We start from the raw sequence: 144,179 nt of genomic DNA, 5'->3' as shown, positions 1-144,179 counted from the left end.
GCAGTATCTGACACTGTGGATCACCTTCTCCTGGATATTCTCTTCTCTGGAGTTTTTGTGCTATTATTCCCTCCTGGTTCTCCTGCCTATCTGACCACTCCTCAGTCTCCTTTGCTGAAACATCATCCACATCGGTCATACTAAATAGGGGTGTACTCCAAGGATCTGTGCTGTGTTTTCTTCTCTAGCTATCCTCTCTCAATTGGTGACCTCATCAACTCCCATACGTTTAATAACCTTGTCTATGTATATAACTCTCAGATACATACATCCAGCCCTAGCCTCTCTCCTGAGCTCCAGTAGTGGAGCACAGACTTCTTGTATATTCTGAACTCAATGTCTCTCAGGTTTCTCAAACATATCATATCTAATACATAACTTACCTTCTCTTCCAAATTTCCCATTTATTTTTGAAGGCACCACAATCTTTCTGATTACTTGTCTTTGCAGCTTAAATATTAATCTTTATTCTTCACTTTCAGCCTATTTATCCAATTAGTTGTTCTGTCTCTGGAAGGGGGGGCAGAGAAAAAAGGAAAATAAACTCATATAACTGTTGTATATTTAAGAGGAATAGCAAGTTGTACATAATCAATTTGCAGTTTCATGTGCAACCTATTTATTATTACATTTTGTTATGGAAATGCTTGTTTTATTCCATAAATTAAAAATAAAATACCAAGCCAGCATTCTAGTTCAAGCCCTTCTCTCCTGGACTATTCCAATAGCTTCCTACCTGGTCTCTCAACTTTAAACTTCCCACTCCAATCCACGCTCCACAAAGACATTAAAGTGATTTTTCTAAAGCTTTTTTAAAAAAATCTAATCATGTCACACATCAATAAACACCAGTGGTTCCTTATTGCTTCTAAAATAAAATATAAAATTATCCATTTGCGGGACAGCTAGGTGGCACAGTGGATAAAGCACTGGCCCTGGATTCAGGAGGACCTGAGTTCAAATTTGGTCTCAGATACTTGATACTTCCTAGCTGTGTGACCCTGGGCAAGTCACTTAACCCTCATTGCCTCACTATTAAATTCTCATTAAATTATCCATTTGGCATTCACAACCTCTTCACAACCTAACCCCAATCTACCTTTTGAGGATTTTTTTTTTCCAGATCAATGAGGGTTAAGTGACTTGCCCAGGGTCACACAGCTAGTAAGTGTTAAGTGTCTGAGGCCAGATTTGAACTCTGGTCCTCCTGAATCCAGGGCCGGTGCTTTATCCACTGTGCCACCTAGCTGCTCCCTTTTCAGTATCTTTTAACATTTTCCTCTATATACTCTGTGATTGAGTTATATTGGCTTACTTGCTATTCTGAACACACAATGCCCTATCTCCTCTATCCAGGCCTTTGTAGCGATTGGCTTCCATGTCTAGAATGAACTATCTTCACTTTTGAAATCCCAGGCTTCCTTCAAGACTCCTTTCAATCATTCCCTTCAAAATGAAGCTTTTCCTGATACCTCCAACTTGTAATGTACTTTACTGCCTGGCTGTTTTGTACATTTCAAGTGTATACTGATATATCTACATGTCATCTTCCTCTTGAGAAGGCAAGCTCCTTGAAGACAGATTCTGCTTCTTTTTTATGTTTTGTGTTATCAGCACTCATTATAGTTCTTGGAACATAATAGACGTGTAAAGAAAATGCTTGATGAGTGTGCTGTTGTGTGTTGATTGGTTCGCAGACAAAATAAAGAAATGACTCATACAACTTCTCTCAGAACATATTTATGCATAAAAAGTACATTTCTAAGAACAACTCAGTGTATGGTATGGTGGCAAATGTGGTAGACTGGAAAAAAATATTGGATTAGTACTCAGGAGATTTGGACTCAGGTCTCAGGGGTGTGGTTAAGTAAATTTCCCTGTCTCAGCCTTAATTTTTCCCATCTGCAAAATGATTTCAAAGTGCATTTCCTCAAGTATAAAATGGGGATAATAATGGCATCTATCTGCCAGGGATACTGTGAGGATCAAATAAGATACTTACAAAGTGCTTGGTACAGCGCCTAACACATAGGAGATGTTTAATTCCCTTTCCCTTTCCCCATGCTGTTGTTTTTGTCCTTCCTTCTGGAAGAGGACTCTGAGATCTGGGTGATGTTATGACTTGCAGTGAATTGGATTTAAGTGAAGGAGGGCTGGGCAAGGTCATCAACCTCATTCTCTCCTCTAGAGCCATCTGGCTCCAGTGGCAAGATATAGATCAGGAAGAATGGAGATGGCCTTGAGTGTTTAATGTAATTGGGGTTAAGTGACTTGCCCAGGGTCACATAGCTAGTAAGTGTCTGAGGTGAGATTTGAACTCAGTTCCTCTCACTCTTCAGGGCCAGTGCTCTAATCCAGTGCCATCTAGCTGTCCCAATCTATTGCCTCCGGTCTCTTCCTTGTCCAATCCATTCCCCAGAGTTGCCAAAGTGATATTACTAAAGCACAGCAATTGACCTATAGTAAACATCTGATACTTCTTTTTCATGTTTTCTCCTTCCTTCCTTCCTTCCTTCCTTCCTTCCTTCCTTCCTTCCTTCCTTCCTCCCTCCCTCCCTCCCTCCCTCCCTCCCTCCCTAGGTTTCGTGATCTTGCCCAGGCTGATTGTCATGCAAGCTTTGACTAGCTCTGTTTTCAGCCTGGGTTGTTTTGCCTCATGGTTCCCAGGGGCTTACTATATTGGTGCCAGATTTAGTACAGGCACCCAATAGGCCTTACCCCTACTACAATTTAGAACTCCTGAGATCAAGGGATCCATTGGTCTCAGCCTCTCTTGTGAGAAAATAATGGGGTTTGGGAACTCAGACCACCCTGCCCCATGCACAGCAACTCCTAACTAACTAAAGGAAGTTAACTAACTTAAGACCACCTTCAAGTCAGGGCAATCAATGGACTTGAATGCTACCAGTCAATTAGCTTGGAGCGGTGTGTGGGGACCACCTCTTTTTTGGACTGCAGGGAGCTTCCCCTCTCAGAGGCACAGGAACTTTCTCTTTTTGGCTTGAGATTGGTAGGTGAAGGTGGCTTTTTTGCCTCTCTCCCCCATAGATCCTAGCTAGGCTTTCCTATCTTTCAGAGCCATATGTTCTCTGTTTAATAATATCTAATGTACTTTAATAAATGCTTAATGCCCCCAAACTGGTGCTAAAACTTCTAATTTATAAATAACAACTATATTAGAAACCCCAGCTAATCTTCCCCAAACTTGGGACAGAAATAGGTGACCATACATTACATTTTAACCGTCACACTCTAGTGGTAGGGATTATAGGCATACACTACTAAAATTGGCTGATTCATTCATTTTTGTGTGTGTGAGACAATTGGGGTTAAGTGACTTGCCCAGGGTCACACAGCTAGTATTAAGTGTCTGAGGCTGAATTTGAACTCAGATCCTCCTGACTGACTCCAGGGCCAGTGCTCTATCCACTGCACCACCTACCTGCCCTTGATTCATTCATTCTTAACATGAGGCATCAAAAAAGAATATTCCGAAGCATTACTACAATTGGTCCCACTCCTCCTTACCCCCTCCCCATCCTATCTGGTTTGGCACATTGTTGTTGTTTTTGTTTAGTCAGTCATATCTGACTGTGCCTTTTTTGGGGGCAGAAATGCTGGAGTGCTTTGCCACTTCCTTTTCCAGTTCATTTTACAGATGAGGAAACTGAGGCTGAACAGGGTTAAGTGACTTGCCCAGGGTCACATAGCTAGTAAGTGTCTGAGACCAAATTTGAACTTAGGACCTCTACCGAAGCCACCTAGCTGCTGGCACCTTGTTTAGATAATGCTATAACCTCAATATAAGGTAGTAGAAAGAGAAAGTGGCTCTGTCACTTACTTTGTGACCTTGAACAATTCACTTAACTTTGGAGAACCTAATTTCTTCACCTATAAAATGATGGGGTTGACCTTGAAGACCTCTATGCCTGCAACCAATCTTAATGGACTTTGGTGTTAGTTCTTTCCTGGCAACCAGTTTCTATTAAAACAAACAAACCATATTTACCTATATCCATCTATACCCATAGACACATATACATACATACACAGATACATACATACATACATACATACACACACATATACACATATATATCCATCAAACTAATCAAATACCACCTGGTTGGCAACAGTTTACCTGGCTTCTTGTATTAGGGGTGAATTTGACATTCTTGAGAATGCTAAGAGCTTAGAATAATGTTGAAATCCACCCAAACCCATAATTTGACTTACATTACAGAGCTCTCTCAAGGAGGCTACTTGGTCTTCCCTGGTTTTATGTAAATTCCCAACGAGGGGAGCATTATTTACTTGACAATGTGGCTTTAATAGCTTGCACTCAAGATTGGACCAGAGCAGAGCAGCCTATTGAATATTCTTTAGACAGTTATGCTTATGCTGAATCCTGCTGGCCCAGAGCCCAAACGTCCACATGTTTAAAGTGCAAAGCTAAATAGGGAACAAAAAAAAGAAAGAAAGAAGGAAAAAACAGAGGGGGAAAGTCCCAGGCTTTCAAAGCATTTACATGACAGGAGACTGGGAAGATTATACCTGAAGGGAAGAAATGCAAGGAATCCAGTTAGTGTATATTAATTCTTAAGCACATTTCTTCCCTACGATTCAAATTCATTATTCATAAAAACATGCATTGAAAAGAATCTCCAGTGTACATTTATATTATTCCAGCTGGTTGGAACAGACAGAAATAGGATTGAAATTAGAATGAGGTAATTGCTCTCTTTTTGATAAGCTTCCCCAAGAAAGGAGACAGGAAAGAATATTTTAAAAGCTGCAAGTCTTCATATGATAATGGGAGTGACAGACTTCCCTAGGTTGCTTGAGGCTAAAAGAAGAATGACTTTGTTCTCACAGTCTCTCCCTCCTCTTAGGTTCCCCAGTCCTCCCACTTCAGGTAGTGCTTCAGTGACTAGGAGGTCAAATAGAGAATATTATTGTCATCTTTTCCTACTTGTAGCCATGACTGAATCCTCTTTTAAAATCAGTAAAATGGCAAAGACAATCTTGATGAAAATTAAAATCAAACTTAAATGATGTGAGAAAATGGACTATGACCAGATCAGTCCATTTATTTAGGGAGTTGTGATGATAATATTGGTAGCATTCTGAATTTGGAATTTGGATGACTTGAGCTCCACTGTCACCTTTGACACCTTTAAGTCTCTGAGCCTCAGTTCCTTTACCTGCAAAATAGTAATAATAATATCTGTAGAACCAACTTCATAGGGTTATTGTGAGGATCAAATAAGTTATTTAAAATATTTTGTTAACATTCAACTACGATATCAATATTCATTATTATTATTGGCTAACATGCATAAAAATAATGATAACTGACATTTACATAGTGATTACTATGTTCCAGTTGCTGGAGATACAAATAAGAAAGACAGTCCAATCCCTCAGGGTGTTTATAATCTAACAGAGGAAGACAACACACAAAAAGAGGCAGGAAAAGTGGGTGGAGTGTGTGTGGAGGGAACAATAGCTTGGTCTATGGAGTTGAAACCAAGCAGAACAACAGATGAAAAGTAAATTCACATATATACTATATATAAGTAAATTTGGGTCTTCCTACCCACCAGACCATGAAATACACACACACATACACACACACACACGTATATATGCATAGTTTTTATATAGTATACATGTATATAATATATATGGCATAGTATAAATGATATATTTACATATTATATATACTACACAATATAAATGATATATGTATGTATCATATATACTATATATCATAAACTCTGTTATATATGGAATAGCATTTATTACTAAGTTCTGGAAGTACAAAGAGAAAGGTAAGATAGAGCCTATTTCCAAAGAGTTTGAATTCTAATCAAGGGGAAATACATGCATACACATATGTATAAACTATATGTAGACTTATATATAGTATATATGTGATATATACTATATATGGGTTTATATGTAAATAGGCGATTATATATGATATTATACACATATGGTATGTACTATATATGGGTAAGTGTATTATATATACTTATATATGACAAATTATATTTATATATAAATTATATATATACTGTAACGATTGGAATGATGCCACCTGCTGGAGACTTACTGTACAAAACTTCCGCCATGAGGTGAAGGTCTCTGAGGGCAAGACCATGCGTCTTTTCTTTGGCGTCAGGAAGTGCCGTTTGCTTGTAGGAGGAAGAAGGGGGAGCCTGGTGCTCTGACTTGCTCTCTTTCCTGAGGACTCTGGTGGAGAAGGGAGCTAGAAATGCGCTTTCCATTTAATAGATAGATGAATGTAATCCTTTCTCTCTCTTCACCAAATTCTTATTCTCCTTAATAAATGCTTAAAAGTCTAACTCTTGCTAAAGCTTATAATTTATTGGTGACCACTCATTAGATATTTTAGACAGTATAGCTAGAATTTTAGCCTTAATATATATGTGTATATATATAATACACACATATCCATACCCATACATGTATATATATAAACTCTCTATATATGTACATTTATAAACTATAGTTTATATCATATGTATGTATGTGTCTCTGTGTATAGATGTTGATATGTCATTTCCTTTCATTAGAATGTAAGCTCTTTGGAGATAGGCTCTGTCTTACTTTTTTCTTTGTATTTCCAGAACTTAGCACAGTGTCTGGCACATATTAACCATTAATAAATGTGTTTCCTTTCCTTTCTATTTCATTCCATTCCAAGAGTTCAAGTTGCTATGGAAAAAAAATCATCCCCTGGTGAGCCATCTTCTTGTGATGGGTCTGTCTGATTTTCCTTAGGCTCATCTGCAGAGGACAGTCTGTCACCAAGCCTAGGCCAGAAGATCTTTTAGCCCTTTGGTAGGCTCTGCCAGATTTTCTGCTCTACGGTCTAAGCCTTTTTGAACCCTGGGTCAATTCCCCACTGGGATCAGGCATCAGGCATCAGGCATCAGACAGATTTTAGTGCAGAGCTAACTAATGACTAGCACATCTGAAGAGCTTGAATTTGTCATGTCATGACTAATTGAACCCCATCATATGTCATGACCTCCTCCTAAGAAGCATGCCCAGCTAATGAAAATATCAGAACTCTGGAATCTTGTTTTTATTGGGTACAAAAGCTTGTGTACCACTACATTTTAGGGTCTCCTACTCAGAGATGTCAGAGATGAGATCTGGGAATAGCTCTGTTCTCTTTGGGGGGAGAGGATGGGAACACTGCGTTTAACTTGGGTCTAGTGAACCCCAAGGATGATGCTCTCAAGAAAACCTGAGCGTGGGCTTGTATCTGGTAGCATCCATTTAGTTGTGCCCCTAGATATGGCACTAACCTTCCCTCAATTTGTGTTTCTAAGAAGGGTTTCTTTTAGATTTTAATCCAAGTTGTCCCCACAATTCATTGTTGTTTTGTTTTTTGGTCATTTGTCATTTAAAGCCATCCACAACTTGGATCCCATCTACCTTTCTAGGAAGTTCATTTCATTTTCCTCCCCTTCACACATTCTTTATTTCAGTAAAATTGACTTACTGGCTGTCCCCCTCACATGACGTTTGCTATTGCACGCACCATGCCTGGAATGCACTCTGTCTTCACCTTGGCCTCCTAGAATCCCTATCTTTTTTTCAAAGCAAGACTCCAATACTGCTTCCTAAAGAAGGCTTTTGCTGATATCCCCATCACTAAGTCTCTCCCTCCTGAAATGATTTTGTATAACTTTGAATGTATTTTGCACTTACTGATCTGTTTATAGATATTCCTCTCTCTCTCTTCTCTCCCTTAGTAGAATATAAATTTGAGGGCAGGGGCTGTTTTGTTTACATCTATTCTCAGAACTTAGAGGCAGCTATGGGGTATTAGATGGAGAACTGACTTGGTAGGCAGTAAGACCTATGTGACTAACCCCTCAGGGCTCAGGTGAGTCTCTTAAGACTATAAATTGCAGTGAAGGTACCTCTTAGCATTGGTATTTTGCGCATCTGGTAGTTGCCTGTGTCAACAAGCACAGTGCCTAGGTACATAATGGGCATCTAATAAATGTTTGCCACATTGAATGTTATGCCTGATTTTAAAAGGTTTGCCATTAGTGTTAGCAGGCAATCATTAAAACAATGTCAGATCTGAGTTCAAATTTGACCTCAGACACCTACTAGCTGTGTGACCCTGGGCAAGTCCTTTTACCCTGTTTGCCTCAGTTTCCTCATCTGTAAAATGAGCTAGAGAAGGAAATGGCAAACAACTCCAGTATTTTTGCCAAGAAAACCACAAATGGGGTCACAAAGAGTTGGATATGACCGAAACAACTCAACAACAATGAACAACAAAAATTTTTTAATTTCATAATACAAGAAAAGTGGGGGAGTTTTATATATACTAGTAGTGTGTGAATTTGGAGGGCATATCACTGAACTTCATTGTATCCTGTACATATTTATTACCTCCTAAAAGGGTGATTTTGGGGGGCGGCTAGGTGGCGCAGTGGATAAAGCACTGGCCCTAGATTCAGGAGGACCTGAGTTCAAATCCGACCTCAGACACTTGACACTTACTAGCTGTGTGACCCTGGGCAAGTCACTTAATCCCCATTGCCCCGCCAAAAAAAAAAAAAAGGTGATTTTGCTCATGCTATTCTCCTAGCTGAGAATGTCCTCAATGTGTCCAAGTCTTTCCCATCCTTGAAGTCCCAGCTCAAGTTTCAACCCCTCCATAAGTCTCTCAGTGATTGCTCATAGCTCCATTCTTTTAAGCTTTATTGTCTTTGCCTCTCAGCCCCCCCCATAGTAGGCACTTAATTAATGTTGAATTGAATTGGGTAATAATAATAATAATAATTTATAACACATTAATATAATATAATATAATATAATATAATATAATATAATATAATATAATATAATATAATATAATACAATACATAATGTATTGTACCTCTGCAGGCATTTTTACTTAACTTTTTATATGTGTGTTAAATCTGTGCCCACAGGAGTGGTCTAAATATATAGCTGAGACTCATGAGTGGCATGGATATAAAAGACCTGAAAACTGTCTTACCTTTACAGAGGGGAGGAAAACCGAGGACCATCTATACCAATGCTAATTCTAGGGAGTAAGGGCCAATCAATTCTCAGGAATGCAGACAAAGCAATGGGGATTGGGATAGAATTATAACCATCTGTCCCCCTTAAATATTGGTAGTTTAAGGGTTGACGGGTTTAGAACTAAAGCAAAGAGGTTGATTGTTTGGCTAGAGCAACTGTCAAAAATATCTACTAAATTGTGGAAGGGTTGTAGTTTGTGTAAAGAGTCCCTAGACTGGTATAACATAGAGAAAGCTGGATTTAAGAGTCAGAAGTACTGAGTTCAAATCTAACCTTGATAATTCACAGCCTCTCTAGAGCTCCCCTTCCTTCCTTGTAAAATGAGGGTGGAACTAGATGACCCCCCAAAATGCCTTCGAGCTCTAAATCTGTAATCCCACAACTATCTAAACCAGTCCTCTTTGAAGTCAGAGTTGAAAGAGAGAAAGTCTTAAATGGTAAAAGTTCTCTTCTACTTTGCCTGCCTGATCTGCTCCTCCATGCTGCTGCTATAGCTGCTACTACACCTCGATTCTCCCTCCTCAGGCAACCATGTAATAGGTCATTAATATACATTTGGTAAATTGAGTTAAATTTTAATTGAATGATACCAGAGTAAGAAGGAAAGAGCTCTGCTACCTGCCGTTGAGAATGGACACCCACATGTGAACAGAGACAGCTCTGACTAGGCAACAATAGCTCCCTTTACCCTTTGTGGCACCCTTGACAGATGTTACTTTACAGGTGGGCATTCTTCAGAGTGCTCAGTGAGGTCTCTGAATGCTAGAAGTTTTACAGATATCTGAGCTATGGGGACTGTGTATAAACATATCAATCTCCCTAGTTCTTCCACTGGTAGGAAATGGAGTGTGGATTGGTTCAACCTTCTAGGCCCAACATTTTTTTTTTTATGGGCTCTGAGGCCCCTTCTGTTGGATGTCAGCCAAAAAATTCCCTCAAGTATCTTGTTTTTTTTTTAGCAAAGCAAACACACATCTAGTAAACTGAAGTAAATAATTACTAGGGGAATTAAAAGGGTGAAAACAAGGATAGACATAATCAGAAGGCAGATAATTACTCCATTAATGTGGAAAGCCATTTCTGAATACATTATTGCACTGTAGAAATAAATACAAGTTGAAGGATTTTGAATGGCTGAGAGCCCATCAGTCATGCTATGAGTCATGGGGAGAAGGCCGAAGTGTGATCATAGGAATCACAAGTACAAGCTAAAACATCACCAAAAGATTCTCCATTTGTCTTTAAGAGCAGTTATTCAGGGAAAACTTGAGACTTATTCTTGACTCACAGAAAATCAATAAGAAATTTTAGTTCATTGCATCAAAAAACCATAAAGAGTTGCAGATATGGAGCCAGGAAACCTAGAAAACCCAGGAAACCTGGTCTTCCCACTAATTACTGATGTAAGCTTGGGCAAGTCACTTTTTTTTCTGAACTTCCTTTTCCTTTTCTATGCAATGAGACGGTTGGACGAGACAAGCTCTAAAAAACCTTAAAGCTCTTAGATTCTATGACCTCATTTGACATTTACCATTTACAGACAAGGAAGTGGTCATCACCACAAGCTGGTATTGATTCATCAAGAACAAGTCATGCTAGAGAAATATATATCTGTGTATACACACACACACACATACCTCTTTCTTTCTCTTTCTTTCTTTCTTTCTTTCTTTCTTTCTTTCTTTCTTTCTTTCTTCCTTCCTTCCTTCTTTTCTTTCTTTCTTTCTTTCTTTCTTTCTTTCTTTCTTTCTTTCTTTCTTTCTTTCTTTCTTTCTTTCTTTCTTTCTTTCTTTCTTTCTTCCTTCCTTCCTTCCTTCCTTCCTTCCTTCCTTCCTTCCTTCCTTCTTTCTTTCTTTCTTTCTTTCTTTCTTTCTTTCTTTCTTTCTTTCTTTCTTTCTTTCTTCCTTCCTTCCTTCCTTCCTTCCTTCCTTTCTTTCTTTCTTTCTTTCTTTCTTTCTTTCTTTCTTTCTTTCTCTCTCTCTCCCTCTCTCTCCTTCCTTCCTTTCTTCCTTCTTTCTTTCCATTGGAGATGATCTCAGAGGGAAGGCACTAAGATTAAAGATGACTTCTTGTAGAGAGTGGGAATTTAGATTTGAAGGAGGCCAAGGAAGCTAGGAGGAAGAGAAGTGGGGGTGGGGGGAGGGAGGGGTAGTTCCAGGTATGGCAGGACAGAGTAGGAAAATGCTTGGAGTTGGGAGATGGAATTTCAATTTGGTGGAACATCAAGAAAGCCAGTGTGATTGAATCACAGAGTACATGGGAGGAAAGATTTATGTTGTGAAAAGACTTGAAAGGTAGTGATGGAGGAGGCCAGAAGGGTTAACAGATAAACTAAGACCTGAGTTAGTTAAAAGGGTTAACTGAGAAACTAAAGACCTGAGTTCTTATCAATCAGAGGGTACCTATCAACAGAAGCTTAAGGAAATGGTAACCAGGGGCCATTAACCATTAATAGCCATTAATATAATATAATATAATATAATATAATATAATATAATATAATATAATATAATATAGCATAACATAGCATAGCATAACATAACATAACATAATATAATATAATATAATATAATATAATATAATATAATATAATATAATATAATATAATATAATATAATATAATATAATATAATATAATGGATGACAGGAAACAGAAACTCTACCTAGAAATCAGATCTTGATTGGGGGGGGAGGGCAATAAAGGTTAAGTGACTTGCCCAGGGTCACACCACTAGTAAATGTTAATTGTCTGAGGTCATATTTGAACTCAGGTCCTCCTGAATCCAGGGCTGGTGCTTTATCCACTGTGCCATCTAGCTGTCCTAGAAATCAGATCTTAAAGTAAAGTGATATCCTAAACAGAGGGACCCTTGGGCTCTGACAAGTTTAAACATGTATGAGGAACATGCACAGAAGGACTAAATGTGTCCTTAGGTTCACCTTATGACATTTAAACCCCCAAAATACACCCCTAGTGAAGATGTCCTAGGACCCCAGGAATTCCAAAATAAGATGTAAACTCCCTACAAGAAGGACATTAAGATAATGAGGAAATAACCTACTTTTCTCACTATAAATATAAACATTTCCATCTCCCAAACCAAGACATCTTTCTCCTTTGGGATTTTCTCTCTGTGGTCATTATAGTCTTTTAATAAAACTGGAAACTGAGTCACTGAGTCTTGTAATTCTTTGGAATGCCTTATGATCAATTTGATCAATTAAATCCTTCCCTACATCAGTAGGAAGGGCCAAGGTTATGGGTGATTTAAAAAATCAACCAGATAATTTTTATATTTGATCCTGGAAGCAATAGGGAGTTACTGAAATTGATTGAGTAGTGGAGTGCCATGATCACACCCAGGTTTTAGGAAGATCAATTTGATAGTTGGGGAGAATGGACTGGAGTAGGGAGAGACTTGAGGCAGGGAGACCAACCAGCAGACTTTTGTAATGGTCTAGGTATGAGGGGATGAAGGTCTCTGCCAGGATGAGGGAAGTGTCAGAGGAAAGGGACATATGTGAGAGATATTACAAAGGTAGAATCTATAGGACTTGGCAACTGATTGGATATTGTGGGGGAGGAGAATGAGAGAGTGAATGATGAATTAAATCAATTAAGATGAAATTTAATAGGAATAAATGTAAAGTACCATACTTGGGGTAAAAAAAAATCAACTGCACCAGCAGAGAATAAAGGAGATAAACCCAGAGCACTCAGAAGAATCTGAGTTGTTCATGAGAAAAGGTCCTGCTCATCATTCACTTGAAACTGCTCTCTTTAAAGAAAAAGTCTTTTAGGGGGTTTTAATGGACTGAAATCTTAGTGCAAATCACTGATGAAGCATGATAGCCCCAAATCCTAAATGCATCAGATTTAATAGAAGTAATATCTAGAACAGTGGAAGTGATGGTTCATTTATATTCAACAATCATTTATTAAATGCCTACTGTGTGCAAGGTAGGTTACTAGGCACTAAGAATACAAAGGCAAAACTGAAATATATTGCCCTTGTCTTCTTGGAGCTTAGTAAATAGTATGTAATTTGGAGAGGGAGAAAATAATTTTAAATGGCCTGCTCCTGGGCTAGACAGGGATCACCAGGGAAAGTGTAGAATTGCTAATAGGCTGTATTCAACCTCTTGCAGAAGTAACAGCTAAGGGGGCAGCTAGGTGGTGCAGTGGAGAAAGCACCGGCCCTGGATTCAGGAGGACCTGAGTTCTAATCCAGTTTCAGAAACTTGACACTTACTAACTAGTTGTGTGACCCTGGGCAAGTCACTTAACCCTCATTGCAGAAGAGGAGGAAGTTAAGGCTCCAGATCCAAATTAAAAAGATTTGGTTGGACATTGTGGGTGACAGTAGTTTTTTTTTCACTTTACTTTATGGAGGGCCCATGGTGCAGTTACCCCTGAACCCCCTGGAGGTTGGGAATGAGTATTGGAATTGTAGACTTTGAAATGGTGGCAGAGTGTTCAAAGTTGTCTGTAGGTGTGAATGAAGCCTTGAGCAGACAAGAGAATGTCAGAACCTTCTTCTAATGATGGATATTCGTGGACGTGGTGTGTTAGGGAGCCAACCCCTGCCTATTTGTGATGAAGAATATGGAGGGAGGGGAGTTAGTGTTTGGTTAGAGTGGATGGAAGCTGAGTTATTGGTTAATGTGACTGGAAAGGGGGGGGGCATGTTAGTTTTTGGTCAATGCATGTATTTATATTTGGGTTTGACTTCTGAAGAAATCAACGTGTTTGTTTTCCACCCTAGTGTACACATCTGAAGAGGGATCAGTTGTTCTTCTGGTAAACCTACATTTAAAGCATGTGGAAGACCACGGGAGACTGAGAATTAAAGCATCATGTGGAGGCATATACTTCAAGACTACATCCAGCCTTTGAAATTATGTGGTTGGGTGGGTCCTCGTGGCGATCCCTCGTGGCGGGATTCAAATCTATGGGGCCAATGCTGAACAAGCCCTGGAAGATGTTTTATTTGATTGGCATGGTTCGAATTCCCCGTAACCTCCACTTAGGAAGAGAGAGACTAGTTTAGTTTGGGGGGGGGGCGGACAAATGGAACTAGAATTTAGTTTGTGTGTGTGAATACATTTATGCCACACATTAGGAGGGTTATACATATCTTCTTGGTTGCAGAAGATCATTTAAAGAGCAAGGGCTACTCTTGTTTTGTGGGGAGAGTTCTCTTCTTTGTCCCTCTTCTTCATTCCTTACTCAACCCACCCCCCACTCCATGAATACATACAGAGTATAATTAGGAATCATATGCTTCTTAGGTTGGCTGACTTCAGTAAGCCTCAACTGGATTCTAGTCCTTTGAATTTTAGTCTCTCTGCTTTTGTTGTATTTTCTCTGTGTATTGATTGTTATTTTTCAATGATGACTCTGGGACTGTTCACCTTGAATATTCTGCATCTTAAATCCTGTTTTTACAGTTAAAACTGTTTTTACTCTTGTTAACTCACTAAAAATAAAAATAGAATTAATGGATTTAAAAAAAATTGGCTAGTGCCTTATTGAGAGGCATGCATGACCCATCTCATGATTTGAGGTGCTGCTGATGCACAAATTTCTGCCTGTTCAAGTGGGGCTAAGTAATGGACCAAGCACCCTGGGTCAGATTTGCATCCATTCATTGCTTATATCCTAAAACTGTCAGAGCAACTCCAATTTGGAGACATTACCTTCCAGTGAAGAGACATATTAAATATAGAATATAGTGACCATTTCTGCTTGCAGATTGAGAGTCGATAGTATTCTTTCCCTTTTTCCCTCAGTAACTTTTTATTTTATTAGACTTTGCTTCCTTAATCTAAGATAATGGTAGCTTCTTACAGGGTTTTTATCAGTGTAATTGTTAACACCTGCATTCAGGAGGCCATCTACCTGGACATAACTGCCATCTCCCATGGTTACTACATATGGGTTAATTATGAGAAACTCTCTAGCATACAAGTCTCTCACTCAGATAACTGCCACCTGTGTCTAAAAGTCACTGAGTATGTTGAATTTGTGCAAATTCAGCTGCCTCCAAGACAAATCACAAGTTCAGAAAGATTGTCCACAAGCTCAGTTTCATATACCTTAGCTTCCCCAACCTTCACAGCTAGATTGAAGGTGAGAATTTGTTAATATGACATAAAACGCCAGGCTTGTCTCTATATCCAGAAGAGCAACTCAATCTTAAATTGTATTCTCCTGAAGAAGCACCAGGGCTGATGATACAGGACATTTAAGGAACACTATTGGGGGCAGCTACGTGGTACAGTGGATAAGCACTGGCCCTGGATTCAGGAGGACCTGAGTTCAAATCCAGCATCAGACACTTGATACTTACTAGCTGTGTGACCCTGGGCAAGTCACTTAACACTCATTGCCCAGGAAAACAAAACAAAAAAACACCAAAGAAAGAAAAAAAAAAAAAAGAAAAGGACTGTTGCCTGCCTCCCACAGATGTAGGGATGGCGGATCATCACAGGTCGAGAAGAAATGTTGGAGACAGTCATATTTCAGACCCCCTTCTTTATTTTTTATTTTCCCCTCCTTTATTATCCCTTGACTTGACTACTGTGCCAAGTCCTTCAATAAACCCTAATGGAACGAATATGTAAGTTGTGTGTTGGACTCTGTTTCATAATGGGGTGGTAATACTTACTACACAGCCATCCTTTCAGAGAGCAATTGCTTTTAATGCTAGGGAAAGAGCAAGAGAGATTGAGCCCCCATCTCTAGCATCTAAAATCATTCCCCTGAACCCAGGGCTGTGTGCCCTTTCCTAAACTGGCTGGATTTTTTTCATCCCAGTCAGGAACTGAAAGGACAGATGATCTTTGCCTTTGAAGGCTTCCCAAGGAATATTGTATGATATACAAAGCAGGTCATGGTTTTGAATCTACCAAAGGAGACAAAGAAAAGTTATATACTCCATGTGAAGCTGGAGACAGAGCATGCCAGTGGGGATAGGAAGAAAAGAACAGAGGCACTTAAAAAGAGGTCCAGAACTACTGAGCTTCCCCTAAGACTGACTGTCATCATTCACTGAAACTGGATGAGATGGCAGCTCCAGGTGGGAAGAAAAGCCTTCTTGGATATGGGTTTCTCCTCTTGGTTGGGAAGCCAAGAACCTCAGTTGGTACCTTCTTTCTCCTCCTTTCTTCCTCCCATTTATTTAGGTCAATCTTTTCACCATTGAAATGGTGTGCTGCTTGGGGGCAGCTAGGTGGTGCAGTGGATAAAGCACCGGCCATGGATTCAGGAGTACCCGAGTTCAAATCTGGCCTTAGATGCTTACTAGCTCTGTGACCCTGGGCAAGTCACTTAACCCCCCATTGCTCTTCAAAAAAAAAAGAAAGAAAGAAATGGTATGCTGCTGTTGTTGTTTTGTTAAGCTTGATTCATGTAGATAAAAATAATTCATTCTCCATTTTCTTGATGATTATAATCTTAAATGCAATCAGAGTATGGGCTACCAAAGAGGTTTCCTTGTATTTCACTATCTTTGCTAGCTATAAACCTTCAGCTCTGGCTTGAGAGGTTAAAAGATTTTTCTGAGGGCTATTGAATCCTTAATTTAGTTTTATGAATGATCCTGTGAAGAAAGTAAAACTTGACCTTGGGGTTCACTTAAGATTTCCTTTAGAAGGGGGCAGCAAGATGGCACAGTAGATAAAGCACTGGTCCTGGATTCAGGAGAACCTGACTTCAAATCCAACCTCAGACACTACACACTTACTAGCTGTGTGACCTTGGGCAAGTCACTCATGCCCCCCCCCCCAAACAAAAAGATTTCCTCTAGAAGAATGAGCTGGTTGGAGTCACAATACTATTGAGGATACGTGATATTTCTGGAGGCTAAACTCTTCTCTTTTTACCCAAAAGGAAGAAAGCTAGGAGAGACTAGAAGAGAAAGTCCTACTCCCTATACCCCAAAGAGATCAAAGAAGAAAAGGACCTATATATACAAAAGTATATAACAGTTCTTTTGGTAGTTGCCAGAAAATGGAAACAAAGGGAGCAGGTGTCGTTTTGGGGAATGGTTAAACAAATTATATCAAATTAGTCTAATGGAATATTACTGTTCTCTAAGAAATGAAATCAATGGTTTTTGGAAGAAACTGGGAATATCTCTGAACTGATGCAGAGCAAAGTGATCAGAACTAGGGTACAATTTTACAATGATAACAACATTAGAAAGAAAAACAACTTGGAAAGACTTTACAACTCTCATCAATGCAATGGTAAACCAGAAGATGAAAGATGAAATACAGCCACTTACCTACTGCCAGAAGGGTGATGGATTTAAAATGTGGAGAGAAACATTACATTTTTAGGCATGGTTTAGGATTTGATTTGCTCATCTCTGAATGTTTATGACAAGGGTTTTATTTTTTATTTTGTTTTTGTTATTGTCCAGTTTGGAAAGTCAGAGGGAGAGACAGCTTATACAGTGGATAGAGCACTGGCCCTGGATTCAGGAGGACCTGAGTTCAAATCCCGCATCAGACACTTAATAATTACTAGCTGTGTGACCCTGGGCAAGTCACTTAACCCCAATTGCCTCACCAAAAAAAATATTAACTTATTTGATTTTTTTTTTTAATTAAAAAAAAAAGTTCCACCTCTAAACCAGGTCTACGAATCTAAGAGGTAAAGAACTCTTGACCTCACCCCTTTCTTTTTAGGAAAAATTAGTAAGAAGAATACAGACCGGGGCAGCTAGATGGCGCAGTGGATAGAGCACCGGCCCTGGAGTCAGGAGTACCTGAGTTCAAATCCGGCCTCAGACACTTAATACTTAACTAGCTGTGTGACCCTGGGCAAATCACTTAACCCCAATTGCCTCACTAAAAAAAAAAATAATAATAATGTAATAAGAAGAATACAGACCTCTTTATATTATATTGCTACTTATTATTATTATTATTATTATTTTGCCAGTTTCCTATGATTCTTCTCTTTCCATTTCAATCAGCCATTGCTTGAGTGGGCAGAAGAGTAATTTTCACTAAGGGCTTCTTCAGGCCAAAAAAAGTAAAGCCACTTACTCTAGTTCTTCAAGAAAAGATGGAGAATTATTCTAGCAGCTGTAGGGCCATTTATATTTTAGTGAAATGTTTGGCCTTCAGCTAGAACAGATGCTCCCACTTGGGCCAGATGGACATTGTTGAAGGGAGGAGAGCTGCCAGCAGCTTCAGAATGGATGTCTGCCCGATGAGATACAGAGAATCAGTTCCATAAAGGTCCCTAAACCTCTGTTACTTGCTTGATGAGAACAAAGAATGTGGTTTTTTGCTGTTGTTTGTTGATTGCACTTTTTATTGATAGTCTATTGTAGGCAAGACACTGTGCTAGGTGCTGTGAGGATAGAAGGGAGAGTCCCCCTCCCTCAAGGGGCTTACCACCTAGTAGGGTAAACAAGAGTAATACACAAGTAATATGATGAGACTATATTGTGAGAGAAATGACTATTAAATGACAAATTATTGATGAGATCCGTTTTTTTTTTCCCCCTTCCTATGTCCTTATTTTTTACTAGGTCAAGCCAGCATCTGAATGACATTGCTGATAATGAGATTGGATTAATTTTCTCCTCAATCTTGTTCAGACCCACCCAAGTGGGGAAACCCATTATGTTCTACCCTGGCTTGGGGTAGGGGTGGGGGGAGGTAGATCCTTTGTCTACATTGCCCAAGGGTGGGGGTAATCTGGGAGTAAGAGTGATCAAAGTCATGTCCCACCCCCCTCATTAGAATAGGTCCATCTCTTGTTATAATATTCATTCTCATTAATTGGGGTTTTGTTGCTGTTGTTGTTGTTTTTGGCAGGGCAATGAGGGTTAAGTGACTTGCCCAGGGTCACATAGCTAGTGAGTGTCAAGTGTCTGAGGTCAGATTTGAACTCAGGTCCTCCTGAATTCAGGGCAGGTGCTTTATCCTAACTGTCCCCATTTTAAATTTTTTTGTTTGTTTTTTTAAATTTTGTTTGTTTTTTGTTTTATTTTTTCATTCTCATTAGTTGTTAACCAAACAGAGTTGATTTCTGGGTAATCATTTTATTCATTATTGCTAGTAGATAATTAATAAAAGGGGTCAATGGCACTTTCCAGTGCCAAAGACCCCTCATGAAACCTACTCAAAGCTTATATGTCCTTGGAAGAGTGGGTATTCCTGAGGAAGCTTTGAGTAGGTTTCATGTTGAGAGTTAAAAATCCACAAAGAGCCAACTTGAACTCTCAAGTGTTATTTTAACTGCTAATCTGTACACGGTGTTAGGCTCATCACAAAACAAAATTAACACAGTCCTTATACCATGGGAGATTATGTGTTATGGAATGTACTATTGACAGTCATGAGTATTAAATTAAAAAATAGATACAAGAAAATATTATTATGTGCAAATATATTGCTTTGTTCTCCAGGGCTCCAAAGACTAAAGAGTAAGCATAAAAAAACCAAAACATTATACTATAGCTTATCTGTTTGGTCAATGGATGTGCATAAACCTATTCCTTCACAATTATATTAGGACAGGGGCAGCTAGGTGGCGCAGTGGATAGAGCACCAGCCCTGGAGTCAGGAGTACCTGAGTTCAAATCCAGTCTCAGACACTTAACACTTACTAGCTGTGTGACCCTGAGCAAGTCACTTAACCCCAATTGCCTCACTAAAAAAAAAATGAAAAAAATTATATTAGGACAGCTTGCCTTTTAGTAGGGAAGTAGGAAGGCTAGTGGCATGGTATGTTGTATATACTATTTGTTACTGCAGCTTGGTTTTGCTTAATTCTCTTAAAAGGAAGGGGTTAATTGTGTATAAATAGGGTGGTGATGGTGGAGGAACTATATCTGGAAATGACTGTGAGACAAAACCAGAAGGCGTCAATAAAGCTTATTTAAAAATACATATTGGGAAAATGTTATTAGGACAATATTTAAATATGGCCCTATAAATAGTATGTATTTTTAAATAGCCAACAAAATGATAAAGACCATCAAAAACCTTCAGAGCTGTTGAATCACTCTGTCACCTCCAGCTGTTCAGTTAATCACTCAATGACTTAAGCTTCTTAAAGGTACAAAGTTCTACATCTGAAGATGTTGGAGTTAAATCAGGATTTGACCTGGGTCCACCATCAGAATCTCTGAATCTTAGAGGCCATCTTTAATCCAACCCCTGCCAGTCTATAGATTACCCTCTATGACTTTCTTTCTTTTTTTTTTTTTGGTGGTGCTATGGGGGTTAAGTGACTTGCCCAGGGTCACACAGCTAGTACGTGTCAAGTGTCTGAGGCCGGATTTGAACTCAGGTCCTCCTGAATCTAGGGCCAGTGCTTCATCCCCTGCATCACCTAGCTGCCCCTACCCTCTATGACTTTCGAAGACGGATCATCAATGCTCACCTGAAGCTATCTCATGAGAGGACTCCCACTTCTTTCTGAGAGATATCATTCTGCTTTGGGACAATTCCAATTGTCAGGAACCTTCTCCTTCCATCCAGGAAAACCTGCCTCTTTGACAGAACTAGGGGTAATGAGAATTAATCTAAATGCTTCTCTACGGCCCTTCAAAGATTTTAACCCAGCAAATGTGTTCTCTAAATTCCTCTCTGGTTTAAAGGTTCTCAGTTCATTCAACTTGTCTCAAATCCCTTCACAATCTTTATTGCCCTTTTCTGGGGGACACAACTTAGTTTGCCAATGTCCTTCCTCAAAACATGGCATCCAAAAATGAGCAGATAAAGGAGATTGACATTTTTCTTTAGCAACTCATTATCTAGGAAGGTTCTTTCAATTTAGGGCAGCCAGAGGGTGACTGAAGAAAAGAAGTGTGAGGGGCGTGACAAAAATCAATTCTTTACTTCTAGGAAAAAAACCACCAAACCCAACAAGGGGGTAGGGGGTGTGAGGAGATTGTGGAGAGGCATATTGGTAGTGAGGGGGTTTCAAAACAAAGGATGTTATTTGTTGTTGTATAGATGTTTTTCAGTCATGTCTGATTCTTCTTTCTTTTATTTTTTTTTTTTTGTGAGGCAATTGGGGTTAAGTGACTTGCCCAGGGTCACACAGCTAGTAAGTGTTAAGTGTCTGAGGCCGGATTTGAACTCAGGTCCTCCTGAATCCAGGGCCAGTGCTTTATCCACTGCGCCACCTAGCTGCCCCTTTGTCTGATTCTTTTTGACCCAATTTGTCTTGGCAAAGACACTGGAATGAATGGTTTGTCATTTCCTTCTCTAGCTCGTTTTACAGATGAGGAAACTGAGGCAAACAGGATTAGGTGACCTGCCCAGGGTCACACAGCTAGTACTCATCTAAGGTCAGATTTGAACTCACGAAGATGAGGCTTCAGGCCCAGCACTCTATCCTTGGTGTCACCTAGATGCTACAGTGCATTGATCGAGATGATAAATACAGATAAGAAGCAGCATGCCATAGTAGATAGACAATTGTCCTAGGAGTTAGGAAGACCCAGATTCAAGTCCCTTTTACTAGCACATATTGGCTGTGGGAATCTATTCAGGTCATGTAATCTCTCAATTTCCCCAGGAACTCTCTATGACTGTAGGCTGCAGAGAAAGGATTGATTAGAATTGGAAGTTGGAGTTTCTTTATCAGGAGTTAGTTCCCTACCTCAATGACATGAACAATCCAGACCCATCAATGAATGAATATACTCCTAAACTTCCTTGTACCTATGATCTTGGTGCTGAGGGTACTCCCTCCGCCTGAGTAGCTCTCAGCTTTTCTTTCTCTTTTTGTTATTCTTGCCTAGGTTTTTCTGTAGCCCTTATACAGAAGATCTAATGAATGTGTTCAACCTTTTCTCTAATTCTTTTAATATCCTGGGAGACATCCATGTAACACTCAAGTTATACTTCATTCATTCATTCAGGATTTGGGGGGGGGGATGGGGAGGTGGGAGGCAATCAGAGTTAAGTGACTTGCCTAGGGTCACAGAGCTAGTAAGTGTCTGAGACTGCATTTAAACTCAGGACCTCCTGACTCCAGGGCCAGCTGTATCCACTGTATCACCCAGCTGCCCCATGAGGTATACTTTCTCATCTCGTTCTAACTACATTATCAACCCATCACCATCCCTAGTTATACGTGTTCATGATGATCCATGAATCAAGTTATGTCCTTAAAAATTACATATGTAGATGAGACATTACAGAAATGATAGAATTAGAAGGGCAATAGAATTTTATATATATATATATATATATATATATATATATATATAAACAGGGATGTGCTGGTAAATGTTTAACAACCAGCCCTCTGGGGGGACAAATATACACAGAACACACTTTTAAGTTTAATTTGCATTATTAACATTTTCTCCATTGCTTTCTTAAGTTTCAAAAGTACACAAAACAATAAATGCTAATTAAATACTAAACTCCAAATTCTTGCACGTAGCACAGTGCCTGGCACATTTTTTTTTTTGTTTTGTCATTTCGGTCATGTCCCAACTCTTTGTGACAACATTTGGGGTTTTCTTAGCAGAGATACTGGAATAGTTTGCCATTTCCTTCTCCAGCTCATTTTTTATAGATGAAGAAACTGAGGCAGACAGGATTAAGTGACTTGCCACTATCCCACAGCTAGTCATTTTCTAAGGTCGGATTTGAACTCAGTAAGATGAGCTTTCTAACTCTAGGGCCAGTGCTCAGTCCACTGCACCAGTTAGTTGCCCCTCTTGACACGTAGTAGGTGCTTAGTAAATGTTTATTGGATTGGATTAAAAAAAAAATCAAGCCCTGATTTGTAGCTTTTGTTGATTTATGAGGTATAAACACTTCCATTGAAATTTAACCCCTGGCTCCTTCAAGTCAGTATGAGCTGGCTCCAGTCCACCACTGCATATAAGGAATTGGAAATTAGGAAGGTAAGGTGATTGCTCCAAGTGAGGAAACTAGTAAGTGGCAGGACTCAGGTGTTTTATTTTTTATGTTTATGTTTCTTATTGATAGCTTAATAGCTTCCTTCCTTCCTTCCTTCCTTCTTTCTTTCTTTCTTTCTTTCTTTCTTTCTTTCTTTCTTTCTTTCTTTCTTTCTTTCTTTCTTTCTTTCTTTCTTTCTTTCTTTCTGGATAATGAGGGTTAAGTGACTTGCCAGGGTCACACAGCTACTAAGTGTCAAGTGTTTGAGGTCAGATTTGAACGCAGGTCCTCCTGAATCCAGGGCTGGTGCTTTATCCACTTCCCCACCTAGCTGCCCCATACCTTTCTTTTTATATCATCCTCATGACCTTGCTTCACGATTCCCCCCTCCCCCTGCCTCCTCCCCCACATACATAGTAAGTCATTCCCTGTGACAAAGATTTTAAAAGAGAGAGGGAGAAAAAAAAAAGCAGTTCAGTAAATGAACCAATAAGTTAACCATATCTGACAGTATATACAATATTTCATACCCGTGGTCCTCCACCTCTGGAAAGAGGAGAAGGAGATTCTTAACTTGTCTCCAAGGCCAAGGTTCATTATTCTAAGAACATGGTGTTTCATTTTTAAAAATCCTTTCCATTTACATTGTTGTAGGCATTGTGTATGTTTGTTTTCCTGGCTTTGTCTACTCGACTAGGCATCAGGCTGTATTAGTCTTCCCTGGGCTTCTGTGAACTCATCAAATTTGTAATTTCTTACAATGCAGTATAGCCCCTACATTCATGTACTACAGATTCGTTAGTTCTTCCTTACTTGATGCATGTCTACTTTGTTTCTAGGTCTTTGCTCCTGCAAAATGTGCTGCTGTGATTATTTTGGTGTATATGGGACATTTCTTTCGTCTTTGACCTCCTTGGAGTATATTCTTAGCAGTGTGATCTCTGAGGAGCCAGGGATTCTGATTCTGAATTCAATATACTTTCCATTACACCCTGTTACCTTTCCTCTCTAAGCCTCCAATATGTAGTTATAGGAATGTTATTTTGGTGGGAGAATCATTACCTGACTTTTGATTACTAGAGGGAAACAGGAAATAGGATTTCCATGTAAGGGAGTTGAAAGCATGAAAAGGCATTGAATAATTGCTGATCACAATTACTTAATGAAATTTGGAATGTGACTGGGGTGTTAAAGTGAGCATAAAAACCTGGTTCCCTGGGCTTGATTTTGTCTTCGTGTACCCTTTCTCACTCACCATCTACTTACCTGTATTAGAGAATAGCAGGGGTTTTTAGAGGGGCAGGTAAGTGGCACAGTAGATAAACTGCCAGGCATAAAGTTAGGAAGACTCATCTTCCTGAGTTCAAATCTGGCCTCAGATACTAGCAGTGTGACCCTGGGCAAGTCACTTCATCCAGTTTGCCTCAGTTTCATCATCTGCAAAATGATTTGGAGAAGGAAATGGCAAACCATCTTTGCCAAGAAAACCCCAAATGGGGTCACAAAGAATTGGACACAACTGAAATGATTAAACAAAGAAAAAGGGGGGTGGGTGGTTAGAATTGAGAAACTGAATCCCAAAGCCCTTGGCAGCATGTTAGAACAGATTCTAGAGTGAATGCTAACTAGGTGTATTGTAGCCTTCAGAAATAAAAAAAATGGAAGCATAGGGAATGCCTAATTTTGTTGTTGTTGTTTGTTGTTGTTGTTTTGATGGGGCAATGAGGGTTTAGTGATTTGCCCAGGGTCACATAGCTAGTAAGTGTCAAGTGTCTGAGGCCAAATTTGAACTTAGGTCTTCCTGAATCCAAGACTGGTGCTTTATCCACTGGGCCACCTAGCTGCCCGGGAATGCCTAATTTAAACTGTGGTGAGGCAGAGAAATGCAAGCTCACTGACCACTAAGTTTAGGTGAAAAGTAGATTAAGCCAGAGGACACTTCCAGCTATGAGGGTACATCTCTTAAGAGCTCAGCACGTGAGGCCAAGGATTGCTTTCTGCATATCAAAGGTTTTTCTAGACAGAACTATGAAGGGAACAACTCCTTGTGGAAAAAAAGTGGAGAAGGCTTGCTTGTTCCTCTTCAGAGACAAGTTTTGCTGGATAAAGGACTGAATGCAAGGGCTGCTGATTTTTTCCAAAAAGTTCTGAAAAATGGAAAAGATTTCAACTAAAAGGACCCTGGCCCACTTTTCTCATGAGTAAGAGAGAGCTTCACAAACACAAGCCCATTGGAGTCATACTTGGCAGCAGATTTAACAAAGCAGAATCCAACAAAAAGAGAATATGCTGAGTAGATCTATTCAAGGAGTTGGCCAAGTAGAGGTAGTGCAGTGACAAGACCAGGATACATCAGAGACCTTGCAGTAGTAGAGGTATGAGTTTCCAACCTCTATGTGTTTGCCCCGGATATATTGTTCCCTATATTTGTGCTTCTCCATGAATGTTGCTATGTGTTTGCATTTTCCACCAACAGTGTATTTGTGGGGGCAGCTAGGTGGCACAGTGGATAAAGCACCGGCCCTGTATTCAGGAGGACCTGAGTTCAAATTTAGCCTCAAACACTTGACACTTACTAGCTGTGTGACCCTGGACAAGTCACTTAACTCTCATTGCTTCCCCCGCCCCCCAAAAAAGACAAGATAATGTATTTGTGAGAGAGTGTGCCCCAGATTTATGGAAGAAATGCTTTACTGGTATTTTTCTTACTATGACATTTTATTTTTGTTTTGAATTAGTTGTGCCTCTGGCTACCTGGTAAAAGTTAGCTAATTGGAAGGTCTTCCTGAGTTGAAGTTTTGGGATGATAAAGACTAGTACAGTATCTTGAACCTGTAGTAGCCTTGTCTGGGGTAACTGCTTTATGATTTGTGTGTGTGTGTGTGTGTGTGTGTGTGTGTGTGTGTAGTATCTCTATAGGCCACGTCAATATATATTTGATATTTCAAGTTGACTTGATGATGGGAAGTAAGGAAGTCATTCTAATAATAGATTCTGCTTGGGGAAAAGGTCAGAGTTGAAAGTGTGTGTGTGTGTGTGTGTGTGTGTGTGTGTGTGTGTGTGTGTGTGTGTGTGTGTGTGTGTGAATAGGGGAATGGTCTACTCACCTAAATCCTTTTTATGCTACAAAACTCCAATGGATCTGTAACTCATCAACATAGGGATTCTTTTCAATGACCCTAATCCCAGCCCATCGCTGTACTGGGCTACTCTTCATCACCTCCCAGAAGTTTGTCCCGGAGGCTCACCTAACTTTGACATTATGAGGAATGAACAGGACATGTGGGCTGGCTGTTGCTACCGGACTGGTCCTTTTCTTTCGGCAATAAACTTCTTTGATGACATCCTTTCTAGATTCCCCTTTGTAATTCCTTCTTGGTAATGAGTTGCAGCCTGCTCACACCCACACGTATCTCTCCACTGACCTTTGGATGATATTTAACTTCATTGTTTTGGAGATTTTTGTGTTCCCTTAACTTGCAGCCATCCAAAGCCACTAGAAGAATATCGGGAGTTAAAAAGACGGGCCTTTGTTTCAGGGAGTTGCTTAGAGTCACGACAAGAACTTTGCAATTTCCTAAAGGCCAACTAGCCCCGTCTCCTCCTTTGGTTTAATTCTGTGCCCAGGCTCATTGTCTGTTTATAGTGTCTGTCTAACGTATACATTCTCGTAGATGGTCTGGATAGGCTGTTCATCTAAGTGCACATCACACAGAAATTCCATTTTATTTTTGTTATAACGATTCAAACTCGAGGTCAATCTACCATGATTCATACTGAGAGCTATCAGATTGTGTAGCATTTTAGGCCCGAAAGCCCCTTAAAATATTGGCATTAAATTCAATCGAAGAGACTAAAAGCTCTCCAATCTGGGGCTTCGTTTAAACTGAGAACTCTGTTTAGTACATACAGCAATTTTAAACAACACTTCATGGCATTGTGAACCACTCATGATCTATTTTCGGTATTTAAAAATACTCCTCTAGATTGTGCAGATGGCGTGCTATTATTAAGGAACACTACACATACTTGGAAGGTCCTGGCACTATTGTTCAACTCCTCAAATGCACGTTTGAATTCAATGAAAGAACTTTAGGGTTGTTGGGAAGCAAGTCCTGGTCTAGCATTTATAAATCATGGTGTAAGGAGGCAACTCAAAACTGGGAAGTGGGAGGAGGGGGTGTCGGCGACCGTGGAACAGAAAATATCCAAATAGGCAAGCAAAATCACTGTTGAGGAAAATGTCAAAATAACTAATTTAAGCTGGGAATGAAGAAAAATCATTTTTTTTTTACCATGACAGAATGAGTCTTCTTCCTATGAGAAAGCCTTATGCTACCAAAATAAGTGTCTAATGGTAGGTTAAGTGAATGAAATAGAGCTTGAAAAAGACCAATTTGAGTCCTGACTGGTGAGAATTAAAATAAAATTTGGAGATAATCCTAGATAATTTCATTTTAGAGCTATAAATAACATATAACAGTCATTAAGGCTAGCTCATTTTTGTAGACCACTGGTCCAATGTCTGATGTCTCCTGATTTCTATTAGCTGTACCACTCGACCATTTTCCCCTCTTTTTATTGATATATGCATCTAAAGGCCTCAAGTTTTTTTGTTTTTTGTTTTTTTTTTAGCGAGGCAATTGGGGTTAAGTGACTTGCCCGGGGTCACACAGCCTGTAAGTGTTAAGTGTCTGAGGTCAGATTTGAACTCAGATACTCCTGACTCCAGGGCCAGTGCTCTATCCACTGCCCCACCTAGCTGCCCCATCCTCAAGTCTTTGTATCCTCCACACCTTCCTTGCCAATTGCCTCATTTTCCAGACCAGAGACCAGAGACTGAGTCCTGGAAGAACTTCTGCCCTGAAGTCTCCAGTCTCCTAAATGGACTGCCTTTTCCAGACCACCATTTTGAGAAAAACCTAGCCATATTTTACTTTATTCACTCTTCTCCAGTTACCTTTCCCATAACCTCCCCACCAGTGCCAAAGCTTTAGCCTTCTCTCCTCCCCCCAGTTCTGGAACCAGAACCTTGATCTTGATTCCATTGTTCCTGAAAGGGGACTTAACCATCCTTGATTTTCTATTTGTATCCCTGGGGTTTAGCACAGTAGAAGCCTTAACATTTTTTTCATTCTTTTAATTCATTCCTTCATTCATTGTAAACTTTTTGAACCAAAGTTCACCTCCCTGGCTGTTACTCTCAATTAGAATATAGGCTCATTGAGGTAAGGGCTGTCTTTGCTTTTTCATCTGGATCCCTAGCTTAGTACAATGTTTGACACATGGGTTGTTCAGTTGTCTCAGTCTTGATCAACTCTTTGTGACCCCATTTGGGTTTTTTTGAGGGGTTTTTTTTTTTTGTGGCAAATGTGCTGGAGTGGTTTGCCATTTCCTTCTCCACTTAATTTTGTTTTTTGTTTTTGTTTTTGGCGGGGCAATGGGGGTTAAGTGACTTGCCCAGGGCCACACAGCTAGTAAGTGTCAAGTGTCTGAGGCCAGATTTGAACCCAGGCCCTCCTGAATCCAGGGTCAGTGCTTTATCCACTGCGCCACCTAGCCACCCCTTTCTCCACTTAATTTTGACTGATGAGGAACTGTAGGGTTAAGTGACTTCCTCTGTCTGAAACCAGATTTGAACTCAGGAAGATGAGTCGTCCTAACTCCAGTCCTGGTACTCTAATCATTGTGCAACCTAGGAGCCCCATGGCACATAGCAAACACTTGATAAATGCTTTTTTACTTATGAATAATCTCTTGGAAGGAAACCCATTTCCTAATTTTCTAAGTATGTAGACCATCATCCCCTACTTCACTTGTACCTTGAACTTGGAATTTGGTAGGCCTGAGCTCTGATAGGTTATTTTATCTTACCTGGAAGCAGGTCTCCGTGACACTTTCTGATCATCTCTATGCTTTCTAGATCCCCTTTATATGTTGTCTTTTTCCATTAGAATATACTTAATAGTCAATAAACATGTATTAAATGCCTACTATGTTCCAGGCACCTGGCAAAGAGCTAAGCATACAAATAGAGAAAAAGAAAGATAGTCCCTGCCTTCCAGGAGTTTACAGTCTAATGAGGGGAAGATAATACACAAAAGGAAGCAGTGGGAGGGAGAGGAAGGTGGCATGATAGAGAAGTCTATTGGAGAAGTCCCAGGGCCTGGTAAGAAAAGAGAAGTCAAGGAGGCAGCTAGGTGGTGCAGTGGATAAAGCACTGACTCTGGATTCAGGAGGACCTGATTTCGAATCTTACTTCAGACACTTGACACTTACTAGCTGTGTGACCTTGGGCAAGTCACTTAACTGTCATTACTTTGCAAAAAAAAAAAAAAAGAACAAAAAGAAAAGAGAAGTCAGAGCTGAGCTCAATCCTTAAATGAGGTCTGAAATTCATAGCCCCACCCTCCAATCCGAGAATGAGGTGGAGCACCCAGGCTGATAAGATTAAAAATGGCTTCGGGGGACAGCTAGGTGGGGTAGTGGATAAAAGCCACTCCAGTATCTTTGCCAAGAAAACCCCAAATGGAGTCACAAAGAGTCTCGCAACTGAAAAAAACAACTGAACAACAAGTCCTTCTTCTGCTCTGACCTTTCTGGATGAACTTGAGTCATTTAGATTCTTTTGGCCTAAGTTACAATGACTTTGCTCCTTTGACTAAGCTTTCCTCTCTTCCTTAATCCATGTATTCTTTTACAGGGGAGAACAAAAGTGGCAAAGGTTTTTTTTTTTTTAATAAACTTTTTTATTTAAAGTTTTGAGTTCCCAATTCTATCCCTTCCTCTCTCTCCCACCACTCCCTGAGGTGATAAGCAATCAGATGTGTTGATACATGTACAGTTTTGTAAAACATTATCATATTAGTCATTTTGTATAAGAAAAATAAATGAAAAAAATTAAAGTGAAAAACAACATGTTTCAGTCTATGTTCAATCAGTATCAGTTCTTTCTTTGTAGGTGCATAGTATGCTTCATCATTAGTCCTTTGGGATTGTTTCATATCACTGTATTGTTGAGAAAAACTAAGTCATTCACAATTCTTCATCAAACATTGCTGTTACTGTGTACAACTTTCTCTTGGTTCTAAAAGTTCACTTCACTATGCATCAGTTCATGTAAGTCTTTCTTGTTTTTTCTGAAATCATCCTGCTTGTCATTTCTCCTAGCACAATAATATTATAGCACAATCATATACCACAGCTTGTTTAGCCATTCCCCAATTGATGGACATTCGATTTCCAATTCTTAGCCACCACAAAAAGAGTTGCTATAAATATTTTTTGTACAAATAGGTCTTTTTCTCTTTTTTGAGAGTGACAAAGGGGTTGAAACCTGGGGAACTCCAAACTCCAGTGCTGTTAGGTAGGTAGTTATTGAGCAAATAGCCATTACCTTCAGAGATTCTAACTGGAAAGTATACAGAATGTTCACTCTAAGCTACAGTGAAGTCTTTGATGGAGAGGCACAAATGTCTGGCTGACGAGTTTGGTTCAAAGGAAAAAAAAAGCTAAGCTTACAGGCAGTAGCCATCTGGGAGGAACCTCCTCTTTATTCTAGAGAGTCTGGTGCCTGGTTGAGAATTTGCTGTACAGATGATAGACCCCAATAGCTAAAACAGTGAGAGAATAGGATAGGTTAGATTTCCTGGTGGTTCTGGGGCAAGGGTCGTTCTGCCTTTTCTAAAAACACCAAGAAACGCCTAAGCTGTAAGCTAAGAAAGCATGGAAGTTTTTGAGTTTTCTTGAGGAAGAGATGATTGGGAATTTTAGCTGAGCCAAGAAGCTGGAGATGGTAGAGATCATGTGTCTAGCAGAATGGAGTACATAGTGTCCAGCAGAGTTTTCCTGCCTAGCATAGCCAAACCAGCTGGCATAGACATAATGTGTCCCGGAAAATAGTGTCCAGCAGAATCTAAATGTGCAACATGACTGAGACAAGTAGATGATTTGTATAGCAGATTAGTGACTATTAGAGAATACAAGAATAGAAAGGTACATTAATTCACACAAATATTCCCACATTTCTTTGAAATCCTCATTTATCATTTTTTAGGGTTTTTTTTTGGCGGGGCAATGAGGGTTAAGTGACTTGCCCAGGGTCACACAGCAAGTGTCAAGTGTCTGAGGCCAGATTTGAACTCAAGGTCCTCTTGAATCCAGGTGTAACGATTGGAATGACGCCACCTGCTGGATACTTACTGTAGAAGAGTTCTGCCCATGAAGCGAAGGTCTTTGAGGGCAAGACCAGGAGTCTTTTCTTTGGCGGGAGGAAGTGATGCGGACTAGTGGGAGGAGGAAGGAAGAGACGGGCGCTGACTCTGGGGGCTCTTTCCTGAGGACTCTGGCGGAGAAGGGAGCTAGAAATGCGCTCTCCCTTTAATAGATAGGAATCTAGGCCTTTCTCTCTCTCTTTATCAAATTCTTATTCTTCTTAATAAATGCTTAAAAGTCTAACTCTTGCTAAAGCTTATAATTTATTGGCGACCACTCATTAGATATTTTAGACAGACTAGCTAGAATTTTAGCCCTTAACACAGGGCTGGTGCTTTATCCACTGTGCTACCTAGCTGCCCTTATTTTTTAGTTTTTTTTAAATTTTATTTTCTTAACTTAAGAAATAAAACAAGAATTTCCATAATGTAGCAGAATAAAAAAGATGAAACTGCAAATCTATTATGTACAACTTGCTATTCCTTTTATATATATAATAAAATGATTATGTAAATTTCTTTTTTCCACTTTTTTCTTCCTGTATATTTATCATTTAAAAATATGATTGGACCTGTGACTTCATCAAAGTAAGGAACTTGCAGGTGAAAGACTCCTTCCACTAATGCAAATTAGCACCTTTTTTTTTGTTTACAATTTAAAAGCCTTAAAGAGTTGCCCAGGACACTGAGAGGTTAAATAACTGTCTAGGATCACATGGTTGCATCTCTGAGCAGCAGGACTTGAATCCAGGTCTTTTTTACTTCGAGGCTGGTTCTTCAGCCACTAAGCCAAGCTGCTTTGCTTCTTTCTTAATGCACAATAACATTCTAATGAATTCATATTTCAGTACTTTGATGGAACCACGAACTCTCATTAGTCTGGATGTTTTCTTCCATGATGCAGATTACAACCCATTCATAAAAGATCTATTTTAGGCAGTTCTTGTCCATGTTCTTCCATAAGTTCACCCCAGGTAATCCACTCGAGGTGCTGGATGCTTTCCTCAATTTCTCATGACATCTTGAAGATAACCAATGGAGTATTCTTTGCAAGGTATCAATTACTCCATTATTCCCCAAGATCCTTTGGGATTTGTCATCTGCTTTGCTACTGTTGTTGGCTGAGTACTTACTACCTGACTTTTCCATTTTTCTATAGACTACATATAAACAGAAACCATTTTAAAAAAATGTTGTCTCTCTCTCCCACATACATTAGAATGTGAGCTCCCTGAGAGCAAGAACTGCCTCAATTTTCTATTTGTATTTCTAGTGCTTAGCACAGTACTTAATACATAGTAAGTGCTTAGTAATTGCCTTTCCATCCCATTCACTCACCTGTTATTCCTCATCATGTGACCAGACCATCTTCTCTTCCTCAATGGCATCTTTTATTTCTGATCTCCTTTTAAGTCCCTTAGTGGTTATGTGTTGCAGGCTGCTCAGTCACTCAGTCATTCCACAGTTATTTTGTTTTTAGCCATTTACTGGTGATAGAAGAGTGTTACTAAGGTCAAAATGCCAGGAAGATTTCTATTTGCTCCTATTTTGTTGTAAATTAATGCCCTTTGGTTCTTCTTTTTTTTTTCCCCTTTGGTTCTTGTAGTTGCTGCTTAAGTACCACAGCATCAAACCATTAGTAAGATAAGACTTTACTGTTAACATAACAAACCTTTATTCCTGGAATGTTGTTATTGTTTCAGTTTTATCCAACTCTCTGTGACCCCATTTGGGATTTCTTGGCAAAGGTATTGTAGTGATTTGCCATTTCCTTCTTCAGCTCACTTGACAGATGAGGAAACTGAGGCAAACAGGGTTAAGTGACTTGCCCAGGATCACACAGTTAGTATCCGAGGGCTGAAATATAGTGGGCACTTAATAAATTCTTATTAACTGATTGACATTAACTACTTATTCACATTTACATAGACTTTGATGTTGATGATGAATTTGACCCAAAGTTCATTCCCCCCTCCCCCCCCAGGACACTCTGAAGAGGACAATCTGAGGAGGGAGGTATTGAAAGTAAACTTGTTCCCATTTTATAGATATTAATGAAAATGATGACAAAGGGCAATGTAGTACAGTGGGAAAAACCTTAGATTTGGAATCAGAGGACCTCTTTGGAATCTAGGTTCACCACTTACTACCTATGAGACTGGGTAAATCATTTAGCCATTTTAGACACCATTTTAAGCTATTAAAGCTTGAATTAATTAAACTATCAAGACAAAATGGCACTGAGACTTTTGGGACACCCTGTATTTGTAGCATCTGTCCTAAGGGGTTATTAGAAGGGTCCATTGAAATAATGCACATAACAAATAATATTTATGGCAGCCCTTTTCTGGTACAAAGAATTAGAAATTGAGGAGATGCCCATCAATTGGGGAATGGCTGAACAAATTGTGGGATGAGATTATGATGGAGCACTATTGTGCTATAAGAAATGATGAACAGGGAGCAGCTAGGTGACACAGTGGATAAAGCGCCGGCCCTGGATTCAGGAGTACCTGAGTTCAAATCTGGCCTCAGACACTTGACACTTACTAGCCGTGTGACGCTGGGCAAGTCACTTAACCCCCATTACCCTGCCAAAAAAAAAAAAAAAAAGAAATGATGAGCAGGATGCTCTCAGAAAAACCTAGAAAGACTTACATGAGCTGATTCGAAGTGAAATGTACTATATACAAACTAACAGCAATATTATAAGACGACCAGCTATGAATGACTTAGCTATTCTCAGCAGTACAATGATGCAAGACAACTCTGAAGAACTTATGAAAAATATGATCCATCTCCAGAGAAAGGACTGATGCTATATGTCATAAAGCATTGTATGTGTGTAAGCTTTTAGTTCATAGGATCATTGAGTCATAAATCAATACCTAGCCCAATACCCTTATTTTATACATGAGGAACTGGGGCCCAAAGAGGCTAAATGAAATTTGCCCATGTTCCCATGGGTCTCTTTAAATTATTTAGGTTTAAATTAGCACTGAGACTTTTGCAACCCCTTGGATTATTACTCCCAGTTTTTGGATATGGAAACTGAGGCTCCCAGTGATTTTCCCCAAAGTCATACAGATAGAATGTGGCAGGGCAGGAATGCAAACCATGTCTTCTTCTTCTTCTTCTTCTTTTTTTTTTTTGCTGGGCAATGGGGGTTAAGTGACTTGCCCAGGGTCACACAGCTAGTAAGTGTCATGTGTCTGAGGCTGGATTTGAACTCAGGTACTCCTGAATCCAAGGCCGATGCTTTATCCACTGTGCCACCTAGCTGCCCCAAACCATGTCTTTTGATTCTGAATCTAGTGTTACTTCCACTCTACTGCCCCACCTCTCTAGGAACTAAGGTCAGACGAGTGATTTATTACTAATAGTTATCATTTCTACAGATTAGAAAAGTGAACACTGATCACTTTTTTTGTCTTTATAAAGCTCATTTATCTTCACAACATTCCTGTCGGATAGAGCAGTGGCAGAAACTTTACCAGAAATGAAACCAAAAGTTGAGATTGGTCCAGGTCCAGCCACCTTGAGGAGAATCCAAGGCAGATGCAGGAACCTGGCCTTTAGGAAGGTTTCCTGCCTTCCAAAGTTGGAGCTGCCCTGTGTTTTTTCTTTTGTGCTTTAAAGAGAGAGAGAGAGAGAGAGAGAGAGAGAGAGAGAGAGAGAGAGAGAGAGAGAGAGAGAGAGAGCCTCCTTTCACACCTGTGACCTAATTGCTACCTGATTACATCACAAACAAGAAACAAGTCCTTTCCTCTCTTGTGTTAGCGAGGTTAGGACACTGAACAGCTGCAGTATAGTATTCACATTCAAGAATGAATGTATGGGATGCAATTGAATCTACAAGATAAACCACCTCTGTATATTGTGAAGAGGGAACCACAGACACCAAATATCACCCATGCCAAAGAACACTTCATTCACAGACTATGTAGGTCAGATACAAATGAGGAGGACAACACTCCCTTCAGGCCCTAGACACGGCTGCCATCTGCCCAACAAGAGAGGAGGCAGTGGTGATTCTATCCCATGAAACACTAGCTCTAATCAGTCTGCCCACTGAAAATGGGGAAGGTCCCTGACCTTGTGTGTCGGCATTAGTTCCCTCATAGAATCTCTTGTCAACTGGCATTATTAATAGGGCTGAAGCTGGGCTCGAATGATAATCCACATGTGGAGTGAATATGTGTCCACGTGAATGTGACTCAGGGAACAGCACATAGGCCTTTAGAGAAGAAATGCAAAGACATTCCCACAGAGATCCCTGACAGCACAGTCAAGAGACTTGTTTCCCAGAGAGTGAAAGTGAAAAAGAGGATTGTTTTATTCAATGGGGGAAAAAAAGCCCTTTTGATTTATAGCTCATGACATAAATCATACCGAGAAGACATAACACAGTGCCCCATAATCTTTCTCAGCAAGGTTGTCTAGTCCTCTCTTTTTAGAAACTGACAGGGGCCCTAGGCAGAGTACTGCTTGGGAACTTCTCTTTTTACTCTTGGGGAACTTTCTGTTGAAAGACATCCCAGGGTGTGTACATGCGGGTGAGTGTGGACCTGAATGTGTGTGTGGTAGTGGTGGTGGTTTGGTTGGGAATCCAAATGGAAAAGAAAATATTAAGCAAGCAAGACGTTAATTTCAGGAAGAATATTTTTAGAAGCTGGAAATATAAATTAGGATGAGTGCTGTCATTGAGACCTTTCTCTATATTATTCCTTCCTCTGATCCCTCATCCCAGATTGCTGAGTTGATTTTTCTGAAAGTGTTCCTGATTCTTGGTGTGCTAGAAAGCAACTATCTCATGGATCCATCTGTCACAGCCTGCTCTCAGTCAGCCCTCCCTTTTTTTCCCCCTTTTCAACAGACTGTTGCTCAATACCTGAATGGTTATTTATAGCTTTTTTATTTTGTGTAATTTTTCTTTTTCCTTTTTTTTTTTAAAGGAGAAAAAATCAACCCAGCACCACGAGATTTTCTTCTGTTTGATACTTCCTTATCCATGTCAGGTTTCCGGTGTTGAAGGTCAGAGATTTTTGTTGGCATTAATTTTGTTTTCAAATTTTAAAATTATAAGCACCAGCCCTGGATTCAGGAGGACCTGGGTTCAAATTTGACCTCAGACACTTGACATTTACTAGCTGTGTGACCCTGGACAAATCACTTAACCCTCGTCCCACAAAAAATAAAATAGAATAAAATAAAATAAAATAAAATAAAATAATTCTTTTCAAGATCCCTACTGTTGTCTCTCCCCATCTTCCTCCAACCTTGAGGGAGGAGGGGAGGAGTGGTGACCCAGGGTCATTCATCAAGCTCTATGTTTTGCAGATTCAGCATTGCTTGAAAAACTACTAGGAAACCGGTTGCAGCTCCCCTGAATCTCAGAACCTAATTAGGAATGATTGTGTAGCTCTTCATTGACTGCCCAGGTGACTCCTATGGAGGTGACTAAGGAGAATTCCTTATTCATTCACATTTCAGTGCTATCTCTTGCCATTTTTATCATTAAGATGTTAAAAACTTTCATATTTTACCACAAAGATCTTACTTCATTGTTCTTATAATGAGAAAGGGTCTTGCTGTTGTCGTACAGTGGTTTCAGTCATGTCGGATTCTGTGACCCTATTCTGTGGTTTTCTTGGCAAAGATACTAGAATGGTTTGCCATTTCCTTCTCCATTTCATATGACAGATGAGGCAACTGAGGCAAACAAGGTTAAGTGATTGCCCAGGGTCATACAGCTAATAAGTGTCTGAGGCAAAGTTTGAACTCAGGTCTTCCTGACTCCAAGGCTTGGCACTCTATCCACTATACCACCTAGCTGCCTAGGAAGGGTATTAGTAAAGACTTTTCAGCTAGATGTACTCTGTAGTAGGTTAGGAGTGAATTGGACAAGCCCAGTGTAAGAATGCATGCCTGTAGTACCTTCTGCTAGGAGGCTAAGGCTAGTAGATTTTCTTCAGCTCTGGAGTTTTGAACTTCAGTAGGCTAGGTGGGTGTCTGTGCTAAACTCATCATTAATATGATGACCTGTAGAATGAGGGAAAGGAGGTTGTCTAAAGTGGTGTGAACCAACCCTAGTCAGGTAATAGAGCAGCTATAGGTGCTCATACTAATCAGTAGTGGGACTGAGCCCAGGGAAAGCTCTTACATTTCCAGCCTGCTTGAGATGTGGAGACTTAGTCTTTGAAAGAAAAAAACCAACAACAACCCCGTGAATCACATATACAGAGCAGAGGAATGATGAAAAATATTTAGTGATCTCTTCCTCAAGAGAAGCGATTTGGCTCTCTATTCTGTAAAAGCCTTCCATAGAACAACATGGGATGGAATGTTCTGCCTTTGCTAATAAGCAGAAATGAGATATGACGGTAAGTTTGGTCTGTTGCATTTTTCCCCATCAAATCAAAGCAATTTCTACTGTATCAAACCAATTTATCTCTTTGACTCAGTTCTACAGGATCATTAGAACTGGAAGGAATCTCCGAGGTCATGTAATCCATCCCCCTCATTTTACAAATGAAGAAACTGAGGCTAAGGCAAGTTAAGGGACTTGCTCGAGCTCACACAAATATTAGGTTTCAGAAGGAAGATTTGAAGTCAGGGCTGCTAAACTCTAGAACTAATGCTCATTTCATTGTTTATTCATCTATCAAATGAGATGAGATCAGATTACCTGCAAAGACTTCTCCCGCTCTCAGATTCTACAAACCTATGAACTTGTGGGATCTACATTTTGGACAGAGATTTTTGACTTACTACAGTGCCAATGAAAGTCCAAAGCACCAGACGAACCACTAACCTGCCAGCCATGTTTTCTGTGTCCCTTTCAAGTGAATCTCATAATGCTGGGCAGGCAAGTCTTTACAGGCAGCTAGCTAGAGCAGTGAAAAGTCCAAGACAGGTTTTGCTACCACCTCCAAGCTGAAGGAATTCTGACCATCCACGGAGTGGTATATCCAAGTTAATTCTGCAACATATTGACATTGTTCTCACCCATCAAGGAGAGAAATCTGCTTCCCACTTAATCATGAAATCCATATCTCAAGCCATTTGAAAAAAAAAAAAAGGTGATTTCAATAAAAAGCCAGGCAAACTGGAGCAAAAAGCTTATGCCAAGAGAGGACATCTGCTGTATCTTTTTATCTTCCTTTCTCCCTGAGCCAGAAAGGGAGAGGGGTGAACATGGAGATTCATTAATTAAGGAAACTACACAGCCTTTCTGCCTGTTCCTATTTTTATATAAACAAATAGTGTTCCTCACTCCTCCCTTGCAGCTAGACTAATGGTTACCCAGATTAATAAACGAACCTATTTTTCCAAGTCTTTAAACTTTTATTCAGTGAAAGAGTACTAAGAATCTGTCACATGCCCTGTGTCCACATGCCCACTTTGCCACCACTGTGAACATTTGGCCATATGCGGTCAATGGATGCTGTGAAGTTGAAGGTGGAAGTCCTGATACTACCACATGACCATCACATGTGGGAGATTACTGGAGCATCTACTAGTACTTGAACTGGCCAGAGGCAAGCCAACTAGAATATCACATGGGTTGTATAAAGCTATCAAGACATTTGGTTCTCCCTTAAGGACAATATTGGGTATTGCCCTCTGTTCTTCAGCCCTCTCTGATGCCCTGCCATGCCCAATCCACCTTCAATCCCTGGTCTAATTTTGGTTTGACATTTTTAATATCAATCCTCTTCTGTCAGGATGCTATTTTGAGTACATACTGTGCGATATAGTGGAGAATAACTTGGATTTGAGATCAGGAGACCTGACTGTGGGCCCCAGCTCTGAGACTTGTTAGTTGTTCATAGAATCAAATGAGATAATGTATGTGAAATGGCTTGAAAACCTTCAAGCACTCTATAATATTAACCATGACAATGAATGAGATGATGATGGCAGTAGTGGGAGGCAGCATGGGGTAGAGGTTAGATGATTGGACTTGGAATTGGAAAACACAGGTTGGTATCCCACCTCAGACCCTTTCTCACTGTGTGATATCTGAGATAAATTACATAAACTCCTTCAACCTTAGCCCTTTCATCTATAAAATGATAACACCTATCTCAAAGGATTGTTGTGTCAATATCTCTCTCTATATATACATATATATACACATATATATCATATCTATAAAAGCAAACCTTAATATGCTATATAAATATGAGCTTCTATTATTATGAGGTGACTATAAGTAGCCCACTTTACGTCTTTTAGACTCAATTTCCTTATATTTAAAAATAGGGTTAATGTAACTTTTTTTTCCTCCCCTTTTATTCTTTCCTTCTCCCACCCTAAAGATGACTATCATTAGACACAAATATGTGTACATATATAAAAAACATTCTATGCATACTTCTATTTATCAGTTCTTTTATTATTATTAACTATTAAATAACTATTATGATTTTGTGGTTAAAGCCCTGGACCTAGAGTTGAGGAAGACCTGGTTTCAAATCTTGCCTTATATAATGTGATGAAATAATGGGATTTAGCAGATATTCAAAGACCCACCTGGAGATTAATCTATATTGATTGAATCAAGTGAGAGTGATTGACTGCTGATTAAGCCTACTTCAAGTTAATTGGATTGTAATCATACCTGGCTATTCCTTAAGAAGGTATTATTCTCAGAAACTAGACTGTGAACTCAACTTGAGAAAACCAATCACCTTGAAGTAGTGTGTAAGGACGGACTCTGTTCCAGATCTATAAAAAGCTCCCACAAACAGCTTGCTAGAGAGTTCCTGATCACCTTCTGAACTCTTTGTAAATATTTGTATGTTCTAATAAATGTTTAATGCCCAAAGACTAGTACTGAAGCCTTTTAATTTTTGGTGACCACAATTAAGATTTTAAACATCACAATAAGTACTTTTCTTATAAGTACTATCCTTATATAAGTACTTGCCTTATATAAGTACTATGGCCTTAGGCAAATTATGTAAAATTCTGGCCCTTATTTTCCTCAAATGAAATATGACATAGTTGGACTTGATGATCTTTAAGGTCCCTTCTGGAGCTAAGGGTCTGACCCTTTACTGTCTATAAATGTAAAATGTTGCATACCTAACCCTATGTTCTTGTGATATAAGAAAAGCATAGTATGTCATCTTTGTCCTCAAAGAATTTACCATTTGGTTTAGGGTAGGCAAGACTTATATTCAGGAAATCAACTCAGGATTCCTGCTGAGTTTTGTGTTCCATTCTCTAAGTTCAATGGGAGTCTAGAAAAGAGACAATTTTGCATGGGCTGAAGTAGTTGGGGAAGACTTCTGGAAGGACCTGAGACTTGAGACTGATCTTGAAGGATGGGTAGGACTTGGGCAGAATTGAGTATGGAATATGGTGGTATTGAAACTGACTAGAAAATGAGATTCATGTTGATGAGTAGTGGGAGAAAAATTTGGGTGGATAGGATGGGATTAGATGTGAAAGGGTCTTAAAAACCAGACTGTAGGGGCAGGTAGGTGGCTCAGTGGATAAAGCATCGGCCCTGGATTCAGGAGTTCCTGAGTTCAAATCCGGCCTCAGACACTTGACACTTACTAGCTGTGTGACCCTGGGCAAGTCACTTAACCCTCATTGCCCCGCAAAAAAAAAAACACAAAAGAAAAAAGAAAAAAAAACAGACTGTAGGGTTTGTTCTTGAGCTGATTGGGAGTCAAGTTCTGTTGTAAGCTTGACATGAGGATAAAAAGCAATAACACTATAGACTCCTCCTACTACTAAGAGTCAGCATTTACACAGTGTCTTAAAATTTGCAAAGCACTTTATCTATGTTGTCTTGTTTGTGCTTTACAACAGTCTTGAAGGTAGGTATTATCTTCCCTCTTTTAAAGATGAGGAGACGGAAAGAGGTTAAATGACTTACCAAGCATCATAAAGCTAGTGTTTGAGGCAGGATTTGAATTTAGATCCATGCAAGGTCAGCACTCTATCCACTACACATCTAGCCAAGCAATAGTGGGAAGTAGGAAGGCAGTGATTGTCTGATGCCCAGGGATAGAACATAAAGAAAATGGTGCACAATCACTTTTCAGTCATGTCAGCGTCTTTGTGACCCCATTTGGGGTTTTCTTGGTTTGTCATTTCCTTCTCCTGCTCATTTTACAGATGAAGAAACTGAGGCAAATAGTGTCAAGTGACTTGCTCAGAATTACATAGCTGGTAAGTGTCTGAGACTGGATTTAAAGTCAGGAAGATGGATCTAGAGCTCTATCAACTGGGACACCTAGCTGCTCTTCAAGGATAATGTAGAAGATGCTGTTTCTTAGACTTCTCTTGCCCATTTGTACATCTTACCATCATGGATTTAGAACTAGAAAGGACTTTAGCAGTCAGCTAATCCAAACCCTTTATTTTACAGATGATGAAATGGAAATGAAGTCTGTCCAAATGTGGACCATCTTCTCTGACTCCAGATTTAGTATTCTTTGTCTGGAATCACCAAATCATCCAACAAGGTCACATATTTGACCACCAGGTCAAATAATTCAAATTGTTGTCAGAGTTGATACATCAACAGGATAAAGAGAAGAAAGTTATCAATCGAAACATACTATCCACCTCCAAAGAAAGAACTGATATTGATAGAACACAGACTGAAGCATGCTATTTTTCACTTTCTTTCATTTTTTCTTTTGTTCCAGTTTTCTTATACAAAATGACTAATATGGTAATGTTTTACATAATCAAACTTGTATAACCCATATCTGATTGCTTACCACCTCAGGGAGGGGGAGGGGAGGGAGGGATAAAAATCAGAACCCCAAACTATAAATAAAAATGTTTATTACTTAAAAAAAAAAGAAAATTCTCCATCAGTTTATCCAGAAATACCTATTGCACTCCTGTGTGTGATGTTATAGGCATACAAAAATAAGGGCTTACAATGGAGGTGAGGGGAGTGACAATATATAAATATGACAAGATTTTTTAAAAAAGCTCAAATGACAAAACAGAACACAATTGGGATACTGATGATACGTACAGTGGGAATTAAGAGGAGGGAGAAAGAATTACATGGAGGGGTTTCTAGGGAAGGCTTTTTTTGTGTTGATATGATTTGAGCTGGATCTTGAAAAAGGGCAAGATTCAGATGGGGTTGGGAGGCATTTCTGAAAGGTATAAACAAACATGTAAAGGTGGGAAAGAACAAAGTTATTCTGAGCACGGTGAAGTCAATTTGGGAAGTGAGCAAATCACACAGCTTCTGCAGTCACTGGGGTCCTTGGGTTCTGTCCATTGCCTGTTTTTTCTGTGACTTTCAGTGTTTCTCCGTGGGTTCTGGTTTTTGGGTTCATCTTTATGTGTTCTTAGAGAGTTGAGGTCTCAAGGGGAAATTCCACTGGTTTTGTTTGGCTGTGAATTGTGGGAGTGAGCTAGGAACACAAGTTGAATTAGTTATGATCACTATGGAAACTGCTTAGGATGATATTGGACCCGAGGCTTAGCTGATTAGCGCATCCCTCAGAGCATCTTCTGAGGCATTTACTTCTCTCACAGTAGAGTCCAATCTTTGGGGAAGGAAGCAGGAGCTAGCAGTAAGAGTCGGGACAAGTAACCTCTGCTCTTAGTCTCTCTAACCTCTCTCCACTTCTAATATGACAATTATCTTTCTGGTCCTTCTAATTCAATGTATGATGTATGGGAATTCTTTTATGTAAACTAACTGCAAATTCTGAGGATGGGGACAAAGGGAAAGGCATTATTAATATATTCAAATCAAACAGCTCTGAGCATGGTGAGCATATTTTAAAGGCAGGGAAAGATTAATGTATGCTATTTTATGTTTTATTTTGAAGAATGATGTTTCGCTGTGACACTCTTTTCAGGGTAATGTGTAGATAGCACTCATTTTTTCCTAATTCAGAAACAATCTGCTGGGTTCTGGGTTTTCAGGAACTCTTAATTAGCATGCTGAGTCTAGGGCTTAACGGGAAGATTTATCAGACAAAGCATGTTTCATAGAGAGTCAGAGAATTAATTGGTGAAGACCAGATTGACATCTCAGCTGTGTGGTGTGATGACTATGTAACAGCACCAGAACAGCTCTCCCTACCATATGCAAATGAGGGAAAAAGAGTAGCCGACTTTTCTAAGCTGGGGTATGTGGTGAGGTCAGGTCATAACTTTATGAGAGAATGCCATTTTGTTCACTGCAAAAACCTCCTGCCAGAATATTGCTGTGAATGGGAAAGCCAGTATAGACAAACTCATGACTGACCTTGCCCTCTTACCACAACTGTGAACAAAGCTCATTTGTTTGCTCCACTGAACAAAGTTGCTGTGTGAATGGATCTGATTGGAAGTTCAATGTTGATTAGCCCAAGTTGCTTCCATTTTTAGGCTTGGGTTAAAGAAAACAGGAAGCCTTCAGCATTAGGTAAACATTAGTTAAGTAAATACTATAGTTCTAAAGGACAAAATAACATTGATGTGGTAGCAATTCCCAAATAGAAACTATGACATGGACTCACAGACTCACATCTAGCCTCTGGGTTAGTTGGCTTCTTCCCGAGTGGGTAATTTTATTTTATTTTTTCATGCAGAAACTACTAGGGTCTCAGAATTGTGCCAACAGGATACTACTTCAGCTAGGGGTTTCTCCTCATTACTTTTCAAATGCTGATACTGCTATATGGGAAGGTACTAAAACCCAAAACTACATATAGTCTCAGAGCCTGAAGCCCCAGCAGAGTTTCAGCCTCCAAAACTAGCCCTAGCAAGATTTCCACACTCCCAGATATCCAAGCCCAAGCAAGCCCCTTACAGTAGAGCCTCTGACAATGTCTGAATCCACACTGGCCCCACCTTAACTCTTATCCTCTATGTGCTGAACTTGGTGAACACTCTTTGTCTCTGATTTCTGTTCTTCTGTCTTCTCCTTCCTTCTCTTCCCATTTTACTGCTACCAAATTTGACTTCTCAATAAGTTACTCCATGTTAGGTCACAAACTTATTCAGGGTGTGATTCTCTGCCATCATGCCAAAGATGCTGGATCCCCACATCAAAGAAACATATTGATGTTCTTTAAATAGAGAAATTTGTACACATACCTAACAGTTAGAGTAAGCTTCCTTTCCTTACTGCCTTCCTCCCACAGCAATCTGCCTTTCATCTCCATGAACACACCTAAATTTATTGTAGTCATCAGTAGTTATATGCTGCATAGTTGATCAAATAAAGTGAATCTTCTGTTATAGTTAAACCCCTCCACATTTTGTTCATTCTTTATTTCAATAAATACTTATGGAGTATTTATATGCATATAATATATTTATATACTAATAACATACACATATGCTATATATAATAAACATACATATAATACATATAACACACATATACAATGTATAATACATAAATATATTAATACTTATTATACATTATTATTATATTATAATGAATACATATACTTATATGTGTCACTAATATATATGTCACTAATTTTAGAGTTGATTGATTTTTAATAAAGACGAATTTAATTTTGTCTGAACTTTTGTTTCCTTTAATGCCTAGTACTATGCTCTGGATACTGTTGTATTAGTAGGAGGAGGAAGAGGAAGAGGAGGAGGAGGAGGAGGATAACTAGTACTTAAATCTCCCTTTAAGGTTTGCAAAGTGTTTCCAAATATTATCTAATTTTATCTTCACAGCAACCCTGGGAAGTAGATGCTGTTATTATCTCTATTTTAGAGATAAGGAAGCTGAAGTTGAGTGAGTTGACCCAGGGTTACACAATTAGTAAGTATCTGAAGTGGGATTTGAACACAGGTCTTCCTGATGGAGTCCAGCTCTCTCTCTATCCACTGAGCTACATAAGTAAGCACTTAATAAATATTTGCTCATTGAATTCATTAGTGAACACTTCTTGCTACCACTGGAAAGCATCAAAATGCATCTTCATTTATTTATTTGTTCATTCATTCATTCATTTGTTTGTTTATTTATTTTTTGTGGGGCAATGAGGATTAAGTCACTTTCCCAGGGTCACACAGCTAGTGTCAAGTTTCTGAGGCTGGATTTGAACTCAGGTCCTCCTGAATCCAGGGCAAGTGATTTATCCACTGTGTCACCTAGCTGCCCCCCAAAATACATCTTAAGTTTAGTTTGTGGATCCATCTGAGAGTATACAGTAGACTCTAGGATCTGATGGAGGATACAGTTAAGGGTTCTTTAAAAAGATAACAAAACAAGCATAGTCACAAGATAGAGACAAGAGATCTTCAATTATATGGATAGCTTCTGAATGCTATATTTCATTAAAATATATGCATCTATTAAATTTTTTACTTAGAGGAAATCTATCTCTTAGGATAAAGGAAACAATGAAAGAGGCTGCTACTCTAGACTTAGTCTTTTTTTTTTTTTTTTTTGCGGGGCAATGAGGGTGTGATGAAATAATGAGATTTAGCAGATACTCAAAAACCCACCTGGAGATTAATCTAGACTGATTGAATCAAGTGAGAGTGATTAACTGCTGATTAGCCTACTTCAAGTTAACTGGCTTGTAATCACATCTTGAGAACACCTTGAGAACCAATGGATTTGGATGATGCCAACCAATCAGCTTGAAGCAGTGTGTAAGGATCATCTCTGTTCCAGACCTATAAAAAGCTTCCACAATCAGTTTGCTGGAGAGAGTTCGTGATTGAAGCAGGTTTGTGGCAGAGGACTTGAGGAAGAACCAGACCAGGCTGGAACTCTAGGCTAAATAGGCTTTTTCCTTAACTTTCTGAGCTCCGTGGGAATATCTGTATGCTTTAATAAATGTTTAATGCCCAAGGACTGGTGATAAAGCTTCTAATTTAAGGCGACCACAATTTAGATTTTAAACATCACAAGGGTTAAGTGACTTGCCCAGCGTCACACAGCTAGTAAGTGTCAAGTGTCGGAGGCTGGATTTGAACTCAGGTATTCCTGAAGCCAGGGCTGGTGCTTTATCCACTGTACCACCTAGCTGCCCTCTGGACTTAGTCTTATTCAATAAGGAGGATCTCCTTGGGGATGAGAAATAGGGTGGTGAGGAAGAAGGGTAGATTAGGAAGCCAGGTGGATGCAGGTCAACAAGGGTAAGTAGCCTAGGAAAAGGATTACCAATGCAAGGTGATTGATTTGCTAGAGGCTTTTTTCAGATAGGAAGTGTCATGTAGTGGAAAGAAAGCAGGGTCTGGAGTCAAGGAATTTGTGTTCAAATCTTTGCTTTGTCACTTGCGACCCATGTGCCTCTTAAGCTCTCTGGGCTTCAGTTTCCCCATCTGTAAAAAGAGGAGGCTCTATCAGATGACCTCTACAATTTTGTCCAGTCCTAAATCTATGATCCTGTGAAATGACAGTCAATGTATTTTCAAATATTTCTTTTATGACTGCATTGAAGTACAGAATTTATGGAATTATTGAGTCTGTGGCTGTCTCCATTAACAGAATTGATTTTTGGAGGGGAATGAATCTTAGCAGATAATATGCATATTTACAACCTAGTTTGGGTTTTTCATTGATGGTACAAGAGGCCATTAGTTTTTTTAAGGCTTGTTGTGTTATATTAGAAATGGTATTAGTCTGATTTGTATTTGGGCATAACATCATATAATCTTTTTAAACTGAATCAGAATATATGGTTAAAAAAAATCCACCTCTATAATGGGTAGAAGACTTTGATGTTGTCATTCTGAAAACTCATAAATAATTAGATTTGTTAAGACAGGAAATCTAGGGATGGATTTGAGAAATGTTTTGTGATTTGTTCCACTGAAGGTTTGTTGTGGTTGAGTTGTTTCAGTCATGCCTGACTCTTTTTGACCCCATTTGGAATTTTCTTGGCAGTGATACTGGAGTGGTTTGCCATTTCCTTCTCCAGCTCATTTTATAGATGAGGAAACTGAGTCAAACAGGGTTAAGTGACTTGCTTAAGGTCACAGCTAGTAAATATCCGAGGACAGATTTGAACTCAGGAAGATGAGTCTTCCTGATCCCAAGTCAAGTGTTCTATCCACTGTGCCATCTAGCTGCCCTTCCACTGGGGATTAGATTCCCACAAAAACAGAGCCATGGCTAGAAATGTTTGTGCCTTACACAAATACCATGAACTTGTATAAAGTCAGCTTGAGGTGCCCACTTGGACAAAGTGGCACAAAGTGCCCACACTTTAGTGGGGTTGGGGGAATGAGCCATTAAAGGGAGTTCTCCCCTATCTGTCATATCTTAGCTTCTTATTTTAATGAATCTATTTATTTATTTGTTTGTTTGTTTGTTTATTTATTTGTTTATTTATTTATTTATTTATTCATTCATCCATTTATTTTTTTTTTTATTTTGCTGGGCAATGGAGGTTAAGTGACTTGCCCAGGGTCACACAGCTAGTGTCAAGTGTCTGAGGCTGCATTTGAACTCAAGTCCTCCTGAATCCAGGGCTGGTACTTTATCCACTGCACCACCTAGCTGCCCCTAATGAATTTATTCTTGCTGAGTAAGTGGTAAGATCTGTTGTCCAGTGTTTAGCCATACCTGCCACATTGTAGGTGCTTAATTAAATGCTTGTTGACTTGACTTGTTTCTAAAGGGCTAAAGTATTGTACAAGAAGACTGTAGAGAGTGTGTGTGCTATCAATGCCCACTGAGTTCGGTGCCCTTAGGCACAACCTCAGTCACCCTGTCCTGGTTAAAGGGTAAATTCTCATGATGTCTAACAGAGCTTACTAAGGTGAATGATCACCGCTACTCTTTCCCATGCCCCAGATAAACATAAGAAGGGCAAAGTTACCCCTCAGGCCACTGAACAACTGCCCAATTACCTTTTACGATAGTGTGATTCAGCTTCTAACCTGGGCTGTTCATAGAGATGTGACTAGTCAAAGAAATTGGCACCACCACCACCAGATTCATGTTTCTAACCTGATTTTTGCTCTAAGTAAATCTGGTCTTAGTTCTTTTCCCAGGGATGTTAAACTTATCCTTATCTAACTTCAGTCTGTCATGGACTGGCAGGAGCAGAGACATGGCTGAGCCACTCAGAGAAAAGGGAAGTTCTGGAGATTAAGTCCTATCTGGATATCTGGCTTAGAAGGGGGTAAAGAAGAGAGTTGGGAAAATTGTGACCTTGGGCAAGTCATTTAGGCATCTAGGTTGGGCAATGAGTAAGTGTCCTGGGCCTGGAGTCAGGAAGACTTGAGTTCAAATCCCAACTCAGACACTTTGTATCTATGTGACCCTGGGTAAATGACTTAAGCTCTTTCTGCCTTAGTTTCTTTATCTATAAAATGGGGATAATAAGAGCACCTACCTCCCAGAGTTGTTGTGAGGATCAAATGAGATTACATGCATACAACACACACATGTGCAGCATGTACACATACACATGTACTTATACACACACATTCATATATGTGTATATATTTTGCATGTACACACATTTATGTATATAAGCAAACCTTAAAGTACTGCTAGCTTTTATTATTATTTAACCTCTCTGAGCCTCATTTCCTCATCTGTAAAGAGATAGAGTTGGGCTAAATGACTTTTAAGTTCCCTTCTAGTTCTCCATCTATGATCATATGACCCAAGGAAGTTGGAGTGTCTGATAAGGAAGACCCAGGAATCAGTATGGGAACTGGAAGGATCAAGGCACAGAGAAATCACTATGGGCTCTTTCTATCACTGCTAGTAAGGGAGATTTGAATGAGGATGTTCTGTTTTGTTTGGAAGTCCTATGCCCAACCTCTAGCACCGTCACTTGTGCTGGAAGTTTCACTCCTTCCCCCCGTCCCTTCCCTCGAACCCCCACTTTCCCCCAGCCAAGTTTTCCATAGCATAACTTTCCCATTTTACTCCATTTTCTTAATCTTTTGTGTCCCTGATTTCTGTCCAGCAGTTAGTGTTTCTTGTCATGGAGACTCACTGCTTCCCCCAAACCTCCCACAGAAAGCACATTTGAGAAGAATGAGTACAAGTGGCTGGAAATAGTGTCTAGGGCAAGCTGCTTCTGACTGGCAGACCTGCTAAATTCTAACCACAGGGATCTGAGAGTGTGGTGGCATGTTCTGTTAAGTACATTAAAAAACTTTAATTTTGGTGTTTACTGTTGAGCTATGGAACAATCAATCAATCAATAAGCATTTAAGTATGTGCTATGTACCAGGCACTGTGCTAAGCACTGGGGATCCATGAAGAGACAAAACCAGTCTCTGCCCTCAAGGAGCTTACAATCTAATTGGGGAAGGCAACACGAAAAACAAATATGTACAATACAAGCTATATACAGGATAAATAGGATATAATTACCAGAAAGAAGGAAATAGAATTAATAGGGGTTGGGAAAGGAAAATGGAGAAGAAAGGAGGGCAGCCAGAAAGAAAGAGTATGAAAACAGGAGGGGTGTGTGTGTGTGTGTGTGTGTGTGTGTGAAGGGGCTCTATCCCTGGAACAGATGGATAAAGGTCTTGCTTTCTTCCTGGAGAGTCTGAACTGGATACATTGGTTCTGTCTCCTATGTGATCATTGACTCACAGTGTGGTGTGTGACCTTTGGTAGCTTCACTTTCTTCCCCCTCAGTTTTCCCAACTCTGCAACGGTCATGATAATATACTCACTCCTGAGTTCATGTTTATAAAGTGTCTTGAGCTCCATGGATGAAAGGTGATGTTATAGTTTAGAGAAGCCAATAATGACTTGAAAGTACAGTAAGAAGGTGATCAAGTCTGGGACTGGAGTCTGTAGAGTGGGATTTTTTTTTTCATTTTGCTCCTCGGATGAACAATGTCCTCAGAGAAAAATTCACCTGGAGAAGACTCAACCAACCAACCAACCAACCTTTTATTAGGTGCTGCTGTGTGCTAGCTTTTGGGGTTATAAAGACAGAAGCAACAGAGCTCCCCAGGAAGCCTATATTCTGTCAGGGGAAGCAATGTGTAGACATTTAAGTAGATATGAAGAAAATAAAGGCAATTTTGGGTTGCAGAGGGCACTGGCAGCTATTGTTTATGTGGAATGGTTGAGAAAGGTCTCAGGCAGATGGTCATACTTGAGCTGAACTTGAAGGAGGCTTGGGAATCCAAGAGGTAAAGGCAAGGAAGGAGTGCATTCCAAGCATGTGGGACAGTCAGTCAATCGATAAATCTTTATTAAGCACCTACTACCTTTCAGGCCCTATGCCAAGTGTCAGAGAGTCAGAGAAAAGCAAAAGCCAGCTTTTATTCTCAAGGAGCTCACAGTCTAATGGGGGAAACAATGTGCAAACCACTATGTCAAACAAGGTATAAAAATATAGGTAGATATAGATTTATCTATCTATATATAATAAATATATTATCTAATTGGAGATATCTAATTATCTAAATTGGGGATAATCACAAAGAGAAGGTATTATGAATAAGGGGGGATCAGAAAGACTTCTTGCAAAAAGTGAGATTTTAGGTGAGACTTGAAGGAAGTTAGGGAAGGCAGAGATGAAAAGGGAGGGCAGAGCATTCTGGGCATGGGGGAAAGGGAAAATGCCTGGCATCTGGAGATGGAGAGTCTTGAATGGGAAATAGCCAGGAGGCCAATGTCACTGGATTTCAGAGTACATGGGGTTTGGGGGTGGGTTATAAGAAGACTGGAAAGGGGTGTGTATATATGTGTGTGGGTGGGGGCAGGTTTTGAAGGACTTTGAAAGCAGAACAGAGAATTTTATATTCATCCTGGAGGTAATAAGGAGATAGTACAAGGGACAGTTGGTACAAAGGCACAGAAATGGAAGCTGGAATCATGTGTGTGAAGGATAGCAAGTTGACTAGTTGGACTGGACTAGCGAGTGCATGAAGAAGAGTAACGTGTTGTAAATCTAGACATGGAAGTTGGAGCAAGACTATGAAGGGCTTTCAACGTCCTAAGAAGAGTTCAGTTTGTTTCTAGAGATATTGGTAAGCCACTGGAGCTTTTTTTGAGCAGGGGAATGACATAGTCAGAGCTGAGGCTCAGAAATGCCACTTTGGCAGCTGTGTGGAGGATGGATTGGAATGGGGGAAAATGAGAGGCAGAAAGATCAATTAGGAGGCTCCTATAATAATCTAGATGAGAGGTGATGAGAGACAAGCAGAGTGGTAGTAGCGTAAGTGAAAAGAAGAGGACAGGCAGGAGCCACTAAAGTGATTTTTCTAAAATGCAAGTACAATCATGTGACTCCCCTACTCAATAAATCCTCATGGCTTCCTATTGCATTCAAAGGCTTTCAAAACTACCTTTCACTCCCTTCGACCGTTTCTGTCTTCTTGCACCTTACTCCATGACACATTCTCTTCGATCCAGTGACACTGGCCTCCTGGCTGTTTCATGAACAAGATACTAATTTTTCAGTTCCCAGAATTCTCTCCAGCTGTCCTCCACACCTGGAATACTTTCCCTCTTCCACCCTGACTACTGACCTCCCTGGCTTCCTTTATGTCTCAAATAAAATCCCATCTTCTAGAAAAAAATCTTCCCCAAGCCTTCTTAATTCCAGTGCTTTCTCTCTGTTAAATATTTCTTATTTATCCTGTATATAGCTTGCTTTGTATATATTTGTTTACATGAGTCTCCTTCATTAGATTGTAAGCTCTTTGAGGGCGGGTGTTATTTTTTGCCTCTTTTTGTATACTCAGTGCTTAGGACAATGCCTGGCATATTGCAGGCACTTAATAAATATTTATTGATTGATTGAGATATACTGTAGGGGTAGAATCAATAAGGAGGCAGCTAGATGGCTCAGTGGATAGAGTGCTGGGACCAGACTCAGGATGGCCTGAGATTCCAGGTCACTGGCCTGAGATACTTACTAGCTGTATGACCCTGGGTATGTCACTTAACTTCTGTTTGTCTTAATCCACTGGAGAAGGAAATGGCAAGCTACTCCACCATCTTTGCCAAGAAAACCCAACAGACAATATTGGTGTGCTATGGTCCATGGGGTCTCAAAGAATCAGACAAAACTGAACAACAAAATTCAACAAGATTTTTATAAAACTGATTACATATAGAGGATGACTTAGACAGAGGAATCAGGAATGACTCCAAGGTTGTGAATCAGGGTGACTGAGGTAATAGAGAAGTTTAGAAGATATGGGTGGATTTGGGGCAAAGGAAGAAAATAAATTCTATTTTGGACATGATGAGCTTGGAATGCCTACAGGATATCTAATCGGAAATTTCCAATAGGCAATGGCTAACCTAGACCTGAAGCTCAGGTGAAGGACAGGGGCTAGATATATGGATCTGTGAATTATCTTCATAGTTGCCTTGGAGGCTTAATCAAATTTCAAATTTGATTAAATAAATAATAATAAATGAATAATAAATAATAAATAAAAATACCAGCAAAGGTTAATCAAATCCACTGGTGCTGAGGTCACCAAAAGACAGACTAGAGGAAGACAGAAGAAGGGCCAAGGTAAATTCTTAGGGAATACTTATAGTTAGGGAGTATGATATGAATGATGAGTCAGCAAAGGAGGTTGAGAAGGAATAGTAAGACAGGTAAGAGAAGGAAGGAAGGAAACATATTTATCAGGCTCCTGCTATATGCAAGGTACTATGCTAAGCTCTTTACAAATAATAACTCATTTTATCCTCACAACAATTCTGTGAGGTAGATGCTATTATTATCACCATTTTACAGTTGAGGAAACTGAGACAGAAAGGGGTTAAGTGATTTGCCACCCAGACAGTAATTATCTGAGCCTGAATTTGAACTCAAGTCTTCCTGACTCCAGGCCCAGCAATCTATCCACTGCACCACCTAGGTGCAGCATTATGAAAATCCAGAGAAGACTATAGAGGAGAGGGCATCTAGTCATGTCAAATATCACAGAGAGGTAGAGAAAAGATAAGGGCTGATAAAAGATCAGTGGATTTCACAACTGAGAGATGAATGGTAACTTTGGAGAGAGAAGTGGTAAAGTCAGAAATCAGATCTAGGGGCTAAGAAATGAGTGAGAACAGGAAATGAAAGGAATGGGTGTAAGCAGCTTTTTTTCTAGGAGTTTGGTGGTTCTGGGAAATGTTAAGGTGAAGATGGTGAAAGGAGAGATATAGGACAATAATCTGAGAGAGTGGTAAGGTCAAGTGATTATCTTTAGTGTTGATTTAGAGATGACACAAGCAGCAGTGTGGAAAAAGCAGGGCTGGATACCTCCTGGAAAACAACAATGCTGAACTGAATGTTTCAATGCTGAGACCTCAAGAGGGACAAAAAGTCTGAAGAAAGTCTTTTTTTTTTTTTAGTGAGGCAATTGGGGTTAAGTGACTTGCCCAGGGTCACACAGCCAGTAAGTGTGTGTTAAGTGTCTGAGGCCGGATTTGAACTCAGGTACTCCTGAATCCAGGGCCGGTGCTCTATCCACTGCGCCACCTAGCTGCCCGGAAAGTTTTTTTTCATCTTTGTTCAGCTTCAGAATAAAGGCCCTCCCCTTTCAAGGGGATCCTAGCAAAGCAGTAACTGCTTGGACAGAAGCATTGCAGTTCTGATTGCTTTTCAAAAGAAAGTTCAGATTTGGAAAAAAACCTCAGAATTTATCTAGTCCTAACCCATATAAGAACAGGAATCCCTTCTGCCTCATCTTCCCAAGAGGACAACATCTGACTATAGAATAGGTGCTTAATAAATGCTTGTTGGCTTGGCTTGACTTCCGGACTCAAAAGGAGAAGCCCACCATCTCCTGAGGCAGCCCATCCCACTTGGGTAGAGGTTTACTTGTTGTGAAGTCACTCCTGACTCCAGACTAAAGCTTCCTTTCTGCAATGTGTACTCATCATTTTGGGTTCTGCTCTCTCACCCCACAACCCAAGCAAAACAAATCTAAACCTCCCCTTGATTCCAAGTAGAAGGCTAATCCCTGGGTTTTAAAATAATTCACTCTCCCCTTATCCTGATAACTCTTTCTCCAGAATGATGGGTGATCCAGGGAGCTTTTCAAAGTTCTCAATCTGTTACTAATATTGATTTCAAATTCCCATTGTTTCATAGAATAGTGATAGCTTGATGACCCGTTGGACCTAACAAGTCAGTAACTGTCCTTTGGTTTTATAGGAAGGACATGGGCTTGGAAGGGACAGTTGCCAGGGGCAGCTGACAGAAACAGCATGTGGATGTCTTAACACTGGCTTATGGGAGAGAGGTGGGAGTCTGGGAAGGATTTACTCTGGAAGAGGCAGACAGTGGAAGTAAATATTCCTAGGGGGAGCCTCGATTCATATGCTAAGGAGCATCAAGCTCCTTTCATGGGTGTGCAGTGTGCCATCTCTGCTGCTTTGGCGGAGGGTGAAGCTGTGCAGCTGCCCCAGGTTCAGCACCATGGGATGCTTGAAAATGAATAGCGGTTTAAAAATAATCCCTGCAGCGAAAGTGCTGTACTAACTCAGGGTTCCAGTTATTGGAAAATTGCTGAAGAGGAGGCCAGGTGGCAATTGGGGCTCAGAGCAGTTAATTGATAAAAGTGGAGAAAAACTGAACTTATTGAAATCTTGAACTTAGCCCAGAGAGAAGGCAGGCAGGAGAAACATCTAGTCAACAAGTCAGGGGGTAGCTATGTGGTGCAGTATATAGAGCACCGGTCCTGGATTCAGGAGGACCTGAGTTCAAATCTGACCTCAGACCCTTAACACTTAGTATCAGTGTGACCTTGGGCAAGTCACTTAACCCCAATTGCCTCACAAAAAACCCAAAACAAAACAAAAAACAAACCACCCCCCAAAAAACCCCACCAAGTCAAGGAAGCAAGCATTTATTATGCTTGCTTCCTTGTGCCAGGCATTGTGCTAGGCACTGGGGACACTGGTTAGACCCTCCCCATCCCAGTGATTTGGAACCCTTAAATAACCGTTCATAACTCATTCCCTTGTCCTCCACTGCCTGATCCCTTATTCCCACCCCTTCCATCTTTTGCCTCTCATTGAGACCTGGCTCCCTCCTGATGCTGCAGCCCCCCTAGTTTTCTTATCCTGCACTGACTGTACTTTAGTTCTTTCCCCCCTGACTCACTGGATGAGGTGGGGGACTTGGAATACTCCTGTTCCCTGTTGCCATTTCCAGATCCTCTGGTTCTGGCATTACTCAGGAAGCTCTCCTCGAAGTTTCATTCATTCCATATCTACCACCCAATGATAATTCTGGTTAGCTGTTGTCTCCTGACCTCCAGGACACAACCCTTCTTTTCTCAATGAGTTTCAGTGTCTGGTCACAGTCCGGCCTCCCCACCTCCCCCCCCCCCCCCCACGGGCCAATTCCTGCCCTCATACAAGGAGATATCAACATACATATCGATATTCCCTCAAACAACCTGACCTCACAGCTCCTCAAATTATTAATTTCACATGACCTACTCTTCCACCCCACCTCACACACACACATGAAGATTGACATATGCTGAATCTTGCCATTACCCAGAAATTCTCCAGTTCCATATTCATGAATTCTGAAATCCCCTTATTAGATCACAGTCTATTGTCATATAGTGTGGTGGATAGAGTGCTGGACTTGGCATGAGGAAAATGGAGTCCAAATCCCAAATCAAGAAGTAGCTATGTTAAAAAAAGTTTTTTTAAAATAAAAACAAAAGGGGGGGCAGCTAGGTGGTGCAGTGGATAGAGCACCGGCCCTGGAGTCAGGACCTGAGTTCAAATCCAGCCTCAGACACTTAACACTTACTAGCTGTGTGACCCTGGTGTAACGATTGGAATAACGCCACCTGCTGGATACTTACTGTAGAGGAGTTCTGCCCATGAAGGGAAGGTCTTTGAGGGCAAGACCAGGAGTCAGGAAGTGACGCGGGCTAGTGGGAGGAGGAAGGAAGAGACTGGCGCTCAGTCTCGCTCTCTTTCCTGAGGACGCTGGCGGAGAAGGGAGCTAAAAATGTGCTCTCCCTTTAATAGATAGAAATCTAGGCCTTTCTCTCTCTCTTTACCAAATTCTTGTTTTCCTTAATAAATGCTTAAAAGCCTAACTCTTGCTAAAGCTTATAATTTATTGGCGACCACTCATTAGATATTTTAGACAGTTTTCCTAGAATTTTAGCCCTTAACAGATGGCTGACCACGAAGAGGAAAGCTAACCCTCAGTCTTCTTCTGATCTGCTGGTTGGGTAAGAAATTTCCCCTCCCTCTCCCTTTAACTGCTAAGTACTGGTGTACTGGCTGTGTTTTTCCTTTGAATTTTTTCGAATGGACCTTTTAAACTCCCTAATTATCCTATTTTTGATTTTGGTCTGTTTAACCAGACAAATGGGAGATAAGATCATGTTAATGCTTTGTTTTTGTGGATTTTCTATTTTTCTTTTTATTTTTGTTAAAAGAGCCAGCAACTTACTCACACAAGGAAATATCTCTCCCTCTCCCAACCATGCTTTTTCAGAGAAACCTGAAGAGATTCCCGCAGCTTTTCCCAGTTCTAACACTAATTGTTGCTCTAATTTTGCATGCCTGGAGGCAATGACCCACCCTCTAGAAGCTTTTAATCCCCTAGCACCTGGAGGCAAAGTGGGGGAAGAGGAATCCAGGCCTGAGTTCAAAATCAAGTCTGATTCAAATTGCTCTGGTCCCTCCCCTCCTCTCCAGACCCCACCCTCTACTCCTCCTATGGCCAAGCCCATTGCTTCCCCTGCCTGGGAAGTCCAGAGATCTGATGCGCATGCTCAACTTTTTCTACCTGCATTTGCAGCTTCAGGCTCAGCCCTTCCCCGGCCTGGCTGTGCTTTTGAGACAATCTTAGAAAACTCTTTAAATTCCAGATATGCTTGTTTTGTTCATAATTTTGCTAACCTGCTTTTGTCTTTAATTAGTAATCTTATAAAGCATTTGTATGGTGAAAAGACTGACAGACAATATAAAGGGGTTAAAGAAGAAAAACTTAAACTGAATAAGAATGACAACCATCAACATAGTTCAAGACTCTGCTTCTTTTGCCATGGAAGGGTATATATTTTAGAGAAATGTAGAAGTAAGCAGCAAGGTATTGATGCGAGTGTTGGGGATTTTAGATATCGGAATCAAAAGTGTTCTGAATTCACTCAGAGTATTAATGTCAGTTCAGAGGTTACATAGGATTTCTATGCTATTATATATACATTTTGAAATTAATGGTATGGGTTTATTTTCATAGAGATTTTAATGCTTTTGAGATTGTGTCTTATACTTAGTTTCTAAAACAAGGAGAATATTTGTAAAAGCTTTTTATAGACATGTGATCAAGTTTATATTTTATAATACTCTTATTGATATTAAGTTCATATTCATTTAGATTTCCTTAGTTTGAATTTCACTGTATTTTATTGTTCAATGTGTATTTTCTTCTATTCATTTGTCTATCTAATTTTGAAACATTGCAAGATGGTTTTGATTTTATTATACAATGTTAATTCTAGGAGTATTGTGCTCCCATATTCTGAGTTGTTTGTTTTTGTTATTTTTTCTCAACTGATTATTTGATCAAACTCTTTAAAGCATTTCCCTGGCAAATTGGTTGCCATGGCAAGTGTAAATTGATTCTAGAAGTATTATTTTTGATAAGCATATTCCCAAAAAAAAAAAAAAAAGAGGGGAACATTTGTAAAAGTTTTCTTTTTTCAAAAAAAAAAAGTTCTTTGAGATTCTGTTGTGCTTTAACTTGTATTTAAGTATGTTCTGATTTTTCACAAAAGTAATTGTATACTAAGTAAAAAAAAAAAGGGGTATTATTTGAAATTGTTGCATAATTATATATTGTGTTCTGAGTCAAGATGTATTCACATTTTTTGCAATCATTTATTATCCTCAATTTTTAAATCCATATGAGACTTGGATTATGGGAACTTATCATTTAAGACATTAATTGCCTTTATTCTGAGTTATCAGATGCCAGTTGGCCAAGATGCCATCCAATCACAAGAGGAATACATGCAAGAGCAGACACTGAACTGTCACATGAGGGGAGACATGCATGAAGTCAAGGTATGGCTGAGGGAACGGCTTTTGACAAATGTTGAGGTTGGATTCTCTTGGTTTAATATTTTATTCTCTTTTTCCCCACAATATTGTACAGATGGCTGGAAGTATTCATCCCACCCATCTCACTTCTACACCTGGCTTCTATGCTCCCTCCTATATGCCTGATGCCATGGACATCTCAATCCCATGCATCTGATTAAGTCTGACTCAGTTTCTTCCAATATGTTCGGTGGCATGGACATATATTCCATCCACCTATTTTAAGCCTGGCATACTGTATGGGCAGTACATATTGCTCAAGTGTGGGAATGCTCATATCCCATCATTTCTCTGTTCTTTTATGGTAACCCCCATAATTATCTCAGGTGTCATGATAAATACAGTGTTGAATTTGGCCTTGACACCTGTTACCAATTATATTAGATTTTTTAATTTCTCATAATGGCATGAGGATAATTAGGCAGATGATGCAAAAAGTGATGAAACAAAGATAAAAATTATTTTAAAAATTAATATCGCAGCAATTGTCTTCTCAATTACCCTCCATAAGGGGGGACTATAGTAAGATTATAATTTTAAAGAATGTTTCAATTTTTGTTTTATTATATGTTTCATGTGTAACAACTAAGATTCTGTATTCCCTTAGACATGTTTTTGAGAACTTTCATTGTTTGATTTGATTATTGACAAAGCTATTTTAAAGTTGTGTTAAGCTCAATTTTGTAGGAAGTTTTCCTGGCTGATTACCAGCATCCACACATCAACCCCTGAAAAGACTTCCATTCTACGACTACACCTAGAGGACATCTGAGAAAAGACTTTCAGAGACTTTAAATGAACAGTTTTGATTTGTTCTTTTTGTTGGTTTTTTTTCTCTTTCTGTTATAATATACACCATCTGTAACATGTATTCTCTGCAGAGGCCCTCCCTTTGCAAGACTAATGTCAAAGCGTCGGTTCATGAGGACAAAAAAAATCGCCCCTCTGGACAAAACTTTCCTCTCTTCCTTTTCTATATTGTTGTTCACATATTATTAGTTAGCAATAGTTATCATATTGTTTTTACTGTTCCGTCAAGGAAACATTTTGTTTCTTGAGGAACAACAGGGGGGACTGTAACGATTGGAATAACGCCACCTGCTGGATACTTACTGTAGAGGAGTTCTGCCCATGAAGGGAAGGTCTTTGAGGGCAAGACCAGGAGTCAGGAAGTGACGCGGGCTAGTGGGAGGAGGAAGGAAGAGACTGGCGCTCAGTCTCGCTCTCTTTCCTGAGGACGCTGGCGGAGAAGGGAGCTAAAAATGTGCTCTCCCTTTAATAGATAGAAATCTAGGCCTTTCTCTCTCTCTTTACCAAATTCTTGTTTTCCTTAATAAATGCTTAAAAGCCTAACTCTTGCTAAAGCTTATAATTTATTGGCGACCACTCATTAGATATTTTAGACAGTTTTCCTAGAATTTTAGCCCTTAACACTGGGCAAGTCACTTAACCCCAATTGCCTCACCAAAAAGAAAAAGAAGAAGTAGCTATGTCAAGTCACTTAACCTCCTCTAGTCTCCATATCTTCATCTGTAAAATGGGGATAATAATAGCATCTACTTCACATGGTTTTAAGTAAAACACTTGGCAAACTTTAGAGGACTATAAAAGGTTGCCTATCATTATTATTACTTACTCATAAACATCTGTTGTTGAATGTATATATGAGAAAATAGAGAAATATGAAGAACTCGAGAAGACCTTACAAAACATATCAGCATATATTTTGATAATCAATGAAAATGATCCAAAGAAGGGACTAGGTGAGCAGAGTAAAAAATGCTATTGAAAAATAAGAAAGAAAGAAGTAGGCAATTAGAGGGACCCCAAACTAGTAGACTATACAGAAATCCCACAAATACTTATCATGACTGCTTTATTTGAGAAAAGACTCATTACACCCTAGAGATGGTAAATACAAAATAACATCACAAAAGTGAAAATGATTATATATTGAAAAGAAAGAATTTACTATTGACATGGAAATCATTCCTGTCATTGTATAGTTAGATACACTACTGACTTGTTAGAACAATAATTAGTGTTACTACAAAGCTAGAAGAAATAAAAAGACATACCATGAAATTAAACCACACTGGATTTTCTCTCTTGTTCTGATTCTTCTTTTTACAACATGACTAATGTGGAAATAACATGATTGTACATATATAGCCTATATCACATTGCTTACTATCTTGGGGAGGGGGGAGGAAAGGAAAGGAGAGAAAATATTTTTGGAACTCAAAATCTTACAAAAATGAATATTGAAAACTATATATGTAATTGGAAAAAAATCACTACTAAGAATTAAACCACATTGAACTTGACCCACTTAAACATATTAGTGTTGAAAGATAGAAACTGGATAGATAAAAGGACATTGATACAGATTAAAGCATTTCATTCAGAAGTTTGTCCAATGTAAATCAAATGCCAAAACAAGGAAATCAAAGGAGCCTAAAAATTGCCTTAGCAAACATTCAACGCTACCCAAAGGGCATTGAAGAACATTTGGTGAATGTGACCAGGCTGCAATACACGACACTCAAGGAATAATAAAAGAGTACAAAAGATATCATGAAAGAAATAAAAGAACTTAATTCAATTCAAAGAAATAAAAGAACTGAGTTCATATATAAATGTAATGGAATACTATTGTACTAAAAGAAATGGAGAGGAAGTTTTGGAGTCTTCTGACAAGACTTACCTGAACTGAAGAAGAATGAAGTGAGCAGAACCAAGAGAATGATTAATGCTATAACATAAATATTGTAAAACATAAACAACTCTGAAACATTTAAGAACTCTGATCAACATAATGATCAATCATGATTCTAGAAGACTGATAATATCACACGACAGAGAGGTGATTGATTAATATGAAGAATAAGGAACGCATCCTTGTATGTGACCAATGTGGCAATTTGTTTTGTTTAACTATGCTTATTTAATACAAGGATTTTTTATTTTCCCCCCTTTTTAAGGTGGTAGAGGTAGGAAGAAGAAAAAATAAGTGCTTGATAATTTAAAAATAATAATTTTTTAAGATATATGAATAATAAAGAAGATGCTCTGGTCATGTGGCAAAACGTGAGATAACTCATGTACAGTTTGCATGCTTCACTGTGATCCTTACAAAATCAATTTCAAAAACAACAGGAAGACCCTCAGAATGTTAGATGGACTCCTGAGAGACAAAAATAGAAAATAATTGTATAGGATGGATAAGCATACACAGGTTGGAATATCTTTTGCTGAAGAAAATATCCATTTCAATGAGATCACTGATCCCTGTGAGCACTGACGTAAATTCTTGAATTCAGTTAGAATTTCTCTATAACCTTTCTTCTAAGGAATTGGGGATAGAGCATAGGAGAATGTTTATAAACTATGTAACATGAAATTAATTTGTTGATTTTTATAACAAGCCTGTTATATTAAATGATATGATTGTAATATTTCCTTCTACCTGGCAATCTGAAGGATGTCCCTGAACAAGATTTAGTACTTTTATTCTACAGATAAATGGGAGATGAATTTCTTCTGGGGCCAGGTTGAAGGCTGGTTATTTTGCATGTCTAGCTCAGATAGTGTATTTCAGGAAAACTAAATTCCCTCTGGCTATTAATCCCACTTCTCTGCCAAGAGGGGAGATGGGAGGTGGGGGGGGGACGACTAACTGTCATTATCTTCTTATTTCCAGCAAGATGGGGTCCTGTGAGAGTGGCCCAGAGGGAAAGAATCTTCAGTTTCTTATTAGAACACTAGCCAGGTTGTGAAATCTTTAATATAGTACACTCACCCTTGGCTGCCCCTCACAGACATGGTCAAAGATGTCCCATACCCCCCGAACACTGTTTTAGATGTAAACATTCAAAGGTTGAATTGAAAGTAGAACCTACCCCAGGGAGATGGAGTTATGACTGAAATGGGTCAGAGTACCTTAAGAGAGCCTTGTTAAAATACTCATCCTCTTCATTTTATCCTTTTTAAAGTCGATGGTATCTGCAGCATTGCTAATGAAGGCTAATATATTCTCTTTATTTTAGCAGGGCATCTCTCTGGACATACACTTCAGGCTTAGCCTAGGAGTTGATACCACGCTGAAATAATTTGCATACCTCCTTGCGGCATGGCTCACCATCCTATGATGATAGAATAATTGATGCAATCTGAGGTCTGGGACTTATATGTTTCTGCCTCAGTGAGCATGCCTTGTCTTTGTGATCATCTCTGCTCACACAGCTGTGCTCAGTCATGTAGGAAAGGATTCAGTCACTGTGAGTAAGGAGGAGTGTGGGTGGGTGAATGCAGTACAAATTGCAAAGACAGAGGGTACCGACTTGGCAGCTAAGATTTCCTGGGCTAGGACCAGCTTGGGGGAAGATATAGTAGTGAGAAAAGCTTTGCCTCCTTCTCATTTGTAAATAAGTCCATGTCTACAAGGAAGGATTAGCTTGATCATCTGGCTTTACAAGCTGGCCATTGACTGAGTTTTGAAAAGTGAATTCATGGTCTCAGTCCAGTACCCCATCTCAGAAACCTCCTTTGTAATTGTATTTTTTGGGGCGGGGTGAGGCATTTGGGGGTTAAGTGACTTGCCCAGGGTCACACAGCTAGTTAAGTGTCAAGTGTCTGAGGCCGGATTTGAACTCAGGTTCTCCTGAATCCAGGGCCAGTGCTCTATCCACTGCGCCACCTAGCTGCCCTGTATTTTTTTTTAAACATCAACATGGACATTAATTAGACATTTCCAAAGTAGACAAGAAATGACTACATCTCAAAAATATGCTAGGTCAGTAAGGGATGATGACCTGATTACCTTACAATTAGAGAAGCTTTGACTGCTATAGCTGGAAAGGACTTAAAAGGTCACGTAAACCAACATCCTCATTTTATAGATGAGTACATTGAAACAAAAAGATGCTTAAATGACTTACCTATGGTCATATAGTCAGGGCTGAGGTGGGCTTAGAACTCTAGTTTCCTGAACACATTAGTCCAGTACTCTTTCTAATATGCTGCATTCTGCCTTCCCACTAATGACTTGGGTGAACTAGAATAGCTGAAAAGCGAGGGTGACACTTAAATATTGTTTCCAGGACTGCAGCCAATATTTGTACAAATTTGAAGGCATTAAGACTAACAACAATAATAGCTAACATTTCTATAGCAGTTACAATGTGCCATGCTCATAGGTTTCCTGAACCTCACTAAGTAAGCACTGACCAAAAAATCTTTATATGAACTTAAAGTACCCAAAGAAAGACAATGAATATCAACCAGGATGGTGGTCTCCAGTAGCATGCAACAGGGCTCTGTGCTTGTCCCAATTTTGTTCCATATTCTTATGTACCATTTGGGTGAAGAAATCGAAAATAGGTATATTTCATCAATTGCCCTAGCAATGGAGAGTATCAGGAAAGACTTCTTATAAAGGGTGGTGTTTGAGCTGTGTGATGATGGAGGAGAGGAACTCCCATGAGGCAGTGGTAAGGATGAAGTAAATTCCAGATACAGAGAATGATCCATGTAAAGACACAGAAATTGGAGATGGAGTGTTGTGTGAGGAAAAGAAAGTGAAAAGTCAAATTTGGTTCAATTGCAAAGTGTGGGAGGTGGAGCAATATGCAATTAATCTGAAAAGATAGGTTGTCACTGGGTTGTGAAGGTCTTTAAAAGTCACACAGGGGCAGCTAGGTGGCGCAATGGATAGAGCACTGGCCCTGGAGTCAGGAGGACCTGAGTTCAAATCCGGCCTCAGACACTTAACACTTATTAGCTGTGTCACCCTGGGCAAGTCACTTAACCCCAATTGCCTCACCAAAAAAAAAAAAAAACAAAAACAAAAGTCAAACAGAAGTATTTATGTTTTTTTTAAATTTTGGGGGTATTATTTGGGGTTTTTTTGTATGAGAGATGGTATGACACTGAACTTGAATGGTGACTGTATGATTAGAGAGATGTGAGGGGAGCCAGAAACTGGTCATACATATCTGTGAGTCATAAGCTTAGAAGCGATACCTAAACACACAGAAACTGATGAAGCCACCGAGAGACTGTATAGAGAAAAGAGGGCTTTCGTCAATACACACAGTTAGGGACTGTGATATGAATGGTGAGCCAACAAAGGATCCTGAAAAAGAAGTTGCTATACAGGTAGTAGAAGAAGGAGGTGAGAAAAGTATCATGAAAACCCAGAAATGAAAGAGATTCAAAAGAGGGCAATCAATAGCATCAAATGAAGCAAATAAAGCTTAATTAATTGCATACAGTTCATGGGAAGCTCATGAAAGAATAGACATTCTGTATTAGGAAGAACTTCCTTGGATCTCATTTTGAGAGATCTAGTTATTGAAGGGGCAACTGACCTCATCATGAGGTGGTTTCATGACATAGACTCCAAGGATGCATTATAGGAAGATTCTATTTTAAATACTATGGTTAATGTTCCATATGTACATGATGAATATTTTAAAGCAGCCTTCAAGTTTTTTGGTTTTTTTTTTTTTTGCCTCTTTCATTTCTTGATCCTGAACAGTATTTTCCATCATAGGTTTGTTTGTTTTTTGCCATCCTCCTCTGTGCCCATCCTTGCATTGCTATCACTGAGTCACGAGTTATACATTGACTTAGTTCAGAGAATCTTGCCAAGCTCTTCCTAGAATTTCTAGACTTCTTGATCCTTTGTAATAGATGCTGGCACAAAAGCTGCAATTATCTTCATTGTGGTCTGTTTATATTCCTTGTGAGCAGTGCAAAATGAGATGGCCAAGCTTCCATGAAATGATGCCTTTTGTAGACTTTGAACATACAAAGAAAATGACTTTGCCAATTTGTTTATTTACCTCTTTGAATGAGAAGCTGTGAGTTGTCCTCCTTTTAACTAAAACTTCTTACATTTTTTGGTTTCATTTATAAGAAGAATTCAATGCTGTTATATCACAATTCCTCCAATAGTATATTGACTCACTGGTTGTTGAATAAAGATCCCAGATTATGAATAAGGGCAGTTCTATTAATATTTGTAAATGCTCTAAAAATGGTATGATTCTTAGCATACCCTTGAAACCATTGCCACTTTTGTTGTGGAGATAGACAGAGGTGGCACAGAACTGAGTGTCATTTTATGTTTCATAATTTCACTGGCCAAAGAATTCATCATGCAATGACCAATCCTTTAGTGGCGAGCCTCTCAGTACTTAACTGGCTGGTTTTTGGGCAGTGAGCACAATCAATTGTAGGATTTACACTTGAAATCTTTCCACTATGCTAAAAAAAAAAATACCAGGGCTTGGCGTCTGCTGGGATAGTCTTCCAAAAAACAGGGCCAACCCTAGTTCCAGTGGAAGACATTGGGGGCCAAATGAGAACATATATATAAAGCATTTTGCAAACTTTCATGCCTTATATTCATGTAAATCATTATCATTAGCATTATTGTAAGAAATGAAAATCTGAAGAAAATATTTTTATACAAGAAGCGATGGTTTACCGCCATAGCCGTCACTTTAGAATCAGTTGTGTGTAGTCAGATCATTGACTAGAGTAGAAGCAAAAATCAATATTAATTTAGAAGAAATGATAAATATAAGAAGACATAGCATGAAATTATAGCAGCTTCAACTCAATCTATTTCAAAAAAATATTGATGGGAGATAGACAAAATTAAAGATATTGATTATATAACTTTTTTTCTTAGGAAATTTAATGAATCTGAAGTAGTCACTTCAACTGGGAGATTAACAGAGTCCTGTTCTGATTGAATCAGCAGCAGCAGCAGCAACTGCTTCTGGAATTCTTAGCCCAAAGATGGTAAGGGGTGAAACAATAGGCCAGAAGGATATTACAGGGGTCTTTTTGCTAGCATTTAGGCAGGACTCTGTTGTTTTGCCCATACTCTGATCCAGGTCACAGTCTTGTGTGGTGGTCCCAGGCTGGGAGGAGCACAAGCACACAAAAGCTTGCACTCACAGTGGAGCAGGAGTCTGTTTATAGTTCCAGGGCTTGCAGACCAGAGCACAGTCCAGGAGAATAGTAAACATATCTTTCCTTAAATCATGCCACATTGGAAGAACTAAAAACTTATAAATCCCTAGAAGTATCTCTGAAAACAGCTACACAAACTCCCTGAAGCTTGGGACAGTACACCCTCCACCCTGGAAGCAGTGACCCACTTTAACAAAGAGTTAAAAGTCAAGAAATAGGCTGTGGAAATGAGTAAACAGAAAAAAATTCTGAACATTGAAAATTTCTATGGTGACAAGGAAGATCAAAATACACCCTCAGAAGAAGATAACAAAGTCAAAGCTCCTACTTCCAAAGCTTCCAAGAAAAATATGAATTGGTCTCAAGCCACATAAGGGCTCAAAAAGGACTTTGAAAATAAAGTAAGAGAGGTAGAGGAAAATGGAGAGAAATGAGAGTGATGCAAGAAAATCATGAAAAAAAAGTCAACAGCTTGGTAAAGGAGACACAAAAAATAATGAAGAAAATAATACCTTAAAAAACAGACTAGGCCTAATGGTAAAAGAGATACAAAATCTCTCTGAAGAAAATAACTCCTAGGATTGAGCAAATGGAAACTAATGACTTTATGAAGAAACAATAAAACAAAACCAAAAGAATAAAAAAAAATAAGGCAATGTGAAATATCTCATTGGAGAAACAACTGCCCTGGAAAATAGATCCAGGAGAGATAATTTGAAAATTATTTGACTACCAAAAAGAGTCCTGTTGCACCTTTATCTCATAAATACTTGGTCTCTTGGCCAAATGGAGAAATGTGGAAGCCAACAACAAAAGTGATTTAGAAGATGAGCTCACTTAGGAAACATTGTGGAAGGTAATCAAAGATGATGAGCATCTTCCCCTTACAAAAGAGCAAAAAGAGGCTGAAATGAAAATGAGCCTATAAATATCTTGGCATGAGACACAGGTAAGCTAGATCATCCCAAGAATATTTGTAGCTAAAAGTAGAAGAAGGACCATAAACATGTGAAATGTTACATCTGCTGGTATTTCTAGAGTTCTCTATTCTCCTTGACAGTGATAGTTCTGTAATCAATGTATCATGTGAAGAAGGGACACAGAGCCAGCTAGAAAGATAGACAGACAGACAGACACACACACACACACACACACACACACACACACACACACAGAAAGACACACAGAGAGATAGATAGGCACAGAGAGACACCCAGAGAGATATCATGCTCTCATAAGAATCAAAATTGCAAGTGACCTAAGAAACGGTATAAGGTATGGTATGAAAGACATCACTGAGGACATACATAACATGTAACATTCAATATATCATTATCTTTTGAGCTTCTGTGTAAACAATGAATGAATACTAACATTCTGTAACAAATTAATGTTCAACCTAAAAAAGAAATTCATATATATGAATATGAACTAATATGAATTTCTTTTTTAGATAAGATTAGGTATAGAAATACATTGTGACATAGTGGACAGAGAGTTGGCCTTATAGTTAGGAATACCTGGATTCAAATTCTGTCTCTGACACATAATGGCTTTGGGGTCCAGAGTAAGCACTCAATTTTGAAAGCAACTCTCTAAGCCTATAAATTGCTAAGCCTATAACTTGCTCATCTGTGCTGACAGAAGCTTCTACTCAAGGCTATTTTGAAGTAAATCAAAACTTCCGTATGTCTTTGAGTAAAAGAGTATAGAAACCCTAGCTCATTTTCAGCATTTTACAGGTGTAGATAAAATGTATACATGTGTAAGAGGAGTGATTAGGAGAGTTATTGATCCACTTTAGTTCCATGATCAAGGTGATAGACTTACAGGGAACATGGAACACCTTTTTGTTTATAACCATACAGATTAGGTTTCAGAAACTGGATTCCAACTCAGATGCTTACTACCTTGTGATCTTGGTGAAGTGACTTAATCTTCTTTGGACCTCAGTTTCCTTATTTGTACTTCATTCTTTTTTTTTTTTTTTTAGTGAGGCAATTGGGGTTAAGTGACTTGCCCAGGGTCACAGGGCTAGTAAGTGTTAAGTGTCTGGATTTGAACTCAGGTACTCCTGACTCCAGGGCCGGTGCTCTATCCACTGTGCCACCTAGCTGCCCCTGTTTCCTTATTTGTAAAACAAGGCGGTTGGAGCCTTTTTTCTACCTCTAAATCTATGATCTTATGACTTCTATTAGTCCTGATGATTGGCTAATTGAAAATTACCATCTCCTTTCAGTGGCCTACAAAATCAAACCTGTGGGTCTCTCTGAGTTTTCCCTTTCTTCCTTCTTCCTTCTTCCAGAATGCTAAAGATGGTGGCAGGAGATTTCTTTCTTCCCCAAGGAGCAACTGATATCAACTCAAGAGATCATATGGTAGAAATAGAAATGCGTCTGCACAAGGCCTGAAAGGAGAGATTCTGCAAGTGGGATTTTTATACTTAACAGATGACAGTAGTTGAGGCAATAAAGAGATTCTTGCACAAGTACCTGGCAAAAGCAGACATGTGCATGCTCCCTCAGTCCAAGGTGGGAATCCCAGTTTTGGATGTTGTCTTGTTAGTAATACTTTTTTTTTTAAAAAGAGTTCTTGACTTCCTATCCACCCCTGTAGAAAGAACTGATAAAAAGAGCACTTGTGGATTGCACATATATAACTTGGTTGCTGTCTTGTGGAGAGGGGAGGAAAGGGAGGGAGGGAGAAAAATTTGGAACTCTAAATCTTATGAAAATGAATGTTGAAAACTACTCTTGCATGTAACTGGAAAAAATAAAATTAATGTTTCTTGCCAAAAAAAAAAAAAAGAGTTCTTGACTTCAAGAATTCAGGCACCAGGGTTTCTAAAGAGAGATTCTTTTTTCAAAAAATGTCTTTATTTATTTTTACCATTCATTTAAAACTTTTTTTGAATTCCAAATTATCTCTTCCTCTTGCTCCTCTCCCACCCATTGAAAAGGTCAAGTAATATTATCAGTTATACATGTGAGGTCATGCAATAAATATTTCCACATTAGTCATGTTGCAAAAAACCCCCAAATAAACCCCAAAACAATAAAAAGCAAGAAACATAAAATAGACCTGCACTCAGAGTTTATTAGAACTCTCTAAAGAGAGAATTCCTGATGCAGTGTTCTCCTTGGAGAAAAGAAGTAGATTCTACATATAGTTCCTGTCCTACATTTGCTTGGAGAACAAAGTCACTGAGTTATTAGGAGAGTGTACTTCTAAAGCAAAGGGGTGCTTCTTCAACAGCCCCCAAAAATTATTTAATTGGGGTGGGGTCTAAATCACATGGTGGCACTATGAGTTTGGAAGGGACTTTCAATTTATTCAAGAAGTATTGTTTTCTATGTGCAGAGCCCTGGAGATAAAAAAGACAAAAAAGAAATCTTTCCTCTCATGCTAACATTCTCCTGGGAGGAAACAACATTTACACAGAAAAGTAAATATGAACTAAACACAAAGGAATTTCTAGTAGGAGGTGTAGGGAGACTAACCAGTTGTAGGATCAAGACCAATTTCCTCTAGGAGGTGGTAATTACTTGAGCTGAAAGGTGAGGATGAGTAAGTAAGGGGCCACAACTTGTCCCAAGGGCATGGAGATGGGACATTGAAGGATGGCATAAGGGGAACAGCCAGGAGATTAATGGGTAAAAACCTGGAAATGTAGTTGGAAGGAGGCCAGATTGGAAAAGACTTTATTGTGGAAGCAAGAAGCAGGCCCGAATGGGGATTATTGAAAGGGGGAATGACATGGTTGGAACAGTTCTTTGGGAATATGGGTTTGGTAGCCCTATGAAGAATGGATGGAGAGGAGAGAGTTTAGAGGCTAAGATACTAATGGGGGTATTATTATTGTTTGGTCCAGGTGAGAGATGACTTTGACACTAGTTTGCAGGCATGATTGATTAATTCATAAAGAGATTTTAAGGACTGATTGTAATACTGGGTCTTAGGAAAAGGGATTCTTGTCCAGTTTCTTTCAACAGTAATCATGATCATAACAATGTGATATTTCAGTTTATAAAATACTACCCTCAGGACAACCTTGAAAGATAAGAAACTTAAGCTTTAATTATCCCCATTATATAGATAAAAGAACTCAAGGTCACAGTGTAGGAATCTTAACCCAGGGTTTTGTTTTTTTAAAAGTTCCAATCAGGTGCTCCTTTTATTACAATAAATCATAAGCCAAATACTGTAGATAACTAGGAAGTAAGGGGCTGGGGGAAGGAGCAAAGCCTCTGAGAAGCCAAAAGAGATGTGAAAGGGCCCCAGTGCCAAAACTCTTATGGATCCCTCATTTATAGGTGGGGCAGTGCATGGAGCAGGCCCAGCAGCCTTCTCTTCTTGAGTTCAAATCTAAGACACTTACAAGCTTTGTGACGCTGGGCAAATCACTGAACCCTGTTTGCCTCAGTTTCCTCATCTGTAAAATGATCCAGAGAAGGAAATGGCAGATCCCTTCAGTACGTTTGCCAAAACCCAAATGGGGTCACAAAGAGTCAGACATGACTGAAAAATGGCTGAAACTGAAAAGAGAGAGAGAGACAGAGAGAGACAGAGAGAGAGAAGCCCTCAGGTTTTCACTCTGAGTCCAGCTTTTTGAGCAAGCTTGGCCCTTTGGTTCCCAAGCATATAGCAGCACTAAAGCAGGGAACAAGGCAGAAAGACTACTAAAGGTAGCCGTTAGATGACATGCTAACTGCAGCGAGAATTACAGGTAGCATCAAAGGGTGACAGAAAAGCTAGAGAAAGGTTTAACCCCTTAGACAAAAGGTCTAAACATGAAAGCCGCCTAGGGCTATTTAATGTAAGTTCAAACAGCCCTAAATACCTCTGTAGTTAGTTTAGTGGAGCTTTGCAAGCCACCAGAAGGGCTGGGTTCCTAGGATTTAAAAATAAATAAATAAATTTTTTTGGGGAAGTCATTGTTTGAAAAAAAAAAGAAAACACAGGCTGTCCCAAAAGTCCTAGTGCAGTGTTGCTCTGTCAAAGCTTAAAACTGCACTACGGCTTTTGAGACACCCTGTGTAAAATGGATGAGTTTAACCTGCTTTCCAAATAAATTTCCCTAAGAAATGATATAAATAAGTTTGTACTAAGACTGGAGCATCTCTTAAAACTCCCTCAGAATGTCACCCATCACAGCTACATATCAATGCTACAAAATACCTGTGATTTCTTTAGACTATAAGCTCCTTGAGAGCAGGGATTGTCTGTTCTCTTTTTGTATCCCCAGTGCTTGGCATGTAGTATGTGTTTAATAAATGTTTATTGATTTATTTCATTGGTATATGTTCTCCTTTCGCTTATCCAGATGGATATTCTCTACAGCTTAGTAAGATGACTTTCATGGGTTTCTAGTTGACCTTCTGGTATAACAAAGGTAAAATAAACTATAATCTTTTCAAGTGAGGTACAACATGTCTGAGAGGGATTTCACCAGAATGGTGGTCAGTCGACAAGCATTTATTGAGTGCTTATTGTATGCTAAGTACTTGCTTCCTCAAGGAGCTCATATTATAATGGGGAAGAATGTTGGCATGTTGCTTCAATAGCAACCCCAAGTTCAGTTCTCTTCTGGGTCCTGGGGTGCTTTGGTGTTTGTTTGTGGGTTCCTATGGGTCTTTTGCATTTTCTGCATTACTATGGGGTCAGATAAAGGCTGTCTAAAATCTGATATACATTTGGTATATTGTCTGTGAAAATTGGGGGCTCACATTTGGGGAAACCCAGATAGGACCTATACCATGAGTATACCTGGTATTTTTCCCTGCATACTACAGGTGAGCCAAAGAGAAATACTGGTACTTTGGGGGTTAGGCTATCAAGATTAGACCTGTCCATATGAGTTTGATTACCATACTGATACAGATATAAAACCATGGGCCAGCGAACCATTGTAACATTGTATTAATGAAGTTTGATTAAAAGTAGGGAGTCCAGAATGCATTGCAAGAAATTTCCTTCATGTGCCACTTATGTTGCCCAGGGGAAGAGCTCTTGAAGGGCATGTGGTTCAGGGGAGGCTCCAAGTCACTGCTCTGGTGTCTGGGAGAAGTGGGGAGGTCCTACTTTGGAGCATGTTTCTAGTGTGAGACTCTGTTCTATGTCTCTAAACCATGACTTGAGAAGTAGAGGCAGGTGCCAAGACCTGGTCAATGATCAATAACTTCTAAAGGAGAAAAGTGGCATGTTTGGGAGGTGAAGCACCAAAAGACTGAGTCTAGCACAAAGAAAATAAAATAAGCCATCTTCATTGAGGGGAAATACAATATTGGGGGGGGCAGTCCAGGAGTATGAAAATAGGTCAGGCTCACTGGGATGCCTGGTGGAAGAGGGCACCAAAAACAATAAAGCCTGGTGCATTTTGATGTTTTTTGGGGAGTCACATGAGATCAGATATTGAAGAAGGGTGTGGGGGTGGTGCTGATTCATGCTGAGGGGATACCTATGGAATTGGTTGCTAGTTGTTAATCAGACTCTCCCCTGCCCTCACAGGCGACAAAGGGGCTTTTGGGCATTTCTGTAGTCCTTACTTTGGCCAGGTGACTCAGCAGATTTGGGCTCCTCTATCTTTGTTTAGCATTCTGGGACCCTACAGAGGTCCTTGCATATATGTAAATAGCTTAGCACTTAGCTAGATTCTTTTAAGCAACATATGAAATTTTGGTCACTAATACAGCAAGAACAAGTCATATTTTCCTTTATGTCAATGAATGTATTCCTACATAGGATGATTTTTGTTGTTGTTGAGTCATTTCTGTCACAGCTGACTCACCATGACCCCATTTGAGGGTTTCTTGGGAAAGATACTGGAGTGATTTGCATGTTTTTCTTTGCAACTTGAGGAACCTGAAGTAAAAAGAGTTAAATGACTTGCCCAGGGTCGCATAGCTAGTAAATGTCTGAAGCTGGATTTGAACTCAGATCCTCCTGACTCCAGGGCTGGCACTCTGAGCCATCTAACTGTCTCTATGGGAGTATAGGGTCCTCGATTTAGAGCTACAAGTAACCTTAGAGGTCATCTAGGTATACGCTCTCATTTTACAGGTGAAAAAACTAAAGCCTAGGAAGGTTATGTAAGTTTTTCAAAGTCACCTAGGCAATAGCAAGTGATATTCAAACCCAGGACTTCACAAATCATGAAACTTAGCACATAGATGAGAACGTGGTCTCAGTATCAGAATTTAATGACTTGGGAAATTTCTGGAACTAGAAGACCTAAATTTGAATTCTGGCTTTACCTTTCGTTAACCATGAATAAGTTAAGTTTATCTTTCTTAATCTGTTTCTTTATCTGAAAATGTGGTGTTGAACTAGAGGGTGGCTAATCCATCACTCAGTGGTCCTATAAATTGTAGGCTATGGTTATTATTAAACGTATTCCTTTTTTTTTTTTTTTTTGCTCAGGGCAATGGGGGTTAAGTGACTTGCCCAGGGTCACACAGCTAGTAAGTGTTAAGTGTCTGAGGCCGGATTTGAACTCAGGTCCTCCTGAATCCAGGGCCGGTGCTTTATCCACTGTGCCACCTAGCCACCCCCAAATGTATTCCTTACAGACATCTTTCGAGTATCACACACACATTTTTAAAAGATTGGGTATTTGCAGAGGAAAAAAAATCTTTCAAGCTAAGGGACATGCATTCAACTCTTCATTGTCTGTGTAGACAAGACCAGACAAGAATGTCTGCTCTGTCTGAAGATCAATAAGCTTGGGGGTGGGGGGAGAGGTTTGAGGTAGGAGACTGGAAGGAGGAGGAATTCCTGTGTCAGGAGTCTTTCTTGGAAAGGGTCCTTTCTCCAGCCCCCTGCAGTTTGAATCTGGAGGCCATCAACAGAAATGTTCTGGTTGGTCTTGTTTGTCATGACAGGATAAAAGGAAAAATATATTTTGTGGGGTTCTGGCCCTCAAAACAGCTAAAAATGTGTGAATGGTTCTGTATGGAATATATTTCATGTTTGTTGTTCCGTTGTTTCAGTCGTGTCTGACTCTTCATGACCGCAATTGGGGTTTTCTTGGCAAAGATATTGGAATGATTTGCCATTTCCTTCTCCAGCTCATTTTACAGTTGAGGTAACTGAGGCAACCAAGGTTAAGTGGCTTGCCTAGGGTCACAAAGCCAGTAAGTGTCAAGTTCCTTAGGCACGTGAATTTGGAGTCAGAGACCTAAGTTTGAATCCCAACCTTGCCACTTACTATTTTTTTTTTTTTAGTGAGGCAATTGGGGTTAAGTGACTTGCCCAGGGTCACACAGCTAGTGAGTGTTAAGTGTCTGAGGCTGGATTTGAACTCAGGTCCTCCCGACTCCAGGGCCGGTGCTCTATCCACTGTGCCACCTAGCTGCCCCAAGCCCATTTTACAGTAGAAGAGACTAAAGCAGACAGAGGTCAAGTGATTTGCCCAGGGTCATATAGCTAGAATACATCTGAGGAAATCCAGCATTCCATCCACTGTGGTGCTCACCTGCTTGGTGAATTGAAGGTTTTTGATTTTCATGTATAAAGGTACTTAGACTACAGAATATCCCACCTATGAGGAAAAGGGGTGGCCCCTGAAGGTACCTAACATATAAGGAGGACTTACTTGATGGTGTCCTTGATAGAAAGCTTCATTAACGGTTTTATCTCCTTTCCAGTTTCACAAGACCCAAAAGGAAACACATTCATACTATCATTTAATAATATTTGCTATAAGAAAAGAAAGATAATAAAATACAGAATCGAGACTCCTCAAATGATTGTTTTTAGTATGGATAGTCAGCTGTCTCCTTCTGGTCCCATTAATAGCATGTACAACTCCACTTCCCACTCCCCACAGTCAGAGTCTCAAGGGGAAAGAAGGTATGGAATCATCACACCAACATCCATACCAGTCTCTGAGACCTGGGATCAATGAACTCACGACTTTTCCATGCTTTCTTATTTAAGCAACTACTGGTCTTGGTTTATGCCACATGATTCTAGGCTGCTATCTCTACGTCTCTTCTGGGTGGGCTCTGGCAAATCTCTCTCCAGTATCTTAAGTAGCCATAGTCTATGCATCCTGGATGCTCCAGAGAGATAGGGATGCTGCTATTATGTAAGGCAATGACCTCTTGTGATGGTGATGAGACATGGTTACCTGTTAGGATTCTTACATGGCTCTTTCTATAAGCAGTCTAGTCTGTCTTTTAAATACCTTGTTCAGTGTAATGGTTCATTGTATTTTATTGCATCTCATTTACTTTTACATTTGGGCACTCCATTTTCTAATTCTGCTTTCCAGCATGTGTAGTTCTAGGAGGAAACCAGAGAATTCAGAGGAAATGGCCACCCTTGTAAACATGGGTTAAACCAATAACCAATTCCTGTTTATCATATAATGCTAGGGCCTTTCTGTACAGGAAGGGCCTTTCTTCCTCTCCATCTGGGGAGCATTTCATTCTGCATCTGGCTGACTTTGAAAAGGTGGAAGCCATGCACTGAAACTAAGGGAATTTGGAACTGCCTGGATCTGTGAATTAATCCCCAAGCTATAAGAGAGCATTAGGATGTCCTGATGCTGGTAATCAGTGAAGTAAGTGTGAATATGCCAGTTTGTGGGTAGACATGACAAAATGTAGAGCAGTGTTTGAGGCTGCAGAGGCTGAAGGGGATAATGTTTGGTTTGAAGAACTGTACAGAGGCAGAAAGCATGATTAATTAATGCTACATTGTCAAAGCGCAGTGAGGCACTATGGGGGTGATTTGTTGGAGTGTAGATCCTGGAGGGAAAGGATCAGATTTTCTCTTGGGGAGCCTTGATCATGGAAGCGTAGAGAGAATGGGTAGGTACTATGGACAAAATGAGGTGGGTACCCTCTTCTAGTGCTTCCATTTGAGATCATGTGTATCTCTGGGGTCTGGTGCTCTCTCACAAAGTAATACTGCATTTGGGGACAGAGATGACAGAGCCCTTCTTGGCAGATGTCATATTTGAATAACATAATTCTAAGCCCTCAGTTTCTGAATGGAAAAAAAAAGAGCATCTGATTGGACAGAGAGGCACTGGATTGAGTACAAGGGAATTTTTGGAACTTGGTGAATTATTAAGCTTGTATCTGGGTCCATGTTAGCAACATAAAACCCTCTTAGCCATCGCAAATCCTATCTCTGATCTTTTCCAGATGTGAACCAGAAGGAAACAGCACATAAGAAATCCTTCTTCTTGGCATAGCTTGGAAGGTAAGTGTTTTCATCATATCCACTGAATGATATTTCCATTATCCCATTGAGTTGCACCATGAATTTTACCCTTCCCTGCTTCACACTTGTTCTCTCACATCCTCCAAAGGAGAAGAGATTCAGACTCAGTTCTAGACATCCCATTGCCCTTTGTCCTACCCTTCCTTCCTTCCTTCCTTCCTTCCTTCCTTCCTTCCTTCCTTCCTTCCTTCCTTCCTTCCTTCCTTCCTTCCTTCCTTCCTTCCTTTTTCTTTCTTTCTTTCTTTCTTTCTTTCTTTCTTTCTTTCTTTCTTTCTTTCTTTCTTTCTTTCTTTCTTTCTTTCTTTCTTTCTTTCTTTCTTTCTTTCTTTCTTTTTCTCTCTCTCTCTTTCTTTTCTTGCTTCCTTCCTTCCTTCCTAGGCTACTAGTACTGAAGGCAAGTCAGGCAATGGGTTTAATTCCTATTTAACTACAGGTTTTAGCCCTAGCCCTGGCTAGTCTATTGCAAATATAAGGTTACAAGTGAGCCAAGTGAAAGAATGTGGATGAATCCCTGCTATCACAACTTCTGGAAATAGAACTCAAAGCATGACAGTGGGTCACCTTCATATATTAATGGCAGTGTCCTTGTAATTCCAGAAATGTCCAATATCGCCATCTGCATAAGCCTTCCTGGGGAAAAAATATGCCTGAAAAGCAGAGAATTCAGATAGTAAATTGTAAGTTACTTCTCCCATCCCCTCTGTGTGTGTGTGTGTGTGTGTGTGTGTGTGTGTGTGTGTGTTGGGGGGTATAGGAAAGAAGGGAAAGGTTTTATAGAGAAGACAGTGGATGCAATAGAAATATTGCTAAGTAACCCTAAAAAGAAAGGTGTGCTAAGGACTCATGGAAATGGCATGTAGTATTTTTTAATAATACCCATTTTCCTCAAAATGCCATGTCATATAGCCTTCCATTTAATCCTCAGGAAAGCTATCAAACTAGCTTGACCTAAAAATACTGTAAAGTGAAATGCCATGTAATACTTCAGTTCAGTGCACAAGGACAAGAGTGGGCAGCCCTACCCTAGTCAGTGTTCAGGGAGGAGCAGGAAAGCTGATATTCAGCTAGAGGGGTCAGGATAACAGAGACAAACATTCAACATTTACTTTCAAAATAAACAGGCATCCTACTCTCAAAACACAAGCCAGTCAAACCTCCCTTTAGAGAAAAAAAAAGTGGAGACTGTGACTCTACTGAACAGATGTTTAAATTGAATAACATTGAGACCAAGCCTCCTCCTTACTCTCCCTGTCAGACTTAATGGAAATCGCCAGGAAGAAACTCTGAAGGAAACCAAATGTCAGCTGCTTTATCCTGTATCTTTCTGAGGCTCTGAGGACATCACACTAGACAACAAGACATCTCCAACAGTGTTAATCTTTGAATGACGGGGAATATCTGAATTCTGAGTCCTCACTAGTCTCTAAATGGAATGCCATGGGACCACAGAGAAGGAGTTGGGACATGTTCATGAAATTCTGCTAAGAGAATGTCAGGGGCAGCACAGGTGGATAGAGCACCGACCCTGGAGTCAGGAGGGCCTGAATTCAAATCTGGCCTCAGACACTTAACACTTACTGGCTATGTGACCCTGGGCAAGTCACTTAACCCCAATTGCCTCAACAAAACAAAACAAAACAAAACAAAAAAGAATATCAGGGGGCACCTCTTGAAACTTGAAAGAAGTAAATTTAAGACAAATAAAGGGAGTACAATTTTACGCATGTCGCATCCTACGAAACTTCTTATGCCAAGAGGTGGCCGAAAATGCTGTTGAACCAGAGTTTAAATAAATTGATAGATGATTGATCCACAATAATACATTATATTTATATAGCATTTTCATGGATACAGAGTCCTTTCTCATTCGATCCACACAATAGCCTAAGAGATAAATGGGGCGGATACCACTATCCCCATTTCACAGATGAGGAAACTGAATCTCAGAGAAGATAAGCAAAAGTTACACAGCTAGTATCAGAATTTGGGAAAGAACCTGAGTGTTAGAGCTGAACCAGGTGTTCTTTCCACTAAATTTAGGGATGTATTTACTTGGCTTTGTTTAACCTGGTGAGAGTAATCTTAGTGAGAAAACCTTTGCCTTCAAACAGAATATTCCTTAGAGTCACAGCCAGAGATGCCTAGTCCACATCTGTAGAGATAATAGGTCTAACCTAGTGTGAGAATTCTTGAGGCTTTTAATAGCTTCCTTCAATATTTACAAAAATGTGGAGGTTTTTTGTTTTCTCAATGGCCTGTGAGTGTGTGAGTGTGTGTGTTTGTTTGTTGGTTGGTTTTTGTTGGTTTTGGTAACAGCTCGAAGAAAATGTCTACCATGAAAATGACAATATTCTGTCCTTGAGTTGGATGAGAAAAGAGGACATGGGTGGTGGTGGTGGGGGGGTGCTCTCCTAGCTATTTTCCGGCCGATCTGGGGCCATCCAATTACCTTTAACCAGACTGTCTGACCTAAAAAGACTAGGATTATGGATAGATCATATTCTTTTCTTATTTCTCCCACTGAAGTAACACCCAAATCGGGCTTCCTTTCCTCTTTCATTCTGAGCACTATCTAGATAGACCAATACTCAATAAAACAGCCTCCACTTCCTTCGTTTAGTTCCTTTCTCCCTCAAATGTTCAGCATACCTTTTTCTCATTTATCTCTATTATTGCATTCAAGAATGCCAAGCTGAGCCTTCCTAGTTTGGAAGGAAACCAGGCTGTTTTATAGCCGTCTGGCCTTGGTGTTCTCTCTTCCAGCCAAAATTCTGTTCGAATTGAAGGAGGTATTGGCCCACAATCAATCAATGATCATTTATTAAGAACCTGCTAAGTGTTGGGCTCTGGCAACACAAGGACAGGGGTGAAATCATCCCTCTCTTTGAGAAGCTTGCATTCTGTGTGAGGAGACAACATGTACCTATATAGATTTATACAAAATAGATATAAACGAGATAAAGATGATTTTGGGGAGGAGGGCACTAGGGATAAGGAAAGTCCTCACATAGCTAGTGGTACTTGAACTGAATCTTGAAGGGGACTAGGGATACCAGACGGGACCATTCTATTCTTCCAAACAATGGTCACACTGTACATAGGTTAATTCTCAGCTCCAGTCACTCTTCTGTGTAGGTAAATCAACCAATCTCTCTGCGTTTGTTTCTCCATATTTTAAAAAAGGAGGGCATTGGATTAGATGAACTTTAGGGTGCTTTCCAATTCTAGGCTTCATTATTCCCTAGTATCATCCTGTCTGTATGCCTTAATCACCCTGGATAAATGTGCTGATCCACCTGTGGTTGAATGTATTGAATCTGCAGGTGTTCAGGTTCCAGGCATGATCGATTTAATCTAAGGATTAAATTTAAATCTTGAGTCTCAAAGTCAAATTTTGCACAAGAACTCATTTCTTTTCTTCCCTCTCACTCCCCCCACCCCCAGCCTATCACGCTCATGGATAATCTCCTTGCATTGTGCTCAGTGACCAGACTAATTTCCGATGTTCCAAGTAAAACTAGGGAAAAGTTGTATATGTAATACTGTGTGAGGGTAACGATACTGTCATCCTTGTAATGTGTGCCTTCAATGTTTTAAAATGATCATGTTGTTTGAGCATGTTCTATTTATATTTTAATAGTATGCCCATTTTGTGATTCTGTTTGTTAACCTTACTTAGTGTTGTTATCTGGTTTATCTTATTGTTTAGTAGTCCTGGCCCTTGTTATTATCACTATACTTATTTGCTTTTATGGACATATATATAGCGCTGTGAAACGTGCATATGATACAGCCTGCATGTAATTAGACGTAATCACTGAAACTACCTGTGAGGTAATGCTCTGCATTGTGCTATGTATATTTGCTGAGCATGGCACTCTAAGATGACTTCTAGAGATACTGGTTATTAACTTATACTCTTTCATGTACTAATGAGTATTTGGTGCAATGTGTTTTTGTTTTGGGGGTATTTTTGTGGGGCAGTGAGGGTCAAGGGACTTTCTCAGGGTCACACAGCTAGTAAGTGTCAAGTGTCTGAGGCTGGATTTGAACTCAGGTCCTCCTGAATCCAGGGCCGGTGCTTTATCCATTCCACCACCTAGTTAACGTGATGTTTTTTAAGCATAGTTACCAGACCTATTGCAACTGATTCGTAGGGGACTGCAAAATTAGAAACCTTGGGGATGAATGTAATAGTCCTTCTGGTGAGGTTTGGTCTGGTTGCCCTGAAAGAGGGACCTATAAAGACCTTAGGAGTTATATTTATTTCCACCATGGGAAAAGAGGAAGCTAAGGCCAGATTAGGGCCAGAGACCAGGGTTTTCCCCAATTAATGGAGGTTTTGAAAGATCTTGAAGGGGCTACATGGAAAGCAAGAGGGTGGCAGGACTTTCCCCCAAAACATAGAGCAGTAGCACAGTAGTGGAGATTAGTGTCAGTGATCTATCAAACCCAAACCTCCAAGAACTAAGAAGTGAAAGTCAAAGAGATCGTCAATAAGTTATAAGACAGTGTTGTTGTTTTATTGCTGGTGCTTACTTAGGTGACTAGAACTTTTTGGGGAAAAAAAGGCATGGTAGAACTGGTAGTTCTTACCCTTGCCTCAGCTTTCCTTTAGATGGATTCATGACTGACACCTGTTCCTAATCATCTCCTTTTTAGCCTGTAAAGACTATGTTTGGCTAACCTCATCATATTTCTCACTAACAATTGTGGTCCTTTTTATTTCCCTGTGTCCCTTTACTCATGCCTTGAGGACTAAGAGCCACATGAGAGGAAGTGACCTTTTCTAGTGCAGGACTTGTATTCCAATCTACCCAATTCATTGTCGAAGAGTTTTTCTCTCTAATGGGATGTACAATCACAAATCATTTATATAGTTCATGCTTACATTTCCATGGGTAGAATTATTACGAACTTGGGGCCTTTTAAATCTGCCTCATCAGACAACAGACCTGATGTAAATAACCTTAGGGTCATACCTTTTTTTTTTTTTTTGTGAGGCAATTGGAGTTAAGCGACTTGCCCACCGTCACATAGCTAGTAAGTGTCAAGGGTCTGAGGCTGGATTTGAACTCAGATCCTCCTGACTCCAGGGCCAGTGGTCTATCCACTGCACCACCTAGCTGCCCATAGGGTCATACTTTTAAGAGAGTTTTCTGTATATGGTGGGTGAGGGTAGGGAGAAGCCAAAAGACCATATCCAAAAGACACTTTAATGCTTTGTAGAAAGCAACTCCTGCCACCATTTTAGTCCCAGGTTTCAATGGGACCATTACAGGTCACAGTCAGACACCATATGCAATCGGCACCAGTCAGTTGGTCAATAAACAATAATAATCCTCATCCTATCCTCATTGTATTTCCTATTGTCCAGACCCAAGAAACTGGAAAGAAAAGGTGGGATAAAAGGATGGATGGGAAGATCTGTCCCCACCCTCATGATACTCATACTGTTCTCATTGTATTTCCAACTGTCTAGGACCAGGCCTATACAAGAAAAGAAAAATATAATAGGAATGAAAGTAAGTTCTGTCTCCCCTCATTTCCGCATTGATTTTTCAACTATGTCTTTAGAGAAACTTCCAGTGAATAAGTGAGCTGAGAATGAACAGTCCTTGGAGGTTCACCAATCATTGGTCTTTGTGCAGGAGGCCATTCATTCTCTGAAGGAAAAAATGATTGAGGAGAAGGAAGCAAGAGCCAGGTTAAGAGAATTAATGACTATCATCTGTCATTTCTACCATGCATACAAAATGTGCCTGATACTTCAGCAGAAATACATATAGGAAATATGTTCTTGCCATTAGAGTTTTACAACCTAGTAAACAAATAGTAGAGAAAGATGAGAGAAAGGAGGACATAATAAGACTTTGGATTAATATGGTCCCTTTTCCCAAAGCAGCTCTAAGCACTTTGCATAAATTATATAACAGGACAACAATAATAATGATAATCACAGCAACAAACTCTTCAGTCTCAAACAATTTGCTTTCTTTCGACCAAACAGCAATAATCGCCGCACTTTGCATTTGAAATGTGCTTTTTACTTTTTCTGAGAGTGCTCTCACATGCATTACCTCATTTTTTTTTTTTTTTACCCTCTATGGAGCCTGTGAGGTCAGCAGGGAAGGCATTATTATTCCCATTTGACAGAGGAGGAAAATGAGGCCCCAGGAACTTAATTCTCTACCTCTTTCACTCATTCATTCAATACATATTGAATATCAAATACATGCAAGTCATTGTGATTGGCACTGGGAATAACAAAGACAAATAAAACACAATCCATTCTCTCAATCCATTCCCTTCCCATTTATTTGTATGGAAGAGAGAAAATAATCTCAAGATGAAAAAAAATTGGGGGGTGGAGAAAACTCTAAGGAGTTTGTTAAAGGGTCAGTCTCTAAAATATTGTTGAATGGGTACATAGCCATTAAGGAGGGTGTAGATGTTACAATGTATATGGGCCCAGAGAGCACAGTTGGGACCACTTATTAAGAATAAACATCACATACTAATATGAAAATGTTTTGCATGACTGCACATGTATAATAACCTATATCAAATTGTTTGCCTTCTCAATGGTGGGTGGATGAGAAGGAGAAAGAGAATTTGGAATTGAGAATTTTGGAAAATGAATGTTAAAATTGTTTTTACATATAATTGGAGGAAATACTAAATAAAAACATACTAAATAAATTAAATTTAGTTTAAAAAAGAATAAATATGATGTCCACTTAAAACCAGTTTTAAGGGAAGAACAAATATTTGAATCATCTTTTTACTGTGTACCCTTGTCAGACCAGCACATTTGTATGTGTGTATGTGCCTCTGTGTGTGTGTGTGTGTGTGTGTGTGTGTGTGTGTGAGAGAGAGAGAGAGAGAGAGAGAGAGAGAGAGAGTGAGAGTTACAATTCAGTGTGGGACAGTGGGGAATAAATGTTGATTGTAACTGCAAAAAGTTGTTGTGGTTCAAGTTTTTCCCTTGGTATTGTATCTGTCCCAGGCAGCTGATCCTTTGAGGAAAAAATTATAATAGTTAACTATAATTCAGTACTTTAAGATTTAAAAAATACTTTCTTCACAACAACCCTGTGAGGTAAGTAGAGCAAGAATTACTAATCTCATTTTACAGATGATGAAATATGACAGTCAGATTACTTGCCCATGGTCAGAAAGCTGGTGAGCATCTAGTTCAGGGCTCCCAGTTACGTCTCTTGGCTCAGACACCACCAAGTGTACTTGTTGATTCTCTAGAGCTCATGTAGAATGTCTGTGTTGTCCTAAATGTCTGGAAAGTGGACCACCATCAGGTCCTATACTGTTCTGCTGTCTGGGCACAGAGTATAATCTAAGAAGGGAAATAAATAATAGTGATGGATTCTCCCAAAGATATGGCCTGAGAGCTGCATTCTATGACCTTCCCTCAATGGCAGAAGCTCCTCCAGGACATTTGGTGTAAAACCAGGTCTCCATATGCCCAGATCAGTGTTCTTTTTGGCACTACCATCTGAAAGGGGGCACAGTATTGTTTCCTACAAGTCACATGTTTGTTAGTAGAGACAAGTGGAGTGTCTAGCTAGTTCTAAATGAAATTTTAGTCTCTTTCTCTCAGAAATCTGGGTTTGGCTCTGAGAAAAGAGCTCAAAAGCCCAGTGGGAGCTGCAAAGATAGTCAGAGATATGAAGTAATGAGAAGTCTTTGGAATGTGGAGTAGGAAAGGAGACTGCAAGGTAGAGGGAGGGTTGGCTATTTTCTCTATCCCTTATGCTTCTTTTGATGCCAATAGTGCCTCTAAACATCTGGCAGCAGCTCAGTAGGATATACCAGTTACCATGTGATTTATTTCAGCTCAGATTTTATGCATGTCAGACCAGGGCTAGAGTCATCCTTGGCTGCCTTTTTCTTTTTACATTTAATATGCTCCCAGAGACACTCAGGTGGATTGAAGTCTGAGAGTGGTGAAAACATAATTGTTCAACTTCCTTGTACCTGCCAAGTTTAGCTATGTGGTATGCTTTTAATTGAAGGCACATTAAAAGGAATGGAAGAGACAAAAGAAAGGAAAGAAATATTTAGTGTATCCAACTGTGGCATCTGCTTGATCTTGATCGTGTCTCTGTTTTAGTTCCAAAATGTAGATTTTTCCTGAATTAAAAAGATTCACCACTAGTTTGGGGGCCAAATATCATTTGCCCATCTGCAATATGCTAATGTGGTGCATTAGTGGCCAAAGCATGATGATAATAATTCTTTGATGGATCTGTCTTTCCAATGATACAGGTCCCTCCCAGTCTATCTAGAATCATAATAATTTCTTAAATTTGTATGACATTTAAAGAAATTTTTTTTTCAGATTTTCAAAGTGCTTCCCCATCAAGGATCTCAGTTTGTTCCCCATAAACCCCTATGGAGCATAGAAGTTGTTCAGTGCTGAATCTTGTGTAGTCGTCTCCCCAAGGCAGTTCTAGAGTTGAGCTAGTTACGTGACTAGGAGAGAAACTAAAGAATGCAGCGGGACACTGTCATGATACATGCTTGAAAGCTTGTCAAATTGAAGGAGCTGTCAGAGAGATGGCTTTGAGTGAACCCTTCTGAAAGCAGAGCCTGGGGATAGCTTAATAGTGGCTGCTTAGGAAACACTTTTCTTCATGATGCCCCCAAAGGGTTTCTAATGAAGTTTCCTATCATTGCTGGAGAAGAATTACTAGGGAATTTCCTGGTCAAGAATATTAAGGTCAGGGGCAGCTAGGTGGCACAGTGGATAGAGCACCGGCCCTGGAGTCAGGAGGACCTGAGTTCAAATCTTGCCTCAGACACTTGATACTTACTAGCTGTGTGACCCCCGGGGCAAGTCACTTAACCCCAATTGCCTTACCAAAAAAAAAAAGAAGAAGAAGAAGAATATTAAGGTCCACAGAAGTTATTTACTTCCCCAATGAAAGTTAATAAACCAATAGATCCCTCCCTCCCTCTCTCCTTCCCTTTCTTCCTCCCTCCCTCCTTCCTTCTTTCCACAACCAATTTTCAAGTGTCTACTATGTACAGAGCTCCCAAGGTAGTTTCTGGAAAAAATAACAAAGCTTAGATGAAACACAGTTTCTGACCTCTTAGGTCCAAATAATCCAGTAGAGAGAAGAAATCTTATTCCCAAAGCAGGGTTCCATCCATTAAAGTGAACAAACTGCTCTTAGACTTCCATATTTTTGCCTTTAGCAGACATTTTTGAGTATCTCCCATCTAAGAGGGAAACAAGTGCTATAGTTTAGCAGGAGATCTCTGTAAGAAAAGAAAAAAAAGTCAGGAGTATATAAGCATAGCATTCTTTAGTAGTGAGTGAAAACTTCTAATAACCTAATTGGTGTTGAAGAGTTTGACCTGGACATAGATACCAACCAGAAAAAAGGGGGAGAGAGGCATTTCATTATGATTCAATGAAGGGAAAAAATAATTTATTAAACTATTTAAGTGCTGGAGAAAAGAAAAAAGGCAATTGACTCTTTTAAGAAACTCGCATTCTAATAGACAACACATATAGGAGGTTTTATTCAGCTGCAAATTAACATGGAAAGGACCAATGGACCTTAAGGGGCAGGAGGATAACAGATGATAATATATCTTCTTTAGGCAAGACTCATGTGTGGAACAAAGATCAATACAAGAAGACAGCACATAGTTACACACGTTCTATAAATATGTGTATGAAGAGCATCAATTTATGATTATTTCTCCCTCTGATCCTTAAATCCAAAAATCTATTAAAAGTCAATATCCACTAAAAAAAAGGGGGGGGGCAACTAGGTGGTGCAGTGGATAGAGCACCGGCCTTGGAGTCAGGAGTACCTGAGTTCAAATCCGGCCTCAGACACTTAACACTTACTAGCTGTGTGACCCTGGGCAAGTCACTTAACCCCAATTGCCTCACTTAAAAAAAAAAGTCAATATCACTGAATTTAAATTTTTAATTCAGTTAAAAAAATATGTTGAGTAGTTCCTACATTCCTAGCACTAAGATAGGTAGAAATTGTAGAGATACAAAAAAGACAAATGGTCATGGTTATGTCACAATCACTGTCCAATATATACACCTAGAAAAACCCAATAGTAAGATAAGATGTTAGGTAGTGTAAGGGCCTAAAATTCTAGCTATGATGTCTAAAATCTAATGAATGGTCACCTTAAATTAGAAAATGTATAGCACCAATCTTTGGGCATTACTTATTTACTAAAGTATATTAGGGGTTAGTAAAGAGAAACATGTGGATAAAGAATTAGATCTGCCTGCTCTCCTTAATTTGCCTCCCCTCCTGCCAAGCCGAAGTCTCCAACCCAAAAAGCTAATGCTTCAGTAGCTTCTCCCAGAAGCCTCCTGAGAAACCCGAAATAGGGCCATCCACACACACAGCTCCAAGCTAATTGGCTGGTAGCTCTGATTGACAGGTCCCCATGGGTGGTTCTATAGATGTAACTTCTGGACTTTGGGTAACTTCCAGATGCTAAAGTCACATGGTTTCTAAATCACATGCTTTTTCCTCATGGCCAGAGCTCACAATGTTCCTCCCAGCAAGGGGTGTCATTCCAATTCTCACAGTGGGAAAGGGAAAAACAATTGCATTTTATATATATATATATATATATAGCATTAATTACAAATTATTTCTTGACATATATCTTTGTGATGGTAAATTGGGCCATCCCTTGTCTCAGTTCTTACCTAGTTTAGTCATTGAATGAGCATGGCCTCAGACAACCTTAGACCTGGGAAAGACCTTAATTTAGGAAGAGTAAGGTTACCCATAGCGTCCTGGGCCATTGCCAGTTACCTTAACCTTTGTCTTTCCACTAGACTTCCATGACACTGGAGGAAAGAGTGAGGCTGATGACTCTTTGAAGCTCTACCTCACCCAAATCCAATTCCCTTTAGATTGGTCCTCTTTTGGAAAGAAGGACGAACAACAAAAACAAGAAGATGCAAGTTTCTTCTTCTTCTTCTTTTTTTTTTTTGTGGGGCAATAGGGGTTAAGTGACTTGCCCAGGGTCACACAGCTAGTAAGTGTCAAGTCTCTGAAGCTGGATTTGAACTCAGGTACTCCTGAATCCAGGGCTGGTGCTTTATCCACTGAGCCACCTAGCTACCTTGCAAGTTTATTCTGATTTCCATTAACTTCAGGCTCAGTTGGAATAAATTTTGTGGCTTTGATTGACTTCAAAGTTTTTATGTCTTATAAGCCCAGCCCTTTCATGTGGATGTCAAAGTGATCAATTTTCTCACATAGTCCAACTCCACTATTCATGGAGTATTTTATGTTCTTTCCTAGTGAGGACATCTTTTAAGAAACCCCAACGATTTGAACAAGAAATTAAATTGTGTGAAGACAATTTACCTGTAGGAAGAAGCAGAAAGCAGATAAGATTCTTTCTGAAAAGCAGATAATTGAGCTGAGAATTCAAAATTTTAATGGAAAAGCAAAGCCTCAAAACCTCATTTAAAATGAAATGGGGGGCAGCTAGGTGGCGCAGTGGATAGAGCACCAGCCCTGGAGTCAGGAGTACCTGAGTTCAAATCCGGCCTCAGACGCTTGACACTTACTAGCTGTGTGACCCTGGGCAAGTCACTGAACCTCAATTGCCTCACTAAAACAAACAAACAAACAAAAAAAACCCAAATAAAATGAAATGGAATCTATGTTTGATTGGGAATTTACTGGTATGAATTAGGGATTTGTAAATAGGCAGATGGAAAGTGAAAGTAGACTTGAGTTTTTGACCTGGTTGATTTGGAACTGATCTCCCCTTTGGGGAAAAATAAGTTCCCCACCTTACTCTGTCAGGACTGCCCAAACATTTTAATTTGAATGTCATGGAGGTTCCTGCTCATTATTATGGGATTGGATAGATCCCTCACTATTATTATTATTATTAATCATTCATTAGTTCATTATTTATTTGCCATTTTATTGATGTATTATTATTTTCTTATTTAGGACTGCCTTCCTTATCTACAGTTGTGAGTGTACAAGTGGGAAGGGTGCATGGGATCACCACTCATTCCACCATTCAACCTGGCTCTGCCTGCACTCTCAGAGATAAGAAAAACCCTGTTTCTCTTTTGTACCCCTGATCAACTTCAGCTACATGCTTCCAGGGCTACAGAATCATAGAATCTCAGAGCTGGAAGTGATATCAGAGGTTGTCTAGTCCAACCAATGCCTGAACCTAAGTACCTTATGCAACATCTTGACAAGTGATCATTCAAGCTTAATTTAAATACCCTTTAATGATGGGAAATTCGCTGCCTCCCCAGACCGCTCTGTTGGAAATATATTTAGAGGAGGTGTGAATTCCCTCAGGGAATTTCTTAAATTTCTTTTAAAAAAAGGGGAGGGGGAATCTGTCCCTCCCATAACCCCTTCCCCTCTTCTACTGAACAAATATATAATCCTGATAAGTAAACCCACCAATACATAGTTTAATAGTCCTTCCTACAAAACAAATTCCCCACGTTGACCATTTTTGAAAATGTACATTGATTTTTCTTTTTTAAGTTCATCACCTCTTTGTCAGGAGATTGAACTGTATGTTTCATCTTTATTCTTTCAAATTTATGATTTTATTCTTTGTATTGATCAGAGTTCTAAAGTCTTTCAAATGTGTTTTTTCTCTATGCTATTATTATTGAATAAGTTTTTCTCTTAGATCTTGTCATTTTGTTCTGCATTAATTCATAGAATATTTCCCAGTTTTCTCTGAAACTGTTTTCTTGTTTCTTATGGCACAATAATATTCCCACAATGTTTCCATAAAAATGAAATATATTCAAAAGAAACATCAAGATTCTCCAAATCACTAATGTAAATTAAAACAACTCTGAGGTTTTCTTCCACATTCAATGAATTTGCAAAGATAAGAAAAGATGTAGATAGTGAATTAATGCTGAGGGGGTTTGAGAAGATAGTCATACTAGCACACGGTTGGTGATAGGTAACTTGGTCCAACCCACTCTGAAAATTGATTTGGAATTAGAAAAGAAAAATCAGTAAGGGATTCATGCCCTTTGACCCAGTGATTCCCCTGCTGGGCGTGTCTCCCTCAACCATCCGGAAGAGGTAGAAATGTCCTCTTTATATCATAATAGCCCTCTTTATAGTAGGAAAATACTGGAAGCAAAGTGGGTGCTCATTGATTAAGGAATGCCTGAACAAGTGGTTCATAAATGTAAAATAACTGTAATAAGTATAATATAAATTTATAAATAAATGTAATATCATTGTGCCTTAAGAAATGATAAAAATGAGAAAGAAAAATATGGGAAGATGCCTATGGTGAGATGCGAAATTAGGCAGAACAATATAAACAATGGTCATGGAAATGCATATGAAAACAATACCAAAAGACATCAGAATTCATATTATATACAATTTCTAATTTTGGTTCCAGGGAATTGATGATGAGACATAGTTCTCCCCTCTTAGTAGAGAGGTGGTGGACAAGGGGTTTATACTGTTCTGTGTTGCTAAATTGATTTGGTTTGCTTACATTGTTCTAAGTCTGCCACCCATGGCTGGCCCATACCAAGTTCCAGAGACAAACAACAGCCTGTGACTATGTGTATGATAGAGAAGACTAGGTGGAGGTGGTGGTGATGAAGAGAGATTTATCTGAAATGTGGGGGAAAGGCCAGTGCCTTTCTTCTGTGATGATCAGAGGGTTCTTTTCATGGTAAAACCTCACAGACTTGCCCCAAAGGGACAGAGACACAATTAAAATTCGCATCTGATAGCAAGGCAAAAAGGAAAATGGAGATAGGGAAGGAGATTTATTTTTTACCTCCTAAGTTCTTTGGCTCTCTGGGCAGCCTTTCTTCCTCTCCTCTCCTCTCCTCTCCTCTCCTCTCCTCTCCTCTCCTCTCCTCTCCTCTCCTCTCCTCTCCTCTCCTCTCCTCTCCTCTCCTCTCCTCTCCTCTCCTCTCCTCTCCTCTCCTCTCCTCTCCTCTCCTCTCCTCTCCTCTCCTCTCCTCTCCTCTCCTCTCCTCTCCTCTCCTCTCCTCTCCTCTCCTCTCCTCTCCTCTCCTCTCCTCTCCTCTCCTCTCCTCTCCTCTCCTCTCCTCTCCTCTCCTCTCCTCTCCTCTCCTCTCCTCTCCTCTCCCTCTCCTCTCCTCTCCTCTCCTCTCCTCTCCTCTCCTCTCCTCTCCTCTCCTCTCCTCTCCATCCAGGGTTGTTGCTCTATCCACTGTACCACCTAGCTGCCCGAGGCACCCTTTCTTATGAGACTGTGTAGCACAATGGATGCAGAGCACCTGGCTTGAAATCTCATCTCTGATGTTTATTACATGTATGACTTTAGGCAAGTCACTTAACCTCCCTGAATCTCAGTTTCCTCATCTGTACAATGAGATGGTTGGACTAGAGGGCCTTTGAGGTCTCTGTTAGCTTCGGATATGTGATCCTATGATCTTACATTAAGTAAGTAATAAAAAACTGGGATGTGCTAGTGGCCTATTTAACATAGTGTCCTTTATTGCTTTGGATATAAATAACACATTAGTGAAAAATTAATTAGTCATTCCATAAATTTGTACCTCAATTGACCAAGATTACATCTCTAGGTTGAGAATTGCTGAAATTAAAAACAAAACACAACACAACAACAACAACAACAACAACAACAACACCTGCCCAGCTATAATAATAATATTTCTCCTTTGGTCCTCTGATGAACTCTGGTCATAATACCATTACATTGAAATAGGATTTTTTTTAAGGGATAAAAGGAGTCTTAGAGTGAAGAAAATTGAGGTTTACATTCTGTCTCAGATATTTATTGGCTACAGTGTGATCATGGATAAGTGACATCCTCTAAGTCTCCTCATTTGTAAAATGAAGCTAAAAATACCTCTAGCGCTTACCTCGAAGGAATGTTGTAAGTATCAAATGCGATAATGTATGTAAAGTGCTTTGCAAACCCTAAAGAACCATATAAATGCCAGCTATACTTATCTGAACACTGTGCAGACTGTTGGAATGGACGTCAGAGGAAGAAAGGCTGTTGGGTGATGGAGGTATCCTAGAATCAATCAATCAACAACCATTTGTTAGACACCTGCTTTGTTGGGGTGGGGGTGGGAAATGGGGGTTGGGAGGGTGCAACTAGGTGGCACCATAGTGCATAGAGCGCCAGACTTGGAGTCAGGAAGACTTGGTCTTCCTGCTTTCAAATCTGACCTCAGATACTTGCTAACTGTATGACCTTGGGCAAGTCACCTAACCCTTTTTTGCTTCAGTTTCCTCAACTGTAAAATGAGGTGGAGAAGGAATGGCAAATCACTCCCATATTTTTGCCACAAAAACTCTAAATGGGGTGACATAACTGAACATAACTGGACATAACTGAAAAAAGGTTGAGCAACAAAAATGTGCCAGGCTCTTTGTTAGGTACTGGGAATACAAATACAAGCAATGAAGCAATGCCTACTCAAAAGGGGCTTCCATTGTCTTTAGAAGTTTGTATCATAAGGGAATTCCTAGCTCTGAGGGGATAGTAAAATGAAGATATTATCTCCCCTGTTTTATATATCCCTTCAGGGCATTCTGAAAGCTCCTTGCTTTCACTCCCTCCACTGATGCAGATTGCTACCACTCATTAGACTGTCTTCATGAGTTGCTACGACTGAAAATGTTCTTACTGCGCATAGTGCCCAGTAGCTAGCACAATATGCCTGGCTCTTAATACGTTCTTGTTGACCTGACAACTCCTAGTCCTAGTGTGTTTGTAAGTACGTAGTAAGCTTAGCCAATGTCTAAATGACCTTATTCTCTGATATTAAAAAAAAATCACTTGTTGCCAGGCAGCAAATGATTTTCAAAGTGATGCTTTTCCCACTGAATTATATAGCATACAGCTTTTAAAACAGACCCTCCTTCCTTTCCTCTTGATCTACCCTCCACCCACTTCTCTGAGCTGGAGCCTCCAGAGGTTGAGAAAAGCATCCTATTTGCATTCGTTGAGCTTTCACTTTCAGAAAGTTGAAGGAATACAGCCAATGGCTCAGGGCAATTTTGGAAGTCTCTTCTGGGAGTGAAAAGGCCTTCCAAGCAGAAGTATCACTTAATTTTCATTCCTTTTTTCCCCTGCTTCACAGAAGAGAAACATATGTCCTTGTACAGGAGTAGGTAATACAGAACTAGAACTTTCAAGGACGGATCCTTCTATCTCTTGAATGTTTCCTTCATGCTTATCCTCCTTTTCCCTGAACAGCCTCTCATGTTGGGAGAAATTAAGAATGCCTTTTCTGGTTAGGAGAGACTTCTAGGGCAAATCAGTGGAACCTTTTATGGTCAGCTTGGACCTGAGAGATTCATAAATGTTAGATCTGATGATCACTTGCTTTGAATTTAAGAAATGTTATCATGGGTCATGGATTAGACTGAGAGCAGGAAGGGAACTGAGACTGAATGGAGTCCAAACCCCGTTCATCGGACAGATGAGAATATGACGTCCTAGAGAGGTTGAGTGACTTGTCCAAAGTCACACAGGTGGTAAGAAGAAAAGCTGGCACTCAAATTCAAATTTCCAGCCTCCAAATTCAGCTCTCTCTTCACTGTACCACGATGTCAGATATTTACAGGTGGTAGATGATATGGAAACATGCATGTAGCTTTTCTCTAATCTATAGATATGTATAGTATGAAATATCTGTGGATATGTGTATATGGGGTGGAGAATGAAAACCAAAATTGTACAATCCTCTCACAAACTTGAAATGACTTTGTCAATTTTCTCTTTTAAGGTCATATGTTTAGAGCAGTGTCTGAATTCATCAAAGGACTCTTCAGTCTAGTAATTCACTTGGTGTAGAAAGGAAGATAATGTCCCATGAAACTGGATGCTTCCTCTTCACCTTCATTTCCTATCATCTGACTCACTGCTTATTGTGCTTGAAATAAGGAGAAAAGAAGAATCAGAAAGATATAGGTGAAAACTATCTCCCCCACTCCCCATTGCTATTCCACCACTAGTTTGCCTATTACCTGCATCCATTTATTATCTCAGGCAAATGAGATAATCAACAGTAGCACCTTTTTCAGGTCAGCCTTTCTCTTCCCCTATCACTTCACTTCCCTTTCCTTCTTTGACAACTTTATCAGCTCCCATGGCTTCAATGATTATCTTTATGCAGATGATTCATATATTTTATATATAAATCTCTATATTTATATACACACGAATATGTATATATACACATGTGTATCTATCTACCCCATATTTCTCTCTTATATTCCAGTATTTATTACCACCTTCCCCTGGGATACTCCAATCTGAATATTCCATTAGCATTTCAAACTTAATATGCCCCCAAATAGAACTCATTATATATTTTTCCCCAAACGCACTCCTACTCCAAATTCCTAGATTTCCGTTGATCTTTCCAGTTACCATGATTTGCAATCTTGGAGTCGAAAACAGGAATCGTCACTTGTCTTTAGCTCATGTATCTAATCACTTGTCAAGTGTTACCTATCCCACCTTCACAATATTTATCACGCTTATACTCTTCTTCTTCTTTTTTTTCCAGGGTAATGAGGGTTAAGTATGAATCCTTCTTCTGATCTTTTTTAGCTGTGTGACCAATTTTTTTAAGCCTTAGTTTGTTCTTCTATTAAGTGGAGATAATAATACCTATAGTACTTTTCTCACAGTTCAAATGAGATAATATATGTAAAGTACTTTGTGACCCTTTTAAAAAACGTATTTATTTTATTTTTTTGCGGGGCAATGAGGGTTAAGTGACTTGCCCAGGGTCACACAGCCAGTAAGTGTAAAGAAGTGTCTGAGGTCAGATTTGAACTCAGGCTCTTCTGAATCTAGGGCCAGTGCTTTATCACTGTGCCACCTAGCTACCCCTTTGTGACCCTTAAAGGACTTCACAAATGTCAAATCTTTTAACTGCCTTATCCCTTCCACCTTTGTGCTGTTAAAAAAACCCAAACAACAACAACTTAATAAACCTACTATTTATGCCTTCATCCAAGTCACCTAAATCATCTGAGAACTTACTGTTTAATAAGGTCCTGGACCATTTGGAGTTCGGGGCGGTGATATAATGTTCAGCTAAGGAAACATCTGTTTTAGAAATAGCACCTATTTCCATCCTTGTAATCCATCTGGATAATGAGAGAGCTCTTCAGGAAAAATACTATACCTGTCAACAGAGGAAAAAAAATAGTTCAATCTGCCCCCCAGCCAAAACTCTTCTGATGTATGTGTCATTTAATAGTTTAGAATGAACACTGAATCCACATAGAACTATTTCAAGCTTGTACTTTTTTTTTTAAGAACACTGTCTGATCCACAATTAGCCAACCAGTTATTATAACTTGGAAAGTCTTCCTTTTTCCCTATATACCTTTATACTTTTTTCATGAAGTTCATTAGTAAGCTCTGAAACCACAGTTGGTTTCATACCTAATGAGAGTATGGCTCTGACACCTCAGTACTTTGCTTCATATATGATTAATCATACTACCCTATGGAGCTGTACAGCTTAGCATTATGAAGGTAACTAAAGAATGTATATTATAGTATCTGAAGTTGGAAGGGACTTTAGAGGTCACCTAATCCCACAATTTTAAGCATTGAAAGATGAAATGATTTGTCCAAGGTCGCATAGCTAATAAGCATCAGAGATGGGAGGTGAGTCTAGGTCTCTAGACCAGTACTCTTTGTACTAATGCCCAACTTATCTGTTGTCCCATTTAGTTAAGGAATCCTCAGGCCTTCTATATAGTAATTATTACGCACCAAGAGAAAAATACTCATTACCCTCGGTTATTGAAGGTGGCAACCTCAGGTGTTTGAAATAGAGAGAGGCAGAGAGAGAGAGAGAGAGAGAGAGAGAGAGAGAGAGAGAGAGAGACAGAGACAGAGACAGAGACAGAGACAGAGAGACAGAGAGAGAGACAGAGAGAGACAGAGAGAGAGAGACAGAGACAGAGAGACAGAGACAGAGAGACAGAGACAGAGACAGAGAGAGACAGAGAGACAGAGACAGAGAGACAGACAGAGAGAGACAGAGAGACAGAGACAGAGAGACAGAGAAAGATCAAGAACTCCTGACTCTGAGTGCTCATTGCCTAGTAGGAGGTGGTCTTGGTAACCACTTGATGACTGCCAGAGAATAAGCCCAGTCCATTCCTGGCTCTACAGAAGAGATGGAGTAGCTCTCCCAGGGATAGAGAGCTGAAGTAACAGGGGAGATATCTTTTCAGAAGTCCCACAAAGTGTTTCATGTTTTAACATCTTAAGTATTACTCTCCTTAGGCAGTATAATAGGAGTCCTGGGTTACTGTGCTGTGTTTTAAGTAATTGTCAAGGATGCATGCAGTGTTTTGTGTTCTGAGCATATCTTTTGTGATAGAAGAAATAAATAGCTATATTTATTTTGTTCATTAAATATCATTCTTGAAGGGAACCTGTTAATTCTTTTGGGGAAGACCCTATGTAGAAGCCATTCCTGGGCTTTGTTTAAGAGATTTTCCCTAAATTTCTACTCTGGGCTTGGGGAACAATGAGCAAAAGATTTTGAGAACAGCCTGATTCTCCTATTTGAGACAAAGCTTCCCTGGGATTCCATGTAAGCCCCTCCAGCAGGGGGTCTTAACCGTAAGGGTACCCCATACTATGAGCTCAAAAGTTTTACATGAATAATACAAGTAACAACAATCCCTTGATTTTGATTTGCAAAGGATTCTTTATCCAAAGTATTTCCTCATGCAACCTACAGATCCATACAGGCTTGTCCATGTAAACTATTTTCTGGAACAATAAAAAATATTATAGGGGAGAGAAGTAGTTTAAAATATCTTTTTGTAATGACACAAAACCAATATGTACCTCTTATGAGACTACTGAAGTTTCTTCTTCCTAATATCATAAATATTCACAGATTCCATTTCAGAAACAAGCAAGATACCTCAAATCTGTTCTAGATCAGAGATTCCAGATGCTGTTCCAAAGAACAAGGCAAGGCTGAACAAAAAGATTCGAAAGGTTCTTCTTTGCCATATGATAGTCACACAAAAAGCAGCAGGTAAGCTAGATCATTGGATAATTAGCTCACTGAACTACCATCCTTCCTGTTCATATCTCACCTTCTTGTTGGACCAAGATGTGGGTAGAAAGTGAAACGACATATCATAACCCACAAATAACATCATTATTTGAGCAGGGGAAAAAAAGGGAGGATGATACTGAAATGAGGGTTCAAGCAAACTATGACTAAGCCATATTCTAAAGTTTGGCAAATATTGTTGTTTGTCTTTCATTTACAAAGAGAACCATGACATCCGGGTGATGTCATGACTTGCAGTGAATTGGATTGAAGTGAGGGAGGGTTGTGCAAGGTCCCTAACCTTAATCTCTCCTCCAGAGCCATCTGGTTCCAGTGGCAATATACACATATAAATACACACATGCACATACACACATGTGTATACAATGTGTACATGTACATACACGCTTGTGCAACAGACCCACAATATGTACACATATATCATATTCATATTATATATACACATATACATATGTGAATCTATACGACTATACATACACAATAAGAACACACATACATATGAAGCCTTATGAAGCATAGCACACATTTATGCTTGAATGATTGATTATTTCGATAAACACTACAATGAGTAGGGCCCAGGATTGACTAAGAGAATGGGGGGCTGGATTGCTTTTGAGAGATTGTGCCTGATTTTCATTGATTCTAAAGTGTTCACTGACAGAAAAGCAGCATTTTAACATCAATATTCTACCAGTGATGTGAGTCATGGAACACTGCCATCCATCTCTGAAGAATCAAAATTATGGGTGATCCAAAGAAAAATGGAAAAATTCAATGCTGGTGTCAGTGGGCTACCATATATTGCCAATCATCACCTTGTAAGGAGTAGTGCAAAAGATATAATCAAGGAAGTAAATGTTCAATCTGAAAAGGAGGCAGGCTGGTCTTATAGAAAGATTGAGGGCAGCTAAGAGTTACACTGACACAAACCTGGAAGAAAGCTTCTAACATATTGGAAAAGAAGATTTCTAGGAGTCACAGTATAGTGTATGGCCTTAGAGTCAGAAAAAGAGTGATTCAAATCTTGCCTCTGGCATTGTTAATTTAATTTTATTTATTTATGTATTATTCATTTGTTTGCTTGCTTGTGCACCATCTATTATATATATATACATATATATATGTCATTCATTTATTTGTTCATTCATTCATTCATTTAATTATTTATTTTGTGGGGCAATGAGGGTTAAGTGACTTTCCCAGGGTCACACAGCTAGTAAGTGTCAGGTGTCTGAGGCCGGATTTGAACTCAGATCCTTCTGAATCCAGGGCTGGTGCTTTATCCACTGAGCCACCTAGCTGTCCCTTCCATTTCCCACTTTCATGCCTTTTTTTGCAGACTGTCCCTCATGCCTAGAATATTCTCCTTCTTACCTCTGCCTCTTAGAATCTTGAGTATTCTTCCAAGTTCACCTTGAAAGCTACTAGGACTTTGTTGTATTTAATATATATATATATATATATTTTTTTTCCCCTCAATTACATGTGAAAACAACTTTTCACATTTTTTTAAAATTTTGAGTTCCAAATTCTCTCCCTCCTTTCACTCCCCATTTCATCAAGAAGGCAAGCAATTTGATATAGATTATACATATTTCCATGTTAGTCATGTTGTGAAAGAAAACACAAAAAACAAAGCAAAGAAAAATTATGTTTTGATCTACATTCAGACTCCATCAGTTCCTTCTCTGGAGATGGATAGCATTTTTCATAATAAGTCCTTCAGAATTGTTTTGGATCATTGTATTGCTGAGAAGAGCTAAGTCATTCGTCGTTGACCATCATATAACATTGCTATTACTGTGTATCATGTTCTCATGGTTCTGCTCATTTTGCATGGCATCATGGTTCATGCAAGTCTTTCCAGGTTTTTCTGGAATCATCCTGCTCATCATTTCTTATAGCACAATAGTGTTCCATCAAATCATATAGAGCCACTTGTTCAGCCATTCCCCAATTGGTGGACATCCCTTCAATTTCCAATTGTTTTTGTCACCACTACAAGAGCTGCTATAAATATTTATGTTCATGTAGATCCTTTTCATTTTTGTTTTTTAATCTCTTCTGAATATAGACCTAGTAGTAGTTTTACTTGGTCAGATTATTCATGGTTTTATAGTCCTTTGGGCATAGTTCCAAATGCTAAGAGGACTTTCTTGATCTCTTTCCTCAGCTACCAATTCCTCCCTCACAAAAATTACCTTGTATTTGTTTTGAATATACTTTCATATGTACATGTTGTATCTTTTGACAAGATTTTTTTTGGGGGGGGTTCATTTTTGTCTTTGTATATCTGGCATCTAGCATAATGACTGGCATGTAGTAACTAGATAAATACCTGTGGCTTGATTTAACACAGGCAGATTTTAGTGTCAGCAGGATGAACATTCAGATGAAAATATCCAATAGAGAGTTGGTGATGTAGAATTGTAGCTCAGGAAATACATTAGGACTGGAAGTCATCTGCATTTTTGTTGTTGGTGGTTGGTCCTTTTCCAGTAGTGTCTGACTCTTCATGACCCCATTTGGGGTTTTCTTGGCAAAGATACTCTTATGGTTAGAAATGATAATTTAACCAATAGGAATTTCTGAGGTCACTGAGAAAGGGAGTGAGAGCTGCTGATTAAGACAGAAGGAATGAATGTTTAAAGACATAGGAGCATAATCTGTAAAGTACCTCTTAGGAGCTGAAGGAGGAGTTAATATCCAGAAAGGCAGATCCTGCACAGTGTACAAGGAATGCTCTAACTCAAGATTGATGCATTTGGGAATTAAGAAGGCATTGGAGGGGCAGCTACGTGGCGCAGTGGATAGAGCACTGGCCCTGGAGTCAGGAATACCTGAGTTCAAATCCGGCCTCAGACACTTAACACTTACTAGCTGTGTGACCCTGGGCAAGTCACTTAACCCCAACTACCTCACCAAAAAAAAAAAAAAAAGAAGTCATTGGTACCACCTTTTTGATGATTTTTGCTTTTTAGTATATTTTGAAGTGTGGTACTGATATTGTTAAGAAGAAACAACCTTGAAACATTAACTTTACAGAATTACATTACAGAACTGAAATGTGGGGCTTAAGGGGCAGCTGGGTGGCACAGTGGATAGAGCACTTGGCCCAGGAGTCAGGAGGACCTGAGTTCAAGTCCAGCCTCAGATACTTAGTGATCTTGGGCAAGTCACTTAACCCTGATTCTGCCCTCCTCCCTCCCCCCTGTGATAAAATAATAGGATTTAGCAGATACTCAAAGGCCTACCTGGAGATTAATCTAAACTGATTGAATTAAATGAGAGTGGCTGACTGCTGATTAGCGTACTTCAAGTTAACTAGACTGTAATCACACCTGGCTAGCCCTTAAGAAGGTATTGTTCTCAGAAGCTAGACTTTGAACTTAACTTGAGACCACCTTCAAGTCCAATGAACTAATGGATTTGGATAACAATAACCAATCCAGTTTGAGGCAGTGTGTAAGGACCACCCATGCTCTGGACCTATAAAAAGCTTCCACACTCAGTTTGAAGAGAGTTCATGATTGAAGCAGGCTCGTGGCAGAGGACTTGAGGAAGAACCTGACCAGGCTGGAACTCTAGGCTAAATAGACCTTTTCTTAACTTTCTGAACTCCACATGAATACCTGGTATGCTTTAATAAATGATTAATTCCCAAAGACTAGTGCTAAAGCTTCTAATTTAAGGCGCCCACACAATTTAGATGTTAAATATCACACCCCTCAAAAAGAAAGGAAAATTGTGGGCTTCAAGAGAAACTACTGTGTCTCTAGTGAAATGAAAAAACAACAACAGGGGTAGAAATCATGACCTCTAATGAGACAAAAAGCAGAAAATAGGCAGTTAGTTGAAAGAAATAAATAGGAAAACTACATTATGCTTGAAAACAACACACATGGTGAAATAATGTCAACAGCTAATAATGCACCAAATGATATAGCATCTAAATTATTAAAGGAAAAGTTAATTGAATTAGAAAGAGACATAGAATTCAAAATCATAATAGTTTGGGACCTCAATATTCCCCTTTCAGACCTAGATAAAGCCAATAAAAATAAGAAAGAATTTAAGAATTTGAATGGTATTTTAGAAAAGCTAAATATGATAAAGTTTGAATAACTGCTAAATGACACTGGAAAGGGATTCATACCTTTCTCAGCCACACATGGCACCTTTATAAAAATTGACTGTGTGCTAGGGCATAAAACTTCAAGGAACTTATACACACATACATACACACACACACATATATATACATATATATGTGTATATGTATAAATATACCTTTCTGTGTATATATACATGCATGTATGTACATACACATATATTTCCATATATTTCCATACACATATACATGTGTGCACATTATCTATTTATTAATTTACTCATTTACTTATTTATTTGCTTACTTGCTTATTTATTCATTTGTTCATTTATTTATTTGTTCTTTCATTCATTTGTTGTTGTTGAGTAGTTTCAGATGTGACCAACTCTCTACTGGAGTGGTCTGCCATCTCCTTCTCTAGTTCACTTTACATATAAGGAGACTGAGGCAAATAGGGTGAAGTGACCTGTTCAGGGTCACATGGTTATTAAGTATCTGTGGCTGAATTTGAACTCAGGTCTTCCTGATTCTAGGTGCTTTATCCACAACTCCATCTAGCTGCCCTATATAGTTGTTTACATAGCTCAGTTGATTTAATTTCTGTGGCAGTGTTGTTCTGCCAGTCTATTTGATTAGACCTACTTTTACCCTGCCCTGGTCAGAATACATTTGGAGTACTGTGTTCACTAGTGAGTGCCATGATTTAAGAATAACATTACACTTAGCACAGTGTCTGATACATAGCTGGTACTTGATAAATGTTTAATGACTGACTGGTAAACTGGAGAGTGTCCAGAGAGAGAGAGAGAGTATGAAGGGTCTTGAATCCATACCCCATTATGGAAATAGGTTGAAGGAATAGGGGATATTATTCCTAGAGAAGGGAAGATAAAGTGGAGAAGGCGGGGAAACAATAACAAATCAAATACTTGACAGGCTGTCACAGAGAAGAAAGATTAGGTTTGTTCTTTTGGTTCCTGGAGGGAAGAACCAAGGGAAAAAGGCAGAAGCTGCAGGGGGAAATTCAGTCTTGCTGTAAGGAAAAGCTTCCTAACAATCAGAGCCATTCTAAAATGTAATGAATTACCTTGGGGGATAGTGGGATAGGTTGCCCATTGACTAGAGGGTGGATCTCAGACTTCCATGAGCATTTATCTGGTTGTGGTTGTGGTTCTTTTTCAGTTTGTGCTAGACACAATGGCTTCTGTGGTCCCTTCTGACTCCAAAATGTATCATTCTGTGATTATAAGTATTTTTTTTCTTTTGTTGCTGTTGTCCAGTTATTTTAGTTGTGTCAGACTCTTTGTGACCCCATTTGGGGTTTTCTTGGTAGAAATATTAGAGCAGTTTACCATTTCCTTCTCCAGCTCATCTTACAGATGAGGAAACTGAGGCAAACAGGGTGAAGTGACTTGCCCAGGGTCACACAGCTAGTAAGTATCTGAGGCCAGATTTGAACTTCAGTCTTCCTGATTCTCTGTTGTGCCACCTAGCTGTACTTCTTTTTATTCTTTTGCCATTCAACAAATCAAGGGCTCCTGCCTCTTTTATATGCTTCAAATGTGCACAGATCTTAACCGTACATGAATACTGGGAATGTTTCTGTAACGTTGGAATATCAGCTCCCTGTGAGGAGGTGTTATTTCATTTCTGTCCTTCTCGCCCCAATGTCTGTGGTAGTACCTACATAGAGTAGGTGTTTAATAAAAGTTTGTTGATTGGCTGATTGATGTAACACACCAGTCACCACGGTTTCTACCAAAATCTAAAGGAAAAGAACAACAGTAGCCACTACCAACATGAAAATCATATTGGAAAGAATCCTCACAGGTATAATTACTCGAAGATTAAAAGCTGGGATCAAATGGGCATTTTCCCCATAATGCGGGTGCTTCACATAACCTTCTTTTTTTCCAGCAACTATTTGTTAAAAACCATAAACAGCTGATTGCAAGTAGACTGCCAAGGGAAAATAAGACTAATTTAACCAAAATAAAGGCACAGTGTAAACATCATTTACTGCAATTAGGCCTCTGTAATTCATCTTCCATGCTGATCATAATGTTCCAGTAAGGAGTGCCTCAGGTCACTCTATAGGTTCCTTTTCAACTTTGAGAAAGGCAGGCCTTTGCAACTCATTCTTTTAGCCTTTTTTTCCCCAGTGTTCTTCCTGGCACTTTCCTCTTGGGAAATTGTCAGCATTTTGTCCTGATGGTTTCGAGAGATTATTACTGGAACAGAAACTAATATCTTTGGCTTAAGAATTAGCCTGGCTAATTGGACAATCAGGTTGTGATGATACCAAAGGATGACAGTAAGTCACTGACTAAAGGACAAAGATAGATCAAGGACATGTCAGGTATGGAAAAGTGTCAGGCTTGGAGATGGGGTACATGGAGCGGAGGGAAGATCGTCTGAAGAGTGAACAGTTCCTGTGCTGGTAAGTCAGCTGTTTGATGACATTATCTGAGAGACTTTGAGGGAGATAGTGGAGGCTGAGATAAATTATGTCATTCGCCATTTTTAATGTAAGTTGGTGATGTCATATAGTGAAAGGGACACTAGACTTTGAGTTCAAAGACTTCAGTTCAGGAGTATACTGGAGCTAGCCTGAACTGGTTTGAGAGACCCTATTGTTTAATTTTCCAGGTGAGCATTTTCACCTCAGAAATAGGCAAATGCTACAAATTAGAGCTATATTTATTTATTTTTGTTGATTGTCTAGGCTTAAGAAAGTGATAGAGAAAAAGTTAATAAGGCTAAAAGTGTGCCTTATGTACAGCCTCCCTGCCCCCATGAGCCCATTGTAAAATGTCTATCAGCAAATCTGAGCCTGAGTTCAAGTTTGAGCTCTGATAATTACAACCATGTGATCTTGAAGCAGCTAGATAGTATCATATAGATCCATGACCTTGAAATCAAGAAGATCTGAGGGGGCAGCTAGGTGGTGAAGTGGATAAAGTACTGGCCCTGGATTCAGGAGGACCTGAGTTCAAATCCAGCCTCAGACACTTGACACTTACTAGCTGTGTGACCCTGGGCAAGTCATTTAACCCTCATTGCCCCCCCAAACAAACAAACAAAAATAGAAGATCTGAGTTTGAATGCCACCTCATACATTAATCATGTGACCCTGGGCAAGTCATTTGATTTCTCTCAGTCTCAGTTTCCTCATCTATAAAATGAGGAGAATGTCAGCATCTACCTCACAGGGTGTTGTGAACAGCAAATGAGATAACGTATGTAAAATACTTTGCAAACCTTAAAGTGCCATGTAAATGTTAACTAATAATAATAACAATACTATCTATACTATCATAATAATTATTAATTAATAATAAAACTATCGCCCCTCTCACCCTTAGCTTCCTCCTCTATTAATAATCACTATCTAGGGGCAGCTAGGTGGCACAGTGGATAGAGCACTGGCCCTGGATTCAGGAGTTCCTGAGTTCAAATCTGGTCTCAGACACTTGACACTTACTGGCTGTGTGACCCTGGGCAAGTCACTTAACCCCCATTGCCCCACACACAAAAAAAAAATAATCATCATCATCACTATTTACTAGCCACAGGATTGTCGTGAGACTCAAACGCAGTACTATAGGCAAAGAATTTTCCAAATCTTAAAGTACCTAGCATATACCACTGTATGGGTATGGGATCAAAGGTATCAACCCATGGAGCAAGCTCTAAATGTTTCTGGTAACTTTTTGGGACAGTGTAATTCAACATTGAAAGGGCTTGATACTTGTATGGTGGAGAAATGCTATGACTGGACAATAATTAGGAAGAGCTACTGACTCAGTGGACCTTAAAAAGGGAATGACTATGATCTCTCTATTTCTCTCCCCATCTTCCCTGTAAATCAAGAATCTCCTAAATTTGCCCTGGATAGGTAGGGAAGAGGACTCCTGCCTTTCCTCTTTGCCAATGGCATGGTTATCACAAACACCTGGAATATCATGCATACATCCTCTCTAGACAAGCCTGAGCTTAGGTTTTTGATTGTCTCTTCTGTTTTGTTTCTTTCTTGAGTAAAGATAACCAAACAGCAATTATTTTTTTTAATCATAAAAGTATTTTATTATTTTCCAGTTGCATATAAAGATAGTTTTCAACATTTTTTTTTTTTGGTGAGGCAATTGGATTTAAATGACTCGCCCAGGGTCACACAGCTAGTAAATGTCAGGTGTCTGAGGTCGGATTTGAACTCAGGTCCTCTTGAATCCAGGGCCGGTGCTCTATCCACTGCACCACCTAGCTGCCCCTCAACACTTATTTTTATAAGATTTTGAGTTCCAAATTTTTCTCCCTACCTCCCTCTCTTCCCTACCCCCTCCCCATGACAGAAAGCAATCTGATATAGGTTATATATGTACAATCATATTAAATATATTTCTGCATTAGTCACATTGTGAAGGAAGAATCAGAAGAAAAGGAAAAACCTCAAAAAACAAAAAAAAGTAAAAACAGTATGATTCAACCCGCATCCACATTCCACAGTTCTTTTTTTTTTTTCTGGATATGGAGAGCATTTTCCATCATGAGTCCTTTGAAATTGTCTTGGATCATTGTATGGCTGAGAAGAGCTAAGTCTATCACAGTTGATCATCACACAGTGTTGCTGTTACTGTGTACAATGTTCTCTTGGTTCTGCTCACTTCACTCAGCATCAGTCCACTTAAGTCTTTCCAGGTTTTTTTGAAATCTGCCTGCTTGTCATTTCTTATAGCACCATAGTATTCCATTACATTCATATCTCACAGCTTGTTCAGTCGTTCCCCAACTGATGGTCATTCCCTTGATTTCCAATTCTTTGCTACCATAAAGAGAGCTGCTATACATATTTTTGTACATTTGGGTCCTTTTCCCTTTTTTACATCTTTGGGATACAGACCTAGTAGTGATATTACTGTGTCAAAGGATATGCATAGCCCCATACCCCCCTGGGTATAGTTCCAAATTGCTCTCCAGAATGGTTGGATCAGTTCACAACTCCATCAACAATGCATTAGTCAAACAGCAGTTCTGAGATGGACACTGGTAGGTTTAGAGGCTTGAGAATTTATTCTTTCTTCAGTCTTACAGCAGGAAGAGAGTCCTGCAACTCTTGGAGATGACAACTGGCAGGAAGATGAACCCAAATTTTGGCCTGGCTTGTCAGAAGATGTGGACCTTGTAAGGGGCCTAAAATTCTAGCTATACTGTCTAAAATATCTAATGAGTGGTCGCCAATAAATTGTAAGCTTTAGCAAGAGTTAGAGTTTTAAGCATTTATTAAGGAGAATAAGAATTTGGTGAAGAAAAAGAGAAAGGCCTAGATTCATCTATCTATTAAAGGGAAAGCGCATTTCTTGCTCCCTTCTCCACCAGAGTCCTGAGCCAAAAGAGAGAGCCAGCTTTGCCCCCTCTTCCTCCCACACACAAACATCACTTCCTGACGCCAAAGAAAAGCCGCATGGCCTTGCCCTCAGAGGCCTTCTCCTCATGGTGGAGCTTTCCTACAGTAAGTCTCCAGCAGCTGGCATCATTCTAATTGTTACAACCTGGAAGGAATTGCTTGGACAGTGCAGAGCCAAGGTGAAGCATAAAATGCTTATTCAGCATTCCCACAAATTGCTTCACATTCTAATGTTTGAGACTACCCCCCAGGAAAGTAGAAGAGTAATAGTATTACTGCCATTGTTTATTTTTATCTTTTGTCAACATCATTTGTGAGTTTCTTGTGGTTGGCATTTCTTTTGAATAAAAGAATAGCTATTCGCCATATCAATCTTATATTTTGATTATCTTTCTGTTTTCTGCTTTAGGGAGATATTTCACCTAAACCAAAGCTAAGCTTAAAGTGATTTTTTATTTCAGGATATAAAAAGCCAGAGATTTGGGGAAATAATTTATCAACTCTCTCTCTCTCTCTCAATCACTCTCTCTGTTGGATTCTCTTAGGTCTGAATTCCATCTCCCCCATGTATGCAGGAGTCAGAGAGATCCTTTAATGAAAACAATGAAGATGAACATTCCAGTCTCCCTGTGCTGAGCAGTGTATTGTGTTGTCATATCAGTAATTATTACTTTGCAAAGAGCTTTATTCACAACAGCTCTGTGAGTCAGGGAGTATAAGTGGGATTTTACAGATGAATAAATGAGTTTTTAAAAAAGGTTGGGTGATTTGCTCAGTCACATAGCTAGTAAACTACAGAACTCAGACTCTAACCTTGGTCTTTCTATCATCTTTTATTGACCATTTGAACTTGGGCAAGTCACTTTTGGGGGCCTCATTTTCTTCACCTTTAAGATGGAGGTAAACTAGATGATTTCTAAGGTCTCTTCTAGCTTTATATATCTATAATTCTGTAATGTCCTTTGATTTCTTAGACGGTAGAGTTACCTTCTTAACAAAGCAGAAAGAGCTAGTGAATTATTTTCATGGATTATTTCATGACAGGACACCTTATTTCAGAAATAATGTATATTCTGAAAAATATCACTTGTGCATGTATGTTTTCCACTTAACTGAACAGGAATAATGTGAGAGCAGTTAATTACATCCCTTCACTTCATGCTAATTTTTTCCATTAAACATAATATTCTTTCTGTGTCCCTATCCTCCTTTGCTTATGTAATATAGAATGAGTTCCAGAATAAATCAGGTAATCATGACATCTAAAAGGTTTGAGCTGTTTGAGTTCAGCTAGACATTTAATTTGGTTAGTCTGAACTTTACTGCAAGTAGATTTGTTGTTGGGACATAAATAATACACATACACATACACATACACACACATGCATAAGTAATGCTGGTAGTATTGCTGTGAAGGGAAGAGTTGCCTGGCCAGTATTCAATCATTTATTCTTCCTTCTCTTTTTTTGGAAAGTAACAGAGCAGAATCCTTTCCAGGCCTTGTCTGTCTCCTCCCGGGGCGGGGAGGGGAGGGGGGGTGATTTAGGGCATGATATTTAGCTCCTCACTTACCTTTCCTTTTCATTCCCCTCTTCTCTGAAGATTTAATTAGCCACTCCCTTTTACAACAATTAGATCACTTTTAGTATTTGGGGCCTCAATTTTACATAATCTCTTTCTCTGCTGTTTTGTAGTTTATATAAGGCAAAAAGTTGTTAATATAATTATACTAAGTTAGTGTCCTCAATTTAAAAAAAAATCCCAACATTTAGACAGAAGTTGGACTCTGCTCAAATTTAAATTTTGTATATTTCCAACTAACCTCTGGCTTCTTCCATTCCCCTTTTCTCACACAGTGTGAGGCTTTATGAAGGACCCCAAGTTTTTTTCTATATGGAGCAAAATTAAAATGCAGAAAGCATTTAGATAAAAGAAATGATAATATTGACAGTATCTGTTATAGTACAACAGTACCTGTTTGGATGAACACTAAAAGGGGAAGTTGAAGAAAGAGAACTTTTGAAATTTCTCTCTGTTCTTGAAGAAGTGATTACAAACTCATAGCTTTAGACTAAATTATGTGTTATGTCTACAGGGACATAGTCCATCCCAAATTCTTTCTTCTTTACTATAGCTCAGTTCTCCTCTCTATCTCACTCTTTATCCATTATCCTTGTGCTACCATTTCTTTTCATCTCAACTTGTTAAATCACTGGCAGGGCTGAAGGTGCCATCTCCCTCACTTTCACTGTTTATTTCATGCAATCCCAGCTATATTCTGAAAGACTGGGCATTTTTTTCTTTTTCAAAACCTATAGGCAAAACTCAAGTATGTCTTTTGACTCAAAGATTGAAAAAGTCTAAGTGGTTCCCAGGACTGAGCAGGAAAAAGGAATCAGGAGGGAAGAGACAAGTTGTAATTTGTGTTGATGGAAGGAGTTCCCATTATAATGAACACATATGACATAGATGAGTCTTAGGGAGTTGCCCAAGGATCAAATAGGTGAAGTGACAGTCATAAATCTTGTCAGTGTCACAAGCAATATTTGTATCTAGGCCTTCCTGAGTCCAGGTCTAGCATTCTCTCTCCTGGGATATGCTAGCTAACTAATTTTGTTTTGTTTTGTTTTGTTTTGAAATAGAGTAACTTGAAGTGGAGCCAAGATGGCAGAATACCAAGAAGAAATACAGTTAAGCTCTCTCCCATAGCTCCTTCACACAGGAAAATCCAAGAAAAAAAATCACGAGTCATGTATCCAGCCCAGGTGGACATGGCATGACAGACAGAGAAGTCTTTGAATATTGGGGACAGAGGTTAGCCAGGAACAACCACAAAAGCATTCTAGCATTGGGACTAAAAGAGGTCTGAAGCTCCATACCATAGGAAGACGGTCCCGGATCCAATAGAAAAGGGCCTGATGTTGTGCATGATGCAGAAACAGGTGACAACTAGTAGTTCAGTTGCTCACTACCCAGTTCCAGATCATAAATCTTGAGTGGACTATGGAGGGGACCTGCACCTAAGGGTGGCATTCCAGATTGAGGAGTGTGTTTGGACCCTAAGCTATATACTGAAGAAAGAGTTCAGGGGCAGCTAGGTGGCACAGTGGATAAAGCACTGGCCCTGGATTCAGCAGGACCTGAGTTCAAATCCAACCTCAGACACTTGATACTTACTAGCTGTGTGACCCTAGGCAAGTCACTTAACCCTCATTGCCCAACAACAAAAACAAAACAAAACAAAACCAAAAACCAACCAACCAAACAAACAAACAAACAAAAAAAGAGTTCAAAAACAAGCAGTAGCTGTCCAGCTCTGAACTTGGAATGATGAAGGGTCTCAGTCCCAACCTGCAGCCTACTCCAACACCAGGTTAATAACCCAGGTAAGAATCCCAGATTGACGGGTTATGAATAGTTCTGCACTATGAACAAGCAAAGCTTTTCAGCTGATGATTATTGAGTCCAGAAGCCATCTACTGGGACTCTAATCAAGAGTAAGACCATAGATGTGTTGACCCAAACCCAGGTCCAAAATTTTCACGGTTCTGACCAAGAGTACATTGATCAGACTATGCTCTGAACCAGACCATTCCAGGAACACTGAAAGCTTGCAGGTTCCCATAGTGAGCTGTTCCTGAGATCCTGGAGTAATACAGCACTGAACACCCTAAGAAAGCAGTAGTAGGAACAAGAGAGGACACAAACTCGACCCAGACATTTCCTCCAGAAATCTGCAGAGTCTATCCCTAACATAAAGTCTAGGGCCAAAAGAGGGTTGGAAGAATGAACATAAAATGAATCCAATCATAAAGAGCAATTATATTATCAGGGATACTCAAAGCACAAACTCAGAAGAAAATGACTCCAAAACATCTATAAGCAAATCCTCAAAGAAATGGTCACAAATGAAAAGTCACTTTCTTTGGCTTGGGTGAAGTGTCTTTCCCAATTAGAAAACAGAAAGATAGATAGCAAGTAGGAAGAAAGAAATCACATTCAAGACTATACTAAACTGTAGGAGCACTATTATAAAGGGGAAGAAAATTTGAAATATAATACTTCAAAAGGCAAAAGAAAAATACTTAGAACCAAGAATAACAGCCTGAAAAATTAAGTATAGTCCTACAGGAGGAAATGAGAGAATACATAAAGTTACTTGCAAAACTTAAAGCTCTATGTAAATTCCAATTCTAATTCTAATTATTATTATTATTTAATGGATATTTCATGAAATAGATGACTTGGAAGTGTTCTGATGAAAAGGCTAGAGCTGAGTTGAATTATTGAAATTTAGATAGAGGAGACAAGAGAAATTTGGAAAGAGATAAATACAATTGAGATGTAAATACAACTGGGGTTAAATTTTGATCAAGTACTTATCTTCTAATAGGAACAAAAGAGATTCTTCAGAATTAAACTATCTTCAAGGAATATGGAGGGAATAAAGAAAAACAAATATTGGAGCACCTTGAAGTTAGTGCATATAACCTTGTTTTTCAGGTGAGATCTGATTCAGTACAGTCTGATGGTTCACCCCAATTAATCAACAAATCAACAGAGAAAGTGTTACATTAAGAAATTTCCCTATAATGGTACCACAATATTTGGACAAGCCCCTAATTATTTTTAAAGGAAAATAGTACTTTTGGCAATTGGATGAAAGGCAGATAATACCATATATTGTTACTGGTTAAGAAAATGAAATCATACTTGTATGGAAAGAGCAGTTTTTCCAGTAATGAGCTCAGTTCAGCAAGAGGCCAGCCAAATGGTGGAGGACTAAAGGCTCAGGTACAACTTGATGGGGCAGGCCTTATCCTTGTACCAGAAGGCAGGAAGGGGGAGGAGAATGAGCCCAGATAGAATGTTACATTCCTCCAACCCATCCATCCATTCACCATTTCACCAGAGAGAAGGGATCAGTAGTAGACAGGGTGTCCAAGGAGGAAGTAGCTCCAAGGAATATGATACCTTCTGCCAAAGAAGAATGCTGCTTAATAACTCAAGAATGTTTTCTAGTAACCAGGAGTAGTGAATTTACCATTTGACCTAATGTGATACCTATACAGATGCCTCACTAGTGCCATAAGCACAACCTTCTCTTGGTAGTGTGTATTTGTGCAAGAGGGCACCTCAGCTTTGTGGTTCAGTCATTTTAGTCCTGTATGATTCTTGGGGACCCCTTTTGAAGTCTTCTCAGCAAAGATACTAGAGTGGTTTGCTATTTCTTTCTCTAGTTCATTTTACAGATGAGAAAACTGAGGTAAAAAAGGGTTAAGTGACTTGCACAGGGTCACACAGCTAGTCTGAGGTCAGATTTGAACTCTGGCCCCAGGTTTAGGGAAGATTTTTTGGTACCAACTATTCTTCCTACATCCATTTGGTAAATAACTTTCTAAAAGCTAATTAAGGGGCAGCTAGGTGGCGCAGTGGATAGAGCACCGGCCCTGAAGTCAGGAGGACCTGAGTTCAAATCCGACCTCAGACACTTAACACTTACTAGCTGTGTGACCCTGGGCAAGTCACTTAACCCCAATCGCCTCACAAAAAAACAAAAAACACCAAAAAAACCCTAATTAAGTCTGACTGACCACCAATGGGATAGTATTTGAGGCTTATGAGCTGCGTTACTAAAAACCCCATCCTCAGGGTTGCCCTTCATCCACCTTCTGGGGGGACCTGGATCTCCAGTGTGAATGAAAGTTGGGGAAATATTCAAGAGAATGATGCTATAATAACATGGAAAATATGTTCAACAAAGCTACATACTGCTTCAGATAGATATAGCCCCCTTTTCTATGTAAAAATATATCGGGTCAGAAAGTATGTTAATCAGACAGTTGTGTTTATTCTCACAGCAAACATTAAGTCTAAGGGCCATTGGTTTCTCATGGGCTCAAGCCTTAGTCTCCTCAAGCAGTCAAGTCTCTGAGACAACTTTTCTGCTTTTAAGGGAAAAATTAGACCAGCATATGTAGCATTAAGCATCTGTATTATTTGAGTTGCAAAAGAGATGAATCCAATTTAGTGGACAGAATGCTGGACTTGGACTCAGGAAAACCTTATTTCTAATCCTGCCTCAAATTCTTACTAGTTGAATGATCCTGGGCAAGGCACTTAGCAGGTAAAACAGTCATATTACCTTTCTTGAAGAACAAGTCACTCACAAGAGCTTTGCCATGGGTGTGGTACCTTGGGAGTTTTTCTCAAGCCATTTTATTGTAAATTACTGTAGCTAGGAAGCTGAGCTTATAGGCCTACATCATGGTGTGGAATTGGTTCCAGTATTTAAAACATATTCTTTAACTAAAATAAGAGAGCATCACCTTGGTTGAGGAAGCCTCTTTGTATTGCTTATTTTGAACTTGCTCTTGGTTATCCGTTCCTGTTTCTCATTTGTGAATTTTGATGAGAAGTCCAGAGAGGATATATTACCTGGGGACTTGAGAGAATAGTAGATATCAGAAACAGTAAAGGCAGGCCATTGAACATGGCTGTGCGAATACTTTCCCTTAAAATTAATGATGATGATATAGCTATCCTTAACATAGTGCTTTAAGGTTTGCATAGTACTTTATAAGTATTATTTCATTTTGATCCTCACAACAATTCTGTGAAGTGGGTGCTATTGTTATCCTTACTTTACAAATGAGGAAACTGAGCCGAGAGAGGTGAAGTGGCTTGCCCACAGAGCCAGTAAGCATCTAAGGCAGGATTTGAACTCTGGTCTTTCTGACTCCAAGTCTGAAACTCTATACTCTATGCTACCTAGCTGCCTCATATACCAAATCCTAAAGTTATTTTGACTTCTAAAGTTTATTAAAATTGTGGTGAAATGAAAAGAAGTCTGGCTTTGGATTTAGAGGACCTGAGTTAAAAATCTTATCTTTGCACATGATTAAATGTGTGACTTAGACAAGTCCCTGAGTTCCAGATTCCTGATTTGTAAAACGAGAACATTGAACAAGATGAATTTTTTGGTTCTTTCTGGCTCTAAACATTGGAGACCACTAGTAATCTATGCATTGAAACTTGTTTCATCTGATGCTTTTAAAAAAGGAAATGGATTTATTTTGGTAGCTCTGATCCTTAGCATCGCAGTGAACAAAATCTGGAAAGAAGAAAGATTAGAGGAGGAAATGGAAGAAGGAAGGGGTATAACCTATAGGCCAAAGACTTAGGAGGTAGAAGAAATTAGTTCACAGTCTTATCCCTTGTTGTGCTTCATTTGTCTCAGTCATATCCTACTCTTTGTGACCCCCAATTGGGGTTTTCTTGGCAAAGACACTGGAGTGGTTTGCCATTTCCTTCTCCAGCTCATTTTACAGATGAGGAAACTGAGGCAAACAGGGTTAAGTGACTTGTCCTGGATCACACAGTTAGTAAATGTCTGAGGCAAGATTTGAACTAAGGTCTTCTTGACTCCAGTCCCAATGCTCTATCCACAGTGCCACCTAGCTGCCCATCAAGCTAGTTGCCTCCACCACCAAGAAACTAGGTGATGCAATGGGAAAGAATGCTGGCTTTCCAGTCAGAGTGCCTGGGTTTGAAGGCTGTCTCTGCCATGTACCACCAATGTGACTTTGAGTTCATCATCGAATCTAGCTGAGCCTCAACTTCCTCATCTGTTCAATGCGGGAGTTGGATTAGATGCCTCCTAAACTCCTTTGCATCTATCACTGTAGAATCCCTTAAGGCTTCCCAGAACCCCACTGCTCTGTGAACCCCTCCAGGCTTGATTATCACTGGGAGCTCGCCCAGCCCTCAAGGGAGAGCGGGCACAACAACATGGGAAGCTCAGGTGGTGTTGGCATAAGGAGAAGTCCTGATGAGCTCGTCCTGGTCAGGAGACAGAGGGATTTTGGAATGGTGTGTGCTGAAGGGGCTGGAAAACTGGAGCTCTACTAATCTGTAATGAAAACAGTTCCAAGGCACCTGCCGTGAGATTTATGGCGGTGTTACATCATTTGGAAACTGTTTCCGTAGTCAATTTGAAGAGTTACATGATACTGCTTGGTTTGGATTGACTCAAGTTAATTGAAGGCTGATAGCCTGGGGAAGGGCGGGCCGTGGTTTCACTCTAAGGTAGAATATTATTAAGCACCTCACCATCCAGGAAAACACCCACTTTTGAAATCACTGTTGCCACTAAGAAATACTTTACATGTAAGTCAGTGAAATGGGGAACTGGTCCATGGAACAGAGCTTCTAATTTGTTTCTTGCCAACAGTGTGATTAATGAACTTGTAAAACAACCTATCAGCCTACTATGATGCATAGTTAGCCCTGTAATAGGAGGGCACGGTGGGATCTTATTTGGATAAGCATTCGGGTCTGTTAGACTATAAATTACTTTCTTGCTGGGGGGCGGGGGGGAGGGAGGGAAATGAACTTTTCCTGCTTATCTCTTTTAAGCTATTCAAAGCCTAGTTTCCTGCACTCCATTGATTCTTGTGGCACTTTATTAGCCTCCCAGGATGCACCTACTTGTCATTAGTCCAATTAAAAGTAGCTCCTTTTAATCTCAAAGCTATTCTCCCTCTTGGGTAGCTTATGCAGTGGTTGGAACATGTCAAAGTAGGGTCTTGAGTATTGAAATTAAATTTTTTAAAGCTTGCCCACTCCCTTGATTAGAATAGTATGATGAAGGATTTCTATCCATCTTATAAGTTCTTCATAGAAGACTAAAGTCTAGATTAAAATAACATGTTACAAGATAGTCATGTTCTTTTGCTCTGGTTGGTCACATCTTTATGGAGATTCTGATCACCTGGCCATAGAGAGCCCTGAGCCAATATCAAGCATTGCCACTGTGAGGCATCCAGTGAAAATATCCATTTTGTAGCACCTAGCTCCAAAGAGTGTCTTATTAGATACTGTACATAGACCTGGACCTTGCCTTTAAGAAGACTCCAAAGTTTGATATTTGACAGTGACAGATATGAAACATATATAGATCATAGGACGAATATTGGCCTAAGATGGCAAGTGAGAGGAATGTTATAGATAGTTTATCTAGGTTTTAGCAAATTTTTTTTTTTAAGTGAGGCAATTGGGGTTAAGTGACTTGCCCAGGGTCACACAGCTAGTAAGTGTTAAGTGTCTGAGGCCGGATTTGAACTCAGGTACTCCTAACTCCAGGGCCGGTGCTCTATCCACTGCGCCATCTAGCTGCCCCTTAGCAAATTTTTAAAAAGGGTGTTTCATGTTATTCTTGTGGAAGAGACAGAAAAATGTAGTTGATAATAGAATTTAATGAATTCCAAAGCAGTTGAATCACCATACTCCAAGTGTAGCTGCTGGTGATTTAATGTCTGCTTGAAAGGGAATCTCCAGTGGAATACTCTAGGGTTTCTCAAACTTTTTCCACTTGTGACCCCTTTTCACCAGAGAAATTTTTACAGGACACTGACTATATAGATATATAAAATAGGTATACATAACCTTTTACTGTTGCCAATTTTTTTTTTTGTGACACCCACATTCAGTTATACAACCTACAATTTTAGAAGTTTTGGATACTCTAGGGAGCTTTACTTGTAGTGTACTCTTGAACATTTTTATCAATGACTTGGATAAAGGTATGTTCATCAAATCTAGAGATGACACAAATCCTAGAAGGAAAGTTAATACTATGGATAATAGAGCCAAAAAAATCTTAACAGGCCACAGTAGTGGTTCTCAAAGAGTTTGTCATGACTCTATTATATAACAAATTTTACTAGATATGCCCTTAAATTTTGGATGTTACATAATTAAGGATGAAATGAGTTAGACACTTCCTAGCTGCGTGACCCTGGGCAAGTCACTTAACTTCTGTATCCCTCAGTTTCCTCATCTGTAAAATAAGCTAGAGAAGGAAATGGCAAACCACTTAAGTATCTTTGCCAAGAAAACCCCAAATGGGGTCATGGACAGTCAAGCACAACCAAACAACAACACTGACAACAAAAGGTGGTATAGTAGATGAACCCTGAGTCAGGATTCTGAGTTCTAATTAGCCTCAGACACTTGTTAAATTGTATGACTCTGGGTAAGTCACTTAACCTCTGTCTCCCTCAATTTCCTCATCTGAAAAATGAGGATAGCAACAGCCTTTATCTCTAAGGGTTGTTGTGAAGATACATTGAGATAATATTTGTGAAAAACTTTGAAAGCCTTAAAACCCTGTATAATTTCTAGCTATTATTATAATGACCATTTTTGTTTGCCATATCATACTGCTCAGAGAAGTATACTTTAAATCTGAAAGAAATATGAAAGGTCATCTAAGTCCAACCTCAGTTTTTTTCACCAGTGAGGAAACTGAGGCAGAAAAATGTTTTTGCCCAAGGGTACGAACCACAAATTGGGAGAACCGGCATTTTAACTTAGGCCTTACCTCAATAATTGGTGATAGTTTGACTATATCACTAAAACTCTCAGGTTTATGTTTTTTTTTTTTTTCCTCAAGAAAAATTGCTACCTAGTCAGGTCTCTTTCATGTTATTCCTATGAAGTTGATTTTTTGAATATGGGTATAAGAATTTTATATATCATCTTAATGGACTGAACCCAGCATCTCAAACTTTTAAGATTGTTTTGGATTTTGACGGCTATCCAGAGTGTTAGCTATCTCCCAACTTCATGTTGCCTGAAAATTTAAAAGGATACCATAGGTGCCTTTACCTAAGTCTTTGATCTTAAATGTTAAACACCATAGGAACAAGCACAGTACTCTAGGACTCTCCACTGGGGACTCTGAAGCTGACATTAAATGTATTCCTTTTGGCCAAGTGGAGTGTAGTATACTCGAACCACAATGTCGTTTCAGCGTCTGATCCTCGACTAAATATTCTCCACTATATTTGATAGAACAGTCCTGACGACTAGGATTGTTTCATTTTTTCCTTCTTTTTTTTAATCTCCAGTCCCTAGTGCACAGTTCTGTTTGTGGATTACATTCTCAGTGCCTGATACATATAGCTGCTTCTTATGGCTTACTTGGCTAGCTAACTGACTAGTTAGGTGACCTGCCCCAAGTCATTTTAGTTCTACTGTTTGTAAAATGGTGATAGTAAAAGACAATTCCAAAGGACTCAGGATGGAAAATGTTCTCCACATCCAGAAAAAAAAAGAACTGTGGAATCTGAATGCAGATCCAACCACACTATTTCTACTTTTTCTCTGAGGGAGGGAGGTTGTTTTCTTTTTTGAGGTTTTTCCCTTTTGTTCTGATTCTTCTTTCATAGCATGACTAATGCAGAAATATGTTTAATGTAATTGTACATATATAACCTATATCAGATTGCTTTCTGTCTTGGGGAAGGGGGAAGGAAGGGAGGGAGAAAAATTTGTAACTCCAAACCTTATAAAAACAGATGTTGAAAGCTTTCTTTACATGTAACTGGAAAATAATAAAATACTTTCATAATTCCAAAATAAATGAATGAATGAACAAATAAATAAATAGATGAAATGGTGATAGTTAGATGGGCCACTTCAGGGGATTGCTGTGAGACCCCAACAAATAAAGCTTAGATGAAAAAGCATTTTCTAACTAGTAGTTTTGGAAATTCTAATATGTTAAACAAAGATAAAATATTATCATATGTAATAATCATATTATCCTTAATAGCAAGGTAACTACTACAATTGCCTGGGTCCTACAGGGGAAGCTTAGGACAACAGCCTATTCAGTTTTCTGCTGCTAATTTTTAGGGACCTTAAGGGAGCCTCAGGGAAATTCTGATGGCCATATTTTATCCCTGGTTTGCCCAAGAAGTGAAAAAAAAAATGTTTTTTCAAGCTCAGGCTTGATTATCTGGTACAAGGGACAAAAAAGGAATCTTTAAACTGCTTTGTGAGGAATTGCTAAAGGAAATTTCACCTATTATAATAATCTTTTCAAATGCCTAGGTGATGGAATGCTTAAAGAAAGCTGCTAATGGCTGGAATTTCAATTGAGCACTCACTCGTGTAGTCAGGGGAAGCAGCACTTTAAGGCTGCCCCCACCCCCCAAACCATTAAGAGCACTTCCCAGGGAGGCAACTGAGTAGGTCCCTACTAGAATCAGCTTTCTTAGGCAGAAGCTGACATTTGCTCTCAATGCCAAGTGTGACCCTTTGTTCCCCTGCATGGTATGGCTGACTGACTTGACCCTTTTGAGACCATATAGCATTGCTGAAGTCCCCATTTATCATTCAAAACAAAGCAGATCTTAGTTCTTTGACCATATATTTTTTTCATATATTTTTCAACACTGCAAGGGATCTCAGAAGACACTTTTTCTAACCCCAACCTCTCTGTTTTACAAATAAGGAAACTGAGGCCTACCACATAAGTGATTTTTTTTAATTTTTTTTTTTGTAGGTCAGTGAGGGTTAAGTGACTTGCCCAGGGTCACACAGCTAGTAAGTGTCAAGTGTCTGAGGCCAGATTTGAACTTAGGTACTCCTGAATCCAGGGCTGGTGCTTTACCACTGCGTCATCTAGCTGCCCCCTATGCGCCATCTAGCTGCCCCCTATAAGTGATTTTTTAAAGTGCTCCCTCCTAATTTTATCTTGTATTGACTTTGCATCATGCTATAGTGGATAGAGACCTAGACTTGGAACCAGGAAGATTTGGGTTCGAATCCTACCCCTGACAATTATTGGCTATGTGACCCTGGGCAGATCACTTAACCTCTAAATACTCTAGGCAGTTCTATAAAACTATAAATTGGTAGTAGTATAGTAGGCCTCCACCAGTTGCGGACGACCATGGATCAGTGCCTTGAAGAGCCACAGGCCGCAGTGTGGCTGTGAAGTCTGATGTGGGAGCTGCAGCTCCTGGGTGACTTATAACTGGTAACTGCCGCGTCCCGTGTTGTATCTACCCCATAAGGAGTAGCTGGAGTGTCCTCTCCAGGGCGCTGATTGGTAGAGGGGGCATTTTACATGAGAGTTTCCTATACCAGTAAAATCATAGGTTCAGTCCATATCCCAATCCTATATATAATGGGGTTTTGGTGCATGTTCAGATTGCCTAAGATGGAAGAACTCAGGTGGGAGATGCCAGGGTCCTCTTCTAGGAGAAGACATCCTGCATTGGCCTAGCACGTGGATAGGAGCAGCCTCTTTCTGTTGTCTGTCTAGCTGAAACTGGCAGTCTTTAAAATTACTAGACTGGGGGAGTTTCAATATGACATCTTGGGTGAAGGCCTTATTGACCTACAGCAAGTGCACCATATACAAAGCTGGGATACGGGTAGGAGAAGAGCCACCTTCCTCTCCCTTTAGGCCTTGTGGTCTTGAGGAGTGGGATTGAGGTTTTAATCTTGTTTCATTTTGTCCTTGTAAGTTCTAGGTGAAGAGAGTGGCGATTTGGGCCATGGAACTCAAGCCAAAGGGACCTTGGATCTCAGGATTCCAGGCCAAATATTGCAGGCAGCCCAACAAGGAAGCCCTGAAAAACTAGGGTGCTGGGCTAAAAAGCCAGAGAGCCTTTGGCCTTGGGATTTGGTGGGACTAATGCTATAGAGGAACTGAGTTAAGCTTTGAAGCTAACGTTCCTCTCCTTCCAAAGAATGAGGATTGTAAGGGAAGTTATATTTTTAGGTGTTGGGGAAAATGTTTCTATACTTGTTCTGGCTATACCTTTAAAGGAAATATTCTTTTGTAAAAAGCTAGTCTGCTAGCAAGAGGTTAAATGGAAGTGTGTGTGTGTATGTGTGTGGGGGTGCTATTGGGGGAATATAATTGATGAGAGTATGAGGCAATGACAGAATTCAGAGATCCTTTTGCCAACTCTCTCCACACCTTGACTCCCAGTGTAATGGAGAATCCTGGAAGAGGAGTAAAATGTAACAGACCAGGCCTTCAAAGAATAGGAAACCAGAAAATCACTGGTCCTCCTACTTTATATACATCTTTTATCCCAAAGTAGAATGTAAGATCTTTCAAGGCAGGGGCTGTTTTTTCATTTTGTCTTTGGGTTTTTGTTTTTTTTTTGGTTTTGGGGTTTTTTTTGTGGGGTAATGAGGGTTAAGTGACTTGCCCAGGGTCACACAGCTAGTAAGTGTCAAGTGCCCCTCATTTTGTCTTTGAATCCTCTATGCCCCCCCCCATATTACACACTAAATCAGTATTGGTTGTATTGAATTAAACTATCCAGATTACACAGCTAGTAAGTAGAAGAGCTAGAACCCAGATCTCCTGCCACTCAAGCCAGTGATCTACATAAAGGCACTCCATGGAAGCAGCTTGGTGCATAGGAATAAGTCAGATACCAGAGGAGCTGGGGTCTCTCCGAACAGGCTCTTGCTAGCAATGTGGAACTGGGCAAATCATGTTGTTATTGTTGCTTTTTTTTTTGGTGGGGCAATGAGGGTTAAGTGACTTGCCCAGGGTCACACAGCTAGTAAGTGTTAAGTGTCTCAAGCCAGATTTGAACTCCAGTCCTCCTGACTCCAGGGCTGGTGCTCTATCCACTGTGCCACCTAGCTGCTCCCAAATCATGTTTTTAAGTGGATGCTTTTCATCCTTAAATTCGTATTACACAAATGGATTTTGCTTTAAGATGCTCAACAAACAATGGACAAAAGAGTTGGGATAAGTGTAAATAATCACAAATTGCATACTGAGAACAGACCAGAGTTTCAGTTATTGACAGTGTAAGCATAAACATAGGTTGTTGCCCTCAGAATTCCTTAAAACCATGGGAACATCTTTAAGGTGACTTAACTAGTTTGCATGCAGTTCCACACATATTCTAATTCCAGATTAAATAACAAACATAGGTAAACTCAGATTTCCCATTTTAACAAAACCAATTAATTACCAATCCAATCCGGTGTTCTTAATTTCTTAATTCAGTTGCATGTTCTTTCCTTCCCCTTGAGGCTAAGTCTTCTACTTCCTTCTCAGTCACTTTCTCTAGCACCCAACAAAAGATCATCTTAATTCTAATTGGACTGTGTATGAGAGTGTAGAGAGTGTAATTATTTACAGAGGAATACCTAGAGACCCCCACCACCTATTTCCCTCATGACAAGGTTATTAGAGAATGTATTGTTGACCTTTTCTGTGTGTCGACTCCTTTGGCAGTTTGGTGAAGCCTCAGAAGATTTTCAAATGCATAAGACAAAATACATAGGATTGCAAAGCAAAAATAAAGATTTAATATTTTTTCAACCCGAGTTTACAGACACCCTAAAATCTAATGATCTGTGAATCCCAGTTATGAACCTTAGCTCTAGGGACTCAGTTCTGTGCATCTGTAAAATGGGGGTGCTTGCCTTAGTTGTAAGGAAAGTATTCTGTAAGCCTTAAAGTGCTATACTTCTTCAATGAACATTTATTAAGCACTTACTATATGCCAGATATTATACTAAATACTCAGGATACAAAACAACCCCCAAAATTGTTCCCGTCCTTGAGGAATTCATATATAATGCATATAATTGGGGCAGATAACATATAAATAACTAAGAACTTCATAGATATGGGCAGGTAGGTGGCATGATGGATAGAGTGGTAGGCCTGGAGTCAGGAAGACTCATCTTCTTGAGTTCAAATTTGAGCTCAGACAATTATTAGCTATGTGACTCTGGGCAAGTCACTTAACCTCTATTTGCCTTAATCCACTGAAGAAGGAAATGGCATACCACTCCAGTATCTTTGCCAAGAAAACCCCATGGATAGTATGGTCCAAGGGGTCATGAGGAGTCAGACATGACTGAACAGCAAAGTGTTTCTAGCTTTTCAGAAAAAAAGAAGTAAAATGATATCCTTGAAGCATCAATGCACCGGTGGGTAAAATTGTGTTGCATTCTGTCTCAATTGGCAATTGATCTGAAATGTATCCTATATACTGTTGAAAGGTGAAGTCATTAGAAGCCAATCAAATCCCAAACTACAGTAAATGATAATCTGGTTAGTAATATTTCACTATGCTCTATCTTTGAGAATTCTTCTAGTAGCACACAGTTATGTGCATAATTGGTGCTTTTGTTATTTTGCTACATCTGTGATATTATTGATATGAGTGTTTATTCCAATCATCTGCACCTTCTCATTCTGTGTCATTGTTGTCCATGCCTACCCCTTTCCCCATTAACCATCTGTAGAGGATCTACTTCATAAGGGGGACAATTTGCTATAGGTTTTTGTTTATTTTTGAACATTTTGTGGTTTCATGCAGGGTACCCATACAGTATTTAGGCAATCCAACTAATACATTAAATCTTAGGTAGCAATTGGGGTACCCCTCTTGTATTTGAGTTCTCCAGAAAAGACTACCTTTGGATAGGTTTAAATTTGAATCCATGAGCCCCTACCAATGAGTTTACTTTTACTAGTCTTCCAGAAGACAACATTAGTTCAAAGCAAAGACACAACATAGTAAGAACATTACTAATAGGACATTTCTTCAATAAACCTGGGGCACACTCTTCTACAAATCCACATACCAATCAGTGGCAGTAATGAGCACACCCAGGAAACATACATAGAAGGAAATCTATGTAAGAAATCCATGTGGCCAGAGCACAACTCACACCTTTGATGCTGTAAGGCTGCTGATGTCTTCACGATGTTGTCACTGCATTACTCCAAATGGTTTTGCATGGCACACGGTCTCTGTTAGTTGGTATTCTTCTTGTGTCATTGTCAGTGCTAGGCCTTACTTCACTGGTCTCTTGGTTGCTCCCCTGGGCATGTGATTATTGAGCTTCCAGTTTCAGGCAGAGGAATTAACTAAGATATCACCTCTTTCCCATGAGAAGAAGAATTGACTCTACTTCTCTTTATAGCCCAGAGGTTTAAGCTTTTTTTCTTATAGGAAGTCAAGCCTATCATGGGCCTAGTTTCAGATGAGGAAAAAAACAAACCCTCACCTATTCTTTCACTATAGGGAGAGGGATACTTGTCGGTTCTCTCATCTTAGCTATTGGTGGCTTTTCTCTGCAGACAGAGGGGTCAATTATAGTAGTTCTCTTTGTGGTGGCAAGGAATTGGAAATCAAAAGGATGCCTATCAATTTGGGAATGGCTGAACAAGTTGTAGTATATGAATGTAATGGAATACTATTGTGCTGTAAGAAATGATGAGCAGGCAGATTTCAGAAAAATCTGGAAAGACTTCCATGAGCCAATGCTGAATGAAATGAGCAGAATCAGGAGAGCACTGTACAGAGTAATAGCAACATTGTTTAATGATAAACTGTGACACTTAGTTCTTCTCAGCAATACAGTGATCTAAGACAATTTCAAAGGACTCATGATGAAAAATGCTCTCCACATTCAGAAAAAAGAACTGTGGAATTTGGATGCAGATTGAACCATACCGTTTCTACTCTTGTTTTTTTGTTTTTTTTGAGGTTTTTCCCTTTTTGTTCTGATTCTTCTTTCTCAATGGGACTAATGAAGAAATATATTTAATATGATTGTACATAGATAGCTTATATCAGATTGCTTTCTGTCTTGGGGAGGGGATAGGGAAGGGAAGGAGGGAGGGAGAGAGAGAGAAAAATTTGTAACTCAAAATCTTTTTTTTTTTTTTTGGCAGGGCAGTGAGGGTTAAGTGACTTGCCCAGGGTCACACAGCTAGTAAGTGTCAAGTGTCTGAGGCTGGATTTGAACTCAGGTCTTCCTAAATCCAGGGCCGGTGCTTTATCCGCTGTGCCACCTAGTTGCCCTCAAAATCTTATAAAAACAAATGTTGAAAACTATTTTTACATGTAACTGGAAAAATAATAAAATACGTTTATGATTTTAAAAAAGGAGAGGTCAAGCTCTTCTGGAGCATAGAGTAGTAGCCAACTTGCTAAGCAGATCTCACAGGCATTTAATCTGTTTTTGAACCCTATTTCCTCTTTTTTTTTTTTTTTTTTTTTTTTTTAGTGAGGCAATTGGGGTTAAGTGACTTGCCCAGGGTCACACAGCTAGTAAGTGTTAAGTGTCTGAGGCCGGATTTGAACTCAGGTATTCCTGACTCCAGGGCCGGTGCTCTATCCACTGCGCCACCTAGCTGCCCCCCTATTTCCTCTTTATGAGGGACACTCTATTTCCCCAAGTTGTTAACTGTTAACTGAATTAGGATCAGAAAGTCCCTGATAAATCCAGTCAGTTTTGAATCATCAACCATTACCCATTTAAAATAATTTGGGGGGATTGACTTTCAACAAACTACCCAAACCAGTCTAGGTTTCAGTTCAGATGATTTTTCTTCCCTTGTAATTTTTATGAGCATCCTACTATTCTTTGGGTTTTTTTCAAGCAAACATCACGTAGAAGGGGAGACCAGAAATAAGAGGATAGGCAGACTCCTTTCCAGGAACTGCCCTCCTTTCCTGTAGCTCCTGCCTTTATTATGTATATATGGCCTTTAACCAACCTCCCCGGACTTAAACTGCCCTGCATTTTTGGGGGGAGGGGAAGGGGAAATCTGGATTCTGATTTGATCACTTTGAGGAATTCATGGAATGGAAACTACCTCAACAGATACAGATTGACAGTTGTGGAATTTATAGTCTTAGAAAGTGACTAGAGGCACTAAACACTGAAGTGATTTATTTGTAAATACAGCACGACCTTTGGAGGCCCCAAGACCAAGGATGGGTGGTGCCTCTTCTCCACCAGCTCTATATTGACATCACAGTTCTTTGCTCTTTTAAACTGCTCACAACAATCATATGCCTACTGTGGATTCCTAGCCTTTCAACATTACAGTTCCTCTATCATATGAAAGGCTTTGTAAATGATGGGTGAAGATTTAGTGCTATCCAAAGATTGGGAAACAAAGCCGGTACCCATCAGTTGGGTAATGGATAAACAAATTATGATAGAGGAGGTTATGGAATACTACTGTGCTATAGGAAATGCTGAAAATGATTAATTCAGAAAAGCCTGGGAAGACTTCTATGGACTGATGCAGAAAAAAAAAAGTAATCAGAACTACAAAAACAAATTATACGATCATTTCAATAAGGTTTGAAAGACTTAAGAATTCTTATCACTATAATGGCAAATTAAGGCTTTAGAAGAGTGAGGAAGCTTGATTCCGAATTTAGCTGAGAGTCCTGTATCAGAGACGTAGAATGAGACCTGAGTTTTTTTGGTTTTGTTTTTGAGACATGTTTTTTGATACAACCAATATGTGAATTTTTGGTTTTGCTTGACTATATTTTTTTGTTACAAGGAAAGGTTTCTTAAAGCAGGGAGGGAGGAAATTACATTTGGCAGGGGCAGAGGGTGGGTGATGCTAGTGATGCAAAACAAAGAAGAAAAAACCAATGTCAACAGAACATTAAAAAAAAAACCAGAAGATATATTTAGTATATTTATATATTTTAGGTATAAATTTATGTATATATTATTAACTTGTATTAATACATTTTATATATTTACTACATTTTGAAGGAATAGCAAGTTGCTATTAATGTAACAAACAACAAATATAATATAAAAACATAATAGAGTTGCAGTTTCGTGTGCAATCATTGTTTTTATCATGTTATATTATGGAAATGCTTGTTTTATCCACAAATTAAAAATAAATTAAAATGAAAATGAAAAAATAGTAATAGGAGAGAACAGAAATTCAGAAGGGGACAAATATAAGCAAGGAAGTTTTGTTATCATCATGTTAAATTTAGCATGCACCTTTTAAAAAAACTGGACATAAGGGGCAACTAGGTGGCGCAGTGGATAGAGCACTGGCCCTGGAGTCAGGAGTACCTGAGTTCAAATCCGGCCTCAGATACTTAACACTTACTAGCTGTGTGACCCTGGGCAAGTCACTTAACCCCAATTGCCTCACTAAAAAAACCCCGAAAAACTGGACATAATAGAAATTCAGTTTCAGTTACCATCCTATTAATTGGTTGTTCCTCTTTGTATATCTATGTATTCATATTAAGTTCAAAGTTTAACAAAATAAAAAATACTGTTGGTGTTACTATTTCTTCAGGACAGATTACATTTGTCAATTAATTATCACTGCCCCAACTATATCTGTTTTACCAGTGTATGATTTTGACTAGTGTATGATTTTCTTTTTTATTGTGTTTTCAGATATGCAGCCTGTGGATTTTTCTTGATCAGAATTGGTGGGAAGGGAGCAGCTGCTTTGTGATAGTAACCTTTTTTGGGGCAGAGAGAGAGAAAGAGAGAGAGAGAGAGAGAGAGAGAGAGAGAGAGAGAGAGAGAGAGAGAGAGAAAAGGAGAATGTGAATTAGCCTGAAGCCCTTTAAAGTCTTCCCCAGTCAATCAATATGCAAATTTGTTCAGTCAGCTTCGGAGAATAGCATTTATATCTTGCTTTAAGTAGAATGTAGGGCAGCTAGTTGGCACAGTAGATGAGGGGGTGGTGGAGTGGAATCAGGAAGACTCATCTTCCTGTGTTCAAATCTGGCCTCAGATACCTCCTTACCTGTGTGACCCTGGACAAGTCACTTAACCCTGTTTGCCTCAGTTGCTTCATCTGTAAAATGAGATGGAGAAGGAAATGGCAAACTACTCTGGTATCTCTGCAAAGAAAACCCAAAAGAGTGTCAAGAAAAGACAGACACAACTAAAAAATGACTCAACAACAACGACAAATTAAACAAAGTGTTTTTAACTACATTATCTCATTTTCCTCTCACAACAACTCTGGAAGGTGCTATTGATGTGGGATGGAATTTGGGGTCTGATTGATTGTGACTTGTCCCAAAAGAATTACAAGACTCAGTAACTCAGTTTCCCAAGTTTTATTGCAATGCTGTGCGTGATCACAGGGAGAGAACCAGAAAAGTGGAAAGGTATCTCTCGAACAGTGAAAGAAAAGATAGTTATATTTATAGTATGGATAAATTGATTATCAGTCTCATTATAATAATCACCTTGGGGAGGTACAGGGGAGGGCCTGTCCTTCTAATTATAATATTCTCCACCTAGGGGTGTTACAAGGGAGGGCTTATCCTAATTTGGAGTTCCTGGGGTCCTAAGCCAACCCCCAAGGTGGGTACCTTTTTCAATGGAGGTGTGTTTTGGGGGTTTACACATCATAAGGTGAACCTGGGGACAAATTTGGCCTTTTCTATGCATGTCTCTTTTTGTTTTCTATGACTAGTTTCAAAATATAATCATTTTTCTTTAGAATTTCTATAGCCTTGTCATTTCCTTTATTGTAATTTTGACCTGACCTGTTTTGATCCATTATGGATGCTGATCACTGTGGGTAGGAGAACCTAGCATTTTGACTTGTAAGTTATCCATTAACTGGGGTCTGACTCCCTTTTGGGGCTAATATCTGAATTAAAGCTTGGATGTTAGGTTTTTCTATTAACCCCTTTTTGCCTCCTACATCACTATTATTATCCTCATTTTACAGATGAGGAAACTGAGGCAGACAGAGGGTTAAGTGACTTGTCTGGGGTTATACAACTACTACACAACTGAGGCCAAATTTGAACTCAGGTTTCCTTAATTCCAGGTCCAGAGGTCTCTCAACAGCATTATGAATCTCTGGATTACTAGACTGAGTTTTTCAGTCATTTTTCAGTCATCACCGACTCTTTGTGACCCCATTTGGGGTTTTCTTGACAAAGATTCTGGAGTGGTTTGACATTTCCTTCTCCAGTTCATTTTACAGATGAGGAAACTGAGGCAAATAGAGTTAAGGGAGTTGCCCAGGGTCACACATTTAGAAAGTGTCTGAGGCCAAATTTGAACTCAGGAAAATGAGTTCTTCCTGACTCCATATTTGGTGCTCTATCTACTGAGCCACCTAGTGACCCTATTAGATTGAGTAGCCAGGGCAAATTCTCTTACTATATCAGTACAGATCTTCAGAGATAAATCATCTAATCTAACCCTCTCATTTTATAGATAAGAAAACAAACTCAGCAAAGTTAAGTCACTTGTCCAAGGTCACAGCAGTAGGATTTGTATAAATGGGATTTGAACCCTTGTTTTTAGACTTAATAGCCTGCAAATTTCTACCTGCCTCTTTCAACATCTGTCTCTAACAAAGTAATCTTTTGGGAGGAGAGTTAACAAAAAGAATAATATCTGTTTATAAGTCATACAATGAATCTAGCCTTTCTCTGATTTTTTTTCCTCTTTGCTATGGTCCCTCTCCTTTGATATTTCCATAATTGATTTCAGTTTTTCTATAGTTCCAACCATCTGGTGCAGTGGCCTGGTATCTTCCAATCTACAATTACTTTCCCATTTATTTTGTTGGGTTTTTTTAGCCTTCATTTTAACTTAGATTTAAAAAAAAAAGGTTTTTAATTCCTCCTCCTTATCTTGATTGAGAAATTTGAATTTTTTCGGCACTTGGTATCTTTGTAAGTCTTTTGACCCATTTTGACTACTTTGATATATGAGCACCAACAAGTCACAAGTCACATGGGGGTGGAGCCTTCCCAGAGGCACAATGTCAAATTAAATGGAATTGTGTGGAACTATATGACTTGAACTAATAATGAACCACAAGTGAATCTTTGAAACCTTTTGGAAAATTTCACCTATTATCAAAGGGACAGGAGTTTTATTTATACTGATGCAACTTTGATTCTTTTCTGACTGGAGAATGACTTTTTCTCAGCATTTCTTGCAGAATATAATTTAAATTTCACTAGTTTCAATGGCCAACGAACTTTACAGGGTCACTGTGTGTACCAGAAGTGATGCTAGAATAACCTGGCATTAGATCGAGAAGTTTTGAGGTATGTAGGGGTGCTTCACTTTAAGAAAACTCAGTAAATGAAAAAAAAACCAACCTTCAATTAGCCAGGCACATCAATTGAGGAGAGAAGAGCAATTATTTCCAATCCAAAAGGTGGGTTTTTTTTCCCCCAATTTCATAAAAAAAAGATTTACTATGAGATATTCCTCTAGGCATTGCAAAGTTGATTAACAGCTCATTAATTACTTGACTCCGAGGCTTCGGAGAAGGGGTAGGAGAATAGATACTTAAAGCTAAAAGTTTGCAAACCATTGTCAATCAAACATCAAGTTAAGGCTGAAGAGAAGGCTTCTGAAATCATGTGATTCACTGGAAAAATACAATTTGATTTACAAAAAATGTTTTAATACAACATTTTATGAATCCATCTTTTTTGAAAGGTGTTTTGCCTCTGTATAGCAGATACACTGCCTCAAATTCATGACTCTTTTTCAAGGTATAAATGATGTAACTTAAGCTAGTGAGCTTGCACTATAACCTCCTTTGCAATTGTCTTAAAGACAATAACAGCAAAACTAGGAGGGAAGTAAGTGACCATTAACTGAAAAATAGCTAGATAAATCTGGTATATGAATGTTATGGAATATTATATGCCTTAAGAAATAACAAATATGGGGGACAGCTAGGCTGTAAGCTTAAAATTCTAACTGTGATGTCTAAAAATCTAATGAGTGGTCGCCTTAAATTAGAAACTTTAGCACCAGTCTTTGGGCAGTAAGCATTTATTAAAGTATATTAGGGGTTAGTAAAAAGAACGAGTGGAAAAAGAAAGAAAAAAACCCTAGCTCCCTGCACCTGAAGCTGCTCCTCTCGCCACCCCCAATGGAAAGATCTTTTCTCCAGCGGAAGTCCTTTGTGGGCCTGCCCCGGCACGGTCCCTACACACACAGCTCCAAGCTAATTAGCTGGTAGCAGTGATTGACATGACTTATAGGTGTTTCTATGAAGAGATGTAACTGTTCGAATGCTAATCACATGCTTTTTCTTCAGGGTGGTACTCTGATTCTCACAAGGTGGTGCAGTGGATAAAGGACTGGCCCTGGATTCAGAAGGACCTGAGTTCAAATCTGGCCTCATACTTGACATTTACTAGCTGTGTGATCCTGGGCAAGTCACTTAACCCTCATTGCCCTGCAAAAAAGAAAAGAAAAGGAAAGGAAAAGAAATAAATAACAAATAAGAAGATTTTTTTTTAAACTTGGAAAGATTTGAATGAATAGATACAATATGAAATAAAAGAGAATAGTTGGCATGATGGCCACAAAAATGCAGGGTAAAACCACGCTGAAAGACTTTAGAACTCTAATAATGTAGGAAGCAATTATGATAGAAGATATCAAAAAAGCAGCTTGATGCACAAAAGTACATGATACTATATTTTTCAAATACCAAGGTACAGACACTGTGTATAATGATGAGAGAATGTTCAAACAAATTTACATTTTTGAAACAAGTATTATGGCAGATCAGACCTGTTACATTTGGATTATCCCTCCTTTTTTTTTTTTTTTTTTTTTTTTTTTTGCTGAGGGTTAAGTGACTTGCCCAGGGTCGAACAGCTATTGTGTCAAGTGTCTGAGGTTGGATCTTAACTCAGGTCCTCTTGAATCTGGGGTCAGTGCTCTATTCATTGTACCACCTAGCTGCCCCATTTTTTGTTCTAATTACTAAACACTATGATTATTCCTGTTCTTGCTTTCTGTTGAGTAAATGTTATGGTTTTTACTTCTTTAGATTTCTTGTTTAATAAATGTTTCATATTTAAGAATCAGAAATATTTTTTGACTTATTTCCATAAAGGGAAAATACACTGGTAGGAGCTTCAGTGATACTTAATAGGACTCTAGCCCTCACCCCTCCACTCCAGTGTTACCCCTAGAACACTGAAAAAGTTAAGTGGTAGTAGCATAGTGGCAACCATGACTGGACTCCCCTCTTGGAAACCCCTCAGACCTTCCAGCATGAGGACAGGTTGAAGGGAGTTAGCCCAGATAGAGAAAGAAGGGTGGTGTGAGTACCAAACCATGCCTAGGCTTCTTATATATCCATATCCATTTCATCATCATAATGTGGCCACCTAAATGAATCGAAATTGTTTTTGTTTTGAAATTTTTGTGACACCAAATTTTCAGATATCATTCATTTATAAGAATAATATCTCAGTGGACATGAAGTGACACCATATTTATTCAAAGTGATGTCTGATGTGAATTCTCCCTCTGTGGCTATCTCAGGGATCTTTCCCTAAAGCACTTTTGTATTTATCATATCATCAGAATGGGTTCCTATGGATGTCTCCTATACCTCAAAGTCAGAAGGGGGCTTTCACTTTCTCCACTGAAAGCTCCATTTGCTTTCCTTTTCAGCTTATTCCATTAAAAAGATTCTCAGTGATCTTTGAAAGGATTGGCAGTGGTTTTTCTTCTCTTAAACACCTCCCCAGTATATCTCCCCCCATTAACAAGTTCCATCTTTTCTCTCTAGGAAAGTTGTTCCTTCCTAGGAGGGATTGCTGTCAAATTATCCTAGCTGTATCGGTAAGCCTCATTTCCCAAAGGTAGTAATTCTATTGGAAAAGACCCAGAACCAATGTATGCTTATTGCTTTGGAAGCTGTGAGGGTTGAGATTATTTCCAGGTCAGCAGGTCCCTAGTATTTCATCCACCAGCACACAATTGTCAATTTTCATATTCACTTTCTGGTTTCTAACACAGCACGCCTTGGCCTTATAATAGACCTGTGCCCATAACATAGTAGGGAGGATATGTTTCTCTGGCTGAGTTCCTGGCAGATTCCAATGTAAGTTCAAATCCATTTCCAATGTGCACCAAACTCAGCATTCTGCTTGACTGCACACAGAGAAGTCTTGGAAATCAATGGGATCTCTGTGTTCGGTACAGTTCTCTGGTGCTGGGGAGAAAGGTGAGAACCTGATCCTCTTTGTTTGTGATCCAAGAGGATGGCAGCTGTGGATAGATGGATACAAATGAAATGTTCCAATGGGTCCCTCTCCTGAGGCAGAATTTTTCCTTGTTTCTCCCTTCCACCCCCTTCTAGAAACTGAACACCAATAACCCAAATGTTTGGACACTCCCCTATTGGGAAACAGTTTCAAATCCAGGATTCCTAATGGGCAGGGGAAAAATAATTAAGTACCTCTTTCTCCTTGGGAAAGTAATCCACCTTCAGGACAACTCAAAGATTGCTCAGTCAAAATAACAAAAAACAAAAACAAAACAAAAAAAAAGGGGGGGCAGCTAGGTGGCGCAGTGGATAGAGCACCAGCCCTGGAGTCAGGAGGACCTGAGTTCAAATCTGACCTCAGACACTTGACACTTACTAGCTGTGTGACCCTGGGCAAGTCACTTAACCCCAATTGCCTCACCAAAAAAAAACAAAAAACAAAAACAAAACAAAGATTGCTCAGTCTCTGTATGGAACTTCTAAATCATGAGGAGGCCCAGCCACTTTGTTCCCACTTTTCATTTCTGGCTCATCCTCGGGTCTGTTCTACTTCCACACTTGTTGCCCGTTCACCTTCTCTCCCTAACCCCACAGGTATGTTCCTTCCCTTCTCCTAGCTGGCTTCCTCCCTGCCCCGCCCCTTCTCATTTTCCAGGTCTCCTTTATGTTTATTTTCCCCTTATTACAATGTAAGCTCTTTGACAGTAGAGACTGTCTTATTATTATGTCTCTAGTGCTTAGTATAATGTTTGACACAAAATAAATGCTTAATGAATACTCTCTTCCCCTTTCTCTCTCTCTCTTTTCTGTGTTTGTCTATATCTCTTTCTACTTATTTCTGTGTATCTCTTTATGTCTGTCTATGTATGTATATATGTATGTATGTATGTATGTATCTAGCTAGCTATGTATCTAACATCTATCTCCATCTGTCTGTCTATCTTTCTGTCTATCTTTCTGTCTATTTCTGCTGGATCTCATGGCTGGTTCAATTTAATTGAACACATATTTATCAAGGATTTACAATGTATGAGGTATTTTTCTAGGAGATTCAAAGTCTGGCTATATAATCATCAGCTCACATTTCTCAAGCCTTGCATCATTTTAATGTACATACCTTTTAGTAATCCATATGGGAGAGATTTTGGGCTACTCCAGAAGTCTTAGATACTGCCAACCTAGAGAAAAAAACACAAACAAACCGGAACTCTGCCATAAATTTGGTTGGTCCATGAGTATGTGTAACAGTGGAAAGTGACTGTGAAGCTTATAGAATGTTGTGGATCTGCATTTTGTGTTTTACCTTCATGTTCCCATGGAATTTTCCCTTCTAACTCTTCTGCCTCTTCCCAGACCGAATGGCATAGTGCCTCCAAGTCACTCCACTGCCTCCAGAAGAGACTTATTCCAAATATCTTTGTTTGGCTTGCTGCTACACAGATCAGGCAGAAGGGGCCTTAGGTTTTCCCAAATTCCTGCCAAGGAAGCAAAAGATCTGTCTAAAGACATGCTTAACCTGTTTAAGGAACATTTTAAATTCGTTTTGAAATTTCATTCACCTGGGATTTATGAAAGTGAAATTTGGAATGATATTTTAGGATGCTTGTTTAGGGCCCCAAACCCATTACAAACATAAACCATTCTCAGGCCACATTTCTGAACTCCCACAAGGTCAGAGCTGGAGGGCCTCAAACAAGTTTTCCGGCTTATTGTATCCCCTTGCTAAAAAACTTAGGTTATAGGAATAACTGACATTTAAGTTTTGCAAAATATTTCATATATATTAATTTAATGCTCACGAGAATCCTGTGAAAAGGTAGGTAGTCAGTTCTGCTATAATCTGTTTCAAAAATATGAATTTATTCAAATGGGATTGCTATATTATGGAATATTTTGAGCATAACTCAAATTTCAAGTTTGCTTCTATGAAATTTTTTCCAGAGATACAGTGAGAGAACAGAAAACTCTACCACTTCACAATAACTCAAATTGAAACCTTCCCAAAGCCTACTTCCACAAGCAAACTTTGTCTGAGGCAGTAGGAGCTATGAATGAAGAAGGACTAGTCTGTAACACGCCTACCTCCTTTCCCAACAGCCTCTTGCATTCTGCCCCTAACTCCATTTACTCCAAAGACTCTGTGGTTTTTATTGCACTTTTTTGTACCTCTGGAGACTGTTATGTCAAGTTATAGTAGAACTATATCATCATATGTCAAATTATAGTAGAAATAATTTTATATCTTACCACCAAGTGATATTACCATTCTGATCCTATCAAACAGGAAGCATCAGGCTCTTGGTAAACTCCATAATCAACCTGGAGATTATGCACTCCAACTCACTGAAGGGGAGTGCTAGAGAAATACCAAGCTCTTTATAGTTTTCAGAGGGTAGGTAACCCAGCTCTGTCTCCCTTCAACCTGAGGTAAATGGTCAATGGCTTCAGTATTGATTGATAATTGTTTATTGAGAACACTATAGAAATGTTTAGCCCATCTCTCCAGGATCATGTCCTTATAACTAATCAATGTGACTCCATCAGCACTGAGTAGTTGAGATGCACCATATGTCTTTGGCTCATAAATAGCCTTCAGGACATCATAAAAGTGCTTTGGATTGTTACCATCAGCATAAAACTGAATTTCACCTGCCTTTTTACTGCACCAAGAATCCTGCATTTCTCTAAGCTTTGCTTGTACTTTACTTTTTTTTAATGTTTTTTCTGTTTAGAATTTTATTTTCCAAATTATATGTAAAAACAAATTTTGACATCAATTTTTAAAAACATTGTGTTCCAACTTCTTTTCCTTCCTCCCTTCCTATCCCCACCTCCAAGAACTCAAGCAATTCAATATAAGTTATACGTGAGTAGTCATGGAAAACATTAGTTAGGTTGTGAAAGAAAACAGATAAAAACAAAACTTCAGATTAAGGAACTGTTGAAAAAAAATATGCCTCAATCTGTTTTCAGATACCATCAGTTCTTTTTGTAGATGGATTGCAATTTTCATAAGTCCTTCAGAGTTATATTGGATCATTGCATTGCTGAAAATAACCATGTGCTTTCGAGCAGATCATCTTACACTATTGCTGTTCTTTTATATACAGTACATTTCACTTTGCTTCAGGTCATGTAGGTCTTTCCAGGTTTTTCTGATAGCATCCTGTTCATCATAACTTTTATATAGTACCTTAAACTTGACAAAGAATTTACTTAACAATAGTCCAGCAAAGTGGGTATCATACATTTTGCCATTATAGTCAATCATCATAACTATTTCCCTCCATCCTATTCCCTTTCATGATATTTACTCTATTTTCTATCTTCTTTTACCCTATTCTTCTTCAAAAGTGTTTTGTTTCTGACTGCCCCCTCCTCTGCTCTGCCTTCCCTTCTTTCACCCTTCCCTCCTTATCCTCTTCCCCTCCTACTTTCCTGTAGGGTTAAATAGATTACTCCTCCCAATTGGGTGTGTATGTTATTCCCTCCTTGAGCCAACTCTGATGAGATTAAGGTCTTTGAGCTAATTCTGTGTTCTAAATGTTCTTCCTTCCTTCCTCCTTAACCCTTCCTATGAAATCAAGAGATTCAATATAAGTCATACATAAGCAGTTATGCAGAACATCTTCGTCTTCCTTGAAACTGTTTTGCTTTTTACTGCTCCCTCCCCCAATCTGCCCTTCCCTTTTCCCCCTCTTGTCCCCCACCTTATCTCCTTCCCCTCCCACTATCTCTCAGGGCAAAATATATTACTATACCCACTTGAGTATGTATGATTTTTTTTTTTTTTGGTGAGGCATTTGGGGTTAAGTGACTTGCCTAAGGTCACATAGCTAGTTAAGTGTTAAGTGTCTGAGGCTGGATTTGAACTCAGGTCCTCCTGACTCCAGGGCCGGTGCTCTATCCACTGCACCACCTAGCTGCCCCAAGTATGTATGCTATTCCCTCTTTGAACCAATTCTGATGAAAGTAAGGTTCACTCACTTCCCCACTCCTTCCCCTTCTTCCCCTCCCCTCCATAAGCTTTTTCTTGTTTCCTTCATGTAAGCTACCTCTCCCCAGTCCACTTCTCCCCTTCCCCCTCCCCCAGTGCATTCCTTCTACCCCTCAACCCTATTTTAAAGATGTCATCATGGGTTAGCTAGGTGACACAGTGGACGAAGCACCAGCCCTGGACCCAGGAGGCCCCAAGCCCAAATCCGGCCCCAGACATAAGAAACCCCACCCTGTTTGCCCCACAAAAAACAAGGATAAACAAAAAATAAATGCTTTACAGATATCATCCCTTCATACTCAGTTCAGACCTGTGTCCTCTAAGTGTATTCCTTTCAGCTACCCTAATAGTGAGAAAGCCCCCTCCTTTTCTGCTCCACTGTCACCAACTGTGTTTTGCCTCAACTTTCCCTCCAAATTAGCAGCAAACTGTTCTCACTCAGAGAAGTGCTATAATCTGTTGACTTTAGTCTTCTGGTAGTCATTTTGCCTAGGGACTGCTGATTTCATTGATTGTAAACATTTAGCTTGGAAAGGATAAGTCAGTGGTCAGTCCAGTATTCTGTACCACACATTGCCTTTCTGGCCTTTGTCACTCTTGCATCCTGTCTCTTTTTCTTATAATGACATAGTCGATTAAATACCAATGTTTGCTGCAAGGGTGCATCCATGAAGTTTTATTGGGTTTAGGTAAATGGAAGAGAGTGTTGGTGATGCAAAGATCATGAGATGCACAAGTCTTCAGTAGTAAGTGATCACTGCTGTTGCTGTTTCCAATTCCATTCGCCACAAGGACTCCCTGTCATGTCTGGTGGTCTGAGCCTGTTCTAGCATTGAAGTCACCCAGAATTATAAGCTTGTCCTCTTTTGGCACATCAATGATAAGGGTCTCTAGGTCTTCATAAAATTTTCTTTGACCTCATCAGGGTTTGTCATGGTGGGAGCAAAAGCACTGATGATGGTGGCATGGCATTTTCTTGCAAGTGGCAATCACAGTGTCATGAGCCTGTCACTCACTCCTTTTGGTAGGCATACAAGTTTGTTGACTAGATTAGTTTTGATTCCAAGACCTACAGCAAATTCCCCTTCACTGTGACCACTCCAGAAATATATGCATCCAGCTCCAACTTCAGTAAGCTAGGCTTCCCTTGCCAGCCTTGTTTCACTTAAAGCTGCTATTTGGATGTGATACCTGCTGAGTTCTCTCCTTTCTTTTTTTTTTTTTTTTTTTTTTTTTTTTTAGGCAATGGGGGTTAAGTGACTTGCCCAGGGTCACACAGCTAGTAAGTGTCAAGTGTCTGAGGCTGGATTTGAACTCAGGTACTCCTGAATCCAAGGCCGGTGCTTTAACCACTACGCCATCTAGCTGCCCCCGAGTTCTCTCCTTTCAAGAGCTGTTTGTCTTTTAGATCTATTGGATTTTGTGTTGTCTATAAGTATGTACACATTCGCTGTACTGATGGTGAGTAGAATCACAGTTGATGAAGTTTTTGTACATTTGTGTGTGTGTGTGTGTGTGTGTGTGTGTTTTGACCACATTGTGGGATCCCTGCCTGCAGCAGTAATCAGACCAAGGTTGGATAAGCAGACAATTTTTAGGGCCCCTTTTCTAGCTCCTTCCTCACACCAGGAGGTAAGCATTGTGGTCCTTAAAAGGCTACTCAGGGCAGTGCTGAGTAGTACAGGGCAGTACTCAAGGTGGTGCAGTGGATAAAGCACCAGCCCTGGATTCAGGAGGACCTGAGTTCAAATTCAGCCTCAGACACTTGACACTAGCTGTGTGATGCTGGGCAAGTCACTCAACTCTCATTGCCCTGCCCCACCCCCCCAAAAAAAAGTATAACTAAAAGGTTGCTCAGTCATCCAGGGGGCTGCTGAAACCCACTGCTGCTTCCAGTGAGAAGACAACCCTATGGCCTGGGCTGTCTGTGTGCAGGATTGTGACTACAGGTCCCAGTATATTCACACCTGCTGCTTTGTCATGCACCTGTTACCAGAGGATTTTGAGAGAGGTAAAAATGATAAAATAGTATGGGTGATGTCTTTTGATTCATGCATAAATTGGATTTAAGTGAGGCAGAGTTGCATGAAGTCGTGGGCCTCACTCTCTCTTTTAGAGTCATCACAGTCCAGTGGCAGGGCAGAGTCAAGATGACTGGCGATGGCCTGGGATATAGTGGGTGACCATAGCACTTTCCATTTCTTCTTCTTTTTTTTTTTTTTAGTGAGGCAATTGGGGTTAGGTGACTTGCCCAGGATCACACAGCTAGTAAGTGTTATGTGTCTGAGGCCGGATTTGAACTCAGGTACTCCTGACTCCAGGGTCGGTGCTCTATCCACTGCACCACCTAGCTGCCCTGCGCCTTCCATTTCTAACAAAGGTCTAAGGGCTCTACAGTGCCCCCTTCAGCTGCCTTCCTGGCTATTGGAACAAATTGTTCTCATCCTCCTATTCACTCACTGGTGAGTTGGGGGGTGGGGGGGGTGTTTACCCCAAGCATGTGAAGACTTCCCCTGGTGGAATGGTTGGATGGGAACAATTTGTTCCAATGGCCATGAAGGTTGTTGAAGCAGGAGCTGTGGAGCAGTTGGGTTGATCACAAGATGAAGGATGTAAAGATTCCAAGTCCAGGCCTCAGTTCCACTTTGGGAGAAGACAGAAAGACCCTATGGTCAGTATTTTTCCTTTAGGAGTCTTGCTGTTGGCAAACATCTTCAAGGGCTTCCCCATGAAGCTAGATGATTCATGGCTTGTGGACCGAGGGTATAGGCAAGGTCAGGGCAGACATGGAGAAAAACTCTCGGTGACTCACTCTGCATCTTGCCTTCTCTCATCTACGTCTCTAACCTTAGGTCCTTTGTGTCAAGTTTCTGTTGGCCAAGAGTTTGATCATATTCCTTTTTTAAGCTTTAAGTATGTGTGTCAGGGAGAGGGAAGACAAAAGAGGCAGAGCAGGAGGGGAGAAGGTGACCCAAGGTACATACCTGTGGGGGTCCTATGACCATAAACATTTAACTGGAAGTCCATTGCAGTCTTCTAACACAAATATACATACATATATCTATATGTATATAGATATATATGCCATATATGTACATATATGTGTGTATACACATATACACATATATGTGATGTAGGTGCTATTAGCCCTATTTTATAGGTGAAGAAACTGAGGCAGACAGGCTAAGTGACTTGCCCAATCACAAAGCTACTAAGTGTCTGAAGGAAGATTGAAATTCAGTTTCTTCCAGTGCTAGATGAATTATGAAACTTAATAACAAAGTGAAAGAAAGATGATTTCTGACTAGGGGTAAGTGAGTCAATAAATTTTTATTAAGCATTGAGTGTCAGGTACAGTGCTAAGCACTGGGGATACAAAAAGAGGCAAAAGACAGTCCCTGCCCTCAAGGAGGTCACAATCTAATGGGGGAGACAACAAGCAAGTACATAAGTATAAACAATCTATATGCAGGATAAATAGGAAGTAAATAGGAGAAAGAAGGCACTATTTTTTTTGGTGGGGTAATGACTTACCCAGGGTCACACAGCTAGTAAGTGTTAAATGTCTGAGGTCCGATTTGAACTCAGGTCCTCCTGAATCCAGGGCCAGTGCTCTATCCACTGCGCCACCTAGCTGCCCCAGAAACTTCAATTTAAAAAAAAAAATTGTTTTCATTATAAATTTAATTGTCTTCAGACAAACAATTCAATAGGGTTTCTGTATATGTGCAGTTTTTTTAAGTTATATTAAATTTAACAAGGTATTAATATAGTTTCTTGGTAAAAATATTAAGTTGGTGAAAGTTGTATTAAAAACTTCTCTGTTTCGGGGGGCAGCTAGGTGGCGCAGTGGATAAAGCACCGGCCTTGGATTCGGGAGTACCTGAGTTCAAATCTGGCCTCAGACACTTGACACTTACTAGCTGTGTGGCCCTGGGCAAGTCACTTAACCCCCATTGCCCGGCCAAAACCAAAAAAAATTGTGGCAAAAAAAAAAACACCTCTGTTTCTTGCAACATTTCTCAAGCCAAATACTCAATCCTCTCAAACTTCTAGTGGTCCAAGACAGTAGTTTTATCCAGGTTGACATTATGGTGTCTCTTTTTAGCAGTTTTTTAATAATCTTTTTCCCATCACAATTCACAACCTTTGTATTCCCTCCGGACCTTGACAGGTGATTAGGTAGCTGTTCAGATCAACTGATTGAAGTAAAATGGCTGATAATGACTTAATGCAGTATCCTTCTCCTCCCCTTACCCCATTTAAACAAGATCTTTAATTCCTTAGCCTGAGAGATATTGGGGGAAAGGAAGTAGATGCCTGGAATCCTTCAAATTTTACTACTAACACACTTCCTCTGGTTACATATCACATTTGGAAACTTCATACCAGAGTCTGAGCAGCAGCACTTAACTAGAGAAAATGAATTTATCCATTCACCTCTGGATGACAAAGCCACCTGCCCCTCTGCCTACTTAGAAAGTCAAGTAGTACAGTGAATAGTGTCAAAAATCAGGAAGATCTGACTTCAAATCCAGCCTCAGAGGCTTATTAGCTGTTTGTAAAGTCAATAAGCAAGAGTCTTAACCTCTCTCAGCCTCAATTACTTAACTATAAAATGGGAATAACAATTAAGAGTTTTGTAAGGAGCAAATGAGATAACATATGTAAAGCTTTTTGCAAGTCTTCAGGAGCTATGTAAATACTAGCTTTCATCACCACACCATGACCATGACCATGACCATCACCATCATTTCCTTTCTAGTCTTCCCATAAATTAATCCCAACCAGTTTCCAAGACCCAGCTAGACTGGTTTAATGGCTTACTGCACACACAATCCTTCTTTCCCCCTCCCCCCCATCCTTCCCCCTCTCAAGCAAGAGCTAGCAATGCTCCCCTCCTCATCTGTGCCTCCTAGAATCCCTGCCTTTGAGACTCAGCTCATACCCCACTTTCTGAAAGGATTTTCCCCAGCTCCTTGGAGGTTAGTCCTTTCCCTTGAGGTGACCTATCTCCTCTACATTTGTATGTACTTATTTGTATATCTATCTCTAATCTGCATTATCTGTATCTGTATGCATGTTTACATATATACACACATACATATGCACACATACTTGTGTTGTCTCCTTCCTTAGAATGTGAACTCCTCCAGGCAAAGGGCTATTTTTATCTGCCTTTCTTTCCCTAGAATTTAGCTCAGTGCCTGGCATACAGTAAATGCCTAATAAATGCTACTTGACTGAATGACTGCCTGACTGGTTGTCTTCAAGTGACACTGGAATCCTAAATCTATTGAAATACACCATAATAAAGGGGCAGCTAGATGGCTCAGTGGTTAAAGCACTGGCCCTGGATTCAGAAGTACCTGAGTTCAAATCTGGCCTCAGACACTTGACACTTACTAGCTGTGTGACCCTGGGCAAGTCACTTAACCCCCATTGCCTGCAAAAAACCCCCCAAAAACCAAATAAACAGAAATACACCATAATGAGAAACTATCTTCCAGGTAGGAATAGGTCTGAGTGTCTGAGGCCAGATTTGAACTCAGGAAGATGAGTCCTTCCTGACTTTTTGTTTGTTTGTTTGTTTTTGTTTTTTGCAGGCAATAAGTGTTAAGTGACTTGCCCAGGGTCATACAGCTGGTGTCAAGTGTCTGAGGTCAAATTTGAACTCAGGTCCTCCTGAATCCAGGACTGATGCTTTATCCACTGCACCTCCTAGCTGCCCCCCCTTCCTGACTTTTATCATGGTATTATAATCCACTGTGCCACCCCTCTCCCCTTAACACCCCCCCTCAAAAAAAAAAAGTACTGGAGTAGTTTGCTATTTCTTTCTCCAGTTCATTTTATAGATAAGGAAAAGGAGGCAAACAGGAATAGGTGACTTGCCCCAGGGTCACACACCTAGTAAAAGTCTGAGGAAGGATTTGAACTCAGGAAGGTGAGTCTTCTTGGTTCCAAGCACTGGAGCCACCTAGCTGCCCTGGGGACTAATTCTGGAAGACCCTTAATAGCATGGTCTTTAACAGTTTCAGTCTCTTTAGTTAACCCCAACCGACCAATAATAGTAATGATTCTCACTGCCTCCCCTGGAGGTCTTAGAAGGGTGCTCCCCACACAGCACAATAAATGATGCCACTGAGGTATCAGAAAAAGGGAACACCTTATTCCACCCATCTCTCTGCCTCAAGCAGCCCCTGCACACCAACAGACACCATACGGGGTCAGCTGATATTTATTCCTACTGATGAGGAAATGAATGGCTAAGCTGGAATAGAAATGAGAAATTCATTTTTTCCAGCCTGTGGAGACTAGACTGGTTATACTTAGGCTTACCCGAGACATGAAGGTCAGGTCATGAGTCTAGAACTGGAAAAGGGACTTGAGAAGGCATCTAATCCAACCCCCTTATTTTAGATGAGGAAAGAGAACTAGGAAGGCTAAGTGACTTTGCCCAAAGTCCTCTGAGCTCAATCAGTGTGCTTTTCACTATCTTCCCTGGGACAGCAAGGTCGTGAAGAGAAGCCTGGATTTGGAATGAGGAAGAGCCACTTCAAATCCTGCCTCTGGCACTGACTAGCTGTGGGACCATGGACAAGTCTCCTAGCATCTCTTCACTTCAGTTACCACATCTGTAAAAGGGAGATGATAATAACAAATACCTCACAGGATTATTGTGATGGTCAAACTAAATAAGATAGGTAAAGTGCTTTGCAAACCATAGTCCTATATGTTGTTGTTGTTCAATGGTTTCATTTGTGTCTGACTCTTCATTACCCCATCTGGCGTTTTCTTGGCAGAGACACCAACCAGAGTGGTTTGCTATTTCCCTCTCCAGCTCATTTTACAGATGAAGATACTGAAGCAAACGAGGCTAAGTGATTTGCCCAGGGTCACACAGTTAGTAAGCATCTGAGGTCTGATTTGAACTCAGGTCTTCCTGACTCCAGGCCTAGCGCTCTATCCACTGAGCCACCTAGCTACTTCATGTGAGAAAAAAGACTCCTGCTCAATAATTCTCTGGAACTCAGCGGCGGTGATGTGTCAAAGGCATATTTATTGTCATTCTTGCGAGAATGGGCAGCCCAGTAGCTGGTGGGTGCAAAGAATGGAGGCTCGAAGGCCTTGTTTTAAACCCTAGTTCCCAATGCGAATGGACCTTCCCCTTTCTCATCTTAGCCAATGGGGGAGGGGATACAGGGACAATTTTTCAATTCCTCTCTTATATGGACACAGCTCAGGCTGTTATGGGGGGAAATGGGGTACGGGTTTGGGGTAGGGTTAGAGGTTCTTAGGAATTCCTCTTTAAAGAATTACACCCTCTTGCACACAAAAGCAGAATAAGATGGTAGTTTATTTAGGGGCAAGGGAAGGGAAGGGGGTGGAGGAGGGAAACCAGGACAGAAAACCTTGGACTTCTCATGGGGAGGTAGGTATGGAACAAAGTACGTGACTCTGAGGTCCAGGAGACTGGCAGGTACTTTTATAGGGGACTGATGGGAATGACCATCTGCCTGTGGAAAGTTCCTTTAGTGAGGGAGGACCATCCCCCACTGGTGGTGGCTAGAGGAGTTAGGTGAGGGGTAGCTACGGATCTCTCAAGCCATCTCTCTCTTCAGGACACAAAGGCTGAAGCCACACCCAAGTTGAGATAACTTACCCAGGGGTAAGGGAGATCAGAATGAAGGGTGGAGGTTCCGAAGCTAGCTCAGTCCTATTTGGTTCCGCTTATCTCTCTAGGCGTATCTGTCCTTTGGTTTAGTTTCTCAAGGAGAAGATTCCTCAATACGCCCCAGAGAACTTCTGGGGAACTTTGGGCCCACAACAGGCCATAACTGAGACCAGCTCAGGGTTTCCCTGAACCATGTGATTTTGTTTGGGTGGGGATACCTTTTTCCTCAAACAGGTCTGGAGGAGTGTAATTTGAATGGTGACTCTTGTATTCTTATTGAGAGGAGACCAATCCCTATTTCCTCACACTCTGAAATCCTAAATATTGACTATTATTATTATTATTATTTCGTTCTGTATTAATGGTAAAGCTTGGGTTCACCCAATCACAGTTTTGGTCATTTCAGGGCAAGCCCACATGTCTTCAACTGTCCGTTCATAGGCAGGGGGATTCTAGGCACCAGATATGTTTAAACTGGGTTCCCCCTACCGTCTATCTTTTTATTTGTCTATCTTTTTCTTTTTTTCTTTTCTTTTTTTAATAGGACAATAAGGGTCAAATGACTTGCCCAAGGTCATGCAGCTAGTAAATGTCAAGTGTCTGAAGCCGAATTTGAACTCAGGTCCTCTTGAATCCAGGTCTGCTGCTTTATCCGATGTGCCACCTAACTGCCCCCCCTCCGTCTATCTTTATAGTTGAAACAACTTTTAATAGTACACTAGAGCCCATCTGTAACATGCCTGACAATAGTGTGGAATTTAATA

The sequence above is a fragment of the Dromiciops gliroides genome, chromosome 4, assembly GCF_019393635.1.
Source record: "Dromiciops gliroides isolate mDroGli1 chromosome 4, mDroGli1.pri, whole genome shotgun sequence".
Taxonomy (NCBI): Eukaryota; Metazoa; Chordata; class Mammalia; order Microbiotheria; family Microbiotheriidae; genus Dromiciops; species Dromiciops gliroides.
The sequence above is the reverse complement of the archived record's forward strand: the minus strand, read 5'-3'. Positions refer to the sequence as shown.